Source organism: Phyllobates terribilis, unplaced genomic scaffold (genome assembly GCF_046119375.1).
Source record: "Phyllobates terribilis strain yellow unplaced genomic scaffold, ASM4611937v1 Scaffold_2__4_contigs__length_985480577, whole genome shotgun sequence".
In the NCBI taxonomy this organism is placed as follows: domain Eukaryota; kingdom Metazoa; phylum Chordata; class Amphibia; order Anura; family Dendrobatidae; genus Phyllobates; species Phyllobates terribilis.
The window spans coordinates 533,797,264-533,930,170 of NW_027362762.1; the positions used below are offsets into that span (position 1 = coordinate 533,797,264).

Here is a 132,907-nt window from a genome sequence, read left to right on the forward strand (position 1 = left end):
GATCTCAGCACCCAGTGGGTGTGGGTGCATGAGGAGACAGCAGGGGTGCTCAGAGCCACAATCTCAGCACCCAGTGGGTGTGGGTATATGAGGAGACAGCAGGGGTGCACAGAGCCCGGATCTCAGCACCCAGTGGGTGTGGGTGCATGAGGAGACAGCAGGGGTGCACAGAGCCACGATCTCAGCACCCAGTGGGTGTGGGTATATGAGGAGACAGCAAGGGTGCACAGAGCCACGATCTCAGCACCCAGTGGGTGTGGGTGCATGAGGAGACAGCAGGGGTGCACAGAGCCACGATCTCAGCACCCAGTGGGTGTGGGTGCATGAGGAGACAGCAGGGGTGCACAGAGCCACGATCTCAGCACCCAGTGGGTGTGGGTATATGAGGAGACAGCAGGGGTGCACAGAGCCCCGATCTCAGCACCCAGTGGGTGTGGGTGCATGAGGAGAGAGCAGGGGTGCACAGAGCTCTGATCTCAGCACCCAGTGGGTGTGGGTGCATGAGGAGACAGCAGGGGTGCACAGAGCCACGATCTCAGCACCTAGTGGGTGTGGGTGCATGAGGAGACAGCAGGGGTGCACAGAGCCACAATCTCAGCGACCAGTGGGTGTGGGTACATTAGGAGACAGCAGGGGTACACAGAACCCCGAACTCAGCACCTAGTGGGTGTGGGTATATGGGGAGACAGCAGGGGTGCTCAGAGCCACAATCTCAGCACCCAGTGGGTGTGGGTATATGAGGAGACAGCAGGGGTGCACAGAGCCCGGATCTCAGCACCCAGTGGGTGTGGGTGCATGAGGAGACAGCAGGGGTGCACAAAGCCACGATCTCAGCACCCAGTGGGTGTGGGTATATGAGGAGACAGCAGGAGTGCACAGAGCCACAATCTCAGCACCCAGTGGGTGTGGGTATATGAGGAGACAGCAGGGGTGCACAGAGCCACAATCTCAGCGACCAGTGGGTGTGGGTACATTAGGAGACAGCAGGGGTACACAGAACCCCGAACTCAGCACCTAGTGGGTGTGGGTATATGGGGAGACAGCAGGGGTGCTCAGAGCCACGATCTCAGCACCAAGTGGGTGTGGGTGCATGAGGAGACAGCAGGGGTGCACAGAGTCGCGATCTCAGCACCCTGTGGGTGCGGGTACATGACGAGACAGCAGGGGTGCTCAGAGCCACGATCTCAGCACCCAGTGGGTGTGGGTGCATGAGGAGACAGCAGGGGTGCACAGAGTCGCGATCTCAGCACCCTGTGGGTGCGGGTACATGAGGAGACAGCAGGGGTGCTCAGAGCCACGATCTCAGCACCCAGTGGGTGTGGGTGCATGAGGAGACAGCAGGGGTGCACAGAGTCGCGATCTCAGCACCCTGTGGGTGCGGGTACATGAGGAGACAGCAGGGGTGCTCAGAGCCACGATCTCAGCACCCAGTGGGTGTGGGTATATGAGGAGACAGCAGGGGTGCTCAGAGCCACGATCTCAGCACCCTGTGGGTGCGGGTACATGAGGAGACAGCAGGGGTGCACAGAGCCACAATCTCAGCACCCAGTGGGTGTGGGTACATGAGGAGACAGCAGGGGTGCTCAGAGCCACGATCTCAGCACCCTGTGGGTGCGGGTACATGAGGAGACAGCAGGGGTGCTCAGAGCCACGATCTCAGCACCCTGTGGGTGCGGGTACATGAGGAGACAGCAGGGGTGCTCAGAGCCACGATCTCAGCACCCAGTGGGTGTGGGTGCATGAGGAGACAGCAGGGGTGCACAGAGCCACAATCTCAGCACCCAGTGGGTGTGGGTATATGAGGAGACAGCAGGGGTGCACAGAGCCACAATCTCAGCACCCTGTGGGTGCGGGTACATGAGGAGACAGCAGGGGTGCACAGAGCCACGATCTCAGCACCCTGTGGGTGCGGGTACATGAGGAGACAGCAGGGGTGCACAGAGCCACGATCTCAGCACCCAGTGGGTGTGGGTGCATGAGGAGACAGCAGGGGTGCACAGAGCCACAATCTCAGCGACCAGTGGGTGTGGGTACATTAGGAGACAGCAGCGGTACACAGAACCCCGAACTCAGCACCTAGTGGGTGTGGGTATATGGGGAGACAGCAGGGGTGCTCAGAGCCACGATCTCAGCACCAAGTGGGTGTGGGTGCATGAGGAGACAGCAGGGGTGCACAGAGCCACGATCTCAGCACCCATTGGGTGTGGGTATATGAGGAGACAGCAGGGGTGCTCAGAGCCACGATCTCAGCACCCAGTGGGTGTGGGTGCATGAGGAGACAGCAGGGGTGCACAGAGCCACAATCTCAGCACCCAGTGGGTGTGGGTATATGAGGAGACAGCAGGGGTGCTCAGAGCCACGATCTCAGCACCCAGTGGGTGTGGGTGCATGAGGAGACAGCAGGGGTGCACAGAGCCACAATCTCAGCACCCAGTGGGTGTGGGTATATGAGGAGACAGCAGGGGTGCACAGAGCCCGGATCTCAGCACCCAGTGAGTGTGGGTGCATGAGGAGACAGCAGGGGTGCACAGAGCCACGATCTCAACACCCAGTGGGTGTGGGTATATGAGGAGACAGCAGGGGTGCACAGAGCCCGGATCTCAGCACCCAGTGGGTGTGGGTGCATGAGGAGACAGCAGGGGTGCACAGAGCCACGATCTCAGCACCCAGTGGGTGTGGGTATATGAGGAGACAGCAGGGGTGCACAGAGCCACGATCTCAGCACCCAGTGGGTGTGGGTGCATGAGGAGACAGCAGGGGTGCACAGAGCCACGATCTCAGCACCCAGTGGGTGTGGGTATATGAGGAGACAGCAGGGGTGCACAGAGCCACGATCTCAGCACCCAGTGGGTGTGGGTGCATGAGGAGACAGCAGGGGTGCACAGAGCCACGATCTCAGCACCCAGTGGGTGTGGGTATATGAGGAGACAGAAGGGGTGCACAGAGCCCCGATCTCAGCACCCAGTGGGTGTGGGTGCATGAGGAGAGAGCAGGGGTGCACAGAGCTCTGATCTCAGCACCCAGTGGGTGTGGGTGCATGAGGAGACAGCAGGGGTGCACAGAGCCACGATCTCAGCACCTAGTGGGTGTGGGTGCATGAGGAGACAGCAGGGGTGCACAGAGCCACAATCTCAGCGTCCAGTGGGTGTGGGTACATTAGGAGACAGCAGGGGTACACAGAACCCCGAACTCAGCACCTAGTGGGTGTGGGTATATGGGGAGACAGCAGGGGTGCTCAGAGCCTCGATCTCAGCACCAAGTGGGTGTGGGTGCATGAGGAGACAGCAGGGGTGCACAGAGTCGCGATCTCAGCACCCTGTGGGTGCGGGTACATGAGGAGACAGCAGGGGTGCTCAGAGCCACGATCTCAGCACCCAGTGGGTGTGGGTATATGAGGAGACAGCAGGGGTGCTCAGAGCCACGATCTCAGCACCCTGTGGGTGCGGGTACATGAGGAGACAGCAGGGGTGCACAGAGCCACAATCTCAGCACCCAGTGGGTGTGGGTACATGAGGAGACAGCAGGGGTGCTCAGAGCCACAATCTCAGCACCCTGTGGGTGCGGGTACATGAGGAGACAGCAGGGGTGCTCAGAGCCACGATCTCAGCACCTTGTGGGTGCGGGTACATGAGGAGACAGCAGGGGTGCTCAGAGCCACGATCTCAGCACCCTGTGGGTGCGAGGAGACAGCAGGGGTGCACAGAGCCACAATCTCAGCACCCAGTGGGTGTGGGTACATGAGGAGACAGCAGGGGTGCTCAGAGCCACGATCTCAGCACCCTGTGGGTGCGGGTACATGAGGAGACAGCAGGGGTGCTCAGAGCCACGATCTCAGCACCCTGTGGGTGCGGGTACATGAGGAGACAGCAGGGGTGCTCAGAGCCACGATCTCAGCACCCAGTGGGTGTGGGTACATTAGGAGACACATCCATAGACTGCTGGTTAGCTCTCCTTTCTGAGCTCCTTCACAACCAGAGACCAAGTGTCAGGGGTACTGATGGGAAGGCTGCTCACACCCACCAGTCATCTGAATACATTGATCTTTTATTCACTCTAATTGATGACAATCCATTATTAACCCTTGTGTAATGGAAAGCTTTCTCCCCACATCTGCCTAAGACTTTTGCACTGCATGTCCATTAGGAGTGAGGCCCCAAGGGCTGCGCCCTGTTACTCCGCTCTTCCCCTTCTGGTTGTGTGGTGGTCCATGGTGCCGGCAGCCGGCACAGCATTGTGTACATACAGGGAGCACATGTGCAGGCAGACATGTGACCGGAGACAAGGCCACTGATGTTCCTGTGCATTCCTGGCCGCTGCAGCCTCCTCCCTCCTTTGTCTATAGCCCCACATTACCGCCCTCACACTCCGGGTTTTGGGAGCTGCCACGCTCCGCTGCGGTGCATTATGGGGCAGCCCGGCCAGTCAGTGTGATTAAGAATGAAGATCCGGAGAAGAGCGCCCCTCCCCCCGGGCCGACGCTCCGAGCTCTTTGTGCCTGCGTCTGGGGGTCACTACAGGAGCGCTGCCATTGGCTGCGGTTATGGCAGACATGGCGGCAGCGTGCGCGTGTAATGTGACTAAATGGCCGTCCTGTGAAAGTCATGCTACCACTGCAGCCTCTCACACACGGCAGCGCCGCGGCTGCATGCAGAGCTCGGGTCGTGGGCGCGCATGAAGGCTGCCATGTGACCACGTACATGTATGTGCACAATGCTCAGCGCCTCGCGTTACTTCGCTAGAACACAATGAAGATCAGTCCTGAGCGCACACACCTTGTGACGTAGCGACGTATGGACACGCCCTGCGTTGTCACGTGACCCACCTTCCCCCGGGTTCCCGCGCTCCGCCCCCGGGTCTTACTGCCCGGATCGACTTGGTTCTCAGTTAATGGGAGACGATTGGATGACTCCGGATCTTGTCAGCAGGTCCAGGTCTTCCTGTCCGGCTCTTGTCTGTAAGCCTATAGGAAAAGGAGGGTTCATTCTCCGTGATCCAGCGCCGGCCCTTGCTCCGCTTTCATTGTGTCCCAGCACCTGTACTGACTCCAGATTCCGGGCTTTGCAGAGCCAATGAAGGCGCTGTGCTGCCATTTTGAATCCAGCTCCGTGTTTTCCCCATCGGTTCCCTCTGTTCCTCTTCTCTGGTTCCCCCTCTTGCCGTCCTTATGAGAGCGTGCCCCAGCTCCGGGTGTTCCGGGCGCCCGGCAATGTGATCGCTTCAGGGCTGTGCTCCCCTGCCGAGCATGAAGGGCTCCCGTGTGTAGCGGCGCTCCCGATCCGCCCTGGGCTTTCTTCGCCGAGCTCTGGCGCTCCAGTTCCGGGACTTGCCGCCCTCCTCCTCCTTCTCCCAGTGTTGCAGCAGCCGTGCTTCCCGTCCAGGCTCCAGGCCGCGCTTTCCTGTGTGTGCTCCTTGTGCAGGAAGCTTGCCTTCCCGGCCCGCTCCCCGTGCTCCACCGCCGGGTCTTGCGGCCTCAGCCTCCCCAGTCCAGGACTCCGAGCTCCGCGCTTTGCGGCCTGTCTCTCCTCCTCCTCTTTCGGTAAAATGGCCTCTCCTCCTCCTCTCCACCGCCTCGTGTCCGACTAAACGGCTCCCCTCCCCTCCTGCCCGAGACTAGCCCGACACCTGGGGGGGGAGGCCGCCTCCATCCCCACCCTTCTCATAGTGCTCCATGGCCGCCCAGGTGGCCCCGGCCTCCGGCCCCAGCCTCGGAGGAACCCCGCCCGCCTCCGGTCCCGAATTAAAGAAGAGCCCGGGGGACCCCCCTCCTGCCGACCCTCAGGCCGAGTCCCCGGCCCAGGCTTCCGCGGACTCCGAGACGCCTGAAGCGGCCAACGGAACCCGTGCGCCCCCGACGTCCGCGCTTCAGGAGCCGGGAGATACGGCTGCGGCCTCGTCCGCCTCATCGCTCCCGCCCGGGGGATTCGCTTTCTCCTCCTACAACCGGGGAGTCTTCCAGTCTGGCCCCGGCCTGGACTATCCGCCTCCGAACGAGGCCTACAACTCCTACCCGGCCTTCCCGAACCGGGCCTACCAGCCGGGGTACCCCTCGCCTCGCCCGACTGCCTCCACGGGAAAACCCCCGGCTCCGGCCTACCCCCCGCCTCCGCCACGGTTCGGCCCCGCGCAGCCAGCAGCTGCTACCCCAACTCTGAACCAGTTGCTGACGGCGCCCAGTCCGGGGCGGGGGTTCCCGGCCTACCCCGGAGGAGAGTACTCTGAGCAGCACAAAGGACCCGAAGGCTATGCGGCCGGCTGGGCCACAGGTCAGAGAGGGGTCCACCCGCCCGGGAGCCCTGGCAGCAGCGGGCAGAGCGTGCCCAGGACGGCGCAGGTAACAAGTGACCTTTATTATTGTGTGTGCGTGTGGTAGGAGGGGGGCAATGTGCTTTCGGGATCGGGGGAAACAGCAGCCTGTATTGTGTGCAGACAATGAGCCATGGCATGCTGGTGACACTGGGCATCAGGGCTTGGGCAGCCACTGGAGGCTGTGGTCATACTGCCACTTCAGTCCTGTGGTGCTCTCATCTCTGGCCTAATGTGTACACCGCATATGGCCCACATGACCAGGTACTGTATACCCCGGCCTCATCCTACTGTATACCTACACCCCCGGCCTCATCCGTCCTTGTGGTGATCCCCTACATGACCGTGTACTGTATATCTACACCCCTGGCCTCATCCGTCCTGGTGGTGATCCCCTGCATGATCATGTAATGTATACCTACACCTCTGACCTCGTCCATCCTAGTGGTGATCCTCTACATGACCGTGTACTGTGCCTACTCCTCCAACCTTATCCTACTGTATACCTATACCTCCGACCTCATCCATCCTGGTGATCCCCTACATGACCGTGTACTGTATGCCTACACCTCCGACCTCATCCATCCTGGTGGTGATCCCCCTACATGACTGTGTACTGTGTGCCTACACCTCCTACCTCATCCATCCTTGTGGTGATCTCCCTACATGACTGTGTACTGTGTGCCTACACCTCCTACCTCATCCATCCTTGTGGTGATCTCCCTACATGACTGTGTACTGTGTGCCTACACCTCCGACCTCCTCCATCCTGGTGGTGATTCCCCCTACATGACTGTGTACTGTATACCTACACCTCCAACCTCATCCATCCTGGTGGTGATTCCCCCAACATGACTGTGTACTGTATACCTACACCTCCGACCTCATCCATCCTGGTGGTGATCCCCCTACATGACTGTGTACTGTATACCTACTCCTCCGACCTCATCCATCCTGGTGGTGATCCCCCTACATGACTGTGTACTGTATACCTACTCCTCCGACCTCATCCATCCTGGTGGTGACCCCCCTACATGACTGTGTACTGTATACCTACTCCTCCGACCTCATCCATCCTGGTGGTGACCCCCCCCCCTACATGACTGTGTACTGTATACCTACTCCTCCGACCTCATCCATCCTGGTGGTGATCCCCCCCCCCAACATGACTGTGTACTGTATACCTACACCTCCGACCTCATCCATCCTGGTGGTGATCCCCCTACATGACTGTGTACTGTATACCTACACCTCCGACCTCATCCATCCTGGTGGTGATCCCCCTACATGACTGTGTACTGTATACCTACTCCTCCGACCTCATCCATCCTGGTGGTGACCCCCCCCCCCTACATGACTGTGTACTGTATACCTACACCTCCGACCTCATCCATCCTGGTGGTGATCCCCCTACATGACTGTGTACTGTATACCTACACCTCCGACCTCATCCATCCTGGTGGTGATCCCCCCTACATGACTGTGTACAGTATACCTACACCTCCGACCTCATCCATCCTGTTGGTGATCCCCCTACATGACTGTGTACAATATACTTACACCTCCGGCATCATCCATCCTGCTGATGATCCTAACATGATCATGTACCTTTATATCTATACCCATGTCAATATCCAAATACTGATGATCCTCTACATGACCATATACTGTATACCTACATCCATGGCAATCTCCATCCTCGAAATGACTGTGTACTATATACCCACACTCTTATCCTTGTCCATCCTGGTGATGGTCCACTACATGACCATAGACTGCATACCTATGCTGTGTGCACAATTAGCCAATGTGCATTTTTGATCAATAAAATTAAACAACTCAAGTGCTGTCGGTCAGTCCAAAAGCTTAATAAACCTGAATGTTTAAGTAAAAGTAAATATTTCAATCTCCATTGTTAGTTTTCACTTGTTAAAGTGAGAAAAATAAACAATGTACAAAAATAAATTTCTGACATTTTTTTTTTTTAAATATCAGTGACCAATTATAGCCACTACTCTTTTCAGTAACAATCATAAACCTTCCATCCATGGAGTCTGTCAATTTCCTAATTTGCAAGCAATCAACTTTTTGAACAGCATCAACCGCTGTCTCTGACTCTGTTCAGGGAGGTGTACCGTTTTCCTTCATTGTAAATCTCCTTGTTTAGGAAGGGCCCACAAGTTCTTCATATGGTTTAAGTGATAGACCTATATAAAAACCTCCAATAAGGTAAAGATATAGACATATAATACAGAAATTACAAAATATAGACCTAAAATAACTTGGTCCACTAATATACCAGGAATCCTGTAGATCCCTCTAAAGATACCTGGTGTACTGATAATGCCTAGCCGCGGATGTTGGCACTCAAACAGATAAGCAAACGATGGCATCCACACTCAACGTTGGCTCTCCCTAAACTGCCCTACACACCGTGCTGGGCCTGTGATCATTGTCTGTTCCTTCTCCAAGTATCTAGCCTCCTGATGAACCTTGAAGTATGGGGAAACGCGTTAAGGCATGAGTTATCCCCTTCACATTTATTATAAGAGAAATATGTTTTTGTTCAGACCTGCCTTTTACTGTTCTAATCCACTGTCCCTGACCAATATCAGAGAGTATCTTTATTTGGATCTCCCATTATGATAGGAATTTGTGGGGAGAGCCACCATTGAGCGGGGGCGCCATTTTTTGTTTATTTGTAAGGTGCCAACTACTGTGGCTAAGCTGTATCATTATGCAGGATATCTTTATCGGGATTTACAGGGTCCCTGGTGTCATGTGGTGTATTACTGGACCAGTATATCACTTGCATTACCACATTTTTTCTTGTTATGGTTTTTAATGCATATCTAATAGACATGTTTTTAGGGGATTTACATGTTCCACTGAATAGATCCTTTTGTTTATATCAGTTACGCTACTCAGATAGGGAAGGGGGGCCATTTTTAACACCTTTATTGGCTAGCTAAGCTGTATACCTGTGACGCAGCATTGGTTTTCTTAAGATGCTGACTTTTTTTTCCTGTACCACTGCTTGAAGAAATTGTCTTTTAAAAACTGACAATAGGTTTGAGAGTTGATTTGAGTGTCTTTAGCCTTACATAGCCTTCCTTACTTTAGCCATGTCTCTGAACACCTTGTACTTCTGGGCCCTCCAGGGAGGTTGCATTTCTGGAATATGACAGCACTGGAGGATAGCGGATTCCTGGCCTCTTCACGTTTTGATTCGTAAATCTTTGGCAGTTAATGTGCGTCTTTTTCTCAACACGTTTTTTGTGACCCTGTTGACAATTTGCAACAAAACTTTTGATTTGTAATCATGCTGCAATTTCAAGAATGCTGCATCCCTCTGTAAGACTTTTCACAATTTTTTACTTTTTCAGAGTCTTAATAATAAGACTAATAATTCTGAACACCTGATAACGGGTGTTGTATCCTTAGGCCACACCATCCCTTGTTACACTGATAGACGTCACCTGATCTGCTTCATCCAATAAGCATTCAAGTTTATACAGTTTGGAGTTGGAAAGTATGCAGAAAAATGATATGGTCAAAATACTCACTTATCGAGTTCTGCATGTAGTGTACATCCTGATCCATCCTGATGATGATCCTATATATGACCATGTCCTTAATACCTATATCCTCATTCCCCAAAATACCTTGGGTGCTTTGGAATAAGTATCTAAATTTAGTTCTCATTTCCAGGGGGTGTAAACCATGGATCACTGGCCACTGTAGGATGTAGATGCCACTTAGACCACATCTGGATCCAATTTAGTTATCTTTAAAGGAGTTGTCCAGTACTTTTTACTATGGCCCAAATGCCCCCAATGTATTTACCCTCTTCAGATAAGGGTTTTTGTAAATACCTCTTTTTGTCTTTCTTGTCTGTGAGTGGGCCACTCGCAGGCATCACGTGACTCCCGGCTGCGGCCTCCTCTGATGTCACGTCAAATGAGGCGTGACATCAGTGACGCGGTCCCTGCAGTGGATGCTGGGCTGTGGGCAGGGTTACCCCGTGCATCACACCCAGCATCCACTGCGTTCTTTCCCAATGAATGGGGAGAGGGAAAGCGCGCGGTTGATGCTGGGTGTGACACGTGGGGTAACTGCGCCCACAGCCAATCACTCACTGTGGAACGCAGCACTGGGTCACGCCCGGCTGTAGCCGGAACTTGACATGTCATCAGCGGATGTCAGAGCCGGCTGCAGCCGGGGGCCACGTGATGCCTGTGAGCGGTCAAGGATAGCGCCGCACACGGGCAAGAAGGACAAAGGGGTATTTACAAAACCCTTACCTGAAGAGAGTAAATACATTGGGGGCATAGTAAAAAGTACTGGACATCTTCTTTAAAGGGTGTCAATGTAAAACTGAAAGATAGGTGTCAGCAGCGCATTTCATCCTGATCCCTAAGACTTTTCTGCTCTTGGTGTGAGCTATACATGCTAGAACTTTGACTTTTTTAAAAACTTTTTTTTTTTTTTTTTTTTTTAAACCTCCCACTTGGGATGATGGATTAAAGAGGTTGTCCACTACTATAAATAATGCCCACATCGATTTAAACTTTGGAAAATAATTTTTTTTGTTATTACCTTCTGTAATCAGTGCCTGTGAGCGGCGCTATCGCTGACCGCTCACTGGACATCACGGGAACCCCGGCTGCAGCCGGCTCTGACATCCGTTGATGTCATGTCAAGTTCCGGGAACACAGAGGTGTGACCCAGTGACAAGCACCCCCCTGAGTGACTGGGCTGCAGGTGGGGTTTCACCGCACGTCACAGTCCAGCATCCAGCACGCGCTTTCTCTCTCCTCTGCGTTCATTGGCTGCAAGCGCGCGCTGGATGCTGGGCTGTGACGTGCGGTGAAACCCCACCTGCAGCCCAGTCACTCAGGGGGATGCGTGTCACGCCTCTAAATATGACTTTAAAAAAGCACTTTTAGGCTATGTTCACACATCATGGTTTTTTTTTTCAGCGTTTTTTTCCTCCAGATTTTTATGCAAATTTTCAGCTGTGTTTTATAGTACCAGCAAAGTCTGAGAAACCAGAATTCTCTGTTCACACCATGTTTTTTTTTTTGTTCCGTATTTTGTGTTTTGCATGTTTTTTTTTGGAAAATAGAGCATGTCACTTCTTTCAGTGTTTTTTCACCCATAGGAAGTAATGGGTGGTGAAAAAAACGCACCAAAATTTGCATCAGCATTTTTTCAGCGTTTTTGATGGTAAAATAGAATGGGGTTCTTTTTTCCCACAGAACTCTATGTACATGTATAAATAGAGACAGAAGGACAGTGAAAAAATGCACCAAAACTGCTAGAAAAATACTGAACAAAATGCCCCTGAAGATAAAGTTTTGCTGCAAAAAAAAACCATGTGTGAACATGGCACTAAACTTTTCAACTTAAGGCTAAGTTTGCGGGTAACTTTGGAAATATACTGCCTGTTATGTCTTGCCTTGATATATTTACATGCCAAGTTTGATACATATTAAATGTGTATATGAGCCGGATGGATATCACACAACATCTTGATGTCTTGGACTTGTACTCAAATGGCTTTATGCTCCATAATAAAGATGAGCAAATTCATGATTTGCTGACCAGCAATATTTTCTGTTACAGAATCATGTTTAAGACAGTGGAGGGCAAAATCTGGGTCTGTGGCTTTATTCCACCATGGGCCATTTAAATGGCCTTCATGGAGCTGGCCAAAAGTAACAATTTTAGGGTAGTGTTATTACCCTTAGGCCTCATTCAGATGTCTGATATTTTCATGAGTGCTATCTGTGGTTTTCACAGATGGCACTCGTACCTGTGAAGTGATGGTCTGTGGGGCCATTCACATGTCATTGGTTTTTCAACGACTGAATGATTTGCGGAGATGTGTCCGATTTTTGATCTGAAGGTCAGATCAAAATAACCAATGTAAATCTATGGCCCAGTGAAAAATTCGGACCACACACAGATGACCACTGTGTGGTCTGATTTTCACGGACTGTCAGAAAGGAGAAGGTGGACAAACTTTATTTTTTTTTCTCCACATATGAGAAAAACAGATGAGTCTGATCAAAATCGGTCTGTTTTTCTCTTCCATGAGAATGTTGGGTGTCTGAGTGAGGCCTTAGATGGGAGGAAAATGTAATAGCAGCACTAATTAGTGCGAACATACAGTTAGTTACATAGTATATCAGGCCAGTCATTTATATGGAACCTATCCTCTTGTGTATGGAGCCTATGTGGTGGTGTTGTGCCTATGGCTTGGTAATACAAAAACTGTAAGTGCCCTACTACTGAGCAATAAGTGCTGGGTGGTAATTTGTGTTACTATAGTCTTGCCCAGAAGCAATGAAATGCATAACCCAGAGCCTGGAATGCTGCTATAATGCGGACAATTGCATGAGGAGTTTGCAGCTTGAAAAAAGAAATAATAACGAATACCATGGTTTTCATGAACTTTAGTATTCTTTCAGGACATTGTTTTTCTTAAATACTTGTTTTTGGGCCTAAAAATAATTTTTCCAGTTTCATTAAAATAGTGCTCCGTTTTAACTTTAACAGGCTTTTTGTTTCCTTGGACAGTTAAAAGGGGTTATCCACTACACAGGCAATCTCTTCTCGATCTCTGTCCCCACCATAAAATAATAATGGCTATATTCGCATTCAGAGAGGATGCTGTTCTAATGTTGTCTGGTCTGGCTCTTTTGGCTTGCATGATATAGGCTGAAGGGCTCACGTTATTTTATCAGCGGCCGCTTCCCTTTACCCTACTTAGGACGTAACGGAAATGGAGGAGGTCAGAGCTGCGGCTGCTGTCTTGTGGTGCATAATGTCTCGCAAGCCCTGCAAGAGCCAGTGCTGACACCGCTGGAATGGCGCTCTCACCAGAGGTGATGGTAACTGCTGCTGTTTTATAAGGGGGTGTGGACATGGTGATTTTGAGAAGGGCTGTCCAAGTAGTGGACCACGTCTTTAAAGGGAACCTGTCACCAGGTTTTTCCCATATGACGTAAGGCCAGTACCTTTCAGCCCTCACATACAGCATTCTAATATGCTGTATATATTACAATAGTTCAAAAGAGGGGAGGAAAGTGCCCAACAAAAGGTGGTAACCCAGGTAAGTATTCGTAACAGATGTTCACAATGAATAAATAAATCGAGAATAACCAGAAAAGATATACCATTACACGTGGGCTTTGTGTGGATGATGTGTTCTACGTCATACATACCGTGTTCAGCATTGCGCTGCTGTGCAGGCGTACTTCTCTGCCCTGACTAGTACTGCAGTGCGCATGTGCAGGAAATGGCCAGAGAGACCTGGCACATGCGCACTGCAGTACTTTACTCTGTCCTCGATAGAGCGGGGAAGAAGGACCGGATCGCAAGAAGAGGAGGCACTGAAGCAAGACCAGCCCTTTGGACCGAGCCCCCTTAGGTAAGTATTATAAAAGGTCTTCTTCCTGTCTTGCAGGCCGGAATGGGGGCATATATACAGCATATTAGAATGCTGTATATGAGGGCTTACAGGTACTGGCCTTATCTCATATGGGTAAAACCTGGTGACAGGGTCACTTTAAGGCTATGTGCCCATGATGCAGAAATGCTCCAGATTTTTCCTGAGCGTTTCTGCATCTCCCTGGCAGAAAAAACACATGCGGATTGTACATGCGGATTGTACATGCGTTTTTCCTGCCAGGGACATGCGAATGTGAAGCGTTCTTCACATGCATTTCCGCATGCGGGATGTCAAGCGCTTTCCAAGCGATTTTAGCATCACTTGGAAAGTGCTTGACAACTTGTTCACACTATATAAATCCACACAACCGGCATAGATTTATATACTGTGACCGAAAGAATGGTAAAAAATAAATCTATACTTACCTTCCGATGTCCCCCGCAGTCTTGCTTCGCTCGGTCCTGGCTGCTGGCAGATCGCGGTACACTGAAGGACCTGCCGACGTCAGCATCGCGTGACCCGTCACATGACTATGACGTCAGCGCAGGTCCTCCAGTCCATCGCGATCTGCCGGCAACGGAGGACGAGAGCACCGCGGGCCATCAGAAGGTAAGTATAATATTTATTTTTTATTTTATTTTATTTATTTTTTTATTTATTTTTTTTTTTACAGTTTTCTATGGTACCTGGGTCCGGAGGAGAGTCTCCTCTTCTCCACACATTGGAACGCATGTATTCCGCATGTGCTTATCTAGTGAAGCGTAATCCATGCGTTCTAATGCAAGTCAATGGCGGCGAAAACTCAGCGCTTCCGCAAAATAATTGGTAGTGCTGCGTTTTTTTCCGCAATGATAATCCGCAGCGGGAAATTTTCGCAGCATGTGCACAGCACATGCGGATTATCTTTGGGGAACATGGCAGGCCTTCTACCGTGCATTTTTTAAGCGTTTCTGCAGCGTTCTTGCCGCTGCGGAAATGCTTAAACGCATCGTGGGCACACAGCCAAACTTTGTGATCATAAATCAGGCCATCATAGCTGGCTGATTGGATTCTCCAACTCATTCTGCAAGAATCAATAGTGTAACAAAGTGGCTATAGAAGAAAAACAATGCAATATTTATAATGAAATCAAATTGTAAAAATGATTTTTAGCCCACAATGCACATATTTTAGATAAATCAAATTGGAAAGGTTGACGGCCCCTTTTGTTATTCCTATTTTCCTGTTGTACAAGTCTACCTTGGAGATGACCAATGTACCTGAAGGCTACTTAATTTTAGCGAACTTGACTTACAGCTGCATGTGAACAATGTGAAGTTAAAGGGGATAGCCGGAACTTTATTAAAAACAAATAAAGTGGCAAAGCACTAACAGGCAGGTAGTTGTAACTTACCTGCCTGTTGTGCCCTGCGACGTTCTTCCCCGGCACAGAGCGGTCACGGACTGCTCCTGCCAGGATTCGGAAGCCTCTGCTGATGTCATGTCTACAGAACAGAGACTTTTCTGCTTCTTTGTTGACGGGGTGGGACTTCTGATGTCATTTTGATTGATAGCTGGATCCCCACTGCTTAAAAAATTTGTCCACTACTTTATATGAACCTCCTCCCATGTAGGTTTTCAGGATCTCCTTAGTATTACATAGGTGATGGCATTATTATCATAGCATCAGAAAATACCACAGGTTCTCTTACCTGTGCAATACTAAGGAAGTCCTGATCTATTGGGGGGTCTTGAGTACTGGAGTTGAGAAACACTGCTTTAATATATCTTTTATGAGCTGTACTTTTAAGGGGCAAATACAGCAGAAAACTGGCGATAAACACTTTAAATGGTCACAAGTTTTGCGCATTGTGAAGTTGAACAAAAATGTTGTGACTAGCTGTTTACATGGCTGCATTTCTACCTCTGACCTCTGGAATAAAATTTCTGGCAGGACATATGAAGGTGTACGCCACTGATAAGAGCTGCATTTGGTGCATCTCGTCCCTGGGCTGGCGCATGAGTTTTTTTTATTTTTTTTTTTTATTGCTACCATCTTTATGTTCTGAACATAGCAGTCTATACTCCATGCAGCACCGCCATCATCCTTGCTATTAACACAATAGCTTATACTCTTACTGTGTGTTTTTTGTTTTTACTAGATTTTACTATGACTGCAATATGTTGTAGCTGACATCCAACCTTACTGTAATGTCTGACTTGCAAACAATGACCCTTATTTGCTAACATTTGGAATTGGAAACCTATAAGTGTCAGAAAAAAAGAAAAAAAAGTAGCTCAAGATTTATTTATGGCACTCAGTCTTTGGCCTTATTCACACATCCTTATCCTGGTCAGTGGTTTGCATCAGTATATAATAATCAGGAGTGGAATCTACAGAGAAAAATATAATCATTAATGAGTAATTATACTTTCAATAGGTTTTGTTTTTTTTCCCTTATATTTGGCAGGCACTTTCATTGCTTGCAGATTGTGTTTGGGTCAGGGTCCTAAGATCCAAACCGACTGCTCAATAGATCCCCGAACAGTGTGCACCAGGAGTCAGGGGCGCATAGCTCCTTTCTGAGCGCACACACAGAGCAGTGTACAGATTCAATAGAAAGCATACGTTTGGAAGCTAAGCTATTTTCATGCGATCACGTTGAGGTTTTTTTTTCTTTTTAAAACTATTTTTGGAGGTTTGCAGAAACCCCCATCAATTAGCTGTAGTTTGGGAAAATCTGGTAGTTTTCCTATAGCACCACCAAAGGGTAAATGTTTTAATTTTATAGTGCCAACATATTCCACAGCACTTAACAATTCAGACAATATTACAGAGTAATTCGTACCATGAGGAATGAGGGCCCTGCTCCCAACCAAGCTTGCAGTCTATGAAGAAATAGGGTAACACAAAATGTAAATTTTAAAAAGTGCTTGTAGTCTATGGTCCGGCCATAAATATAATGGGGCATACAAATAATGCTGCATTCAGATCTGTGGAGTCGATCCATTTTAGACTAACTCCTAAAATATCCAATAAATTGGGTACAGTAGGTCAATGCAGAATGTGCTGAATATTTTTTTTGTAAGAATTTGTCCTATTCCTGATCTAAGGATTTAGGCTTTTAGTTGAGATGAATCTGTGCTGCACTTTATGTACACGCTCAGTGAGGCAGTGAGATGAATCTGTGCTGCACTTTATGTACATGCTCAGTAGTGAGGCAGTGAGATGAATCTGTGCTGCACTTTATGTACATGCTCAGTAGTGAGGCAGTGAGATGAATATGTGCTGCACTTTATGTACACGCTCAGTAGTGAGGTAGTGAGATGAATCTGTGCTGCACTTTATGTACACGCTCAGTAGTGAGGCAGTGAGATGAATCTGTGCTGCACTTTATGTACACGCTCAGTAGTGAGGCAGTGAGATGAATCTGTGCTGCACTTTATGTACACGCTCAGTAGTGAGGCAGTGAGATGAATCTGTGCTGCACTTTATGTACACGCTCAGTAGTGAGGCAGTGAGATGAATCTGTGCTGCACTTTATGTACATGCTCAGTAGTGAGGCAGTGAGATGAATCTGTGCTGCACTTTATGTACACGCTCAGTAGTGAGATGAATCTGTGCTGCACTTTATGTACACGCTCAGTAGTGAGGCAGTGAGATGAATCTGTGCTGCACTTTATGTACACGCTCAGTAGTGAGGCAGTGAGATGAATCTGTGCTGCACTTTATGTACATGCTCAGTAGTGAGGCAGTGAGATGAATCTGTGCTGCACTTTATGTACACGCTCAGTAGTGAGGCAGTGAGATGAATCTGTGCTGCACTTTATGTACACGCTCAGTAGTGAGGCAGTGAGATGAATCTGCTGCACTTTACGTACACGCTCAGTAGTGAGATGAATCTGTGCTGCACTTTATGTACACGCTCAGTAGTGAGGCAGTGAGATGAATCTGTGCTGCACTTTATGTACACGCTCAGTAGTGAGGCAGTGAGATGAATCTGTGCTGCACTTTATGTACACGCTCAGTAGTGAGGCAGTGAGATGAATCTGCTGCACTTTACGTACACGCTCAGTAGTGAGGCAGTGAGATGAATCTGTGCTGCACTTTATGTACATGCTCAGTAGTGAGGCAGTGAGATGAATCTGTGCTGCACTTTATGTACACGCTCAGTAGTGAGGCAGTGAGATGAATCTGTGCTGCACTTTATGTACACGCTCAGTAGTGAGGCAGTGAGATGAATCTGTGCTGCACTTTATGTACACGCTCAGTAGTGAGGCAGTGAGATGAATCTGTGCTGCACTTTATGTACACGCTCAGTAGTGAGGCAGTGAGATGAATCTGTGCTGCACTTTATGTACACGCTCAGTAGTGAGGCAGTGAGATGAATCTGTGCTGCACTTTATGTAGACGCTCAGTAATGAGGCAGTGAGATGAATCTGTGCTGCACTTTATGTACATGCTCAGTAGTGAGGCAGTGAGATGAATCTGTGCTGCACTTTATGTACACGCTCAGTAGTGAGATGAATCTGTGCTGCACTTTATGTACACGCTCAGTAGTGAGGCAGTGAGATGAATCTGTGCTGCACTTTATGTACACGCTCAGTAGTGAGACAGTGAGATGAATCTGTGCTGCACTTTATGTACATGCTCAGTAGTGAGGCAGTGAGATGAATCTGTGCTGCACTTTATGTACACTCTCAGTAGTGAGGCAGTGAGATGAATCTGTGCTGCTCTTTATGTACACGCTCAGTAGTGAGATGAATCTGTGCTGCACTTTATGTACACGCTCAGTAGTGAGATGAATCTGTGCTGCACTTTATGTACACGCTCAGTAGTGAGGCAGTGAGATGAATCTGTGCTGCACTTTATGTACACGCTCAGTAGTGAGGCAGTGAGATGAATCTGCTGCACTTTATGTACACGCTCAGTAGTGAGGCAGTGAGATGAATCTGTGCTGCACTTTATGTACATGCTCAGTAGTGAGGCAGTGAGATGAATCTGTGCTGCACTTTATGTACATGCTCAGTAGTGAGGCAGTGAGATGAATCTGTGCTGCACTTTATGTACATGCTCAGTAGTGAGGCAGTGAGATGAATCTGTGCTGCACTTTATGTACACGCTCAGTAGTGAGGCAGTGAGATGAATCTGTGCTGCACTTTATGTACACGCTCAGTAGTGAGGCAGTGAGATGAATCTGTGCTGCACTTTATGTACACGCTCAGTAGTGAGGCAGTGAGATGAATCTGTGCTGCACTTTATGTACACGCTCAGTAGTGAGGCAGTGAGATGAATCTGTGCTGCACTTTATGTACATGCTCAGTAGTGAGGCTCCTCCTCTACAGATCAGAGGCACTGGGAAGGAATGCCTGCACGCATCTCAGAACTGCTAGAGTGAACAGCAAATGGCTAGATCATTGTATCATATTGGTGATGAAAAGCCTGATGTTACCATTTTAGTACAGTAAATTTATCACTTAAACATGAGCCATGTATGAGGGAGTCAGTCAGGGAAGTTGGAGTGGGGAGGTTTGGCTTACCGACTCCACAGCCCTGGCTGCATGAATCTGTCACCAGCCAGTATGTGTACAGGTACAAGGAGCTACTCGAGTGCTTGTAAATAGCATTACACTGTAGCCATTAATTCTATAGGTTGTCTGTGAAAGTACAGGACACTCTTTGCAATTGCCCTCCACTCTAAAAAGATGAGGATCCAGAACAGGCAACTCTTCCCACACCTCTAATAACACTGTTCAACAAATTTTCAAGAATTCTTTGTAAATGCATTCAAATAAGGTTATTCAAATTTCTATAACTACAAGAGAACAGAATATTACTATATCGCTAAATCATTAGCTCTAGATTTTAAAATAGATGTGGGGCGATGAAATGAATGAAATGCACAATTCATGGTTACAATGTGAAATTACCAAAAATCTTCCACACATTTATTGGGAATTTCTATGACAAACTGTCATTACATGGGCCAATGTTCATAATAAAAAAAGTACATTTATTACAATTTCCAGTTGGCGCTTTCTCTTGGCCTGCAGTTTGTAGTGTAGCTCTGGAGCGTCCCGCTAGATTGTCCAGCAGTAGTCTCCTGCTGAAGCCCTGCTATGTGCAGCACAGGCGATTGGATGACCGCAGCTTCAAGTCTCCTATGGGGACTATTGAAGGCAGTATGTGTGTGTGTGTATGTGTATATATATATATATATATAATTTTCTATATCCTACTGAAAATACAATTTTTCTAAAAAAAAAAAAAAAAAAAAAAATTGGTTTTGCTGCCTTCAGAAATGTCCAATCGGTAAACGGTGTAACGAAAAAAATCAGACTCCAGAATTACGTTGTTTTTGGCCGCTACAACATTGCAATAACAGGTGATCAAAACATCATATCTACCCATAAATGGTGTAAAAATGTCAGCTCAGGGTGCAAAAAATAAGCCATCACCTAGCTCCAGATCCCAAAAAATGAAGACTCTACTGATCTCTGAAAATGGCGGCATAAGCAAATTTTTTTTTTTTTTTTTTTTACACCGCTTAAAAACACAAAACAAAAAAAACCTTATACAAGTCATGTTTGGCATCTGTGTACTCACACTGGCCTGGATAATCATATTGCCAGGTCAGTTTTAGCATTTAGTGAACATGGTAACTAAAAGACTCTAAAAACAATTGTGGAATTGCACTTTTTTTGCAATTTCACGGCACTTGGAATTTTTTTTCCCATTTTCCAGTACATTATATGGTCAAATCAATGGTTTCATTCAAAAGTATGACTCGTCCTGCAAAAATAAAACAAGCTTTCATATGACCATATTGATGGAAAAATAAAAAAGTTATGGCTCTGGGAAGAAGGGGAGCAATTAACAAAAGCGCGAAAAACCCCCCAGAAAATTGCAATGTGGTGAAGGGGTTAAAACTTCCACGCTGCCTTCACCACATGTATGTCATCAACTGACTGTCCTTGTAAAGCTCCCTAATCCGTGGGCCAACAAAGATACCCTCTTTCAAGTTTGCATGACTTAATAGAGGAAATGTAGTTGTCAAATATTGAACCCTTCACTTTCTTGTTGCTCTTTAAAGAGTTTTTCACTACTTCTAGTTTGATGTGTAGCGGAGGGAGTAAAATTTTCTTAGAATCAACCAATGGTTCATTTTGTATATTTTTGTACCAGGCTTAAGTGTTTCTCTTCCTTGGAAATATTGCCAACCTAATATGAGCAAATCTATTCTCTTCCATACGTTTACTGTATTACAATTCTCCACAATCGACACTTGTAAAATAAAAACTAGAGCTAGTTCTCTTACCTGTCATTTTCATTTTTAGCAGCATCAAATCTATACGAATTAGCTACTTTTGTTCATTTACAATTTTTTGTTTAACAGTGTAATTCATGGCTAAACTGTGGCTAGAACACCTTGTAAGTCATGGATAATTGTGTGGAAATATCAGTTTATAGTTTATGAAATGGTTAGGTCCAGGCTTTAATTTCAGCCTTTAGAAGACCACCTTTGTCCTCTTATTCCCTGTTGCTTATCTAGTAATCTATTGCACAGTGCTGTGAAGTAGCTGTTCACATGTTATTGCACCCAATTATTACTGCGCAAATGCATCTCAAACACATAGATATCAACTCCAATTTCATAACCATACCAGCTGGTATCCTAAGGGTTACTGGCCAACGGCAATAATGGGAAAAATTTGTACTCGGTGAAGACAGATTTTCCAGTTACTGACAGAGAAGATGATAGTTGGTGCTATTATTATTTTATGCAGGAGGAGGTGCTAGAGTAGAAATTTTGCTGCCATTTGTCCTGAGACAACAGTGAATGTTCACATGTTTTTGGGGCTAATATGCGTGAGAAAAAAACCCATTATGTTCATGAGATTTCAGAAATCTTATTGATTATGATGGCACTGTAAAATACTGCGTATTTACTTACATAATACACTTTAAAAAAACACCATGTGTAATGCTGCATACTCGCCAAATACACTGTGTAAAAAAGCCATACATCTTGGTTGTCACAATTCCATGGAGAACTGTAACGCCCATCTCCATAATAATCTAATCATTGAAGACGCTTTATCCTGCGAAGTAACAATTTTGAGAGTGATTGATTGATTTAGTCCAGGAAGGATAAACAGATTTCCCTACTAAGATATTTTACAAAGTATCTTATTTTCATGTGTACTTTGAGTTATGACAAACATTTAAAACAACTGTCCTAAACTTTATCACGAAGCCGATGGGGGGAGTAACTTAAGAAGAATAACCTCATTACCCAATGTCAACATGGGTTTACGAGGGACCGTTTCTGTCATACTAATCTGATCAACTTTTATGAAGAGGCAAGTTCCGGACTGGATCAAGGAAATGCAGTGGATGTTGTGTATATGGACTTTTCAACAGCTTTTGATACAGTCCTACACAAAAGGTTGATACATAAAATGAGAACAATGGGGATAGGGGAAAATATATGTATGTGGGTTAAGAACTGGCTCAGTGATAGGAAACAAAGGGTGGTTATTAATGGAAAACACTCAGACTGGGTCACAGTTAACAGTGGGGTGCCACAGGGGTCAGTATTGGGCCCGCTTCTTTTTAACATATTTAATGACCTTGTAGGGGGCATACAGAGTAGTATTTCAATATTTGCAGATGACACTAAACTCTGCAGGGTAATCAATACAGAGGAGGACAATTTTATATTACAGGAGGATCTATGTAAACTAGAAGCTTGGGCTGATAAATGGCAAAAGAGCTTTAATGGGGATAAATGTAAGGTCATGCACTTTGGCAGCATAAATAAAATGTATAATTAGATGCTTAATTGTAAAACACTGGGCAAAACTGTCACTGAAAAAGACCTGGTGGCCAGTGTCAGGCAGCTGCTGCAAAGGCAAATAAAATAATGGGATGCATTAAAAGGGGCAGAGATGCTCATGAGGAGAACATAATTTTACCTCTATACAAGTCACTAGTGCGACCACACTTAGAACACTGTGTACAGTTCTGGTCTCCGGTGTATAAGAAAGACATAGCTGAACTAGAGCAGGTGCAGAGAAGAGCGACCAAGGTTATTAGAGGACTGGGGGGTCTGCAATACCAAGACAGGTTATTACACTTGGGGTTATTTACAGTGGAAAAAAGAAGGCTTAGGGGTGATCTTACGACTATGTACAAGTAGATGAGGGGACAGTGCAAAGACCTTTCAACTGATATTTTTACTCTGAGGCCTGAGACGGGGACAAGGGGGCATCTTCTACGTCTGGAGGAAAGAAGGTTTAATCATAATCAGACGCGGATTCTTTACTGTAAGAGCAGTGAGACTATGGAACTCTCTGCCGCATGATGTTGTAATGAGTGATTCACTACTAACATTTAAGAAGGGCATGGATGCCTTTCCTGAAAACTATAATATTATAGGTTATATATACTGATTCCTTGATAGGGCTTTGATCCAGAGAACTAGTCTGATTGCCGTATGGAGTCGGGAAGGAATTTTTTTCCCCAATGTGGAGCTTAGTGTTTGCCACATGTTTTTTTTTTTTTTGCCTTCCTCTGAATCAACATGTTAGGCTATGGGTTGAACTAGATGAACTCCGTTTTTAAGGTTGAAGGAAGACTGTTACCCTCCCCCTTGGTTTTGTAGTAAAGCATAACTTTTCCTGTATTTGATGTGCAGCCTGTGATGTTTATCTCTTATTAGTTTGTTTCTGGACTATGTTTCTTACTGAGACCTTACTGGTGACCACTTTATACATTTGCTGTTTGTAACTTTTTCCCCACTCATAGGGTGAAATGCGCCACAAAGTAAGTGTTTTCATAACAAATTCAACAGTTTGCCACAGAGGATGAGTTTTAGCCCAACAGCAGTTGCTTGAATTATCTCTCAATTGCCAAGAAAAGTGGCAATATTAAGCTATGTTCACACTAGGCGTTTTTCCAGCATTTTTTTTCACTACCCATTACTTTCAATGGGTGAAAAGCGCTGAAAGTGACCTGTTCTATTCTGCAAAAAATCATGCAAAGCACAAAATACTGATCAAACAAAAACCAATGTGTGTGCATGAGATTTCTGGAATCTCATAGACTTTGCTGGTACTGTAAATTGCAGCTGAAAATTTGCATTGAAAAAACACAATGTGTGAACATAGCCTTAGCCCTCTCATTTTACTCTGCATGTTTAAGCCACGCTGCCTTGCTGTTTCCCTGTGTTTAATTTAAAATGGAAAATGCCTGCTTGTGTAAATCGCCTTTCCTCTGCTGAAGTGTTAAAGGGTCAAACTGGTCCCCCTCTCCCCTCCCAAAAAAAAAGTTGGCCCCTATCGAAAGGAGATCTAGGGATCTGACTTCTGAGACCCTTAGGGGTTCCAAAGCCCTGACCTTAGAATCACGTCTTGTATGTAGCATAGGTGCACATGCTTGACATCTACTCTATTCATGGTCTATGGGACTAAATGAAATCGCAGAGTGCAGCATTCCACTTTCTCCTGTTTCTCCAGCATCATAGACAATGAATGGAGCGGAGGTTTAGCATGCGCACCTATGCTGTATTCAAAATGGGGCTGCAGGGCTTGGCTCTCAGGGCTTCAGAGCCCTAAGCTCTGGATCCTTGGGGATCCCAGCAATCATACCCCCCAGCGATAAACAAATTTATACCGATCACATGGATGAGGGATCATTATTTTTTTTGCATAAAATAACCCTTTCAACCCTCACAAATGTTTGAGTCATTAATATACTATAAAACTTTACAAATTAGTATTTCACCACTGCAGCAAATGTGTTTAGATGCCCTAAAATGCACCAGACTCCTTTTTGGTCCTGGAAGTCTGGTGCCCAAAACTCTTGATTCCCCCAATGGCTTTTGACATTTCGGATCCTTGTGACCATTCTATTATCTCCTAATTACTATGTGCTAGATGTTTTTGTGATTACCTTCCTATTTTTATGCTGTCTTCTTTTAAGCAATAGGCTACAGAGACCCTTTGTAGCACAACTGAACCATTTACTGCATTATACCATGAGTACTGCTTCCTAGTACACAATGGAGTATATTTGTAATAGTTTTACTTCCTACCTGCATTATCTAAAAAAATAAATAAATAAAAAAATTGTAAAAGTGACTTGTGAATAGTAAAGTAGGTGGTGGTGCTGCTCTCCTAGATTCACACTCACCTGTCCCTTTCTGGTTGATTTACCATATATTCTTCTGGCCAAGATTTTGTTATCACAGGCCAGTTCCAGTGGCACCAACTTAACCCCTTAATGACCAAGGCAATTTTGACCTTAATGACCAGGCCAAATTTTTTAAATTTGATCACGATCATTCTGTGGTAATAACTCTGGAACGCTTCAACGGATCCCACAGATTCTGAGATTGTTTTCTCGTGACATATTGTACTTCATAATAGTGGTAAAATTTGGTTGATACATCTTGCGTTTATTTGTGAAAATATCGGAAATTTGGCGAACAGTTAGAAAAATGACAATTTTTTTTAATTCTTATGCCCTTAAACCAGAGTTATGTCACACAAAATAGTTAAGATTTCCCACATGTCTACTTTACCTCTGCATCATTTTTTTAAACCTTTTTTTGTTAGGAAGTGATAACAGTTAAAAGTTGATCAGATGTGATATGGTCCCTAAAAAAATGGTTTTGTAAATTTTGTTGGAGAAATTGCTGAAGTGACTTTGAGGGCCTATATGACAGAAAATACCCAAAATGACACCATTCTAAATCCTGCACACCTCAAATTCCTCAACCACATTCAAGACGTTTATTAACCCTTCACAGGAACTAAAGCAATGTGAAAGGAAAAAAAAGAACATTTTACTTTTTTTTTTTTACAAAAAATTTAGCTTGGCCCCAAATTTTTCATTTTCACAAGGCCAACAGGAGAAAATGGACCCCAAAATTTGTCCAATTTCTCCTGAGTGCGCTGATACCTCATATGTAGGGGAAAACTACTGTTTGGGAGCTCTGAAGGGAAGGAGCACCACTTGCCTTTTTGAATGCAAAAATGTCTGTAATCGAGATCGGACGCCATATCGCGTTTGGGGACCCCTGATGTGCCTAAACAGTCGAACCCCCCCCCCCCCCCTCCTTAACCCCCACAAATGACCCCCATTTTGGAAACTAAACTCCTCAAGGAATGTTTCTAGATGTGTGGTTGGCACCTTGATCCCCCAGGTGCTTCACAGAAGTTTATAATGTAGAGCCGTGAATATAAAAAATCAATTTTTCCACACAAATTTACTTTTAGCCCCAAATGTTTTATTTTCACAAGGTTAACAGGAGAAAATGGAAGCCAAAATTTGTTGTGCAATTGCTCCTGAATACGCCAGGAAGGAGTGATGTTTTGGAACACAGACTTGGAATGATGGAAGGCTCATGTCGCGTTTGGAGAGCTCCTAATGTGCCTATACAGTGGAAACCCCCCACAAGTGACCCTATTTTGGAACTAGATCTCTCAAGGATTTTACCCAAGGGTATAGTGAGCATTTTGAACCCACGGGTACTACACAGAATTTGATAACATTAGGTCGTCATATGGAAAATTTTAATTTTTTTTCACGCAAATGTTTTAGCCCCAAATTTGTAATTTTCACAATGCACTATAGGTGAAAACGGACCCCATAATTTTTTAGCCAATTTCTCTCGAATGCGATGCTACCCCACATATGTGGTCAAAAACATCTGTTTGGGTACATGGCAGGGCTAAGAAAGGAAAGAGCGCTGTTTGTATGGAGTAAATTGTGAATGCCATATTGCATTTGGAGAGCCCCTGAAATGCGAAAACAACGGAACCCGCCCCCCCAGAAGTGACCCCATTTTGGAAACTAGAACCCTCAAGGAATTCATCTAGGGGTGTTCTGAGCACTTTAACCTCCAGGTGATTCACAAAACTTTATAACATTTAGATGTGAGAGCAAAAAATATATTTTTTTTTCCACTAAAATACTGTTTTAGCACCAAATTTATAATTTATATGAGGGGTAATGGGAGAAATTGGACCTAACAATTTGTTATGCAATTTCTCCTGAATATGGCAGTACCCCATATGTGGTCTTACACTACTGTTTGAGCACACTGAGTGATCGGATGGGAAGGAGCGCTACTTTTAGAGCACAGATTTCGTTTTAATAGATTGTGGGCTCCATTAGCCGAGCCCCTGAAGTGCAAGAACAGCACCTCCAACGGAACCACCCACCTTAATGAGGCAGATGAAGACACTTTGGAGTCTGTTTGGCATCTGCTTCGGTGCTATCCATCTTTTTTTAGGCGTGCAAAGATCTGCGGTCGCCCACATTTGCGCTCTAAAAAATGCCTAAAATTATGGTATGCTCTGGTAAACAGACAAGTCCAAAGTGACTCCATCTGCCTTATATAAGTGAGTGGTTTTGTCTGAATTGCGGTTTTGGAGAATTTACACGGAAATCCTGACATAAGCGCTCAGCAGAGAGCGCAGGATAAATGTGAGCCGGGCCTTGTTCTGATTTTTGGGAGGCAGAATGAACATATAGACAGCAGTACAAGAATAGTTGTTTTTATATTTGCGCTGTTCACCGTGCAGTATAAGTGATAAAGCAGACTTAGGCTATGATGCCCACGATGCAGAAATGAAGCAGAAAATTTCTGCAGCGTTTCTGCATCTCCCTTGCCATAAAAAACACATGCAGATTGTGCATGCGTTTTTCCTGCAGAATACACGCGTATTCACATGCGTTTAGGTATGCGGACTACAAGCACTTTCCAGGCAATAGCATCACTTGGAAAGTGCTTGACAACTAGGTCACACTATATAAATCCATGCAAACAGCATGGATTTATATAGTGTGACCGTAAAAAATAAAGCTATACTTACCGATCCCCCGCCGAGTGTGTTGTCACGCTCCTTCCGGGTTGCCGGCATATCGCGAGACAGCCTGCGTTTTTCCTGCAGAATACACGCGTATTCACATGCGTTTAGGTATGCGGACTACAAGCACTTTCCAGGCAATAGCATCACTTGGAAAGTGCTTGACAACTAGGTCACACTATATAAATCCATGCAAACAGCATGGATTTATATAGTGTGACCGTAAAAAATAAAGCTATACTTACCGATCCCCCGCCGAGTGTGTTGTCACGCTCCTTCCGGGTTGCCGGCATATCGCGAGACAGCCTGCGGTCACATGACCGCGACGTCATCTCAGGTCCTGGAAGATAAGCGCTGCCGGCTGGCCCACGAGAAGGTAAATATAAACTTTATTTATTATTTTATTCTTTTTTTTTTTTACAGGTACAATGGTACCCAGGTCTGGATGAGAGTCTCCTCTCCTCCAGAACTGGGTACCATCCGCACATTGAAACGCATATAATCCGCGTGTACAAATGTACTGACACGGATTATATGCGTCTCAATGTATGCGTCTCAATGCAAGTCAATGGCGGCAATTCCGCTGCGCTTCCGCAAAATTAATGAACATGCTGCGGATTTTTGAGCGCCGCAGAAACGCTGCGGAATAATCCGCAACTTGTTCATTGACATTGCGGAATGCCATTGGGGACCATGGGGTGCGGATTACCAAGCGTTTTTGATGCTTTTCCGCTGCGGAAACGCATGAATAACGCATCGTGGGCACGCAGCCTTAGTCTTCCTGTTAGTGCAATTAGTGATACCAGATTTATATAGTGTTGGTTTGTTTTTTTTTTTGTTTTTTTGTTGTTGTTTTTTAGGTTTTGCTGCTAACATACAGTGTAAATGCTTTTTTATAAAGTTTTTTTTTTCGTCGCCATATTCTGAGAGCTATATTTTATTATTTTTTGGTGAACATAGCTGTATGAGGGCTTATTTTTTTGTACCATTTTGAGAGGCACACAGTAATTTTTGATTGCTTTTTATTCAAATTTTTCAGACACCGAATGAACAAAAACCAGCAATTCAGTTCATTTTTTTTTTTTTTTGCGCTGTTTGCCGTTCGCTAACAGTAATAAGACTGATTTGTTCATTGGGTTGGTACGATTACAGCAATACCAGATTTTAATTTTTTTATGATTTTGCTATTTTTACAGACTCTATGCGGGCCGGAAGGATTAGCCTCTGCTGCATGACAAACAAAGCAGTACAGCTCTCAGTAGATAGTAAAAACCTCCTGATGTACTTCTGAAATATAAGTGAAATGTGTCGCGGTAGAATAACGAAGGCAGTTTAGCTGCAGGTAGTTATACGATCATGTCAGCTTATTAACAGCCTTAGAATGAGTGCAATGAGAGAGGTCACGGAGAACGGGATGTTAGATGCTCTCCATGTAGAAGTGAAGTGGTATCTCATGCACTGTGGTATAATAAAACCTACTGGTGGATATGAGCTATGATATAAGTGGTATAGTGCAGTAACTATGAACCTAGGTGATGGCTCAGTGGCATAAAACCCCATACTTTGGAGAGGAAAATAAAACGGAGGGGATATATGGATATGCTATATATAATAGTCATTTGATGAGTGAATCAAAATTGGAATAGAATACTCAATAGCTAATAATATTTTGGAGTGCCAGGGCTAAGTGCAATAATAAGTTCTTTTTGCACATGATGTGTAATGAAATTAATGACATATTAAGTTCAACACTGGGGTCTGCACTCTCTGATATTTTTTAATGGTGTTAGTATCTGCTCTATCCCTGTTATAAGGATTAGTTGATAGACTGTCTATAAGCACGGAGGACGATTAAAATATTTTTTATGTCATAAAATTTAACTTTTATTAGTATTGTTCACCACAGTCAGTAAATCAAGATTCAGTATAACCTGCTTTTTGAGCATGAGCAGAGGATTAAAGGGAACCTGTCATGTACTGTCTGTGTAAACTGCCCCCATTGCGTTGTTAGTGATGCAATGTGCATCACTATCACGCTTTTTTCATTCAATGAGTATATAGCAATTTATATAGTTATATCCTACCCTACTCGTTTAGCATAGGGGTATGATCCTCGCATGCAGTAAGGGCTGGTAGCGCCCACGTATTTGAATTCTGCTCCATGCTCGCGTTGAAGTATGGGGTGCTGGCGCAGTATCACATGGCCAGCCAGCAAAACTTGAAATGACTTTTGGGGTCCTATATATTGGAGATCCCCAAAAGTGATACCATTTTAAAAACTGCACCCTTCTACGTATTCAAAATGGCTTTCAGGTAGTTTTAACCCGTCAGGTGCTTTTCAGGAATTAATGCAAAGTGACATTACAGGAATGAAAAAATTAAATTATTTTACCACCTAAATGTTTCTAACTTATGAACAGGCCTCTCTAGCTGGAAGACTTTTAAAGCGCGCACCTGTCAGTAGGATTGTGCTCAGTAAACTACATACACTGTCATGTGGGCGACATTACACTGTTTAAAATGATACCTTGGTTGATGAAATCCATCCTGTGGTTTTTGTGCAATCTTTACTTTGTTTGTAGATAAGGATATGCTCGTGCTTCTGGGGCGGCCTTTGGTACTCTGCTTACATATTCATCTATATGCTCTTATGACAGCTCACTGATCCGTTCACTGACCTGCCTCCTATTTTACCTAGCCTCGCACTGCTAGATGCATTATGTAAAATAGGAGGCAGGTCAGTGAAGGCACAGTGAGCTGTCATAAGAGCATGTAGCTTGATATGTAAGCAGAGCACCAGATAGAGCGCCCCCCACAGGCAGCCCCGAAGCACGAGCATATCCTTATCTTCGAACTGAAAGTAAAGATTACACAAAAACCACAGGCCGGATTTCATCAACAAAGGTATCATTTTAATCAGTGTAATGTCGCCCACCTGACAGCAGGATTGTGCGCCGTAAACCACATGCACTGTCAGGTGCATTTTAAGGCCATGTTCACACATCATGGCTTTTTTTTTTTGTTCAGGATTTTGTGCTTTGTATGTTTTTTTCTTTGGAAAATAGAGCATGTCACTTTCAACTTTTTTTCACCCATTGGAAGATATGGTGGTGAAAAAAAAGCTGAAAAATGCAGGTGTCAATTTTTCAGCATTTTTTTTTGTCTAAACTAGAATGAGATTTTTTTTTCTTCCACTGAACCCTATGTACAACCTCCTGGCAAAAGATCAGGTTTTGTTCCTGAAAAAACATGATGTGTGAACATAGACTTAAGCTGTTATTTGACTATGAATTGCCATGGCAAATACCAGGACCACACGATCAAGATATCAGGGTGCTGATGGAGTTAAACAGGGAGTCCCCACACTGTTAACCATCTAGATGCTGTAGTGACTATTGCTAGCAATATTTAAGGAGTTTAAACGGCCATGGTCGGTGCCAACACTGATCGTGGCTGCTGCAGCAAGTTGTCAGCTATAGAGGACAGCTGCTGGATTGTCACCCGTCAGAGGACGCTAGTCTCTTATATCGCAGGTCAGTTTTAAGTCGTATTGGCGGTCCTTAAGGGGTTAATATTTAAAACAATACTTGATTGCCTGATGAGTACAGTGAATATTCACATAGCGTATTCTGGTTGAAAAATCCACATATAAAAGTGTTTGTTTTGGAGTGTGGACTTTTTTCCCCTGGTATAAACCTCAAGCTTTGACATGTTTAAACTTTTTTTTTTCTTTTGTACAAAAAGATGTTTTCCAATTTTGAATCAATGTAAAGCTTATTCAAAAAGTAAATGTTTTGGAACAAATCTGTAATATCCACATGTTAAAATCTGAAATGGTCTTAAGCAGGAACTGTTACCAAGACAAAAATGGACAGTTTTTACTGTTATTTTACTTCCACTGTCCCCCATGTATTTTGTATCTATTTTTTTTAAATCTACCTTATGGTTCCAAAGAGTTAGGCATTTTTATTTAGTGTTAACTTTTATGCCATCATAATATATTGCAGTCATCATATTATATAGCACTGTTAACTTGCAATTGCTCATTTTGCCTTTCTACCCAGGAAATTTTTTTCTCAGCTCTATGTAGAAACAGGAAGTCTCTTGTACCTGCATTTATTATTCCTCCCACTTCAAGTTCTTGACCCAGTTGCCCCGCTTCCTCAATCAAAAAGTAGTGAACAACCTCTTTAAGGCTCTGCTCGGAGTACAATTTGTGCACAATTATTAGGCAATCTGTATTTTTGATTCATTTTATTATTGAACAACTACAGTGCTGTCAATCTAAAAGGTTACGAAAACTGAATATTTAAGAAAGTGAAGTTTTGTTTTCCTTAATCCCTTCACGACATCCACTGTACATGTACTGTGCTGCGGGAGGTGCGTTCATGCAAACCGCCGTGTGTAAAGAAGAGAACTTCGAGAAAAACGTCGCAAAATCATGTAAAAAGTAACCATATTTTATGCTACTATGTGGACTATTCTATAGACCAACCGCTCTATATACTATAAAGAGGAGGGATGATCCGAAGGTCAGAAATGAGCGATATTAGGTCATCAATGAGTGAAAAAATAATGCCTTTATTGATAACATGATTGCAAACAGGTAGAATGAAGTGAATCAGACAAATATATAATAAAAACACCTAAGGTGCTCATAGTGGCAGGTACTGGACTAATAAATTAAATATAGGGACATGCAATGGGTGTACACAGTGCAAATGTGGTATATCCTGTGCTATCCATAGGTTATATGGTTACATATCGATTTACATAAATTGTATTATACCATATAAACATAGCAGTATCATCATTGCATTATATTACCTCGATCACTTAGAGTCCAGACCAGCCACTTAGTGCACCTTCCCCGACGCGCGTTTCGGCGTAAGCCTTTCTCAGGGGGTGTGTAAACCGCCATGTGTGTATGGCGTGACGATCGTGCGGGCTCACATAGAGTGCCGGTTCATCAAAGGTGGGTGTTAGCGCTGTATGAGAGCTGACACCCTGCAGCAACGTTTATAATCAGTGCTGTCACCAATTGGGAGCATTTAATCCCTGTGATGCTGCTGTCAATAGTGACAGCGATATCAATCGGCATAGCAGAGGGCGGGAGCTCTTTTTGATCTGATCGACACAACATGATCTAATGCCCTGCAATGCAGAGTATTAGATCAGCGATTGAGGCAGGGAAAGTTGATGTCCCATACTGGCACAAGGTGTAAAAAAAATAATAATAAATATACACTGCTCCAAAAAAATAAAGGGAACACTCAAATAACACATCCTAGATCTGAATGAATGAAATATTCTCATTGAAAACTTTGTTCTGTACAAAGTTGAATGTGCTGACAATAAAATCACACAAAAATCATCAATGGAAATCAAATTTATTAACCAATGGAGGCCTGGATTTGGAGTCACCCCCAAAATTAAAGTGGAAAAACACACTACAGGCTGATCCAACTTTAATGTCCTTAAAACAAGTCAAAATGAGGCTCAGTAGTGTGTGTGTGTGTGTGTGTGTGTGTGTGTGTGTGTGTGTGTGTGTGTGGCCTCCACGTGCCTGTATGACCTCCCTACAACGCCTGGGCATGTTCCTGATGAGGTTGCGGATGGTCTCCTGTGGGATCTCCTCCCAGACCTGGACTAAAGCATCCGCCAACTCCTGGACAGTCTGTGGTGCAACGTAATGTTGGTGGATGGAGCGAGACATTATGTCCCAGATGTGCTCAAATCGGATTCAGGTCTGGGGAACGGGCGGGCCAGTCCATAGCTTCAATGCCTTCATCTTGCAGGACAATGCCAGACCTCATGTGGCTGGAGTGTGTCAGCAGTTCCTGCATTAGGAGGGACCCAGGGCCCACCGCACCAGCATATGGTCTCACAAGCGGTCTGACGATCTTATCTCGGTACCTAATGGCAGTCAGGCTACCTCTGAAGAGCACATGGAGGGCTGTGTGGCCCTCCAAAGAAATGCCACCCCACACCATTACTGTCCCACTTCCAAACCGGTCATGCTGAAGGATGTTGCAGGCAGTAGATCGCTCTCCACGGCATCTCCAGACTCTGTCACGTCTGTCACATGTGCTCAGTGTGAACCTGCTTTAATCTGTGAAGAGCACAGGGCGCCAGTGGCGACTTTGCCAATCCTGGTGTTCTGTGGCAAATGCCAAGTGTCCTGCAAGGTGTTGGGCTGTGAGCACAACCCCCATCTATGGACGTCGGGCCCTCATACCACCCTCATGGAGTCGGTTCCTAACCGTTTGTGCAGTCACATGCACATTTGTGGCCTGCTGGAGGTCATTTTGCAGGGCTCTGGCAGTGCTCCTCCTGTTCCTCCTTGCACGGTAGCGGTCCTGCTGCTGGGTTGTTGCCCTCCTACGGCCCCCTCCATGTCTCCTGATGTACTGGCCTGTCTCCTGGTAGCGCCTCCAGCCTCTGGACACTACGCTGACAGACACAGCAAACCTTCTTGCCACAGCTCGCATTGATGTGCCATCCTGTATGACCTGCACTACCTGAGCAACTTCTGTGGGTTGTAGAGCCCGTCTCATGCTACCACGAGTGTGAAAGCACAACCAACATTCAAAAGTGACCAAAACATCACCCAGAAAGCATTGGTACTGAGATGTGGTCTGTGGTCCCCACCTGCAGAACCACTCCTTTATTGAGGGTGTCTTGATAATTGCCAATAATTTCCATCTGTTGTCTATTCCATTTGCACAACAGCATGTGAAATTGATTGTCAATCAGTGTTGCTTCCTAAGTGGACAGTTTGATTTCACAGAAGTTTGATTTACTTGGAGTTATATTCTGTTTAAGTGTTCCATAATATATATAAAATTGTACATTCACACTGAAGGCATCAAAACTATGAATTAACACATGTGGAATTATATACTAAACAAAAAAGTGTGAAACAACTGAAAATATGTCTTATATTCTAGGTTCTTCAAAGTAGCCACCTTTTGCTTTGATGACTGCTTTGCACACTCTTGGCATTCTCTTGATGAGCTTCAAGAGGTAGTCACCGGAAATGGTTTTCACTTCACAGGTGTGCCCTGTCAGGTTTAATAAGTGGGATTTCTTGCTTTATAAATGGGGTTGGGACCATCAGTTGTGTTGTGCAGAAGTCAGGTGGATACACAGCTGATAGTCCTACTGAATACACTGTTAGCTGCTGTTTTCTTGCCATAATACAAATTCTAAGTAAAGAAAAACGAGTGGCCATCATTACTTTTAAGAAATGATGGTCAGTCAGTCCGAAAAATTGGGCAAACTTTGAAAGTGTCCCCAAGTGCAGTTGCAAAAACCATCAACCCAAATCCAAATGACCCTCTCCTTTCTGAGCCCTACAGTATGCCTAAACCACAGTTGGCATTTCTGTAGCGATGAGAGCCCGCTTAATTTACGAGGTACGTGTCTTTAGAAGCTTTGGCTGGGCACAGTGTGGGCACTACACTGTCAGATTTGCAATTTTCACTCGGCACCATTCACTGCTGCTTGCTTCAGGAAAACTGCCATTGAGTCAAAATCGTCACTTCATCTGTGGATAAATTCCCTATGGGGTCTAATTTCCAAAATAGGGTCGCTTGAGGGGGGATTCTGCTCTTCTGACATTTAGGGGCTCTGTATATGGAGTCCGCTAACTATTCTGCAAGAATTTTCTCAGAGTCAAATAGTGCTCAGTCCCTTCCAAGTCTCACCGTATGGCTAAGCATTACTGTACAGCCACATATGGGGTATTGCCACGTTCAGCAGAAATTGTCAGATATTGAAAAGACACAGGGCAAAGAACAGAGCTGTGCACTCCCAAGTAGAGTAGAAAAAATATAATGAATCTTTATTACAATATTAACAAACTGAACACGTGAAAAAAAACATTAAAAACATTTAAAACAGGCAATGTACAAATGCAATACATTGAGTAAAAAATTCAGATGTAATAACCCACAGAATCTTGTACTCATGCAGGAATAGTAAATAGGTCTGTGTAGATTATTGGTTACATAGTTATTGGTCTATTGATGATACAATATTAGACCTTCTCCCCACCAGAAGTGCCAGTTGTACCATAGAATATAAGACGCCATAGGTATTACAATACAGAATGTGTTATTCAAGCATTATAAGTTGAATATCTAATGGAGCCATAAAGGGTATATAGATGGGGGGACTCTACCTGCAGATGGAAAGACCCAACACTTGTCGCTGCACCCATGCAGCTTCGTCAGGGTTAAGTATGCAAATGGTATGTTTGCCTTTTATATATAATAACCTAATTAGTACATGTGACCATCCAAGGTATTAACAACTCAGGGGAGGCAATATCTCAAGTCGCACACAGCGTGCGTCTCAGTATGTGGAGCGCACTATACCATACATGAACAATGCGTCACATCCACTGTGGTATGTGGTCCAACCGACATCGTGGTGGAACGCACCCGGAAGTGACGTCCCGCAATCAGGATATGTAAGGTCATTGGAGAAAATGAGGCAATGCGTTCCACCGCCTGAATGCAGTGGAACGCAAACCAGAGAGAGCGCGTCCGCCATCAAAAAGAGCTGGTATAATGCACCAAAAATATGGCCGGGGTAGAAGGGCAATGATTAAGACAAAATACAAAAGTAGATAAAAGGGTGAATAATAACAAAATCACAAACAAAAAACACGTAAAACTCACAACGAAGGACCACAATACGGGGAATAGTTTATAAATACATAGGAAAACATGTAACATACATATAACATATAAATACCCACCGACCTAAGGTTATCAATTTGTAGAACAGATCTAAATAAGAGCAGGGACAACCACCTGTCCCTGCTCTTATTTAGATCTGTTCTACAAATTGATACCCACCGACCTAAGGTTATTTTATATGGGAGTTGATTAAGTCCATCTTCAACCTGAAAAGGTCCAACTAGCTCATCTTTAATACTAGCCCATTGCAGTACCCCACCTCCAACTTGCTGGCCTCTGAGTCAAAGTGGAGGTCTGTACCGGTTACTGTTCCATCCATCTGTTCTCATCCGTCCATAAAACCTTTGAAAAATCTCAAGATATTTCTTGACATTTCCACTTCTGTGTCTTCATTTGTGGTCTGGTTTCAGCCTCCTTTACATTGGCCATATCTCTGAGCACTGAACACCTTAGGCCACATGCACGTGTTGAGTATTTGAGCATCTTAGCTCCTTATTTGTAAGCCAAAACCAGGAGTGGAACAATCAGCGGAAATGTATAATAGAAAAGCGTCGCAACTTATGCATTTTTCACTCACTCCTGGTTTTGATTTTTAAATACTGAGTTAAACTCACCAAATACTGATTGTTCACATGACCGTAGGCTACGTTCCCACCATCCGGTTCCTGCTGCGGAGAAGCCGCTGGCGGCTTCCGCTCAATATGCTAGTGAGCGGCACCATTTTTTCCCCACATGCGGACTTTCCTCATTGAGGTTAGGTCTATAGGGAAAGCCCACAAGCGAACCCGCCGCAGAAATTGATATGCCGTGGGTGAGCCACTGACGCATGGTTAACATAAGATTTCTACAAATCCCATCTATTATGCTGTAACATCTGGCCGCTGCGGGTTTGACGCTGCATAAGTCCGCCGTGTCCAACACGCAGCGGCTCCGGATTGTGGGCACACAGCCTTAGGGTAAGTGCCCACGATGCAGATTTGATGCAGAGCGTTTTTGCCTCTCCCTGGAAGAAAAAAACGCATGCAGATTTACATGCGTGTTTTTTCTGCCGGGGAGAAGCGTTTTTACATGCGTTTTCGCATGTTTTTTTTCAAGCACTTTTCCAAGCGATTTTGAGCATCACTTGGAAAAGTGCTTGACAAGTTTGTCACACAATATAAATCCATGCAACTGGCATGGATTTATATTGTGTGACCAACTTAGTTGCTTTAAATGCTGCATCTGTGGTAAAAAAAAAAATAAAGTTTTTAAAAAAACCTGTATACACACCTCTCCGACGGCCCCTGGTCTCCTCCCGGCCGCGTCCTCCTTACTCAGCGTCCCACGGTGTACTGGCAGGACCTGCGGTGACGTCATTTAGTCAGCTGATGGTCATGCGACCATCACCTGACCGCTGACTAAAGCGGTCACGTGACCATCAGCTGACTAAATGATGTCACTGCAGGTCCTGCCAGGACGCCGAGGAGAGAGGACGCCGCCGCCGGGAGGAGACTGGAGAGGTGAGTATACAGGTTTTTTTTTGTTGTTTTTTTTTTCCCTGCGTGGTAGCCGGGATGAAGAGGAGTTGTAGTCTCCTCTTCATCCTGGGTACCACATGCACCACGATTACGCCGTAAATTCGCAGCCTGATGTGTTGAATTGCCAAGCTGCATATCTGTCAACGGAATAGAAGCCGCAGACTGGTACTACCTCCTATTGATTCGATCTTACACTATTGTTTAATATTTCTCCATTCACTCCCAGAAAACATCTGACCTAAGTGATTTGGCTCTGAAAACATTGCCAGATGTGCATACTTTTGTGCATGTCTGCAAAAAAATACTACCAGAACATTACCAAAACTAAGTCCAAACTGGCCGTAGCTGCTTTGTTGGGATTTCCACCAGAGTGGTGCTCCGCTGAGAAGTGCTGTATAGTTGTGGCCAAAAGTCTTGAGACTGACATCAAGTTTATGCAAAGACTCAATAAGACTTAAAAACATGAAATGCTAATTGTACAAAAATTGGTCTGTGTCAATAACTTTTGGTCATGGCGGGGGGCGGGGGGGGAGGGGGCGAAGAAGGCTTAAATGCCCTTATCAGGGATTTACAGCGACATTTAGACATTTTAAGAGGTTAATGGCAGTATTTGATAGTACATAGTCAAAATGTAAGAATAAGGTCATTTATTTAATTAAAATTAAAAAAACATCAAAATACAATTACACATAGAGGAAAAATATCCTGGTTAAAACCATCGGCGAAACGCGCGTCGGATCTGTGTGGACCCTGGGGATTGACAGGTATTACATTGTACTATCACCATACTATTGTGACACTTTGATTTATATGATATACTCAGCCATATGGGCGTACCCATAGCCACCATTGCTTTTTATTATTATATATATATATATATATATATATATATATATATATATATATATATATATATATATATATATATATATATATATATATATATATATATATATATATAATCTCCTAATAAGAATTTTGCACTTTGTTTGCTGGTGTATTTACACCCATTTGGGCTTACATTTATCGCACTATGCACTTTATTGTATGTATTTTCAACGTGTATAATATATATCTGGTGGTCGTGGATTCTGTGGCCGTCCATTTGTAATTAGTGTCCGCTCTAATTTTACCTGTTGATCCCCGGATGTCCACTATACCTGGACATTTTTTCCTCTGTGTAATTGTAATTTGATGTTTTTTTAATTAAATAAATGACCTTATTCTTACATTTTGACTGTCATATTTATAGGCTTGTATAGATTGGTGGACATATAGTCAGTTTTGATTTTTTCATTTTTGGATTAAGCATTTGATAGTAGCAAGGATACAATGATCTGTTAAAAGTAGATGTTAGCTTTGTAATCTAACTGGCATCTACTCGTGTGGAGCAGGCGGAGTTCCTGAGCCTGCTCCAATCACCCTTACATGCTCCATGACTTATTTATCCGGCAGCAGGGTGGCTCAGTGGTTAGCACTGTTGCTTTGTAGCCTGGGTTCAAATCGCACCAAGGACAACATCTGCAAAAGTTTGTATGTTTTCCCTGTGTTTGCGTGGGTTTCCTCCCACACTCCAAAGACATACTGATAGGGAATTTAGATTTTGAGCCCCAATGGGGACCGTGATTATGATGTCTGTAAAGTGCTTTGGAATTAATGGCGTTATATGTGAGTAAAATTTAAATACGTCATAGAGCGTTAGGGGGGTTGAGAAAATGTGTGTGTATGAGCTAATTAGCCACTAAAGCTAAGTGCATGGAAGTTATATGGAAACACTGTAAACTGTTCTCTGGCTGTTTCCTCTTTGCCTTTCTCTTACACGTTTTCGTGTTTACAATGCACAAATAAGGAAAGAATAGAGTTTATTAGAGACTTCTTGTCTTACATTTTATTGTATAACTTGTCAATATTTTGACACTATTAACATCTGCATAATTTGGCAGAACCATAGTTTTCAAGCATGATGTCTTAATACTCTTAAAAATACAGGGAAAGTTGATTAACCCCTTAACGACCGCCGATACGCAACGGCGGCTGCAAAGGGGCCTTATTCCCTCATCACCGGCGATCAGGAATAAGTGTATACTTCCCCCCCAAAGTCTGACAATCTTTGGGGTTTCAGCTACTGGGATAGCTGAGACCCTATAGAACACTCGGGGACGATTTTTCCGGTTCATGATCATGTGATCGCCATTAACGGCGATAATGTAAAAATAGTGTGGTCCGTTTTAAAAATAATTTCTCTCTCCTCTGACATGATGGAACATGTCAGAGGAGTGAGAAATGATGTCCCCAGGCCCCCATCCTTCTCCCGAAGCCAAATGGTGGGGTCATGCGCAGTGCGCCGGCGAGATCTGGCAGCCGGCACCCAGAGACTGTAGATTTTTCCTATTGATTGCTGACTTTTTTGATCACTGTGATGGGGTCTCAGAGTGATCAAAGCCCAATAATTAGTAATTAGGAGAGCACTTGAGCTGTGCACCCCCTTGATTATTTACCCTCTCCCAACCCCCCAACCACCTGTGGCATCCCCTTACTCGGATAAAAGAATATATATATTTTTGTTATTTTTATTTATTTTCTTCCTTTGGCATTGGGCTAATGTGTATAGTACTTGTGGGTTCAAAATGCTCACTATACCCCTGGATAAAATCATTGAGGGGAGGGGTAGTTTCCAAAAGGTCACTTTGGGGGGGTATTCAGCTGTTCATGCACCTTTTAGGGTCCTTGCAAATGCGACATGGCGCCTTTTAATCTATTTTAGCCCAATTTGTGCTCCTTCCATTCTGAGTATGGATGGTGATGCCCAGCTGTGTGTATCCTCACTCCGAACTCCGTTTCATATTTGCCTATGGTTACTAAATTTAGGTCAGGAAACCTACAGCTGGTCTGGACATGTGAAACTGGCCTCGGTAAAAAATTTACCTTGGTTTAGTAAGGCCACGTTAAGTATTTGAGTTTTTTTACCTCTACATTTGTAATCCAAAACCAGGAGTGAGTACACATGTTTCTATTATAATGTATTTTGCGGGCCATAAAACACACCCCTAATTTTGGGAAAGAAAATGGTACATTAGTTTTAAAATTAAATGGTGGTGCATATTATAGTCAGAGTTATAGCGTAAGGAGGGATAATGGGTGTTCAGATCTCAATCTGCAAATGCACCACCTCCAGCGGCCATTTTGCCGAAGCCCACCGCAGGGACGTCGGGACTCTGCTCACTGCTGACATTTTATGAAAGCCCAGGGCCTGTAACCTCCCCGTTTTCTTCCCAAATCTAAAGGGGAAAAAAAAAGTGTGTCTTATCCGAAAAATACGGTACTTTTCCTATGATTGTTCCACTCCTGGTTTTTGCTTACATATAACGGAGGTAAAATACTGAACATGTGAATGTGGCCTGATGTGTCTTCAGAGAAGGTTAAAATATTTTTAGCTCTGCAAAACATTTTTTTTTTTGTATTTTTTTATTGCATTTAAGCAAGTTTAATTCACATTCATGTTAATGAAAAAACAGATCTCTGGTACCATCTGTGTTTTTTACTATTTATAATAAAAATGGGGACAGACCAAAAATAGATGAAAATTAGAGCCAGCACACAAGACCCCTGGGAAGCTTTACTTAATAAATGTATCCCTAATATCCCCAAACATTCCCAAGTCCTCATCTCCTTTATATTTTTAGTGGCTAAACAAACCATAGCCTCGGCCTGGAAAAAAAAATCACGTCTTCACTAGGGTTGAGCGAGTATGTTCTGTCCGAGTATGCTCGGGCGAGCTCCGAGTATTTACAGCTGCTCGGTGATATGGTTGAATTGCTCCCGTGTGCATGATTTGCAACTGTTTGACAGCTTTATTACATGTGACGAATGTGTAAGAAATAGACATTCCTCACATGTAATAAAGCTGTCAAACAGTTGCAAGTCATGCACACGGGAGCGATTCAACCATATCACCGAGCAGCTATAAATACTCGGCGAAAGGGTTAATAGAACATACTCGCTTAACACTAGTCTTCACCTATCCGAAGTCAAAGGGTCTCTCATAGTACATTATCTGTGAGTATGGCTGATAAGTTTTCGTTAAAGTCCACAAATTTGAAAAAGTTTGGCTCCCCAGGGCATATTCTGCCCCTCTTCCCTTCCCTGCCTCTTTATATGTTTGCCCCCTTATAGCTCATTTAATTGTTTGTACTAATATTTTTATGTATCATGAATGTGATGTGTTAAAATCGTTATTAAAAAATTGTTTTAAAAAAAAAAACTCCCAACAAATTAGAGCCAGCACTTTGTTTTTCAATGTCTTTTTTTTTTGTTCTCATAAGCAAAGAAACATGCGCTGTCTGAATAAGGCATTATTTAGGCAAGGGAGCATATGGGTGAGTATACAGTACAGACCAAAAGTTTGGACACACCTTCTCATTTAAAGATTTTTCTGTATTTTCATGACTATGAAAATTGTACATTCACACTGAAGGCATCAAAACTATGAATTAACACATGTGGAATTATGTACTTAACAAAAAAGTGTGAAACAACTGAAAATATGTCCTATATTCTAGGTTCTTCAAATAATAATAAGTCTTTATTCATATAGCGCCAACATATTCCGCAGCGCTTAACAATTCACAGGTTCATATACAACAGTCATAAGTAACATAGCTAAAGATAATACAATTACAGCAAAAATGACAACCCTGCTCGTAAGAGCTTACAGTCTACAATGAGGTGGGGTTGACACAAAGTGCAGGGGCTTAAGGCCCCGTCACACTAAGCGATGCAGCAGCGATCCCGACAACGATACGACCTGTCAGGGATCGTTGCTGCATCGCTAATACATCGCTGGTGAGCTGTCAAACAGGCAGGCTCACCAGCGATCAGGGGAGCAGCGATATCGTGGAAAGAATCGTTCCACGATGTCCTGCTCCAGTTACCAGCCTGCTGCAAGCAGGAGCAGGCTGGTAACTATGGTAAACATCGGGTTACTAAGTGCGCGTGTGCCCCTAGTAACCCGCTGTTTACCATGGATACCACTCTGCTACGGTGCGCGGGAGCCTCCGCTTACCGTAGCAGAGTGGTATCCATGGTAAACAGCGGGTTACTAAGTGCGCGCGTGCCCCTAGTAACCCGCTGTTTACCATAGTTACCAGCCAGATCGTTGGTCCCGCTGGTCACACACAGCGATGTGTGCTGGCCAGTGGGAGGCCAACGACCAAAAAATGGTCCAGGACACTTTGCAACGATCAGCGACCTCACAGCAGGGGCTTGATCGTTGCAAAGTGTCACACACCGCGACGTCGCTGGTGAGTCACCAAAACCGTGACACAGCAGCGATATCGCTATGTGAGACGGGGGCTTTATTTACAAGGATGGTCCAGCCATCTTTAGGGGATGAGGGATAGATAAAGGCTGCATGAGCTCATCACCAGCCAGTATCTGTAGTGCTTTTGGGTTCAGTGGAGACTTATGTTTGGAGAAATAAGGGATGGGCTATAAGAATATAAAAGGATTTTGATTAGGGAACGTGATAGGCCGCCCTAAACAGGTGTGTTTTTAGGGAGCGCCTAAAACTGTGTAAGTTGTGGTTCATCCTAATTTCTTGGGGTAGAGCATTCCAGAGAATAGGTGCAGCGCGGGAGAAGTCTTGGAGCCAGGAGTGGGAGGTACGGATTAGTGCTGATGTTAGTCGAAAGTCGCTTGCGGAGCGTAGAGAACGGGTAGGCCGATAAACAGAAATTACTGTATGTAATAACTGCAGAAAGTGCTAAACCTGACTCCCAAACCTAGGATCCACACTACATGTCATGTGCATGTCGCCTGCATAGGAGGGTGACCTTCCGAGCAGAAAGGAAGGCTAGATGTGCTCTTTGCATTCTGTGTAAATGAAACTCTTAATTGTGTAGAACTCCTATTCTGACTTGTCTCTATGGTAACACCATTGAAGCCGTGTAGTCTGACTGCAGTCAGTTTTGCATCTAGCCACTACTTTTTGCTGGATCGAACTGTATGACTTTAGGATTAAACTAAAGACAGAAGTTAATTTTTGCTGACCTAGAAGAAAATTGCCTTTAAAAGGTGGGTGTTGCTTTTACAGGGAACTTGTCAGCTCTTTTATTCTGCCCTCAGAGAGCGACCCATAGTGACACTGGCTGATATCAGTGGTTTGTCACTTGTGCCAATGCAGTAGGTTTACTGAACCTTTTTAAAGGGGCTTTTTCAGATTATACAAAATAGGCCAAAAAGAAGGGAATGTTACATAAGGAATTTAAGTAGTAGATAATTGTTTCTACTTTGTCACTGCCCCGTCTTCACCGATATCGGACAGGATGTCATCACGTCTGTCACCTATCCGACAACCAATCACTTGCTTCAGCAGTCACATGCTGAGCATGTGAAAATCAATTTTCAGGTAACTATTTGTCTAAAGCAGTCAGATGATCAACATGACTGCATTATTATTAACATTTCTTTATTTCTTATAAACCAATATATGGCTTATGGCTAATGTATTTGTGATTTGGGGGCTCTACCTGCCCTCCCACTGCTGATAGGCAGCTTTTACTTCATGCACAGTAATAGTTAGAAATTGTTAGAGGGTGGGTGAGATGAGTCTGTATGTGGTGAGTACTGTTGTTCATGGGTTTGCCATTGCACTGCAGCTTGTGTGAGCGTTACAAAAATGCAACATTAGGCCCATTCATATGTCCATTTTTCATCTGAGTTCTGTTTTTTCCCCTGATAGAACTAGTACTTAGTATATATTTGGCTGTTCATATGTCCTTTTTTTTCTTTTACGGATGAAGTGAACATCATAAAATCAAAGAGAAATGTCCGATTTTCATTTGAGTCACAGCCCAAATAAGCCATGTGGCTCTGTGAATAAATCGGACAGTACTCCGATGCCTTCTGTGTGGTGTCCCATTTTTCAGACTGTTTGAGAAGAGACATTGATGTCTGAGCCATAAGAGAGACTGCCGAAATGCTATGTCTCGCTATACGCTGTCTTTTGAAAAGGTAAATGTAGTATTCTAGTAATTTTATTAGCTGTATTTCATTGTCATGTAGCCTGGCCATTAGATAACATTTCAGAACTTTAGATTCTCTTTACATGCTTTTGACTGTCTTCTTTACTATGTGATTGTGATTCCAATTTCACCAGCGTTTGATCGGCACACGTACAAAACGCATTTTACACTTCTTGGCAATAGTGTGAAAAATGAAGCCTTATTGCCAAAGCCATTTGTGTAGAATCATTGCTACTGCCATTTTGCTGACTGTACTTATACGTGTTCATCTATGAGAGAATTGCTAGTACTTTTAAAGGGAATCTGTCACCCCCTGGGACCTATCAGACCGCTAATATGGGCATACGGGTTATAGAAATGTAAATCTATACTTACCTGTCTTGTGGCTGTGAAATTGCTTTTTATAAAATTCTTTTTCCTAGGCTTGCTGTCCAGGGGACGCCAAGAAATGCCCAGCTATATGCTTAATTTAAATATTCCCCACCTCCCCTGTACGTCACAGTATACACAGTATACATGACGTGCAGTATAGGGCTGATCATCTCGCGCATGTGCAATGCGCCTATAGCTTAAGGCGCTTTTTTTTTCTCCCTGCCCTATTTTACTGATCTGCTCTAGTGCGCAGGCGTCGGGAGTCACTGACTTCCGCTCCAGTGACATCCAGTGTGCACAACAATGAGGTTTGGTCCCCACTTCCTCCTGGCATCCTGGTATCCCGGAGAAGACAGCACTCTGTACACGGACAGGAGGGTAAAATCACTCGTCAGTGTACATGGCTGCTGCAAGGGTGAGGTCACTTGGGTTCATCAGCTGATCAGCCCTGGTGACCACATACTGTGTCAGTGATACGTGGGAACATTCTCATGGATGTTCCCACGCAGCATCGGTGCCGTAAACGGAGCTCCCGGAGCTCAACAGGTGATGACCTCACGTGAACGCAGTCCCGGCAGCTGCGATATATTTATACCTGCGGTTTTGCTCCGGTTCAGTTAGTCAATGAGCGGGAAACGCTGCAGAAACGCAGCATACAATGACCATGCTGTGTATTTAAACACAATGACAATCCTGAGCAGCAAATTCTGCATCATGTGCACAGCATTTCAGGATTGTCATTGCATTAGCAGGCAGATGGATTACATAGCGTTTTTGATGCATTGCATTTGACGCACGGAAAAAACGCAGCAAAAACGCTACGTGTGCACTTAACTTAAATGTTCCTTGTTCACAACTGTTTTTGGCAGCAATGCAAATTAGCCATGTGTCCAACTCCACAGTTAATTTTTTTTTCCCTTCCCCTCCCTCATCTTTCTTTACTCCTTGTGAGCAGAGGGATGGGTTAGGTGTGGCTGTTCAGAAAGACAATTTTTTTTCAAGTTTAAGTAATGGGCTCCCCTCCCCCCTTTCTACCTCATGTCCCTTAAGCACAGATCCTGTCATTCATTCCCTGCCAGCGCTCCACACCAGACAGCTAGCTTTTGGCCACACTTCAGATGGGTGTACAGCTGGGACCTGTTACACTTCGGCTGTTTGCCCTTCCAGTTATAAATAGCTCTTACCGCCAGCCTTCATCAGAGCAGTCCCAGAGGTAATAAGCAGGTTAATTACTGTGGGAACACTGGCAATCTATGTATTCGCCCTCCATCACTCCCTACACAACCTTTTGCAACATTGTGCAACACTGATGGGGATTTGTTAAAATGTATGTGTGTATTTGTATCATTTTTTTTCCAATAAATTTGGTTATGTCTGTTAATAAAATCTAAGTATTGTAAGTGTGTGGCTTTTTGTTTTTCACAGCCTGGCAGTCCCATGGATCAAATGGGAAAGATGAGACCCCAACCATATGGCTCGAGTAACCCATACAACCAACAGCCTGGTCCTCAGCAAGGGCATTCCGGTTACCCAGTGCAGCCTTATTCTTCACAGACATCACAGAGATACCCAATGGCCATGCAGGGTCGACCTCAAGGAGCAATGAGTATGCAGTATGGACAACAGGTAACGTTTAAAGTTTCATAATAAGTTTCAAAGAGCACAGCCTAAAGGTTAATCCAGAGTAAGTTAAAAGCCCCATGAGGTAAAAGCTAATTGCCCCATAGTAGAGGAAAAATACCTAGCTCGCTCCACGTATTGCAATCAGTCTTATTCTGTGGATCAACGTCAATCACAGAATTTAGTACCCATGACTTGTGATATATTTTCCAAGAAAGGCATCCAAGACTCTCCATGTACTTTAGCAGTGAATCACTCATTACAACATCATGCGGCAGAGAGTTCCATAGTCTCACTGCTCTTACAGTAAAGAATCATCTGTGATTATGATCAAATCTTCTTTCCAGTATTAAATGTCCTCTTGTCACCGTTGCAGGCCTGGATGTGACAATCAATAGAAAGATCTCTGTTCTGTCCCCTCACATATTTGCCCATTGTAATAAGATCGCCCCTAAACCATCTTTTTCCAAACTGAATAACCCCAAGTTTGATAACCTTAAAGGGCTGTTCCCATTTCCAAGCTCCTATCCCAATATGTTGTAAGTGTAATATTAGCAAATGCCTCCAATTAGAAATGTAGTAGTTTTTCTGATTTGCTATTTCGCTTACCTCATGTGCAGGCATTGGAGGACCTTGGGTATCCGTAATTACAACAACTAGCTGACGGTCACTATATCAGTGGTCATAACCATGGATACCTAAGGTCCTGCAATGCCTGCGCAGGAGGAAAGAGACACCGCGAATCAGGGAAACTATACCACATTTCTAATTGGAGGTGGTTATTATTATTATTTCTTGGAGATGGGAATACCCCTTTAACTGTCGATGTGCTTCATGTAACCTCCAGAATCGTACTGCATTGTATTTAATGCACCATACGTCAATATAATACATAGAATAGGACTGCCTGGTGTTTGGTGCCCACTGTTTGTGAAGTTGCCCTATTGGCTTTGTTCAATTTACAGAGTGTTAAGTCTGTTTTTTTGCTATGCACCCAATTTACTTTTTTAGTATGGTCGTAGAGAAAAATATCATAATTTCCTTCTTTTTGTAAGCTTGGAAATAACATTTTGAGGGATTGCTTCTAATTCTACTATTTTCTCCTAATGTAGTTAATTAGCTAAAAATGAGACCTCCACTTTAGTTTAGGAAAATATTAAAGGAAAGTGCAAAGGCAGGCATTTTATGGTAAGGCTGTCTGCATATTTAATGTGTTTATTATAATGCTGTTTTCCTGGGACCTATATTTGAGCATGTTGTAGTGAAGTAGATCCAGGCTACACGTCCATCCCCAGCTTTGCTGCGGCATGTGATCTGTTTAGCATTGCTTTCTCCATTCCTGATGTGGGTTACACGTACTCACTGGGTTAACACTTAGTGCACCAAAAATAACAGGGACCATCGAATCTACAAAGGCTTCCATGTATTAAACACTTTTGAGGCTCAACTAATTTATATTATTTTTTTTGTATCAGAAACCACAAAAATGCAGAAAGGCATATGAAAGTGTATACATGTACATTGAGCAGTTAGTCTTTGGGGACAGGGCATTGTGCTTCCTTTAATACACTGGATTCCTAACTCACTCATAATGACCAAATGGTACAAGATTTTTCTGTTCTATTGGGTGATAGGAGTATGGATCTGTATCAGTAATTTTATGCTTTTTATGTATTGGTGTCAGCACTGAATGTGTAACCCTTGGAAATGCCACCCAATGGATGCCAGGTCTGAGTAGAGTGCTGTAAGTTGGCATGGCTAAATGTTCTTCCTTTTTAAGGGGATGTCCCACAATTCACCGTATATGGGACTGATAAAGATAGCCGAGCACGTTAGATAGTTAATGGACAGTTACGGTAATAAGCGTGGCAGCGCACTTAAGATAGCTGCTCAAATCCATCAGGGAATATTGGGCCCCCTTTCACATGATCAATGGGTGACCAGTTGTAATTTTAGGGCCACCCCTGTAAGTTTTGCTACATCCCATTGTAGCACTGGAGATGGTATAACCAATAATGAATCTTTTGAAAGTTCTAATATTGTCTTTTTTTTTATCACTAGCTTTTTTTTTTTTTTTTTTTTTACATTCCCTGTTTCTATCTCCAGATGACTTCATATGCGCAGCAAGGCCCTGGATCCTATTCTCAACAGAGCCAGTCACCATACTATAACCAGCAGAGCCTCCACCCTCCGCAGCAGCAAACAACACCACCCCAAACCCAGTATTCTCAGCAGCAGTCAGCTCCTCAGTCATACACACAGCAGCAGACTTCCTCCTCGCAGCCTCCTTCTAGCCAGCCTGTGCAGCCCGCCTTCCCCCAGCAGCAGCAATCGCCATCTCCATCACCCTATACACAACAACAGCAGGGCCCCCCAACAAGTTCCCAAAGCCAGTCACCATATACCCAGCAAACTCCACAGTATCCCACCTCACAGCAGCAAGGATCATCCTATTCCACATCTGGGGCACAGCAGGGAAGTACCTACTCCCAGCAACGCTTCCCTCCACCACAGGTATGACTGGACTCTAGTGTGTGTGTTTGGGTTCATGTCAAGGTTTTTTTTTATACTTGTATCTCATTTTGCATATGAATTAATGTTGCAGGAGCTCTCTCAGGATTCCTTTACTTCCCAGGCCTCTTCTACCCCTTCTCTGGGTTCCAGCAAAGGACAGGAGGATCTCAGCTTGGGGATGCAACCGCGGCCCTCTAGCCTTCCAGTGAGTTTAATTCTTTCAGATTACTTATTGTATCCATTAATTATTGTTGACACTTTCAGCTAGATTCCGAAACATAACTTTTTTCGAACCAGAACCAGACTAGCACGTTCTATGTAACCTGAGCCATAGATTAATTTCTGTTCAGGTTACCACAATGTGTGGTATTGTATTGCTTTTATATAATGTAAATTATGCCAATTTGTTGTCCTTGATGGTACATTGTTCTATTGTGTATATTTGATTTGTATGATGTTTTGTTCTTTTTGTCCTTCAATAAAACAAGTTTAAGAAAAAAAAACAGACAAGGATGAAGCCAGATATTGGCACGTAGAGGAGTTGTCAAAGACTTGGGGTATGTGCACACGATGCAGAAATGAAGCAGAAAATTTCTGCATCATTTCTGCATCTCCCTGGCAGAAAAAACACATGCAGATTGTGCATGCGTTTTTCCTGCAGAATACATGCGGATTCACATGCGTTTCCGCATGCAGATTGACAAGCGCTTTCCACGCGATTTTAGCATCACCTGGAAAGTGCTTGACAACTAGGTCACACTATATAAATCCATGCAAACAGCATGGATTTATATAGTGTGACCCGAGAGAGTGTATATACTTACCTCCGATGGCCCGCGCTGTCCTGCTTTACACTCCGTTCTCCCGGCTGCCGGGAACTTTGAATTGAAAGACCTGCCGACGTCAGCGTCACGTGACCCGTCACATGACTCTGACGTCAGCGCAGGTCCTACAACTCACTGCAAGTGCCGGGAACCAAGAAGGAGCGGTGCGCGGGCCGACAGATGGTAAGTATATATATATATATATATTTTTTATTTTATTCTTGTTTTTACAGCTTTTTTAATGGTACCTGGGTGTGGATGAGACTCTCCTCTCCTCCACACCCGGGTACCATCCGCGCATTAGAACGCGCCAATAACGCAAGTACAGATGCAGTCTTGCGGAATTGGCGCGTTCTAATGCAAGTCAATGGCGGCGAAAACGCCGCGTTTACGCAAAATTAAATGACATGCTGCGGATTTTTGAGCGCAGCGTTTACGCTGCGGAAAAATCCGCATCATGGGCACAGCACATGCGGATTTCCATTGGGGAACATTGCTTCCCTTCTACCATGCGTTTTTCATGCTTTTCCGCGGCGTTTACGCAGCTGCAAAAACGCCGCGGAAACGCATGAAATACGCATCGTGTGAACTCAGCCTTAGACTTTAGACTCCGTTAAAAAAAAACAACAAAAAAAAAAAAAACAGGCTGGTAGTTGCTAAGAGTCATCTGCCTGCCTGTTCCACCCAGCGCCAGCTCAGCACGATCGTCAACCACTCCTGCTGTAGTTTCAGCTGCTCCATGTCAACAGTGCAGCTCTTCTTCTGACATCAGAATCATGCCCCGTCGGCAGGGCAGAATGGAAGAGAAGCGGCTGCTCTGTTAACGTGACCTTAGCGGAAGCCACTGACTCACCGGCAGGAGTGGTCTGTCACCACTTGGTGCTGACAGAGATCGGCACAGCAACTAACCTGCTTGTTTGTTTTACTACAGTCCTAAGAACTAATAGTCCTCGATTACCACTTTACATGGAACCCATCAGGTCCGCTAATGCTGTTAATCTGCATGTTATGAGCATTATGAAGTTGCCATCTGCAGTACTAAGGTGAACATGAACTTTTATTTCTCCTGGTACTGCCAGCTTTCAGTCATGCAGGTGTGCCCGGAGCAATTATTCACCACTCACAGCGCTGAGAGTGGTGACAGTAAGCACGCCCCAGCACTGATTGACAGTCAGCGTTGCAGTACAACAGCGCAGATAAGCTGTTACTCATTGCTGGGGTGTGCGTACCGTCTCCACTCTGTGCTATGATTGGGGACTGTAACTGCTCAAAGCATGCCTGAATGACTGAAAGTAAGCGGCTTTTGGGAGTAATTCATTTTTTCTCAGGTTCTGCACTTTAAGTACAGCAGCTGGGCACCTTCATAACGCTATATCTTCAGGCTAATAGCGTTATCTGACATGACAGGTTCCCTTAAGTGTATGTAATTATGATTTTTTTCTTTTGTTATAAGCTGTGCCACTTTCTTATCCACTGTTTTTAATTGTCATCTACTTCCCACCACCCCCACCCCCTCTTGCCAATTTTTTTTTCTCTAATGTATAGTCTACTGAATGAGCATTCATTTGTTTTTGTTGAATGGCAGTTTGGGCTGCTTTGTAGTCTAATTTATTATGCTTGCTTATATAGCACCATCATATTCCGTAGCTCTTTACAGACATCACCACGGTTCCCATTGAGACTCACTATCTAAATTCCCTAGTAGTATGTCTTTGGGTTTCCTCCCACACTCCAAGCAAACACTGGGAGATCATATAAATTCCTTTCAGATTTAGTTGTTTTTGGGATTTGAACCCCAGAGTCCAATGCTTTAAGGCTACAGTTCTAACCACTAAGCTGTTATACTGTTCTATTCATGAAAGTAGCTGGTGTAAATGGATAGAGATTGTTATGCATCTTTAAAAGACTTAACGGGGTTGTCCATTAGTATTAATAATTGGCCATTCTACTTTTATGTTGAAAATAAGTATCTTTGTAAATACCTTGCGTTGCAGTTACTGCCTGTGAGCGGAGCTATCACTGGCCGCTCACAGGCATCACGTGACCCCCGGCTGCAGCCTGCCCTGACATCCGCTGATGTCACATCAAGTTCCGTCTGCAGCCGGGGGTCCCTCTTGGGATGGGCTGTGGGTGGGGTTACCCCGTGCGTCACACCCAGCATCCACCACGTGCTTTCCCTCTCCCCATTCATTGGGAAAGCGCGTGGTGGATGCTGGGTGTGTCGTGCGGGGAATAACCCCGCCCACAACCCAGAAGCCACCGCAGAGACAGCGTCACTGATGTCATGCTTCACTTGACGTGACCTCCGCGGCGGGTCACGTGATGCCTGTGAGCGGCCAGCGATGGCGCCGCTTACAGGCATTAACTGCAAAGCAAGGTATTTACAAAGATACTTCTTTTCAACATAAAAATAGAATGGCCAAATATTAAAAGTAGTGGACAACCCTTTTAAGATTGTCCAGCCCTAAAAAGAAAAAATATGGCTGATTTTTATTCAAAAGCAGCACCTATGTACAGCTTGTGTGTGTATTGACACTTAAAAAGAATCTGTCAGTAGTGTTATCCCTCCTGAGCGTCTATATGGGCACTCAGGTCACAGGAAGCAGAATAAAATGATAACTTCATAGCTGCAATCTGATATTTTAATGCAGAGAAATCCATGTTTATTCATGGGAAAATTTCACTCACCGTCCTTTTAAAATGTTTCTTCTGTATTAGAAAATTAAAACAGAGTTAACACGGGTGAATGGAATGCTTATACACTGCTCAAAAAAATAAAGGGAACACTCAAATAACACATCCTAGATCTGAATGAATGAAATATTCTCATTGAGTACTTTGTTCTGTACAAAGTTGAATATGCTGACAGCAAAATCACACAAAAATCATCAATGGAAATCAAATTTATTACCCAATTGAGACCTGGATTTGGAGTCACCCCCAAAATTAAAGTGGAAAAACACACTACAGGCTGATCCAACTTTGATGTAATGTCCTTAAAACAAGTCAAAATGAGGCTCCGTATTGTGTGTGGCCTCCACGTGCCTGTATGACCTCCCTACAACGCCTGGGCATGCTCCTGATGAGGTTGCGGATGGTTTTCTGTGGGATCTCCTACCAGACCTGGACTAAAGCATCCGCCAACTCCTGGACAGTCTGTGGTGCAACGTGACATTGGTGGATGGAGCGAGACATGATGTCCCAGATGTGCTCAATTGGATTCAGCTCTGGGGAGCGGGCGGGCCAGTCCATAGCTTCAATGCCTTCATCTTGCAGGACAATGCGGGACCTCATGTGGCTGGAGTGTGTCAGCAGTTCCTGCATTAGGAGGGACCCAGGGCCAACCGCACCAGCATATGGTCTCACAAGGGGTCTGAGGATCTCATCTCGGTACCTAATGGCAGTCAGGCTACCTCTTGCGAGTACATAGAGGGCTGTGCGGCCCTCCAAAGAAATGCCACCCCACACCATTACTGACCCACTGCCAAAACCGGTCATGCTGAAGGATGTTGCAGGCAGCAGATCGCTCTCCACGGCATCTCCAGACTCTGTCACGTGCTCAGTGTGAACCTGCTTTAATCTGTGAAGAGCACAGGGCGCCAGTGGCGACTTTGCCAATCCTGGTGTTCTGTGGCAAATGCCAAGCGTCCTGCAAGGTGTTGGGCTGTGAGCACAACCCCCATCTGTGGACGTCGGGCCCTCATACAACCCTCCTGGAGTCGATTTCTAACCGTTTGTGCAGACGCATGCACATTTGTGGCCTGCTGGAGGTCATTTTGCAGGGCTCTGGCAGTTCTCCTCCTGTTCCTCCTTGCACAAAGGCGGAGGTAGCGGTCCTGCTGCTGGGTTGTTGCCCTCCTACGGCCCCCTCCACGTCTCCTGTTGTACTGGCCTGTCTCCTGGTAGTGCTTCCAGCCTCTGGACACTAAGCTGACAGACACAGCAAACCTTCTTGCCACAGCTTGCATTGATGTGCCATCCTGGATGAACTGCACTACCTGAGCAACTTCTGTGGGTTGTAGAGTCCGTATCATGCTACCACGAGTGTGAAAGCACAACCAACATTCAAAAGTGACCAAAACATCAGCCAGAAAGCATTGGTACTGAGATGTGGTCTGTGGTCCCCACCTGCAGAATCACTCCTCTATTGAGTGGGTCTTGATAATTGCCAATAATTTCCATCTATTGTCTATTCCATTTGCACAACAGCATGTGAAAATGATTGTCAATCAGTGTTGCTTCCTAAGTGGACAGTTTGATTTCACAGAAGTTTGATTTACCGTATTTTTCGGACTATAAGACTCACCGGACCATAAGACGCACCCAAGTTTTAGATGTGGGAAATAGTGAAAAGAAAACTTGCTTGCCTCTTATTCTGGACCCACAATAGGCAGGGAGCGGGGGTCACACTGGCTGGGGGCTGCGGAGGCGGCTGCAGGGGGCTGCGGAAGCGGAGGGGGCTGCGGCGGCGATGGAACTGTTACCCAGTAACGAGTGGCGGCAGCAGCATGTTTGTGGGCGCAGCCATGAATTCACTATGGCCGCGCTAGACATCAGGAGGTGGGCGGTCCCTGGTCCAGATCGCGCGCTGCAGTGAAGTTACAAAGAGGCAGGGCCAGTGATGACTGCGCGCTGTACTGTTCTGCGTTGCCCCGGCCCTGCCTCCTAAGTAACGTCACTGCAGCGCGCGATCTGGACCAGGGACCGCCCACCTCCTGATGTCTAGCGCGGCCATAGTGAATTCATGGCTGCGCCCACAAACATGCTGCTGCTGCCGCTCGTTACTGGGTGACACTGTTCCATCGCCGCTGCCGCAGCCCCAGCCGCCCCCACATCACAAAACTGTACATTCGGACCATAAGGCGCACCCCCATTTTCCCCCATAATTTGAGGTAAAAAAAGTGCGTCTTACGGTCCGAAAAATACGGTACTTGGAGTTGTATTCTGTTTAAGTATTCCCTTTTATTTTTTTTTGAGCAGTGTAGGACGACAGCCGTTTCTCACCAACTGGTGCTGTGGTGGGTCTTTTTTTTTTTTTTTTTCTTTTTCTCCATGCTATGCTGTTCATGCTATTTTACATGCACCCGTGTCACTGCAAGGTCTGGTTCCCTGCTTATCCCCTGCATTCATGGGAGAATCTGTGGATGGTGCCAGCACACACCTTTGCAGCATAAAAAAACACGTTTTCTTATATGTAAATGAGCTGTTCCAGGCTATGGGCAGAACACTGATCTGCATGAGACTCTGCCTCCAGAGCTTATTTTACATGAAGGGGGAGTTACCAGTGTGATGGCCGGTCTCTGATCTCACTGCAGAGCTGTGTGTGATTATACCTGACACATCTGCAGGTTCCTCTCAGCTTCCATCTAACAGGCAGACAGGATTGTAATAGGGTTGCAAAACAGCAGAGCTCAGAGAACTGCTTATGTGATGTGAAACAAAGTTCAGTTTTGCTGTTCTGTTAGTTACTTGTCTCACACTAGTAGCTCCTCCTTTTATTAAAAATGAGCTCTGGAGGCAGATTCTCATGCAGATCAGTGTCAGGCCCATAGTTCCTGAAATGTGAGGGGTGTACTCACTTTTGATATACTGTATATAAAATAAGCTCTGGAGGCGGAGTTGTCTTTCATGCAACATCCTCCCCATAGCCTTTATATATAAGAAAAAGTTAATTTCTCTGGAATAATACATCAGATCACAGGCACTGTCATTCCTGGAAGCGGTGCATGCGCAGATCGATAGTTAGCTCTCAAAACATGATCAGGACCCTACTGTGTGCATCAGCCACCCCTGGGTATGACTGTACTTGCGCAAGAACTTGGGTTCGGAAAGGAGGTCACAGGGAAGTCCTCTGCCGCTCGCTGACAAAGCTCTTGTGGCGAAAAAAAGAGGGGGAGAGGCTGGAGAGCAATTGCGAGCTTATTTGCAGAAATATTCACCCATGGATTTCTAGATAACTAATAAACTAACTTATAAATTAAAGAATGAATATAGGCAACATTTCAGTTGCCTTACATAGATGTTGGTTTATAGTCTAAAAACCTGCTGACAGGTTTCCTTTAAATGCTGATATATTGTCTGCTATTGCTAGTTCTTGTGGTAGGCCATTCGTCTTACTGCTCTAACTGTAAAGAACCCTTTGTCTAAATTTCCTTTTCTAACACGTAATGAATGATTCTTTGGAAGAAATTAATGTGCCAGTTCTTTGTATTGACAACACACAAATATTGATACATCTAAATGAGATTGTCTGTCTGAGGCATCTTGTTTTCCAAGCTGGTAAGAGGTGGCAAGTTTGAGTTTCCAACCTTAGGCTGCGTGCCCACTATGCGTTTTTCAAGCGTTTTTTTGCCACGGAATTTCCGCAGCGAAAACCCTTGGTAATACGTGCCCCATGGTCCCCAATGATCCGCGTGTGCTGTGCACATGCGGAAATTTCCGCTGCGGATTATCATTGCGGAAAAATAAGCAGCATGTCCATTAATTTTGCGGACACGCAGCGTAATTGCCGCCATTGACTTGCATTCAATCGCTTAATAGCTGCATGACTACATGTGCACATGCGGATATTAAGCGATTCAATGTGCGGATGGTAGCCGGGTTTGGAGAAGAGGAGACTCTCATCCAGACCCGGGTACCATAGTACCTGTTAAAGAATTTAAAATAAAAAATAAACATATACTCCCCTTCCGATGTCCCCCTGTCTTTTCTCCGCTGCGTCTTGTCTCTTGTACGGCTCGCGGTGGTGTGAAAGGACCTTTCATGACGTCATTTAGTCATGTGACAGGTCACGCGACCTGTCACATGACTGACGTCATGGAAGGTCCTTTTACACCACCGGACAAGGGGACCGGGGGCCATCGGAAGGTGAGTGTTTTTTTTTTTTTTTTTTTTTTTTTTTTTTTTTTTTCTTTAACCATTTTTATTCATTTTTTTTTTTTTTTTTTTTTTTCCCACTAAATTGGTCACACTATATAAAATCCATGCTGGTTGCATGGATTTATATAGTGTGACCAAGTTGTCAGGTACTTTTCCAAGTGATGCTAAAATTGCTTGGAAAAGCGCTTGATAACCTGCATGCGGAAATGCATGCAAAAACGCTTCTACCTGGTGGGAAAAATGCATGTACAATCCACATGCGTTTTTCCTGCCAGGGAGATGCAGAAAAAATATGCAGCATTTCTGCATCGTGGGCACTTGGCCTTACTTTTAGTTTATGAATCTAATTTCCCACCTTTCTACCCTCTCCATATAGCCTATATTATGTATTTATTTTTATAAAATGTGGTCTCATAATTATACCCTATATTCATGATAAAATGAGATGTAATATTTCAATGATAACCTTATATTTAATGTACAGAATTAATAAAATAAAAAATGACCATGTTTTTGTTGTTAATCTGTCTTCACAGGACCTGTCTGGTTCAATTGATGACCTCCCAATGGGTGCTGAGGGTGCTCTAAGTCCAGGTGTCAGCACTTCTGGGATCTCCAGCAGTCAGGGCGAACAGAGCAATCCAGCTCAGTCACCTTTCTCTCCCCATACATCACCCCACTTGCCGGGAATCAGGGGTCCCTCGCCCTCCCCTGTTGGCTCTCCTGCCAGTGTGGCACCTTCTCGGTCTGGTCCACTGTCCCCGACATCGGTTCCAGGTGAGTGCTTTAGTGAACCTTGGTTTGCACATTGTATAACAGATTTGTGTGCCTGTCTATCCCCACAGGTACACAAATGTCTTGTTCAAATGCCTTAGTTACAGTTTTGACAGCTGCCACTTGTCTTTCACTTTCTTTAGGCTGTATTTAGTAAGCCAAATGTGGCTGCATTTTAGTGTTTGCATTAAGACTTCAATACCTGGACCTCCCATAATTCGAGGATTGTGTGATCTGTGTTTAGGTATTATGACCATGTTGTGACCTTCTGAAACAACTGTTTGGAATTGGCTCGCTCATCAATGTGGTCAAAATGGGTCACCTAATTTTTACTTTTTTCAATCTCCCAGGAACACAGATGCCACCGCGTCCTCCAAGTGGACAGTCGGATGGTTTAATTCACCCTACGATGAACCAGGCTGGTCTAGGACAAGAGAGAGGTAAGGAGGAGTACTTCTAGTCCAGTTCACGCTTGACATAAAGCACTAGATTGATTGATTATTTCACGTATCCTAAATGTAAAGTAAACGGAGGCTTGTAAAGTGAAGTTAAATAGGAATGACTCCTTCAGTAAGTAGCATAATTTCTGCTTTCCACAGGGTACATGCAGAGGAATACTCAAATACCTCAGTATGGATCTCCACAGCCTGGCCAAGCACTTTCTCCACGTCAGTCATCTGGGGGCCAGATGCATGCTGCAATGGGACCCTATCAGCAGAACTCTTTAAGTAGTTATGGACCTCAGGGAGGACAATATGGTCCCCAAGGTGTGTTCTTTGATGCTGATAGCAAGGCTATTCTAAGTGAATGTAATCTTTTCTGTGTATTGTTTTTATTATAAATAGTACAACATTTTTCTTAAGGCAAAGAAATTTAAATGGAAGTTCTATTTTCTTTTTTTTTTTTTTCTTCTTCACAGGGGGTTACCCCAGGCAGCCAAATTATAATACCATGGCAAATGCAGGCTATCCAGGGGCTGGCATGGCTCCTCTTGTTGCAGGTGGTCAGATGCATGGCCAAGGAGGCATGCCACAATATGGAGGACGCATGGGCCATTCGACAATGGGCAACCGACCATATGGTCCAAATATGGGGAACATGCCACCACAAGTTGGAAGTGGGATGTGTCCTCCTCCTGGTATGAATCGTAAAGCACAAGAGGCAGCCGGAATGCATGGCACTGCCAACTCCATGCAGAATAGGTGAGAATCCCTACCCAAAGTACAGAAAGTACGGCTGCACTGGCACTTGCAGTTTGTCTATCCCCAGCTGCTCATTGGGATAATTTCCATGTATTGTTGCCAAAAAATGGGTTAAAAATAAGCTGTGTGACCACATAGAGATATGGGATGATTGTACATGAAGGAAAAAACACCAATTATATGTAATACCATATCAGCAAGGGATGCACAATATTGTATATCTAAAGGGTTCTATATATATCTGCACAATTAACTGAATAATTGAGTGTCACTGATAGATGAATTTACATGTGCAGAAGTATACGCAAATAATTCTCATTGGTGGTTTTTCCTTTGTGTAATCATCCCATAGCGCTATTTGGTCACACGGCGAATCCCTACCCATTTTCTTATTAAATAAATATATGTGCATATATAGTGTAGAAATGTGTGTACAGTGGTGTGAAAAAGTGATTGCCCCTTCCTGATTTCTTATTCTTTTGCATGTTTGTCACTTAAATGTTTAAGATCACAAAACAAATGTAAATATTAGACAAAACACAAGCAAACACCAAATGCAGTTTTTAAATGAAGGTCTTTATTATGGGAAAAAGAAATCCATAACTACAGAGCCCTGTGTGAAAAAGTGGTTGGGCCAACCTTCACAGCAACAACTGCAATCAAGCGTTTGCGAGAACTGGCAATCAGTCTTTTACAACGCTCTGGAGGATTTTTGGCCCACTCATCTTTGCAAAATTATTGTAGTTCAGCCACATTGGAGGGTTTCCAGGCATGAACTGCCTTTTTAAGGTCATGCCACAGCATCTCAATCGGATTAAAGTTAGGACTTTGACTAACATAGTAACATAGTTTTTGAGGTTGAAGGAAAACGAAGTCCATCTAGTTCAACCCATAGCCTAACGTGTTGATCCAGAGGAAGGCAAAAAAAACGTGGCAAACACTAAGCTCCACATTGGAAAAAAAATCCTTCCTGACTCCACATAAGGCAATCAGACTAGTTCCCTGGATCAACGCCCTATCAAGGAATCTAGTATATATAACCTGTAGTGATGAGCGAGTATGTTTTGTTAACCCTTTCGCCGAGTATGCTCGGGCGAGCACCGAGTAGTTACAGCTGTTCGGTGTTATGTTTGAATCGCTCCCGTGTGCATGATTTGCAACTGTTTGACAGCTTTAATACATGTGAGGAATGTGTAAGAAATAGACATTCCTCACATGTATTAAAGCTGTCAAACAGTCGCAAATCATGCACACAGGAGTGATTTAAACATAACACCGAGCAGCTGAAACTACTCGGTGCTCGCCTGAGCATACTTGGCGAAAGGGTTAACAGAACATACTTACTCTCTCATCACTAATAACCTCTAATATTATACTTTTCAAGAAAGGCATCCATGCCCTTCTTAAATTTTAGAAGTGAATCACTCATTACAACATCATGCCACAGAGAGCTCCATAGTCTCACTGCTCTTACAGTAAAGAATCCGTGTCTGTGATTATGATTAAACCTTCTTTCCACCAGACGTAGAAGATGCCCCCTTGTCCCCGTCTCAGGCCTCAGAGTAAAAAGATCAGTAGAAAGGTCTTTGTACTTTCCCTTCATCTACTTGTACATAGTAATAAGATCACCCCTAAGCCTTCGTTTTTCCACAGTAAATAACCCCAAGTGTAATAACCTGTCAATCATTTAGCATATTGGCTTCTTCCTCATCCACCATTTCACCCATACTATTTTAAGGGGGCCAACAGTATAATTTTTTAGTTTTTTACTATTTATGTAGTTAAAGGATATTTTGGGATTATTTTTACTTTCTCTGGCAATGAGTCTCTCTGTCTCAATCTTTGCTGTCTTCATTTGATGATTTGGTTTTACAGACTTTCATTTTCTGTATTTAATGCCTCATCACTACCTACTTGCTTTAGTTCTCTAAATGCTTTCTTTGTCACTTATTGCGCCCCTTACAGCTCTATTTAGCCATAGTGGTTTCCTCCGATTTCTAGCATGTTTATTCTCATAGGGTATATATTGTGCACAGGTCCTATTCAGGATGCTAATAAATGTCTCCCATTTGCTTTGTGTAGTTTTATGTCTCAGGATATCGTCCCAGTTTATTGCACGAATATCATCTCTCAACCATTGGAAATTTGCCTTCCTGAAGTTTAGTGTCCTTGTATGAGGATATTCTCCGCTGCTTCCATTATTTGGGGAGACTTATAACAAACCCCTGTCAGTAATTTATTTTTTCCCCCTCCCCTTATCTCCACCCACAGGGACTCTACATTTTCATTAGATTCACATATATTCTCACGCAAGATGGGTTTTAAGGATGATTTTACGTATAAACACACACCTTCCCCCTCGCTTGTTTGTATAGTCATTTCTGAACAGGCTATAGCCCTGTAAATTAACTGCCCAGTCATGGCTCTCGTCCAGCCATGTCTCAGATATCCGCACCATGTCATAATTATTTTCCAACAAAATTAATTATAATGCCTCCATTTTGCTGGTGAGGCTTCTGGCATTAGTGTACATGCATTTTATGTATCTATTCCTAGAGCCACGCCAAAGTCTTAATTTTGTTTATCTTATGCCATTCAGAGGTGCACTTGTTTGTGTGTTTTGAATCATTGTCCTACTGCATAACCTAAGTACGCTTCAGCTTGAGGTCACAAACAGATGGCCGGACATTCTCCTTCAGGATTTTTTGGTTGACAGCAGAATTCATGGTTCCAATTACCACAGCAAGTCTTCCAGGTCCTGAAGAAGCAAAACAGCCCCGGACCATCACACTACCGTCACCATATTTTACTATTGCTATGATGTTCCTTTTCTACCATATTTTACTGTTGGTATGATGTTCCTTTTCTGCAATGTTGTGTTGCTTCTACGCCAGATGTAATGGGACATAAGCCTTTCAAAAAGTTCAACTTTTGTCTCGTCAGTCGACGAGAGTATTCTCTCAAAAGTCTTGGCAATCAAGACGATTTCTGGCAAAACTGAGACGAGCCTTTATGTTCTTTTTGCTTAGCAGTGGTTTTCGTCTTGAAACTCTGCCATGCATGCCATTTTTGCCCAGTCTCTCATGGTGGAGTCATGAACACTGACCTTAATTGAAGCGAGTGAGGCCTGCAGTTCTTTGGATGTTGTTGTGCTATCTTTGTCTAATATTTAAATTTGTTTTGTGATCTGAAACATTTACATGTGACAATAATGCAAAAGAATATGAAATCAGGAAGGTGGCAAACCCTTTCACACGTATGTATGTGTAGATAAATAAGATATAGATATATGTATATCTATTAGGTATGCTTTGGGTCTTGCTTTATTCATGTGTTCTTCCTTATCCTAGATCACCTGGCTATCCTAACATGAATCAAGCTGGCATGATGGGAGCTGGACCTCCATATGGTCAAGGCATGAACAGTATGGCCGCAATGATGAATACACAGGGACCTCCCTATATGGGAGGCAACATGGCCAATAACTCAGGTAAGCTGTAAAATTGTGGAAGTCCTTTACGTTGAAAATGTTATCTGATCTGCAGGCAGCATGTTATAGAGCAGGAAGAGCTGATCAGATTGTTATACATTTGTGTGTGAAAAGTTGTATGGTATCTGTATGCATTGGAGTTCAGTGGGTGGTCCTGTTCAGTAATTGACAGTCCTTGTGTAAGATAGCATGCAGAAATGGATATAACCTATAAACATGACACAACTGTAAATATTTCAGAATTTTATTGATTATATGATACAATAATAGTAAAATCAGAAAGGGAAAATATTCCTCAAGAGATAAAATTACATAATATGGGGGTAGAAAATGATCAGTTTACATACACCATATAGCTCATGACAATAGTCTAATGAATGGTAAGTGCTGCCAAGAGTAGCCACATGTATAAATAGTGAAAATATAAATAGTTATTCAAATTGATTACAATGCAACACAACTGTTCCAGACCTTATGGTACATTGTCATGAAATGGCGAAAATAGATGACCAGTAGGTTTCATGAATTATATAGGCATATATATGCATCCATGGAATATATGCACAGTCATGGGCAAAAGTGTTGGCACCCTTGACATTGTTTCAGTAAATGCACCATTCTATCGCAGAAAATGTTTTGTTATACCTATTTATCTCCTCTGTGTGTATTGGAACAACGCTAAAAAACAGGGAAGAAAATGCAAATTGGACATAATTTCACACACAACCCCAAAAATGGGCCGGACAAAATTAACACCTTTCCACAATTGGAGCAGTATGAAAATGACACCTGAAAAAAGATTAAAAAGGGGAGAAGTTGACTCAATGTTTGCACTGGGTTTGTGTGTGCCACATTAAGCATGGAGAAGAGAACTGTCTAAGGACTTGTAACCTTATAAATATTGATGATATTGTTCAACAATTTTAGTTCTCAAGTCTATCTCCAGAGATCTTGATGTTCCTTTGTCCATGGTGCGCAACATAATCAAGAACAACCCATGGCACTGTAGCTAATCTCCCTGGATGTCAGAGAAAAATTGCTGAAAGGTTGCAACGCAGGATATTCTGGATGGTGGATAAGCAGCCCCAATCAAGTTCCAAAGAAATAAAAGTTGTCCTGCAGGCTCTGGGTGCATCATTGTCAGCGTGAACGATCCGTCAACATTTGAATGAAATGAAATACTATGGCAGGATGACCCCACTGCTGACACAGGAATAAAAAATCTAGACTGCAGTTTGTAAAAATGTACATAAGCCAAAATCTTTCTAGGACAGAGTCTTGTGAACAAATGAGACCAAGAATGGAACATTTTGGTAAAGCACATCATTCTGTTTACCGAAAACTGAATGTGGCCTAGAAAGAAAAAAGACCGTAGCTATAGTCAAATATGTTTTGAGGTTGTTTTGCTGCCTCTGGCACTGGGTGCCTTGACTGTGTGCAAGGCATCATGAAATCTAAAATTGCCAAAGGATTTTGGGTTGCAATGTAGTGCCCAGTGTCAGAAAGCTGGATTTGCGTCCTAGGTCAATAGGTCTTCAAGCAGGACAATAACCCCAAACATACTTCAGTAAGTACTGGAGAGCTCTGAAGTGGCCAGCAATGGTTCTGGATCTAAATCCCATTGAACATCTGTAGAGAGATCTTAAAATTGCTGTTGGGAGAAGGCACCCTTCAAATAAAGACCTAAAGCAGTTTGCGAAAGAGTGGTCCAAAATTCCAATTGAGAGGTGTAAGAAGCTTGTTATAGAAAGCCATTGATTGCAGTTATTTATTCCAAAGGCTGTACGACCAAATATATGGGTGCCAACAATTTTGTTTGACCCATTTTTGGGGTTTTGTGTGAAATCATGTCCAATTTGCCTTTTTTCTGTTTATTTTTTTGTGGTGGTCCAATACACACAAAGGAAATAAACATGTAATTGCCGTAGTTTTCTGGGAGAAATACGTTCTTGAAATTGTTCCAGATAATGGTGAAAAGACTTTTGGCCCTTACTGTATGTAGGAGAAATATCTTAGTCAGCAAATGTGATAAAGGTATGTGGTATTACAAATGGGCAGAAAGCCCTAAAGTTAGATGCTGGTCCAAATTGAATAAAATAAAAAAGCGGTCTATAGGGCGCTAAAAGAATGAACACTAGAGGTGAAATTTTTTTAGGGCTAAAAAATAAATTTAATGAGCCCTTTTCACAACGTGTTTCGATAGTAAACTATCTTCCTCAGTTGATACAAGGGTATGAGCACAAACATAAAATATATATAGACAAAGATTCACAGTGATTGGTTGATACTAATTAGTTAACCTGGGTCCAAACAAAGGAAACCCTTCATGTGCTGGTGCTAAGTGTCCACATTGGTTTCACATAAGCCGTCTTCACATGAATACAAATTATCAAAAACACATTGGATAAGGTACAGAATATGGCAATACGTGTTGATAAACAGTTGTACAAAAATACATCTGTAGTGCCTACATCAATTTCATAGAAATCACCTACACATAAATACAAAAAATCAAAACATATTAAGCGAGATATAGAATGAAGTGATACATGTTAAAAAGCAGTTATTCAAAACTGCATCATAAAAAAGAGAAAAAAAAACAAAACATTTAAAACATAGCAATAATTCCATTAGAAAGGATAAGGAAATGACCTTAAGAGCTGGTTACATTTTCAAGGGCCAAATTCAGACCCTCAGGGGCCAACGTGCCCAACTTGAAGATCCAAAAACTTTCTTTATTAATCAAACTCAATAATCGGTCGGGGACAGTATCAGGTATGTGGTCTATAATAGTAAGCCTCATATCGCCTGGATCTTTTTGATGAACAATGCTAAAATGTTTGGATACGCTGTGTAATTGATGACCTATCCGAATGTTATGTCTGTTTATTTAGACGTGCGCGCATAGTTTGTATCGTTCGACCCACGTACTGGAGGTTGCAAGTGCACTCAAGTAAATAGATCACACTTTTTCTTCAAAAATATGTTCTTAAGCTTGATTCCTACCTGAGAGACTCCTCCCAACTAATTAAACTTTTGAGAAACCTCCCCCCTATGAATGATTGCCTCATTTTGACCCTTGACGTTAGTGCTCTTTATAGCAATATATCCCACAACTTGGGGTTGCAAGCAATCAATCAATTCTTGTCGATGGACACTAATATTCCAGTTGAGCAAAGGAATTTCCTTAAAACATCTATTATGTTTATATTAAATAATAATGTATTCACATTTGAAGGGGTGGTTTACTGTCAGATAAAGGGGCTGCGTCTAAATAAACATAGACATAACATTTGGATAGGTTATCAATTACACAGCGTATCCAAACATTTTAGCATTGTTCATCAAAAAGATCCAGGAGATATGAGGCTTACTATTATAGACCACATACCTGATACTGTCCCCGACCGATTAGTGAGTTTGATTAATAAAGAAAGTTTTTGGATCTTCAAGTTGGGCACGTTGGCCCCTGAGGGTCTGAATTTGGCCCTTGAAAATGTAACCAGCTCTTAAGGTCATTTCCTTATCCTTTCTAATGGAATTATTATTGCTATGTTTTAAATGTTTTGTTTTTTTTCTCTTTTTTATGATGCAGTTTTGAATAACTGCTTTTTAACATGTATCTCTTCATTCTATATCTCACTTAATATGTTTTGATTTTTTGTATTTGTGTAGGTGATTTCTATGAAATTGATGTAGGCACTACAGATGTATTTTTGTACAACTGTTTATCAACATGTATTGCCATATTCTATACCTTATCCAATGTGTTTTTGATACTTTGGTTTCACATAAGCCACCTTCACATGAATACAATGTGGACACTTCGCACCAGCACATGAAGGGTTTCCTTTGTTTGGACGCGTTGTGGAAAGGGCTCATTAAATTTATTTTTTAGCCCTATAAATTTTTTCACCTCTAGTGTTCATTCTTTTAGCGCCCTATAGACCGCTTTTTTATTTAATTTGACCACTTTCAGTCCCCCTTTGGGGGTTAGCGGCAGGAGCAGCTTCTAGTTAATCATTCTCAAATCCCCCCCACTATAAAATTCCCCTTTGGCTGCTCAACTCAGGACCTGCGGTTGGGGGCTGCACTCTCCTAACTTTCAGGACCTGTGCTGATGCACATCTGATCCTGAGTCACGTGATCTGTGGGCGGACACGTGGCCTGCAATTTTGGAACCTGGAAGCGGTGAGCACGAGCGGCGGTCTGCAGCACACGGCACGTACCTTGCGATGAGACGTGCCTGCTCCTTCCATTTTCACACTAACACCGGAGTTGTGCTGGGGTGCACAACTCCCAATAGGTGAGTGGCCTTTTGGCTGTTTCCGTCACATCTACCTATCAGGTCCTTCACATAGCGCGCTTTTTCTCCCTTTCTCTTCCTAAAGTTAGATGCTGAAATGGCCATGTAAATGTACACCTTCAAAAATATGCAGAAAATATTTACTTAATGTATCAGAGTTGTTAAAACCTTGTTGTGTAACCATGCAGTACAAAAGAACAAATGATTAATCATAACAAAAATTTTTCGTATGCATATATACCTAGGATACTGTGACTTAGGTTTGTCATGACTGTGTCCACAAAATTATAATAATGAAGTCTGACAAGATAATACAAACCCCACGACATGATGTGCCCAACACGTGTTTATCCCGTAGCTTTCCCGAGGGAAATTACACTTTACCATAAGGTCTGGAACAGTTGTGTTGCATTGTAATCAATTTGAATAGCTAATTATATTTTCACTATTTATACATGTGGCTACTCTTGGCAGAACTTAACATTCAATAGACTATTGTCATGAGCTATATGGTGTATGTAAACTGATCATTTTCTCCCCCCACATTATGTAATTTTATCTCTTGAGGAATATTTTCCCTTTCTGATTTTACTATTACTATAGCATCATGTAATCTTATGAAATATTTACAGTGACCATATTTATAGGTTATATTTCTAGTGGATACACAAGTGTTGAGTTTTGTACATGTCTATTGCAGAAATATTGTCAATCACTGAGGAGGACCGCCCACTGGACTACAGATACAAACACCAGGGATTTCAATGAATTAAATACAAGTTTATACTCAATTTTTTCCAACAATTCTATATATCATTCTGTTCAGCTTCTTCTTTATACCATGTTGTCCACAGATCGAACTACATGTAAAATGTGACAGGCTCCCTTTAACTGTGCTGGTTTAAAATCAAGTATGGTACTATCTTTGACAGGCATGGCTGGGAGTCCAGAACTCATGGGACTTTCAGATGTTAAATTGACCCCGACTCCCAAGATGAATAATAAAGCAGATGGAACACCAAAAACGGAGACCAAATCAAAGGTACTTTGGATGTGCAAATAGTATATAAAAACCCTTTTATTTACCTATTCTCACCCCTCTGTCATCTACCCCTTATTCATCACCCCAAACCATTTATATTTGCAGGTAACTCAAAGAGGAGGACAGCAATACCTTTAGATGATCAGTCCAGTACTGGGAATCTGCATTTGAATTGATATGCAGAAGATGCTGAAGAGCTATTTGTAGAAGTGAAGCCACAGTCACAGCTCTGTCCCCACACAGTGCTACCTCCTTCTACTTGACTGCTGGCCTCTATGCTGTGATTTCAGGTAAATGAGCAGTCAAGGAGGAGGGAATAAAGCTGGAGTGACAGAGGCTTCACATCTCTTGCATATCAGTTCACTCCCTGATTTCTCAGTAATGGATGAATGGCCACACAAAGGTATTGGCTTGTCTTTGAAAGAGCTGCATGTGTATATAATAGCTTGCGGTGTGAAATCCTGCTGACAGGCTTTGTTTGAAGTGAGGTAAAATTAAGAGGTGGAGGAAAAAAAATTGACGCTTTTTGGATTCTGTTTTTCTGGCGTTCATTCTTTTGTTAAAATGACATGGCAGCTTCATTCTCCAGGTCATTACGATTTTGGCACTCCTAAACTTATCAATATTATTTTTTTTATTGAATCTATGGTTGAAATGTATTGTATAGATCAGGGTTCCCCAACTCCAGTCCTCAAGGCCCACCAACAGGTCATGTTTTCAGGATTTCCTTAGTATTGCACAGGTGATGTAACTATTGCCTGTGCTGATGATGGAATTATCACCTGTGCAATACTAAGGAAATCCTGAAAACATGACCTGTTGGTGGGCCTTGAGGACTGGAGTTGGGGAACCCTGGTATAGATGGATGGACAGACTGAGATATAACACTATATCTATATTATGAAATGGTAGTTCTCATGTGCAGCTGAGGTTGTTGCTGATCTTTAACGGAAGACCAGGTTGACCGTTTAGGGGGGCCTTTAGCAGGCTGCTGGCTGCCGTTAGTCACCCATCAGTTCCCCGTGTAAGTAGCGTCATTTAAATGTGTATAAACGGGTAAAAACGGAAGGGGCACCACTCCATAAACAGGGATCAACCTAAGGTATACCAATAACTGTTAGATCGCTGGTCAATTCAGCTACTCTGCATCAACACAGTAGCTTTTCTCCTTCCAGCTGCTATATCAACGGGACATGACAGCCAGCTCCCAGCAGTTATGCATGTGGAAGCCGGCTGTTGATCAGCAGGACATCAGCAGTTAGGCCCCGTCAGCAGAGTGGAAGAGAAGCCATGTGAGATCTGTGCTGGGCAGAACAGTCAGGTAGTTGGCAACTACCTGTGTGTTAGTTCTTGGGCCCACTGTAAAAAGAAGAAAATAAAAATGAATATGGTCTTGGATAAACCCCTTTAATCCCTTCACAACCTTTGACATACATGTAGTCGTGCCCCTACGCCTTTGAAAAAAAATACACGTGTGGTAATACTGTGTTCATAAGTCTGATCTATCAAAATACAAATTTAATCCGATTGGTAAATGGCGTAATGAAAAAAATCAAAACTGCAGAATTATTGCATTTTATAGCAATGTTGTGACAGCCAAAAAAAACATAAGCGGTGATAAAAACATTTTGTATTTACCCCAAAATGATATCCGTAAAAACATCAGCTCTGGGTGCAAAAAATTAGCTAAAAAACCGCCCCAAATCCCAAAAACTGAAAATGTTACCAGTCTTAAAAGAAAGGCTTTTAAAATAGCAACAAACGCAAATTTATTTATTTTTTTCTTACTAATTTCCCAATTATTTTTCACCACTTAAATAAAAAACAGCAACAAAAACCAATACATGTGTTGTGTACTTGTAGTGACCTGGAGAATCATATTGCCAGGTCAGTTTTACAATACTTATGAGTATTTGAGTTTTTTACCTCTATATTTGTCAGCCAAAACCAGGAGTGGGTGATAAATACAGAAGTGGTGACGTGTTTCTATCATACTTTTCCTCTGATTGTTCCTCTCCTGATTTTGGCTTATAAATACTGATCAAATACTTAACGTGGTCAGGTATCTCACAGGTCATTACAGTGTCTCTATCGTTTTATAATGTGAGCACAGTGTGGTGTACAGGCTCAATAGAAAGTCTGAGCCTGTGAGCCACTCTGAAGAGATGCCCGAGCTGAGTGCTACTGCCTGATAAACACCTTAGGAGCAATCTGTGGGTTTTAGGACCCAGATATATATACACATACATACACACTGGAAAAAGACCAGCATATGAAATGTTGGTCTAGTAAATTCACGCCCCTTGGGGGCTCTTGCATACGTGTGTATAAATTGAATGTGCTGTCTGACTTTTAATCTGATGGCACACTGACCCATGTTATGCAATAAAGCTGTTCAGATGAATATTTTTTTTATTTCGACCATCTGTTTGTGAGAAGAAAAAAAAACTCCGCTCGCACCATTCTCTTCCAAGTCTCTGATGACTCGCTCATTGAAGTCTATGGATGCATAAAAAAAAAACACCACAATTTGTGGCCTCAAATTTTTACAGAAAGTTTTGAGGATGAAATACAATTTTTCATACGTTCGTCTGCAACTGGTGTAAGGTTACATTCACACATTCATGTGACACGTCCGAGTGCTGTCCAATATCGCTCACACCCCCTCCCCTCTCGGGACAGCACTAAAACTTAGTAGAATAGATGTATTCACACATCTGTTAAAATCATGACTCCAATAGTGAGATTTGAGACTCGGAGCATGTCCTTTTTCTCCTCAGATTTGTGCATCAGATGGTGCTATTTAAGCCTAAGGAGATCTGTGAGACCGGCTTTTATCTTGCATCCACATCTCACAGATCTTTTTCTAAGTAGTAAATTTGAATAAAAACCTGTAGCTTTCCAAGGATTTTTTTTTATTTACTTGGAAGCAAGCACACCTTCAGTGAAGGAGGAAACAAAAAAGGGAAGTAACTAGGAGGACATGTGAGAAAATCTTACATTTTCTCTTTTAAGGTAACACTCTCTCACATGGATGTGAATCTACCTTGGAGAAATACATTTTCAATATGACCAATGATGCTATCTTCACACCAGGAAGCTGAATAAGATGATGCCTGTGATCCAATTATTTATTCCTGAGAAATCCACAATTTTCTTGTATGTAAATGAGCTGTTCCAGGCTATGAGGCGGACACTGATCTGCATGAGACTCTGCCTCCAGAGCTTATTTTACATGAAGGGGGAGTTACCAGTGTGATGGCCGGTCTCTGATCTCACTGCAGAGCTGTGTGTGATTATACCTGACACATCTGCAGGTTCCTCTCAGCTTCCATCTCACAGGCAGACAGGGCTGCAGTATTGTTGCAATACAGCAGAGCTGAGAAAGAAGCAAAAAATGTGTTTGTAAGAAGACAAAGTTCAGTTCTCCTGTTCTGTGTTAGTTACTTGTCTCACACTGGTAACTCGCCTCCAGAGCTTATTTTACATGAAGGAGAAGTTATCTTCCAGGCAACATCCTCCCCAGAGCCTGGAAGAGGTGATTTACATATAAGAAAAACGTGGACTACTCTGGAATAAGACAGTGAATCACATATATTGAGGCGTCATGTTATTCAGCTTCCTATGTCCTACATGCTCATAGACTGCTTAGGAGGGTTGATCCTACTGACAGATTCCCTTTAAAAGAGGTCACTTTAACAGATTTATTGGATATGACTTTCTGACACTTACTATTAGGAGTATAACCTATTCTTCTCCTGCACTTAATAGTGCAGCTTTCCACACAGACTGCACAGCTTTCCTGTCCATAAAATGGCTGCTGGTGGAGCATGTGACCAGAACTGTTCTTCAGCCTCCTCAAATAGAAAAGTAGCTTAGGTGTTTTTCATTTGGAAAAGGCTGATGGACAGGTCTGGTCACATGTTCCTCCCTCAGCCGCTATTTTATGGGCTGGAGAGCTGTGCAGTCTGTGGGGAAAGCTGCACTATCAAGTGCAGGAGAAGAGTAGGTTATTCTCCTAATAAGTGTCAAAGTCATGTCCAATAAATCTGTTAAAGTAAAACTAATTTGGCCAACCCAGAACTCATTCTGCAGCCATCAATACACTACACAGAGGCAAAGAAATGTTTTTTTTTTTTTTTTTAATGAAACCCAATTGCAAAAAAAAAAATTTGGGCCCCAATTGTCTGCATGTAGGTAAAAAATAACCCCTTTTCTGTGTGTGAACATAGTCTAAGAGATTTAATGGCTGGTCATAAAACTAAATGTGAATAGATCTGTGTATACATGCTTATGTGGGCACTGCTGAAACACAGTGGCTGCTCGTCTGACTCGCTTCTATTGCCACGTGCGGGTACACCGTTTTGAGTGTTTATTTGTTTACAACCACACAGTGACAGATTTAAAGATGCAATTTAAGTCCCACATAGTGCCCTGGTCTGCCTCCCTCAAGCCATCATTGCTGCCTCATTTTGAATAGAATGTGTGCGCGCGCGCGCGCACACACACACACACACACACACACACACACACACACACACACACACACACACACATACACACATACACACACACACACACACACACATACACACATACACACATACACACACACACACACACACACTGCTGTGAGATGAGAGCTGAATAAGTGTTAGTAATCGTACAGATCTCTCCTCTACTCCTAGCACTTTGCAATCATACACCGCTCTACAATGGGGAGAGCTGACTGTTAGGCTGTGTGCTCACGATGCGTTTTTTTAAGCGTTTCCACAGCGGCAAAAACGCTGCAGAAACGCTTAAAAAACGCATGGTAGAAGGCCTGCCATGTTCCCCAATGATGATCCCCATGTGCTGTGCACATGCTGCGGAAATTTCTGCTGCGGATTATGATTGCGGAAAAAAACGCAGCACTACCAATTATTTTGCGGAAGCGCTGCATCTTCGCCGCCATTGACTTGCATTAGAACGTATGTATTCCGCTTAACTAGATAAGCACATGCGTCCAATGTGCGGATGGTACCCAGGTCTAGAGGAGAGGAGACTCTCCTCCGGACCCGGATACCATAGAAACTGTAAAAAAAAAAAAAAATTTACCTTCTGATGGCCTCCGCTGCGCTCGTCCTCCCTTGCCGGCAGATCGCGATGGACTGGAGGACCTGTGCTGACGTTATAGTCATGTGACGGGTCACGCAATGCTGACGTCGGCAGGTCCTTCAGTGTACCGCGATCTGCCGGCAGCCAGGATGGAGGGAAGCAAGACTGCAGGGGCCATCGGAAGGTAAGTATAGATTTATTTTTTGACATTCTTTCAGTCACCGTATATAAATCCATGTTGTTTGCATGGATTTATATAGTGTGACCAAGTTGACGAGCACTTTCCAAGTGATGCTAAAATCGCTTGGAAAGCACTTGACAACCCGCATGCAGAAATGCAAGTGAAGAACGCTTCACATCCGCATGTCCCTGGCAGGAAAACGCATGTACAATCCGCATGTACAATCCGCATGCGTTTTTTTCTGCCAGGGGAGATGCAGAAACGCTCAGGAAAAAATCCGGAGCATTTCTGCATCGTGGGCACATAGCCTTATTATATATTTCACAATGATGAGCCTGTTGAAAGATATTGTGGGGGTGTGTTCTTTCCCCAGTATGTTGCTGACTGCTTATGATTGTTCAGTCTCGTGCAGAGGAAGAAGTACACACCCCCAGAGAAGAATCTCTGGTAACGCCAAGTTACACTTACCATATATTATCACCTAAACTTTAGTAGTCAATAGCTCCAGAACGAAAAAGAGAAATGAAAAAAGATCTGTTTTATTCAGCTCTGCAGCCACTATTCCAGGATATGGTCAGTTTAACATTCTCACACTAGTGAAAGATCCTCTTTAACCCTTCACGACATATGACATTTACGTCATGAGTTGTGTCCCTGCCCTTGTTGCGGGCTCAAAGCGAGCCCATTTAATCAGCCGTCATTTGCCTGTAACAGCTGCGTGTGGAATGGAGCTCTGCCCGTGGCTTCTAACCTGTTAAGTCCCGCTGTCCATCTCTGACAGCAGCATTTAACACGGTGAGAAAGTGAGCATCATTCCACGTTAGCCATATGAGGGCTTGTTTTTTGTGACGTGTATCTTTGATTGGCCTCATGCATTTTACCATGTGATGAACTGAAAAATGCGGGAAAAAATTCCAAGTGCAGCAAAATTGGGGAAAAAAAAACACAATTTCGCAATAGTTTTCCTTTTGGGTTTGGCTGGTGGTAAAATGACCTAGCAATACGATTCTCCTTGCCAGTACGAATATGGCAACGCTATGCACAAAAATAGCGTTTCATGTTCGTGTTTTTTTCCTTAATACAACGTTTCTTGAATGGGTTACTTCTATATCTTGATACAGTACGGACATGGAGATACAAAAGTGTATTTTTTATTTGAGAGGGGGGTTATTCAAACTTTAATAAACATTTTTTATATAGATATCTTTTTAGTCCCCCTTTATGGGACTTTAACCTGCGATCATCCGATCGCTGGTATGATGTACAGCATTAAACACAGTATTGCTTTATGTAGTAAAAAATTGCAGTCTCCTTTGACGCCCAGTTGCTTACTGTTCTCAATAGTAGCACTGTCCTGATGGGCACTGTGATCTTCAGCAGAACCCCAGCTGTTATGACAAGCCATCGACACCTTGTGATGGCTTAAAACTGCACCTATCTCTTGGGCCAATTCACAGTGACCTTTAACAGATAAGCAGCAGCGAGCGGAGCTATAACCACGGCTGTTAGAGGCAGATGATGGCTGAATAACACTGATATCTGCTGGGAAAGATGCATGCTTGGCTCCTGAGCTCACATTAAAGACTTGGGCCCAACATTGGACTTGTACTATTATAGTCTGTAAGGGGTTAAAGCTGATCAGGGGATCCTGTGAGTAATGGCCCCTTTGCAAAGACTATAGAAGTTACTACTAAATTAAAAAAGCCCACATCTATGAAACCTTCAAAAAAATTGAATAGTCTCAGGAACACCTTTTGGTCTTGAGACAGGTCCTCTTTTAAGCAAAAGGTTAAACTATGCCTATTGAAGAAGCCTAAGTAGCGTTCCTTATTTTAGTTTACTAATAAAGACCATCAGATACTGAGGATTTTAACAGCTAGTAGACTACATACACTGCTCAAAAAAATAAAGGGAACACTCTATTAACACATCCTAGATCTGAGTGAATGAAATATTCTCATTGAATACTTTGTTCTGTACAAAGTTGAATGTGCTGACAGCAAAATCACACAAAAATCATCAATGGAAATCAAATGTATTAACCAATGGAGGCCTGGATTTGGAGTCACCCCCAAAATTAAAGTGGAAAAACACACTACAGGCTGATCCAACTTTGATGTAATGTCCTTAAAACAAGTCAAAATGAGGCTCAGTATTGTGTGTCCCCTCCTTGTGCCTGTATGTCCTCCCTACAACGCCTGGGCATGCTCCTGATGAGGTAGCGGATGGTCTCCTGTGGGATCTCCTCCCAGACCTGGACTAAAGCATCCGCCAACTCCTGGACAGTCTGTGGTGCAACGTGACGTTGGTGGATGGAGCGAGACATGATGCCCCAGATGTGCTCAATCGGATTCAGGTCTGGGGAACGGGCGGGCCAGTCCATAGCTTCAATGCCTTCATCTTGCAGGAACTGCTGACACATTCCAGCCACATGAGGTCTGCCATTGTCCTGCATTAGGAGGAACCCAGGGCCAACCGCACCAGCATATGGTCTCACAAGGGGTCTGAGGATCTCACCTCTGTACCTAATGGCAGTCAGGCTACCTCTGGCGAGCACATGGAGGGCTGTGCAGTCCTCCAAAGAAATGCCACCCCACACCATTACTGACCCACTGCCAAACCGGTCATGCTGAAGGATGTTGCAGGCAGCAGATCGCTCTCCACGGCGTCTCCAGACTCTGTCACGTCTATCACATGTGCTCAGTGTGAACCTGCTTTCATCTGTGAAGAGCACAGGGCGCCAGTGGCGACTTTGCCAATCCTGGTGTTCTGTGGCAAATGCCAAGTGTCCTGCACGGTGTTGGGCTGTGAGCACCCCCACCTGTGGACTTTGGGTCCTCATACCACCCTCATGGAGTCGGTTTCTAACCGTTTGTGCAAACACATGCACATTTGTGGCCTGCTGGAGGTCATTTTACAGGGCTCTGGCAGTGCTCCTCCTGTTCCTCCTTGCACAAAGGTGGAGGTAGTGGTCCTTCTGCTAGGTTGTTGGCCTCCTACGGCTCCCTCCACGTCTCCTGGTGTACTGGCCTGTCTCCTGGTAGCGACTCTGGACACTAATCTGACAGACACAGCAAACCTTCTTGCCACAGCTCGCATTGATGTGCCATCCTGGATGAGCTGCACTACCTGAGCAACTTCTGTGGGTTGTAAAGTCCGTCTCATGCTACCACGAATGTGAAAGCACAACCAGCATTCAAAAGTGACCTAAACATCAGTCAGAAAGCATTGGTACTGAGATGTGGTCTGTGGCCCCCACCTGCAGAACCACTCCTTTATTGAGTGTCCTGATTGCCAATAATTTCCATCTATTGTCTTTCATTTGCACAACAGCATGTGAAATTGATTGTCAATCAGTGTTGCTTCCTAAGTGGACAGTTTGATTTCACAGAAGTTTGATTTACTTGGAGTTATATTCTGTTTAAGTGTTCCCTTTATTTTTTTGAGCAGTGTGTGTTTTTCCTTAAGCACATGACCTCACTTTTTTTTTTAGATGGTTATGTATATTATGATTTAAGAATTTTCGTATACAACCATTCTCCACAATAGTTGTAATCATTTTATGTTTTACTTCTGTCAACAGAAATCCAGCTCATCTACCACTACAAATGAGAAAATCACAAAATTGTATGAATTAGGTGGTGAACCAGAGAGGAAAATGTGGGTTGATCGCTACCTATCGTTCACAGAAGAGAAAGCGATGGGCATGACTAATCTACCTGCTGTTGGCAGAAAGCCCTTAGACTTGTACCGGCTGTACATGTCTGTCAAGGATATTGGCGGACTCACCCAGGTCCATTATGTTCCAAAGTCAAATTATTTATCTATCTGGACTGTTTGTTTTATTTTCCAAATGATCCCAAATCAATTTATTTTCCCCTTCTACAGGTAAATAAGAACAAGAAGTGGAGAGAGCTTGCAACAAACCTCAATGTGGGCACATCAAGCAGCGCAGCTAGCTCTTTAAAGAAACAGTACATACAGTGTCTGTATGCATTTGAGTGCAAAATTGAAAGGGGAGAAGACCCACCACCTGATATTTTTTCATCGGCAGAAGCAAAAAAACAAGCAAAAATTCAACCACCATCTCCGGGTAAAACAAGTTTTTTCATTAATATGAACAGATTTACTGTGGCATCCTTTGTTTTTGTAATTTCTTTTTTTTTTTCTTCCCTTTTTATGGTCTTCATTCATTTAGCTGGCTCAGGCTCCATGCAGGGACCGCAGACTCCACAGTCCACAAGTAGTTCCATGGCCGAAGGAGGGGATCTAAAGCCCCCTACACCAGCATCAACCCCACATAACCAGATGCCTCCCATGCCAGGCATGAGGTGAGCTTCATCCTAACAATTTTGCTGCGAGGGGGGTTGTTTGGACATTTTGACATGTACGAATAAAATTTTTAAAATGCAAAATAAAGAATTGATATTAATCCTCCATACCTATATATTTTCTGAAAGTAGACACCTGGCACATTGTCCAAATGTCACTTTGCATCAAAATTATTATTTTTTTTTTTAAATAAATTTTATATTGGTGGTAAAGTAATCAGAGAATTGGATACAACATACCTTGTTAAAATTCAACCTCTGCAGAAAATATATATATATATATATATATATATATATATATATATATATATATATATATATATATATATATATATATATATATATATATATATATAATTAGGGTGACCAATCAAAAAACTCCAATTTGCACAATGACCTCCTAATTACAGTTACATCACCTACCTTTATAAATGCTCTCTGTATAAGGTGTACAGTTCTAGGATTTCTTAGCTTGGTTTCTTAGCATATTGACATGTTTCTGTTTTTTCACTATGCCTTGCTCTTGCATTAACAAAGCGGATAGTTTTTGCTACATATGCAGAGACGTCACTTTTGCGTCACAAAGGCGAGACTTTACTACCATGATAAGTAAAGCCTTTAACCTGTATTTTGGCTGCAGAATAGAAGATTGGACAAGAGTTGGGCTCCTCACATATGCTTCAATAGATGTGCATCATATCTTACCCAGTGGTTGCATAGAAAGAGGTAATCCAGGCCTTTTGCAGTCCCAATGATCTGGAGAGAGCCAACCAATCACACTACTATTTGCTATTTCCGCATGTTGCCCCCCATTAGGAAAGGTGTTTACAGGAAGAAGTGGACTTTACAGTATCCAAACATTCCATCTGCAATATGTTCCATACCGCATACAGAAGAACTGCTGGTTCCAGAAACATTTTCAGTCGAGTGAAGTGAAGAAGAGGGCACTTGGGATCATGAAGCATCTTTCTCTCACGACACAGAATTTGTCAGCAACCTCAACTGAATCACACCTTATAACACAATGTGAACTGAATGATCTTGTTCGAGATTTGGATCTGCCCAAGAGTAAGGCTGAGCTCTTAGGTTCCAGGCAACAGCGGTGGGAATCCCCAATCGGGCGATATTTGGGTTTTTGTTCTGCAACAGTGATAAAGATCTTGTCCAATACTTCTTCCTGGAGGACGATCTTGTATCATGGAACAACATCAACAGTTTAATGGAAGTGATGATCAGTCATAATCCAGAGGAATGGAGGCTCTTCATCGATTCGTTCAAAACAAGACTAAAAGCAATCTCGCTGCATAATGGCAATGCACTACCTACAATTCCAGTTGGTTATGCAGTCCACATGATAGAAACCTATAACAACATGAAACAGCTGTTGAGGTGCCTGAACTATGACCAACATTTATGGCCTCTCTGTGGTGACTTAAAGGTGGCTGCCCTCTTACTTAGTCTCCAGGGTGGAGGCACAAAGTACTGCTGCTTTCGGTGTTGGTGGGATAGTTGTGCAAGCTAGTATCACTACAGTAAGGGTTCGCTCATATGAGCGAATAAATCGGACACTTGGCCCAGTGTTACACTATGGGGCAGCTCACATCTGTGATTTTCTCATGCTGATTTGGCATGCGAAAACAATCACAGCATGCTATGAATGGCTGCGAGAATCGGATTGCACGCACCCATACAAGTCTATGGGTGTGTGTGAAACATTGCACTGCACACGGATGTCATCCGAGTGCAGGGCGATTTCTGCGGACGGCGCCAATGGAGAAGATGGAGAAATTCCTTCGCACCTCTGCTGCCATTCTTTCATGCGAGAGGATTGGAGCAGAGCACTGATACTCGGCCCACGCTCGCAGCAGAGCAGGAGCCTGGTGTTATTAGCATATCGCATTGGATGCTATACGCAAATGTTACTCCAGCCTAAGAGACTGGCCTCTCCGACATTCACTTAAGGCAGGGAGAAAAATGTCCTGAATCCAGCAGTTGTTGACCCACATAGGATTTTGTTACCACCACTGTATATCAATATCAAGTTTGGCCTAATGAAGAACTTTGTAAAGGCAATGGATAAAATGCCAAAGCATTCAGGTATCTCATTTATACATTTGCAAGGTTGAGTGAAGCAAAGATAAAGGGAGAAGTCTTTATTGTATCTCAGATTTGTAAGCTTCTTCAAGATTAGAAGTATCATCGTTTGTTCCAGGGCAAGTTAAAGGCTGCATCGGTAGCACTGGCGTTAGTGGTAACTAATGTTTTATAAAACTCAAGAGCAGATAACTTAAGAGTTGGTAGAAAATCTCAAAAAACATAAGGATCTTGGCTGTAACATGTTTTTAACCCCTTACTGGCCTGGGGCATATTAGTACGCTCCAGGCCATCACCCCCGGTTCAGCAGGGGCTCCGGCGCTGAGCCCGCACTAAACAGGGCACATGTCACCTGATTCTTACAGCTGAGATGTGCCCGCAACAGCCGCAGGTGGAATCGCGATCCACCCGTGGCTGTTAACCAGTTAAATGCCTCTGTCAACCTCTGACAGCGGCATTTAACAGCTCCGTGCCGGAAGCGTGGCATTAGCCCAGCCCATCGATGACACCCGTAACATGATAGCGGGTCATCGATGGTTGGGCATGGCAACCCAGGGGCTGCAGCAGACCCCTGTGATTGTCATGTCTCGCTTGCTATGAGCACCAAACAGTGGTCAGCGCTCATAGCAAGTGAGCATTTCTGCTACACAGAGGTGATCTGCTCATTGCCTCTGTGTAACAGTCGATCAGATAACTGCAGCTTCTAGTCTATGGAGACTATTGAAGCCTGCAGAAAGTGGAAAAAAATGTTTTTAAAAATATAAAAAAAATGTTTAAATCGCCCCCCCTTTTGCCCCATTCAAAATAAAATAATAAAAAAAAACTCCACATACACACATTTGGTATCGCCGCGTTCAGAATCGCCCGATCTATCAATATATAAAAAGAACTAATCAGATTGGTAAACGGAGTAACGAGAAAAAAATTCTAAACACCAGAATTACATTTTTTGGGTTGTCGGAACATTGAAATAAAATGCAATAACGGGCAATCAAAACATCACATCTGCCCCAAAATAGTATCAATAAAAACGTCATCTCAACACGCAAAAGAAAAAGCCATTACCCGGCTTCCGATCCCGAAAAATGGAGACGCTACAGGTCTCAGAAAATGGTGCCATTTTTTTAAATTTATTTATTTTTTGCAAACTTTTGGATTTTTTTACCATGACTTAAATAAAAAAGAACCTATATATGTTTGGGGTCTATGAACTCGTAATGGCCTGAAGAATAATAATGGCAGGTCAGTTTTAGCATTCAGTGAACATGGTTTAAAACAAAACCGTGGAATTGCATTTGTTTTGCAATTTCACCGCACTTGGATTTTTTTTTCCCGTTTTCCAGTACACGATATGGTAAAACCAGTAATGTCGTTTAAAAGTACAACTTTTCCCGCAAAAAATAAGCCCTCACATGGCCATATTGACCAAAAAATAAAAAGGCTATGGCTCTGGGAAGAAGAGCAAAAATGGAAAATGCTCTGGTCATTAAGGGGTTAAAGATTAATTTCTTACATTCGCATCTAGACTTTTTTTTCCACTAAAATGCGGAGCAGTGAGATTTCACCAAGATATTGCATCTATGGAGAACAGATATCAAGGAAAATGGAATCAATCAATACTTGCACATTACTGTTGGACAATTGTAAGAGATGATCCAATGCAGGAGTACAAGAGACAAGCAAAAAAGAGTTGTCAATGAATGAGGAACAAGTTGTGTAGTGCAATTTCTGTAAGCGTTTAGAATTCACAATAGTGTTTAGACAGATTTTAATTATTTGAATTGTTGCCAAGTTTCCTCTAAATATAGGAAAATTGGCATAACAAAATATTCTGCATCTTTATATTTGCAAAAGTGTTTCAAAGTACTGAAACATTAATGCATTATATGTAGCAGTAAAAGGAAAACTTTGATATCATAGAAACGAGCCAACTAAAATTTTTCATTGGCTGATTTGAATTCAGGAGGTCAAAATCATTAAGAAATGGCACATTTCTCAACTGATCCTGATAATTTTTGAAAATGTATAACAGTGTCAGTGATCAGAATGTGATCCGATTTTCTCAGATGTTGAGACGATTAAGGGAAAAAATACTCTTCCATTCTGTCAGTCCGTGAAAATCGGACAATCTGATGTCAACCAAGTGTGGTCTGATTTTTCTTTCTTCATCCTCTCAGATTGAGTGAAAAATCGAACATGTGCATGGGATATCATTATATGGTGATCTGCATAAGAAGGCTTGTTTTTTTTTTTTTTGAGGGACAAGCTGTAGTTTGTGTTAGTAACCTTTTAGGTGGTATGGGTATATGACTTTTGGATCACACTCTATTCAATCTTTTGTGGGATCATGTGACAACAGCAATTTTTTTTATTTTTATTTATTTTATATTTATAATATGATATGCCGAAATGTTGCATGCTAATTTTATAGTTTGGGTTGTTTACTTGCATCATGATTTCCATTATTTATCATTTACATTTTAGGACTTACATTTTTTTCTTTTTAAAAAATTATTGTAAGTTTTTTTTCTCTCTCTCTCTCTCTCTCTCTCTCTCTCTCTCTCTCTCTCTCTCTCTCTCTCTCTCTCTCTCTCTCTCTCTCTCTCTCTCTCTCTCTCTCTCTCTCTCTATCTATATGTGTGTATGGTATACGTATTTATATTTTATTTAGCTTTAAAATTAAAAATCCTAACCACTTATATTCAGTCCCACCCCCCACATCCCCCTTTTCCCCTCTCTTTAAATGGTGTTTACTGGGAGGGATAAATAGCATGTTCATTGTAGAGTTTGGGTTGTTATGGACATGGTGATACTGAATGTGTCGCTTATTTTTATATTTTGAATTTTCAATAAAATCCCATTTGAGAAAAAAAGTTTTTTTGTTTAGATATTCGAAGAGCCATAACTTTTTTTTTTCCCTTCTTGTTTTGGCTTTTGTTTTGCAGGATGAACTGTAATTTTAGTGAATATAATTGACTTGTGACTTTTTGATTACTTACAATTTTTTTTTTTTTTTTTTTAATAAGAAAGCAATGTGACCAAACTCACTTTTTTTTGTGTGTGTGTACAAATAACACTTGCAAGTGTAATACATAAAACCTAGTGTTAGGGTATGTGCACACGATGCAGAAATGAAGCAGAAAATTTCTGCATCTCCCTGGCAGAAAAAACGCATGCAGATTGTGCATGCGTTTTTCCTGCGGAATACATGCGGATTCACATGCGTTTCCGCATGTGGATTGACAAGCGCATTCCAGGCGATTTTAGCATCACTTGGAAAGTGCTTTACAACTAGGTCACACTATATAAATCCATGCAGCCGACATGGATTTATATAGTGTGACCCGAGAGAGTGTATATACTTACCTCCGATGGCCTGCGCTGTCCTGCTCAATCCATTCTCCCTCGCCGGCAACTTTGAATTGAAAGACCTGCCGACGTCAGCGTCACGTGACCCGTCACATGACTCTGACGTCAGCGCAGGTCCTACAACTCACTGCAAGTGCCGGGAACCAAGAAGGAGCGGTGCGCGGGCCGACAGAAGGTAAGAATACATTTATTTTTTATTTTATTATTTTTTTACAGCTTTTTTAAGGGTACCTGGGTGTGGATGAGACTCTCCTCTCCTCCACACCCGGGTACCATCCGCACATTAGAACGCGCCAATTACGCAAGTACAGATGCAGTCTTGCGGAATTGGCGCGTTCTAATGCAAGTCAATGGCGGCGAAAACGCCGCGTTTCCGCAAAATTGACATGCTGCCGATTTTTGAGCGCAGCGTTTACGCTGCGGAAAAATCCGCATCATGGGCACAGCACATGCGCATTTCAATTGGGGAACATTGCTGCCCTTCTACCATGCGTTTTTAATGCGTTTCCGCAACTGCAAAAACGCCGCGGAAACGCATTAAATACGTATCGTGTGAATTCAGCCTTACAGGGACTGGAGGAGATCACGCCATGTTTTTCTGTCGCTGCTGCCTATCAGGTCCCCTCTCTTCCATCACACTGCCATTTTAACAGTCTCTGCCTCTATCGAAGCTCCAGAAAAACCTTAGCCTTAAAATGAGACCATCAGCACTGCTGTGTGTGACCCACCCATGATATCACAGGTTAAGGTGAGAGCATGGGAGCTGGATGACACACATCTGTGGCTCTCGCTTTAACCCGTGATATCTCAGGCTGGACCACGACTACTGTAGCGCTATGAATTGCTCCTGTAGCTGAGCTCCATGCTGAGAGATGGTGTATGGTGTTGTTATAAATCTATGTAAAGCTGCGTTCACACATCCTTTTGAGCATGACCATTTCTCTCTCACCCACCCCTCTGGGGTGCCATCCATGTTTTTGTTTTTTTCTCATCCGTTTTTAAAACCTGAAGGTGGTTCACTGTGTGAGCTTTTATTGATCCAGTAACTCTTTGCCATCAGTGAAAAGTGAATGGAACACTGAATTAAAAAGGTCTTCTATTTTTCATCTAAGAGGGATCCTCAAATTGGATGAAAATAGGGGAGTCTCGATGTCTGGAGACACTGATCAGTGTTTAAAACTGATAAGTAGCTCTCTAAAAGCCTGGTTGTGTGCTGTTCTCTTGGCGCCACTCCGGAGAGGGAGTTTGGGGATAAGGAAAAAGACATCTCCCGAATGTGTCGGTGTAGTCAAATCTTAGTCGGAGTATATACAACCTATTAGCTTGCATTGTGCCACAATTGTGTTGCATTTTTTTATTGGTTGCTGTTGCATGTCAAGCCATGCCCATTTTCTAATAAGCCACTCACCTTTCAGCTAGGCCACACACCCTTTGTCAGCAAGGTAAAAAGTCCCCGACTCATCAAGACCTGTGATTTTTCTCGTTCGTCTGATGAGGGGGTATTTCCTGACTGATTCAAGATTTCTGGCATAGTGAACGCCACAGCTCGAATTAGGCTACGTTCACACACTGCTTATTTGCTGCTTTTTTTTTTTATGCGCGGGTATTTTACTGCAGTTTTTACCTGCGTTTTTTTTCGCAGGTAAAAAAACACCTCCATTCGCACACTGCGTTTTTTTCTGCGTTTTTTTATGCATGCTTTTTTTGCTGCAGTGTACACTACAAAGACAGACAAAGTTTGTTAAAAAAAGAGAACCAGGAACAAAGAATCCCAAAATAGTGGGATTTCCGGTTCCTGTTTTCCCTAGGGCTTCCCCCGTGTGACGTCGCATCCTTCATTTCTCCTGCACCTCCGTAAAAAAGCGCTGGAATTACGCAGTGTGCGAACACCGCTGCGTAATTCCATCGCTTATAATGGGCACAATAGAGAGAAAGCGCAGGACGCGGTGCGTAAAGAATTGACAGGTCAATTCTTTACGCAGCTGCGCTTTCGCACTTCGTAAAATTACACAGTGTCTGAACGGCAAAGGTTTCCCATTCACTTTGCCGGCAGACACAAGGCACATTGCGTATTTTGAAAAAGCGCACGCAAAAATACGCAGTGTGTGAACGTAGCCTTAAACAAGCTGAGTGTTGCTTTACTTCCTATGGGTGAAAAATATGCAGCAAAAAAGCAGGTGCGTTTTCTCCTGCAGAAAAGTTGAAAGAAGTGACATTGTCTATTTTGCAAATACGCAAGCAAGGCAGAAAATACACAGCAAACAAAGCGACACGTGTGAACAGAGAATTCTGGTTTCTCATAGGCTTTGCTGGTACTGCAAGAGCAGCTGAAAATTTGCATAAAAATCCGCAACAAAACGTGTGTGAACATAGCCTTAGCGTAGTATCAGTGTGTTAATATACTCACCGATCACCGTTTTCTCCAAAATAAAGTGCTGCTCCAGTCCTCTTGTGAGTCATCTGATGGCAATTCATTCTCTGGTTCATACTGCACTGTGTGAATTGAAAGTAGCATTTACAATGTAGGCCTTTGGAGCATCAGAACGAGGTGACTCAAGAGACTGGAGCAGCGCTTTATACAAAAGGAAAAGACAGTGATCGGGGAGTATATTAACACACTGATACTACACTAACATTTAAATAGGTTTAGGGGGAAAAAGTTAATGGGGTGCTTATGATATTTCAACGGTTTTGGACAAATGAATGCTACTCAAATTCTCTTTAGAAAAATGAAGTCAACCTTGCAGACCCAATCCACCAAACAAAAACAAATCCTAGATGCAATTATTTTTAGCTTGGAGCAAAGATTACAACATGCTGATATTCATTCTTAGAATCATGGCTATAAAAAGGTGATTTTTGATTTTTTTTATCATATTGATGCTGATCTGATGAACTTGAGAACATAATGCAAGTCTATGGTCAGTCTAACCCTGTTCTGATTAACTCTGAGACTGAATCTGCACTCTGGGAGCTTCCCCTATTTATTCTTTTGACTTTTAAGCCATTACATACAATTTGTATAGGAAGTAAATGCCACGTCTGAGCCTCTGCTGTGTGTAGGTCTTATACTTTTTCTTTTATGTCATTGCATGAAGGAATAACTCGGTGGGCCTTCAGGATGCATATGACAGTTCAGATCCTTCTTATCAGAAAAGGAATTCTATGACGCCTAATCCTGGGTACCAAGCAGACATGATGGGCAGGATGCCTTATGATGCTAGCAAGGATCCTTATGGCAGTATGAGGAAAGGTGAGAACTGAAGCTTCAGTGGTATATATTGTGAATCTGGAAACTAGATGTTTAATTGTATTGGCTAAATCTTTATTTTCTCACGGTCTTTCAGGTGCCGATCCTTTCATGTCTTCAGGTCAGGGACCCAGTGGGACAATGGGAGATCCTTATAGTAGGGCTACAGGCCCAGGTATGCCAAATATGACTCAGCGCCAGCATTATTATGGTGGTTACGACAGAGGGAGGCAAGTAAACCACAAACTCTAATATACTCATTAAAATATTGAATCTGACAATTGCCTTTAATTTCTCAATCTTAACCTTTTATTTGTTTTCTTCTTTTAAAGGCCAGAACCTGGTCTTGGACCAGAAGGAAGCATGGGGAGCAGTGGCGCGCAGCCAAATATGATGCCTTCCAACACGGACAGTGGCATGTACTCACCTGGGCGTTATCCTCAACAAAGGTATGAATAGCCAGAATGTTAGTTATGTGAAGGGACACTTGTGCAAGTGATGTTTTATATAAAAAAATAAAATAAAATATTAGATTATTATTTGTTCCTTAATCTTATTCTTTCATTCTAGACATGACTCCTACAGCAATCAGTACCAAACGCAGGGTACTTCAGGTAGTCCCTATCAAAGTCAACAGAACCCAATGTATCAACAACAGGTAAGCCATGTGCTAGGCCCCATTCAGATGTCAGTGTTTTTCATGGACGTAAAAAAGTATTCTGGGTCAGTGTTTTATCAGGGTCTTTCACATATAGTGCGGTGATATTAGTAGCAGCTGAGATTATAATGGTTGGGTCTTCTATTCATGAGTGACACGGACATCTGAATGAGGCTTTAGCGGAAAAGCTTGTAAACTAATGGAAGTAGGGTAGAGTGGGCCTTTTTTCCTCTTCTTGTACAACCTTGTAAAGTTGCTGCCAACGTACATGTGCATTTCTTGAAACAGGAAGTATGAGTGTCAAGCTATGTGCACACGATGCGGATTTAATGCGTTTTTTTGCGGCTGATTTTCGCCGCAAAAACGCATTAAAATCGCTTGTAATAGGTTTGCATTGCGGTAAAAACAGCAACAAGACCAATTCTAGTGCGATTCCGCTGCAAAATCGCCGCCATTGACTTGCATTGGACTGGATGTAGTCATGCGAATCTTATGCAATTTAATGTGTGCATGGTACCCGGGTCTGGAGAAGAGGAGACTTTCATCCGACCCAGGTACCATCGTACCTACAAGTTAAAAAAAGAATTCTAAAATAAAATAATCATACTCACCTCTCTGGCGCCCCTGGTGTCCTCCCGGCGACGATGCGCTCTCCTCGGCTCCCAGCGCAGCGGTGATCTGCAAGGACCTTCGGTGACGTCATTTAGACAGACGATGGCCACACAACCGCTGACGTCAGTGGTCAGGTGATGGTCGCTTGACCATCAGTTGACTAAATGACGTCACTGAAGGTCCTTGCAGATCACCGCTGGGAGCCAAGGAGAGCGCATTGTCGCCGGTAGGACACCGGGGCCCGGCAGAAGGTGAGTATGAATATTTTTTACTTTGTAATTCCTTTTTTTAAACTATTTTATGCCAGTTCCATGGATTTATATAGTGTGACCAACTTGTCAAGCCCTTTTCCAAGTGATGCTCAAAATCGCTTGGAAAAGTGCTTGAAAATACGCATGCTTAAAATGCATGTAAAAAGCTAAAACTGTTCTCCCTGGGAGAGGAGAAAACACATGTTGATTTTGGCGGGAATTTCCGCATCATGTGCACATAACCTAGAACAAAAAAAAAAGCCTCAGTGAACGGTGTGAAAATTGTAAATGTTTTTTTCTTCATTCTAAATCATGATTACATTTAACACAAAAATCTTACTTGACCACTGTCATTTTTGATGACGCATTCCCTTTTAGAAGTGAAGAACTTTCTCTAATCAGTTTGTTCCAATCTTCACTCATTTATGCACTGTTCAGTCCTTTATAGCTCAGAATTAACACTTAGATTTCCTGCCTGTCTCCTTTCTAATTCTTAGAACTACAAGCGTCCAATGGATGGTAGTTATGGTCCATCTTCTAAACGCCATGAAGGGGAAATGTACAATGCTCCTTATGCTGGTGCACAGAGTGGTCAAGGTCAACAACAGCCACAACCTCAACAGCTACAGACACCTGGGTCAGGAGTGCAACCTCCTACTGGTCAGCCTTCACCAGCAGCAAGTTCACAGCCTACACAAGACCCTTATGGTCAATATGGAAGTGGTTATCCGCAAAGTGCTGGGGAGCGCAGGCCTGCACCCACAGGGCAGAATCAGTTTCCATTTCAGTTTGGACGTGAACGGGTGTCCTCCACTCCAGGGAACAACACACAGCCACCTCTGCCACCTAGTGGAATGGGAGCCTCTACAGATGGAACACAACCTGGAGCTATGTGGCAAAGTCGAGGCGATATAGGCTACAATTATCAGGGGAGGCCTGGTCCTCCTACAGCCAGCACACAGGGACCTAGTTATCATTCTGGGCCACCTCGTGGAGATGATATGGTGCATTCCGACCAGCGACTTAGCCACGAGGGCCAGTGGCCACCTCATGTTAACAGGCAGCAGCCTCCCTATGTACCTGCCCCTGGCCCACCTCTCAGCAGAGCTCCACCACAGTCTGGATACCAAGCCTCCTCAAGCATGCCTAACCATTTGCCTCAGGTAGCTAGTCCAGCCACCCCTCGGCCACTGGAAGCCCACACCTCACCCAGCAAGTCCCCATTCCTGAAGATGCAGAAAGCTGGACCCCCTGTTCCTGCATCACATATTGTACCCACCCCAGCCCAACCACCTCTTATTCGCAGGGACATAACGTTTCCTCCAGGTTCGGTGGAAGCGACACAGCCTATACTGAAGCCAAGGAGACGCTTAACGGCAAAGGAAATTGGTATGTTGTTGGTGGGAAGAATTTTTATAAATTACAATGATGATAAAAGGATTGTCCCCTCTCAACTAACCTTCATCCCCGAATAAATAAATATATATATATATATATATGCGCTCCTTTTCTCTCTCGCTTGTGCGCTCTTTTTCTCTCTCGCGCGCTTGTGCTCTTTTTCTCTCTCGCTTGTGCTCTCTCTCTCTCTCTCGCTTGTGCTCTCTCTCTCTCTCTCTCTCGCTTGTGCTCTCTCTCTCTCTCTCTCGCGCTTGTGCTCTCTCTCGCGCTTGTGCTCTCTCTCTCGCTTGTGCTCTCTCTCTCTCTCTCGCTTGTGCTCTCTCTCTCTCGCTTGTGCTCTCTCTCTCTCGCTTGTGCTCTCTCTCTCTCTCTCTCGCTTGTGCTCTCTCTCTCTCTCTCGCTTGTGCTCTCTCTCTCTCTCGCTTGTGCTCTCTCTCTCTCGCTTGTGCTCTCTCTCTCTCTCTCTCGCTTGTGCTCTCTCTCGCTTGTGCTCTCTCTCTCTCTCTCTCTCTCGCTTGTGCTCTCTCTCTCTCTCTCTCTCTCGCTTGTGCTCTCTCTCTCTCTCTCGCTTGTGCTCTCTCTCTCGCTTGTGCTCTCTCTCTCGCTTGTGCTCTCTCTCTCTCTCGCTTGTGCTCTCTCTCTCTCTCGCTTGTGCTCTCTCTCTCTCTCGCTTGTGCTCTCTCTCTCTCTCGCTTGTGCTCTCTCTCTCTCTCGCTTGTGCTCTCTCTCTCTCTCGCTTGTGCTCTCTCTCTCTCTCGCTTGTGCTCTCTCTCTCTCTCGCTTGTGCTCTCTCTCTCTCTCGCTTGTGCTCTCTCTCTCTCTCGCTTGTGCTCTCTCTCTCGCTTGTGCTCTCTCTCTCGCTTGTGCTCTCTCTCTCGCTCGCTTGTGCTCTCTCTCTCGCTTGTGCTCTCTCTCTCGCTTGTGCTCTCTCTCTCTCTCGCTTGTGCTCTCTCTCTCTCTCGCTTGTGCGCTCTCTCTCTCTCTCGCTTGTGCTCTCTCTCTCGCTTGTGCTCTCTCTCTCGCTTGTGCTCTCTCTCTCGCTTGTGCTCTCTCTCTCTCTCTCGCTTGTGCTCTCTCTCTCTCTCGCTTGTGCTCTCTCTCTCTCGCTTGTGCTCTCTCTCTCTCTCGCTTGTGCTCTCTCTCTCTCTCTCTCTCGCTTGTGCTCTCTCTCTCTCTCGCTTGTGCTCTCTCTCTCTCTCGCTTGTGCTCTCTCTCTCTCTCGCTTGTGCTCTCTCTCTCTCTCGCTTGTGCTCTCTCTCTCTCTCGCTTGTGCTCTCTCTCTCTCTCGCTTGTGCTCTCTCTCTCTCGCTTGTGCTCTCTCTCTCTCGCTTGTGCTCTCTCTCTCTCTCTCTCTCTCTCGCTTGTGCTCTCTCTCTCTCTCGCTTGTGCTCTCTCTCTCGCTTGTGCTCTCTCTCTCGCTTGTGCTCTCTCTCTCGCTTGTGCTCTCTCTCTCTCTCTCTCGCTTGTGCTCTCTCTCTCGCTTGTGCTCTCTCTCTCTCTCTCTCGCTTGTGCTCTCTCTCTCTCTCTCTCGCTTGTGCTCTCTCTCTCTCTCTCTCTCTCTCGCTTGTGCTCTCTCTCTCGCTTGTGCTCTCTCTCTCTCTCGCTTGTGCTCTCTCTCTCTCTCGCTTGTGCTCTCTCTCTCTCTCGCTTGTGCTCTCTCTCTCTCTCGCTTGTGCTCTCTCTCTCTCTCGCTTGTGCTCTCTCTCTCTCTCGCTTGTGCTCTCTCTCTCTCTCGCTTGTGCTCTCTCTCTCGCTTGTGCTCTCTCTCTCTCGCTTGTTCTCTCTCTCTCTCTCTCGCTTGTTCTCTCTCTCTCTCTCTCGCTTGTTCTCTCTCTCTCTCTCGCTTGTTCTCTCTCTCTCTCGCTTGTGCTCTCTCTCTCTCGCTTGTGCTCTCTCTCTCTCGCTTGTGCTCTCTCTCTCTCTCTCTCGCTTGTGCTCTCTCTCTCTCTCTCTCGCTTGTGCTCTCTCTCTCTCTCTCTCGCTTGTGCTCTCTCTCTCTCGCTTGTGCTCTCTCTCTCTCTCTCGCTTGTGCTCTCTCTCTCTCTCTCGCTTGTGCTCTCTCTCTCTCTCTCTCGCTTGTGCTCTCTCTCTCTCTCTCTCTCGCTTGTGCTCTCTCTCTCTCTCGCTTGTGCTCTCTCTCTCTCTCTCGCTTGTTCTCTCTCTCTCTCTCGCTTGTGCTCTCTCTCTCTCTCTCTCGTGCTCTCTCTCTCTCTCGTGCTCTCTCTCTCTCTCGCTTGTGCTCTCTCTCTCTCGTGCTCTCTCTCTCTCTCGCTTGTGCTCTCTCTCGTGCTCTCTCTCTCTCTCTCGCTTGTGCTCTCTCTCGCTTGTGCTCTCTCTCTCTCTCTCGCTTGTGCTCTCTCTCTCTCTCGCTTGTGCTCTCTCTCTCTCTCGCTTGTGCTCTCTCTCGCTTGTGCTCTCTCTCGCTTGTGCTCTCTCTCGCTTGTGCTCTCTCTCGCTTGTGCTCTCTCTCGCTTGTGCTCTCTCTCGCTTGTGCTCTCTCTCGCTTGTGCTCTCTCTCGCTTGCGCTCTCTCTCTCGCTTGCGCTCTCTCTCTCGCTTGCGCTCTCTCTCTCGCTTGTGCGCTCTCTCGCTTGTGCGCTCTCTCTCGCTTGTGCGCTCTCTCTCTCGCTTGTGCGCTCTCGCTTGTGCGCTCTCTCTCTCGCTTGTGCGCTCTCTCTCTCGCTTGTGCGCGCTCTCTCTCTCGCTTGTGCGCGCTCTCTCTCTCGCTTGTGCGCGCTCTCTCTCTCGCTTGTGCGCGCTCTCTCTCTCGCTTGTGCGCGCTCTCTCTCTCGCTTGTGCGCGCTCTCTCTCTCGCTTGTGCGCGCTCTCTCTCTCGCTTGTGCGCGCTCTCTCGCTCTTTCTCTCTCTCTCGCTCTTTCTCTCTCGCTCTTTCTCTCTCGCGCTCTTTCTCTCTCTCGCTCTTTCTCTCTCTCGCTCTTTCTCTCTCTCGCTCTTTCTCTCTCTCTCGCTCTTTCTCTCTCTCTCTCTCTCGCTCTTTCTCTCTCTCTCTCTCTCTCTCGCTCTTTCTCTCTCTCTCTCGCTCTTTCTCTCTCTCTCTCGCTCTTTCTCTCTCTCTCGCGCTCTTTCTCTCTCTCGCGCTCTTTCTCTCTCTCTCGCGCTCTTTCTCTCTCGCGCTCTTTCTCTCTCTCTCGCGCTCTTTCTCTCTCTCTCGCGCTCTTTCTCTCTCTCTCGCGCTCTCTCTCTCTCTCGCGCTCTCTCTCTCTCTCGCGATCTCTCTCTCGCGATCTCTCTCTCGCGCTCTCTCTCTCGCGCTCTCTCTCTCGTGCGCTCTTTCTTTCTCTCTCTCTCTCTCTCGTGCGCTCTTTCTTTCTCTCTCTCTCTCGTGCGCTCTTTCTTTCTCTCTCTCTCGTGCGCTCTTTCTCTCTCTCTCTCGTGCGCTCTTTCTCTCTCTCTCTCGTGCGCTCTTTCTTTCTCTCTCTCTCTCGTGCGCTCTTTCTCTCTCTCTCTCTCTCGTGCGCTCTTTCTCTCTCTCTCGTGCGCTCTTTCTTTCTCTCTCTCTCTCTCGTGCGCTCTTTCTTTCTCTCTCTCTCTCTCGTGCGCTCTTTCTTTCTCTCTCTCTCTCTCGTGCGCTCTTTCTTTCTCTCTCTCTCTCTCTCTCTCGTGCGCTCTTTCTTTCTCTCTCTCTCTCTCTCTCTCTCTCTCGTGCGCTCTTTCTTTCTCTCTCTCTCGTGCGCTCTTTCTTTCTCTCTCTCTCTCTCTCGTGCGCTCTTTCTTTCTCTCTCTCTCTCTCTCTCTCTCGTGCGCTCTTTCTTTCTCTCTCTCTCTCTCTCTCTCTCGTGCGCTCTTTCTTTCTCTCTCTCTCTCTCTCTCGTGCGCTCTTTCTTTCTCTCTCTCTCTCTCTCTCGTGCGCTCTTTCTTTCTCTCTCTCTCTCTCTCTCGTGCGCTCTTTCTTTCTCTCTCTCTCTCTCTCTCGTGCGCTCTTTCTTTCTCTCTCTCTCTCTCTCTCTCTCTCTCGTGCGCTCTTTCTTTCTCTCTCTCTCGTGCGCTCTTTCTTTCTCTCTCTCTCTCTCTCGTGCGCTCTTTCTTTCTCTCTCTCTCTCTCTCTCTCTCGTGCGCTCTTTCTTTCTCTCTCTCTCTCGTGCGCTCTTTCTTTCTCTCTCTCTCTCGTGCGCTCTTTCTTTCTCTCTCTCTCTCTCTCTCTCGTGCGCTCTTTCTTTCTCTCTCTCTCTCTCTCTCTCTCTCTCTCGTGCGCTCTTTCTTTCTCTCTCTCTCTCTCTCTCTCTCTCGTGCGCTCTTTCTTTCTCTCTCTCTCTCTCGTGCGCTCTTTCTTTCTCTCTCTCTCTCTCGTGCGCTCTTTCTTTCTCTCTCTCTCTCGTGCGCTCTCTCTCTCTCTCTCTCTCTCGTGCGCTCTTTCTCTCTCTCTCTCTCTCGTGCGCTCTTTCTCTCTCTCTCTCTCGTGCGCTCTTTCTTTCTCTCTCTCTCTCTCTCTCGTGCGCTCTTTCTTTCTCTCTCTCGTGCGCTCTTTCTTTCTCTCTCTCGTGCGCTCTTTCTTTCTCTCTCTCTCTCGTGCGCTCTTTCTCTCTCGCTCTCTCTCTCTCTCGTGCGCTCTCTCTCTCTCGTGCGCTCTTTCTCTCTCTCTCTCTCTCTCGTGCGCTCTTTCTCTCTCTCTCTCGTGCGCTCTTTCTCTCTCTCTCTCTCTCGTGCGCTCTTTCTCTCTCTCTCTCTCTCGTGCGCTCTTTCTCTCTCTCTCTCTCTCGTGCGCTCTTTCTCTCTCTCTCATATTAGACGTCTTGTTGCTGTGAAATGTCTTTTTATTCAGTCAAGTTTTTGACGCTTACAGGCCAGGGCACTTTAGGAAATCACCACCTACTATGTGAATTACAATGTCGTCGTCGCCCCCCCTCCCCACCCCCCCCCTGCATGTCACAGTGCCTGGATTTAGCTGCTGCAGCTGCACATCACATGCCACTGTGACATGCAGTGGAGGAGGGGGAACATTGTAATTCTCACAGAAGGCGGGGATGTCATCCAGTCCCCGGGACTGGAACACATCAGAAACTTGTAGGAATAAAGCAATTTCACAGCAACAAGACCTCTAATATGGGACATACAGGTATGTATAGATTTACATTTCTATCACCTGTATGCCCATATTAGAGGTCAGATAAGTGCCAGGGGGTGACAGATTCGCTTTTAAAAAAAAAAAAAGCTTCTGCATACCAAATACTCAATAGAAATGTTATGTCTGTACTATAACTGAAATTTGTTGGATACCTTTTATGTTTCTCAATTTTCTTATAGTGGAAATTTGCACATAACCCAATCAGTTTTTAAGAGTGAACCATGTTAAGTGTCCTACAACTAAGACTACTTTCCATTTTCTGGAAAATTTGTGATTGCATGGTTTTTTTTTCTATGTTCCAATCACTTATCTTTTTAGGGACTCCTGAGGCTTGGCGTGTGATGATGTCATTGAAATCGGGCCTCCTTGCTGAAAGTACCTGGGCGCTGGATACCATTAACATACTACTTTATGATGACAACAGTATCATGACATTTAACCTCAGTCAGGTAAAGTTATACATTTTAATTATTTACCTTTTTTATAGACCTTTTTCCTCTTAATTTTGAGCTTGCAAGTGACAATGTTCCTTTTTGTTGATACAGCTACCTGGGTTACTGGAGTTGTTAGTGGAATATTTCCGACGATGCCTGATTGAAATCTTTGGGATTCTCCGGGAGTATGAAGTTGGAGAGCCTGCACAAAAGACCCTACTTAATCCTTCCACTCATGGCTCTCACAGCCCACTTTTAGGTGGTACAGAGTCCAGTGATGAGGAGGCGAGCCAGCCATTGACAGATGGTGATGCTCAAAGTGAGGATGAGGGTGAAGAAGAAAGGAAGGCCTATTCAGCTCCTTGCAATTCAAGTGAAGATACTCAGCGGCATACCAGCAAGTTTGACAAACTTCCTGTAAAAATAGTTCAACGGGAAGATGCCTTTGTGTTGGACTGCTCGCACCAATTGGGTCGTCGGCAAGAATTTGATAGTGGCCTCTTACACTGGCGAATAGGAGGGGGGGACACAACTGAGCATATTCAGACTCACTTTGAAAGGCGTCCCGAGCCCACTTTTCGTAAGCGCCCCCAAATAAAGCGTCGTTCAAAGGAGCAGCAAGTTCTTGCTGCAGAGGATACAGCTGCCACCATAGATGATGTCTTGTGCTCCCGGTCCAGTTCTTTGCCACCTGATTCAGGAGAAATTGCTGAAGAGGACACTGAATTCCAGTTAGGTGGTAGTCCTCCATCACGAAACAGACATGGTCTTAAAATTCTTGAAGATGAACCACGCAGCAAGGATGAAACTCCACTGTGCACGTTGGAAGATTGGCAAGATGCTCTTTCTCGCCGTTGTGTGTGCATATCAAATATTTTGCGCAGCTTGTCTTTTGTGCCAGGCAATGACTTGGAAATGTCAAAGCACCCAGGACTGTTACTACTCCTTGGAAAACTTGTGCTGCTCCATCACAAGCACCCAGAACGGAAGCAAGCACCCCTCACCTACGAGAAAGAGGAGGATAGAGACCAAGGAGTTAGTAGCAATAAGGCTGAATGGTGGTGGGACTGTTTGGAAATGTTGCGTGAGAACACACTGGTCACCCTTGCCAATATATCTGGTCAGCTTGATCTTTCTCCATACCCTGAAAGCATTTGTCTGCCCATCCTAGATGGTTTGCTACACTGGGCAGTGTGTCCATCAGCTGAGGCTCAGGATCCGTTTGTAACGCTAGGTCCCAATGCAGTACTTTCTCCCCAGAGACTGGTGTTGGAGGCTCTTAGCAAACTGAGCATTCAAGATAGCAACGTGGACCTAATACTTGCCACACCACCTTTCAGTCGTCTTGAAAAGCTGTATGGGACATTGGTGAGGTTCCTAAGTGACAGAAAAAACCATGTGTGCAGGGAAATGGCAGTGGTTCTTTTAGCAAACTTGGCACAGGGCGATAGCTTAGCAGCCAGGGCAATAGCCCTTCAGAAAGGCAGCATTGGTAACCTGCTAGGTTTTCTTGAGGATAGTCTGGCAGCAACTCAATTTCAGCAGAGTCAGGCTGCACATTTACATGGACCCTCTGCTCCCTTTGAACCCACAAGTACGGACATGATGCGAAGGGCCTCTCGTGCCCTGCTTGCTTTGGCAAAAGTTGAGGAGAACCATTCTGAGTTCACACTGTATGAGGCCCGTCTGCTGGACATCTCCGTGTCTCCACTAATGAACTGCTCAGTGTCACAGGTCATCTGCGATGTTCTCTTCTTGATTGGCCAGTCATGACAGCTGCAGTGGATAACTTCCCAGAATGGTTTGCTCCTCCCTTCAGAAAGGAATCCTCCCTGACTGATTCCATACCCTCTTCCTTTCCTCCCTTTTTATTTATGCAAAAACTACGTCTCAATCCACTGTCCGCCCCAGAGAGGAAATCTGGTCACCCTTGTGGAATTTCCCACCCACTCTTCCTCTCTGTGTTTTGGTGTTAACCAAAGCTACTGTATTTCAGTGAATTTATTTTTTATCTAGGGGAAGGGGCTCCACTGTAACTACACTTCCCTCCCCCCAAGTCTACTGTTTATTAGGCCCACAACAGCCAAGGGATGGGCTCCATATTCTAAGGAGATAAAGACTTCAGAATCTTCAAGGAAGGAGAAGGTATCCCTTCTTTATCTTAAAATTAACTTGCCCTGCTCCTCACCTTGCAATGTTTAGACTAGAATTTGTGTGCCCTGAACCTTTAAACAGAAGAAAACAAAAAAAGCAAAAAAAAAAAATCTGAGAAGAGACATTTACCTTTTTAACTGTGCTGAGAAACCCCGCAGAATCCAATCGGAGCTGGAAAAACCCACAACCTCAGAGACTCCAGATGTAGGTTTTTAAATGGAGAGCGGCAAAGGTCGCTTTTAGTTTCCGGAGGAGAGAATGACGCAGAGAAGTCGCTTTTCCCCCAAAGTTTCATGTGAAGCAACACCCTTACCTCTTTAAACTTAGATTGTAATAATCGGAGATCGCCTCTTATAACTGGTTTTAACCTTTAGCTTGTAGGTTGCAAGCTGCGATGTCTGTATATATATGATGATGTACATTAAAGACACACCTCTTGTATTCCCCTCAATATTTCCTCACTTACCCTCACCATGCTCACAAGCTCTTTCTTGGATCTATGGAAAAAATGGAGGAAGGGTCACGGTTACTTTCCCTAAGGCCCTTCCAACCACCCTCCCAATGGAGGAACATCTTATAGATGGTTTGACCCACAGAGCAGCAATCCCATCCATCACCTCTTCCTCGTTTCACCCTTTGTATATCCAGCAATCCTATCAACTTTTACTTTTTTCCATTTCCAATCAAGGTGTGAGTTTTTTTTTTTCTTTTTCAGTTCCAACAATTTGTCATTTTTTCCAGCGATTTCTGCATATTTGTAGCTCTGAAAAAATGTAAATTTCAGCCTATTCCTTTTATTTGTTTTATTTTTATTTTTGCTTAATGATATATCATTTATTCAGTATGAAATCTTTATACTCTATGTTCCCGTGTTAAGAATAAATGTACATTAAATCTTGTTAACAGAGTTGTAAAGAGCTTTTCTATGATCAGTACAAAACTGCTGATGTTTAGTGCAATGCTCGTCTGTGGTTTACTTTCATTACTTTTTTGTCTTGCATTTGCAAACATCTAGACATGTTCCCCTATCCTAGATGTGAAAACTGACCAAGATTTTTTTGTTTGAAACAAGACCACAGCTTTAAATCTGCTTGAACAAAAGTTGATTTTAATCAATAGATCACAATTGGATGTGTTTTACTAAAATATTCCTGTGCTGAGAATCTTATAAATGTGTGTCTGCTGTGTAATGGCTGTGTCTGACCGTGCAGGAACATGGTCTGATCATACCACAGCTCCTGGGCAGGGGTGGGTGGGCAAAGCAAGAGTATACTGACATTACAGGATGAGATCACAGCTGATTCTTTTTGTGAGGTAAAACATTTCCTTGCCTGTTTTTAAACCATGTTTTACTCCACAGAATCAGCTGCGATCCCTGCTGTAATATCTGTATACAATTTTTCTCTCCCTTTCCCCCTGCCCAGGAGATGTGATCAGACCATGTTCCTGTACGGTCAGACATTACACAGTACACAGCAGGGGCACATTTATAAGATTATCTCAGCACAGGAACATTTTATTTAACCCTTTCGCAACCCTTGGGATTTTCCGTTTTTGCATTTTCGTTTTTTGCTCCCCTTGTTCCCATAGCGGTTTTATTTTTTGGTCAATATGGCCGTGTGAGGGCTTATTTTTTGCGGTACAAGTTGTACGTTTGAACGACATTACTGGTTTTACCATATCGTGTACTGGAAAATTCCAAGTGCGGTGAAATTGCAAAAAAAGTGCAATACCACAGATGTGGTTTTTTTTTTTTTTTTTTTTTTTTACCACGTTCACTGAATGCTAAAACTGACCTGTCATTATTATTCTCCAAGTCATTAAGAGTTCGTAGACACTAAACATATAGGTTCTTTTTTATTTAAGTGGTTAAAAAAAATTCCAAAGTTTGCAAAAAAAAACAACAACAAAACACGCCATTTTTTGGGATCTGGGGCCAGGTGAGGGATTATTCTTTGCGCGCCGAGCTGAAGTTTTTATTGATACCATTTTGGGGGTAGATCCGTTGTTTTGATTGCCCGTTATTGCATTTTATTGCAATTTTGCGGCGACCAAAAAAACGTAATTCTGGCGTTTAGAATTTTTTTCTCGTTACGCTGTTTACCGATCGGATTAATTTTTTTTTATATATTGATCGGGTGATTCTGAATGCGGCGATATGTGTATGCTTTTTTTTTTTTTTTTTTTTTTTTTTTTAATGGGGCGAAAGGGGGGTGATTCAAACTTTTGTTTTTTTAAAACCATTTTTTTTTCCACTTTTTGCTTGCTTCTATAGTCTCCATAGGAGACTAGAAGCAGCACTTGTCTGATCGCCTCTGCTACATAGAGGTGATCAGCAGATCACCTCTATGTAGCAGAAATGCTCCTGTGCTATGAGCCGCGACCACTAGGTGGCGATCATAGCGAATCGCTCATGACAACCACTGGAGTCTGCTGCAGACCCAGGGTTGTCATGACCACCCATCGGTGACCCGCGATCACGTGATGGGGTCACCGATGGGCGGGGTAAGTGACGCGCTTCCGGTGCGGCACTGTTAAATGCCGCTGTCAAGAGATGGACAGCGGCATTTAACATGTTAACAGCCGCAGGTGGATCGCGATTCCACCCACGGCTGTTGTTGGCACATGTCAGCTGTAATAATCAGCTGACATGTGCCCTGTTCAGTGCGGGCTCAGCGCCGGAGCCCTCACTGAATCGGGGGTTACAGCCTGGTAAGTACTGATACGTCCCAGGCTGTAAAAGAGTTAAACACATCCAATTTGTGGAACTTATTATTCCAAGATCTATTGATTAAAATGAACTTTTGTTTGTGGAAAACCTCTTTAAATGGCTGAGCAAAGTAGTATTTATAGTCACTCCTGCTCTGTGGGCTTTGGAAAAAATGAAAAGTCTGCAGTCTGTGTTTTTGCAGACTTGTGATTTCCCCATTCCCCACCCGATTCGCCGATTTCTGAGCCTGGAATGGCCGTGATGTATGAGATGCTTACCGGGCAGAAGTTGTTTAGTGGGCATGGCCTTCTAGTGGGCACCGCCTCACTTGTACACTTGTATGTAGTGAGGCTGTACCCACTAGACTGCTTCTGCCCGGGAGTATTTATATCGTATACATCATTGCCATTCCTGGCTCAAACCGGTGAATGTATGCACTGGGGGGATTCACAAGTCTACAGTCAGTGACTGCAGACTCTTCATTTTAGACCGGACAACCCCTTTTAAAGTAGAAAAAAAGGAATTCACGCTTACCACGCTTTGTGAATTGAAAATCCATGGGAGGAAAACCAGTGGGTGCCATGACTCCAGCTGGAGTCGCTCAGCAACAATGGAAAAGTGAAATGAGCGGCACTTCCACAGGTGGAATAAAAGCACCATTTTATTTATACCATAAAACCCGACATTCAAAGATGAAAAAAAAAAAGCGTTTCTGGCATCCTCCTGTGAGTAAGGGCGTCTAGGACACCAGAAACGCGTCTGTTTTTTCTTTGTATGTCGGGTTTTATGGTATAAAGAAATAAAATAGTGCTTTTGTTTTACCCGTGGAAGTGCTGCTCATTTCACTTTTCCAACCCCGTTTAAAGGTTTGTACATCTCTCTCTCATGCCTGCTTTGAAATATTAACTTGGACAACTCCTTCTTGATCTAAGTGTTTGGCCCTGATAAAATAAAAAAAGCTTATACTCACCTCATGCCATTTCTGCGGTGTTGGCACTCGCTTTCCCTGGGGCTCCCATGCTGTTGTGATGCTGGCACCCAGTCAGCGCTGACGCCACTGTCCCTGCCTTCGAACAGATCGAACATGAAGACGAAGGTTTGGCTGCAGCTGACCTCAGACTTATGATACACTTTATTGATCCCGAGGGAAATTACACACAGTAGCAGACCATAGACATGAATTACAACATAACAGTAGAATTTTGCAGGTATAATCTCATGCATTCATGACCAGTCAGTACGATATACCATTAGAACACCAATAATACACCAGTCACCTGGAGAATTTCACACTTGTAGTTGTACATTCCCATAGCAGTCGGCACAAACGATTTCCTGTATCTTTCCTTCTTACATCTTAGTAGGATTAGACGGTTACTGAAGGTGCTCCTCTGCCTCATGAACAGCTCATATAATGGATGTGCATTATTGCTCATCATCGCCAAACACTTCTTCTGAATTCTTTCCTCCCTTACCTCCTCAAAAGTGGCAAGATGGCAGCCAACAGTGGAGCTTACCTTCTTGATAATCTTGTTAGCATCAGACAACCGCACACTACTTCCCCAGCATATGATTGCGGAAAAGTTGGCACTTGCCACTACGGATTGGTAAAACATTTCTAACATATCGCTGCACACATTGAAAGACCTTAGTTTCCTTAAAAAGTACAATTTGCTCATCCCTTTCTTGTAAATCTTCTCCATATGGCACCTCCAGTCAAATTTGCTGTCCAAGTGGACCCCCAAATATTTGTAACTCTCAACCTGCTCCATTTCCTGACCACCAATAGTGACGGTGAACAGTCCATCTTTCTCTTGCTATACTTCACCACCAGCTCCGTAGTTTTCTTTGTTTAGTTGTAAATAGCCTGGCACCAATCCACAAAATCCAACACCACACTCCTATGTTCCTCCTCACCCGCCCCCCCCCCCCCCCCCCTTCATGGATCCAACTACCAAGGAGTCATCTGAGAATTATTGGAGGTGGCAAAAATGACTTCCTCTTCATGTTCAATTTGACAGAAGGTGGGGACAGTGAAGCCAGCGCAGATTGGGCGCCGGTATCACAAAAGCACGGGAGCCTCGGGGAAAACTAGTGCCGACATCATGGGAACGGTGCCAGCACGGGAGGGGAGTATAAGCTTTTTTTATTTCATAGCGGCCAAGTGTGGGCATGAGAAGGAGCTGTCCTAGTAGTTGACGTCTTTAAAGCACCCTCAGATGGGGTTTTCTGGGTTTTTGAATTGTAATAGTAGAAACCTTTTCAATATACTGATTCGCTCCTATTTGAGTGCTGGGTATCCTAGACCTTAAAGGATTATTCCCAAAATCACAATGTGATCTTATTTCCATATAGTTTTTTATTTTGTGCCAATATAACTTTGTGAATTATGTGCTGTTTTCCATCTATCCATCCCCCAACGATGTCCTATCCAGGCTCTAGTTACGCTTCATTTGCCATTTGATTTGTCCTGCTGTAGTTCTGCTGTATATGGCTGAGCATGCGTATTGCAGTTTCACTCGGCTGGCTTCCAGCATAGCTATATGATGCCTTTACCACTTCTTTTGTGAATGCTATAGTTCTGTTCAGTAGCCTGTCAGCCCGATTTTTATCTTTTTGCCATCCACTTCGATATAACTGCATTTGTGTTTTTACATCATTGATTTGTTTGCTGGTTTTCATCAGAGATCAACCATCCTGCACTCCGCTATGCCTGCCCAATAGAGCGTAGCTGAGCTGTTTGTTTCATGCTGCTGATCTGTGCAACTGCAAATCTTTAGATACATGTGGCAGAAAATAATCCTCTGCCATATGTATCAATAAAGTAGCAAATTGATCTGTCTGCAGCAGGCATCATTGCGGGGTCAGCCCTGCTTGTCATTTCTGCCGTCTGTAGTTATTACAGAGTTCGTTGTGCAGGACTGTTGATTTGAGGCTATGTGCCCACGATAAGACTATAGCAGTGCTTTGGATGCAGCGTATTTTCGCTGCGTTTGATCACGCAGGTAAATCCACATTTGTTCATTGGACACATGCGGAGTTACAGCACCCTATACATTCTATTGTGGAAATATCTGTTGAGAAATTGACATGCTGAGGCTCGTAAAGCCGTGCCGCCGTTGAGTTTACACGGCGTCAAATAGAAGCACAGTGGGCATGGGATTTCTATAAACCCATCCACTGTGCTTCTACTGTGCAACACAGCGTTTTGGACACAGCGCAGGTGAGCTGCGTCCAAAACGCTATTGTTAGGGATCGTGGGCACATTCCCTACAGGAAACCAGCTAACAGGTTATTTAAACGAACAGGCACATGGCTTATGATGGCAGATGGTAAAATTGGTAAGTCAGAGTAGTACCCAGAAGAATGTGTATTCTAAACAGATTATCTTGATGACATGCCAAATATCTGTGGTGGATGGAGCTGAGCACAGTCTAGCAGACCTGTATTGGAAGCTTGTGCTATTTCACATTCAGCCAGCCTGCTTTCAGCTCAAATTCATGAACTGCCAGTGATGTGGTTAGTAGGAGGAATGTGAAGCACGGTGTTGCTGGGAAATGTAGTTTTAGCAGACAAAAATAGGGCCGCCCATTCAGCGATATGAACCTGGATGCACAGAGGGGCAGATTGAGATAAAAAAAGAGGGATAATTTACACAGGTTCAGTGTATGCAACTAACCTATTGATTTGAATGGGTACTGTTTATAAAGGGAACCTGTCACCCGAAATAACGCTGCAGGTTAATAGCATTATTATGCTTCCTGCACGCAGCCGAACGTTGTGGAGAGAAAATTAACTTCATTCCCCCCAACTGCATTTGGTTTCAGTCATGGGGGCGGGGCACGTGCTAATTCAGCGGCTGTAACTGCGCCCCCAGCCCTGACTGATACTCGCTCTGCATTGCAACTCCGCTGTCAGTGCTGTGGGTGCAGTTACAGCCGCCGCTCTGTATACTCATAGAGCGGTGACTGAACCGGCACCGCCCCATTACTGAAACCAAATGCTGGTGGGGAGAACTTGGTTCATTTTCTCCCTGCTGCGTCAAGACGCTGGGCAGCATAATAACTCTATTAACCTGCAGATAAACCACATATTTGCAGGTTAATAGCGTTATTTCTGGTGAGTGGTTCCCTTTAATGATGATTTTTTTTCATGTGTGTGTAAACCATGGAGTAAATGTTCAGGTTCCCTGCAGCGCCACCCCATTATTGCTCTGATTTCCATCAGGGTAATATTTCAAGGGAATCTGTCACCACATTTGACCTATCTAAATGTCAGATGCCTTGTTGATAAATCTTTTATCACTTTATGTAAATGACCTCTTCCAGGCTATGGGGAGGACTCTGAAGGTGGAGTTACCAGTGTGAGGAGTAATTGCCCGCTTTCTGCTCTCTGATCTCACTGCAGAGCTGTGTGTGATTATACCTGACACATCTGCAGGTTCCTCTCAGCTTCCATCTCACAGGCAGACAGGATTGTAATAGGGTTGCAATACAGTAGGGCTCAGAGAACTGCAAAATGTGTTTGCAAGAGGACACATTTCACCTTTTCTGTTTGTTACAGGTCTCACCATGGTAATTCCTCCTTGTATATTACAAAAGGGAGTACACCCCTCACAGCTTGTATAACGGTGTAAATTTGGTGTGCCCTCTAAATAACTCAATATACAGCCATTAATGTCTAAACCGCTGACAACAAAAGTGAGTACACCCCTAAGTGAAAATGGCCAAATTGTGCCCAAAGTGTCAATATTTTGTGTGGCCATTATTTTCAAGCACTGCCTTAACTCTCTTGGGCATGAAATTCACTAAAGCGTCAGAGTGCCACTGGAATCCTCTTCCACTCCTCCATGACAACATCATGGATCTGGTGGATGTTTGAGACCTTGCACTCCTCCACCTTCCGTTTGCGGATGCTCCACAAATGCTCAATGGGGTTTAGGTCTGGAGACATGCCTGGGCAGTCCAGCACCTTTACCCTCAGTTTCTTCAGCAAGGCAGTGGTAGTTTTGGAGGTATTTGGAAACTGGGCAGCAGTGCAGTATTCCAACATAACTACTCCAAAGGGAGGGGATCATGCTCTTCTTCAGTATGTCACAGTACATAATGGCATTCATGGTTCCCTCAATTAACTGTAGCTCAACACAGCCAGCAGCACTCATGCAGCCCCAAACCGTGACACTCCCACCACCATGCTTGACTGTAGGCAAGACACGCTTGTCTTTGAACTACTCACTTTGTTGCCTCCACACACGCTTGATACCATCTGAACCAATTAAGTTTATCTTGGTCTCATCAGACCACAGGACATGGTTCCAGTAATCCATGTCCTTAGTCTGCTTGTCTTCAGCAAAGTGCGGGCTTTCCTGTGCATTATATTAGAAGAGGCTTCCTTCTGGGACCACAGACATGCAGAGCAATGATGCAGTGTGTGGTGAATAGTCAGAGCAATGATGCAGTGTGTGGTGAATAGTCAGAGCAATGATGCAGTGTGTGGTGAATAGTCAGAGCAATGATGCAGTGTGTGGTGAATAGTCAGAGCAATGATGCAGTGTGTGGTGAATAGTCAGAGCAATGATGCAGTGTGTGGTGAATAGTCAGAGCAATGATGCAGTGTGTGGTGAATAGAGCAATGATACAGTGTGGTGAATAGTCAGAGCAATGATACAGTGTGTGGTGAATAGTCAGAGCAATGATACAGTGTGTGGTGAATAGTCAGAGCAATGATGCAGTGTGTGGTGAATAGTCAGAGCAATGATGCAGTGTGTGGTGAATAGTCAGAGCAATGATGCAGTGTGTGGTGAATAGTCAGAGCAATGATGCAGTGTGTGGTGAATAGAGCAATGATACAGTGTGTGGTGAATAGTCAGAGCAATGATGCAGTGTGTGGTGAATAGTCAGAGCAATGATGCAGTGTGTGGTGAATAGTCAGAGCAATGATGCAGTGTGTGGTGAATAGAGCAATGATACAGTGTGGTGAATAGTCAGAGCAATGATACAGTGTGTGGTGAATAGTCAGAGCAATGATGCAGTGTGTGGTGAATAGTCAGAGCAATGATGCAGTGTGTGGTGAATAGTCAGAGCAATGATGCAGTGTGTGGTGAATAGTCAGAGCAATGATGCAGTGTGTGGTGAATAGTCAGAGCAATGATGCAGTGTGTGGTGAATAGTCAGAGCAATGATGCAGTGTGTGGTGAATAGTCAGAGCAATGATGCAGTGTGTGGTGAATAGTCAGAGCAATGATGCAGTGTGTGGTGAATAGTCTGAGCACTGACAGGCTGACTCCCCACCCCTTTAACCTCTGCAGCAATGCTGGCAGCACTCATGTCTATTTTGAAAAGACAACCTCAGGATATGAGGCTAGGCATGTGCACTCTCCTTCCTTTGTTAACAATGGCGAGGCCAGTTCTGATTGGAACCTGTCATGTTAAACCACTGTGTGGTTTTCGCCACCGTGCTGCAGCTCAGTTCTAGGGTGCTGGCAATCTTATAGCCTAGGCCATCTTTAGGTAGAGCAACAATTCTTTTTTTCAGATCCTCAGGGGTCTTTGCCATGATGAACTTCCAGTGACCGGTATGAGAGAGTGTGGGAGCGATAACACCTGCTCCCCATTCACACCTGAGACCGTATAATAAGGTCACATGACAGTGGGGAGGATAAATGACTAATTGGGCACAATTTGGCCATTTTCACTTAGGGGTGTAATCACTTTTTTTTTTTGCAGCCAGTTAATCTTTTCACGACATGCGCTGTACATGTACGGTTCATGGCGTGTCTCGCGCTTTGGCTCCGGTGATGAGCTCGCTCCTTTCCGGCGACATGACTGATCAGCGGTCATGTGCCCCTAACAGCTGCAGGTGGAATTGCGATCCAACCGCGGCTAACATGCTATATGCTGCTGTCAATCTCTGACAGTGGCATTTAACATGGCGGCGGAAGGATTTCACTAGTCCCGCCCATCAGCACCTGTGTCCCATGACCGCTTGTCGCTTATGGGTTGGAATGACAACCCGGGGTCTGCAGGAGACCCTTGTGGTTGTCATTTCCGGGATGCTATGAGCGCCACCCAGTGGTCAGCGCTCATAGCAAGTGAACATTTCTGGTACACAGGCGATCTAATGAACATTGCAGCTTCTAGTCTCTAGACTATTGAAGCATGTAAAAAGTTTAAAAAAAAAAAAAAGTTTTTAAAAATATTAAATATAAACGTTTAAATCGCCCCCCTTTACCCCATTTAAAATAAAAAATCAAATATACACATTTGGTATCGCTGCATTCAGAATCGCCCGCTCTATCAGTATATAAAAAGAATTAATTCAATCTCTAAACGGCGTAACGAGAAAGAATCAACGCCAGAATTACTGTTTTTTTGGTCACCGCAAAATTGCAATAATGGGCACTCAAAACATCGTATCTACCTCAAAATGGTATCCATAAAAACCTCAGTTCGGTGTGCAAAAAATAAGCCCTCACGTGGCCCCAGATCACGAAAAATGTAGACTCTATGGGTGCCAGAAAATGGCAACTTTTCTTTTTTTTAAAAAAAAACTATGGATTTTTTTTTACCACTTAAATAAATAAAAGAACCTATACATGTTTGGTACCTATGAACTCATAATGACCTGGAGAATCATAATGGCAGGTCAGTGTTACCATATAATGAACGTGGTTTAAAAGAAAAATAATTGAGATTGTACTTTTTTTTGTGATTTCACTTGGATTTTTCTCCCCATTTTCTAGTACACTATATGGTAAAACCAATGGTATCGTTCAAAAGTACAACTCGTCTCGCAAAAATCAATCCCTTACACGCCATATTGAAAGAAAAATAAAAGTTATGGCTCTGGGAAGAAGAGAAAAAAACTAAAGCGCAAAAACAGGAAAGGGCTGTGGCGTGAAGAGGTTAAACATTAATGGCTGTGAGTTATTTGGAGGGCACACCAAATTTACACTGATACTATGTAAAGTAGTCAGTGTACAGCTTGTATAACAGTGTCATATGTTCAGCGTCGTCCAATGAAAAGAGAATATTTACAAAAATGTGAGGGGTGTACTCACTTTTGTGATATACTGTATATAAAATTAGCTCTGGAGGCGGAGTTATCTTTTATGCAACATCCTCACCATAGCCTGGAAAAGGTTTACATATAAGAAAAACGTGGATTTTTCTGGACTAAGACATCTGATTGCAGATATCAAGGTATCATTTTAATTCAGTTTCCTATGTCCTACATAGCCATATAGACGGCTCAGGAGGGTTGATTTTTACTGACAGGTTACCTTTTAAAGAATGTAATAAACTGGCCCCACGTGATCCAAACGGCAGTACATCCAAGTCACGTCAGGATGGGCTGCAGTCTGAAATAAAACCATTTCCAAGACCTGCAACTCCACTGACAGGCGCTGTATCATAAGCACACATCGGTGAACTGGAAGAGCTCTGTGTATGGAGAAAAGCCTTTGCTGACTAAAGCAAAACTCACATGTCCAGTAATCATCCGTTTGACATGGATTAAGCAGGAAAAAAAGTTATGCAGCCTTGCTAAAAAAATGTTTTTTTTAACATTAAAGTATATGGAAAATGGATCTGTTATAGTCATCCTTTTTTCTTCCATTGAAAACTAAATTTTCTGCTTACTGGATAATTTTTCAAACCGATGACTACTGGACATGTGAACTGTCAAGTAAACGTCCATGTTAAACTGATCCAGTGAGCAAAATACGGATCTGTTTCAAATGGCGTTTATCAGATCCGTTTTTCATAAATATCCAGTTGAAATCATGATTTATTTTTTTTATATTTAGTTGAACAAAAAAGCTAAGGAGAATTATTTCTTCTGTCGCAGAGCCTTTTTGGCAGCTCACACGGTGTGCTTATGATACAGCTCCTGTCAGTCGAGACACAGGTCGAAGCGGACAGTCCATCCTGAAACCTGATTATGACGGGCTGCCGTTTAAGGGTGGGGCATTTTATTACATTACGTTTATTACATTTCTGAAGAAACCCCTGTAATGGTAAAGTTGTTAGAATGGTCAAGTGACCATAAGTTGATGTACTAAGCTGACTGCCCCTTTTAAAGCGCACCTGTTAGCAACAGGGCTGTGGAGTTGGTAAGCCAAACCTCCGACTCTGACTCCTCAATTTCCATGACTCAGACTCCCTCATACAGGCTCATGTTTAAGTGATAAATTTACTGTAGCACAGATTCATCTCAGCTACAAGTCTACACCCTTAGATCAGGAATAGGACAGACATTTATAGGACATTTCATAACTTTCCCAAATTCTTATGAAAAAATATTCCTCACAAACTGCATTGAACTTCTGTACCCAATTTATTTTATATTTCAGGAGTCTGAGTTGGTAAATTTTATACCAACTCAGATTCCACCAAAATAGGCTCCAACTCCACAGCCCTGGTCAGCAGGATTGTGCTTAGTAAACCACATACACTGTCAGGTGGGCGCCGATATACTGAGTAAAATGATACCTTTGTTGATGAAATCGGTCCAGCGGTTCTTTTATTTTGATTTTCATTTCTGACATATGCTCATGCTCTGGTGCCTTCATTATGTATGCATGTATTCCTATCCGTGCCTTGTGACAGGTCACTGTGCTTTCAGTGACCTGCCTGCTATTTTACATACTGACTTTGTAATTTCTGTCACATTGAAATTTACATTCTCCAAGATGGCCACCAGCACATGTGCAGTAGCATCTCTCGTTTGTCGAGAGATGCTACTGTGTACGTGTGGGCTCCATTTTGCTTTTGGAAAAAGAATTTGGGTGCAGCAATATGGCGCCGTGCATGTGCAGTAGCATCTTTTGGCAACCAAGAAATGCTACTGCGCGGGTGGTGGCCAAATTGCTGCAGGTAAATTTATTTTTCCTCCAGCAACATGGCACGGCTAGCAGCGCTTAGTACTGGTCAAACGCAGACGCCATTTTGCTAGAGGAAAAGGAAATTTGCCTGCAGCAATATGGCCTCCGCTAGCCGTGATTGCACAGTACCATTTCTTAGTTGCTGAGAGATGCTACTGCGCATACGCGGTGCCATATTGCTGCACCCAAATTTTTTCCAAAAGCAAAACGACGCCTGTGCGTGCGCAGCAGCATCCCTCTGCAACCGAGAGATGCTACTGCACATGCGCCGGCGGCCATCTTGGGGAATGTAAATTTCAATGTGACACAAATTACAAAGTCAGTATGTAAAATAGTAGGCAGGTCACTGAAAGCACAGTGAACTGTCAGAGGCAAGAGATAGGAATACATAATGAGAGCACATGCATATTATGTCAGAAATGAAAATTAAGATTATAAAAGAACCACTGGATGGATTTCATCAACAAAGGTATCATTTTACTCAGTATAACTGTGCCCACCTGACAGTGTATGTGGTTTACTAAGCACAATCCTTCTGACAGGTGCTCTTTAAGTCCATTAAAGAGGAACTGTTGCTGCTTCTGATCTGTGTCTTGGTAAATACTTGTATTCCTCATTAAGATGCAAGATCACTTTTTTATATATAATATAATTAGATTTTCATTCCTTGTCGAAGGCGTATGCGACACAGACATCGCTGATTGGACAGTCAGCTGTAGAAACCCCTTACGCCCGTAATATCCATTTGTTTATTCATATGTATCTAGGAGTTACTAGAGGAATGGCACAATGCAGTTTTTAGAACAGATGCTCCAAAATTGTAATGGAAAATACTAAAAAACAGTTTCTCATTCAATAAAATCATATCCATAAGGCTATGCCGCGATTGTGGTTTCCACAGCTATCGTGGACCAGACTTGGTGTGCTAATGTGTAACTGATCCTCATCTACTTCTACATTCAATACCTGTTAAATTGTTCTTTTTACAACTGGAAGATTTTACACCATTAGCTGAGTAACACACACATGTCCTCCTTGCTGTCCTAGCAGTTATGTCATTGTAAGTATAAATGGTAATGGACATTTGTGTAACTAATGCTCTTCAAAGGGGAAGCACAGACGTTTCAGAAGCATTTCTGTCTAATCACTGTATGTGCATATGGTCAGGAGCCGCCAACGGCCCCGAGACTGCGGAATAGCCGCTCTGCTTCCGCTCCTTATGCAAATGAGCAGCACCATTTTTTTTTTCCCACATGCGGACTTTCCTAAATGAGGTTAGTCTATAGGGAAGAGAAATTGACATGCTGCGGGTCTGACAGATGCGCTGCATGTTAGTTTCCGCGGGTGATCTGCAGGTGAACAGACGCATAATGGACATGGGAGTTCTAGAAATCCCATCCACTATGCTGTAACATCTGGCTGCTGCGGGTTTGATGCTGCATAACACAGAGCTTCAAACCCGCAGCGGCTCCTGACCATGTGCACATACAATTAGTTTTCTGCATGGTACTACTGTGACATGAAATGGGTCTAAGAATCATCATGAAATAAATGGAGACATCCATCCAAAATTGTGCCGCGTAGCTACATTAGCAGAATTAGTTGTTCAGGATATCTAAGAACCAGAGTTGAGTAACATTGGTCTGAACTGGTTATGTTTTCAGGTTCTCCTTAAGTATTACACAGGTGACGTAACTGGCAATGCCTCAGAAATTGCCATAGGTGTTCTGTATAAGATATTCTCATTGTGACCTGTTAAGGGTACCGAAATGCTATTGTCCTGATTCATCAGTTTTCACTAGAATTCCATCAAAAAGCTGTTTTAAATGTCACAAATTTTTTGAGCAACTTGTAGTTGTGCAACAACTTTGCTTCTTTTGGTGGTTATACGCCAGTCATGTGGGTAAAAACTGTTTGGGCACTCGGAAGGGAAGGAGCAGAGTTTGACTTTTTGACCGTAAAATTGGCTGAAATCGAAAGCGGATCTCATATCATGTTCGGAGAGCCCCTGATGTGCCTAAACAGTGGAAACCCCACAAATGACCCCATTTTGGAAACTAGACCCCCTCAAGGAATTTATCTAGATGTGTAGTGAGCATCTTGAACCCACAGGTGCTTCACAGAATTTTATAACGAACTGTGAAAACATTTGTTTTGTTTTTTTTCCACCAAAATTTTGTTTTAGCCCCAGATTATTTATTTTTCACAAGATTATCAGGAGAAAATGTTCCTCAAAATTTGTTGTGCAATTTCTTCTGAGTACACCGATACCCCATATGTTGGGAGAAATCTACTGTTTGTGGGGGCACTACAGGGATCAAAAAGGAATGAGTGACATTTGGAACTCAGACTTTGATGGAATGGTCTGCGTGCCATGTCACGTTTGGAGAGCCCCTGATGTGCCTATACAGTTGAAACTTCCTTAAAGTGATCCTATATTGGAATTGATCTAGTTTTTTTCCTGGTATGTGAACTTTAAATTGTGGTGGCATATGTAAGTTGTGTAGTGTACATCAGGTTGGTACACACGTGGTCAAAATTTTTGGTACCCCTCATTTAATGAAAGAAAAACCCACAATGGTCACAGAAATAACTTGAATCTGACAAGTAATAATAAAAAAAATCTATGAAAATGAACAAATGAAAATCAGTCATTGCTTTTACACCCTGCTTCCACAGAAATGTTTTAAAAATTAAACTCATGAAATAGGCCTGGACAGAAATGATGGTACTCTTAACTTAATATTTTGTTGAACAACATTTTGAGGCAATCACTGCAATCAAACGATTCCTGTAACTGTCAATGAGACTTCTGCACCTCTCGACAGGTATTTTGGCCCACTCCTCATGGGCAAACTGCTCCAGTTGTCTCGTGTTTGAATGTTTCAGCTCTTTCCAAAGATGCTCCGTAGGATTTAGGTCAGGGCTCATAGAAGGCCACTTCCGAATAATCCAGTGTTTTCCTCTTAGCCATTCTTGGGTGTTTTTGGCTGTGTTTTGGGTCATTTTTCTGTTGCAAGACCCATGACCTGCGACTGAGACCAAGCTTTCTGACACTGGGCAGCACATTTCTCTCTAGAATCCCTTGATAGTCTTGAGATTTCATTGTACCCTGCACAGATTCAAGACGCCCTGTGCCAGAAGCAGCCCCAGAACATAACCGAGCCTCCTCCATGTTGCACAGTAGGGACAGTGTTCTTTTCTTAATATGCTTCACTTTTCCGTCTTTGAACATAGAGCTGATGTGCCTTGCCAAAAACGTCCATTCTTGCCTTATATGTCCATGGGACATTCTCCCAGAAGCTTTGTGGCTTGTCAACATGTAGTTTGGCAAATTCCATGCTGGCTTTTTTATGATTTTTTTTTTTCCAACAATGGTGTTCTCCTTGGTCGTCTCCCATGAAGTCCACTTTGGATCAAACAACGACGGATGGTGTGATCTGACACTGATGTTCCTTGAGCTTGAAGTTCATCTTTAATCTCTTTAGAAGTTTTCCTGGGCTCTTTTGTTACCATTCGTATTATCTGTCTCTGATTTGTCATCAATTTTCCTCCTGCGGCCATGTCCAGGGAGGTTAGCTACAGTCCAATGGATCTTAAATTTCTGAATAATATATGCAACTGTAGTCACAGGAACATCAAGCTGCTTGGAGATGGTCTTCTAACCTTTACCTTTAACATGCTTGTATATAATTTTCTTTCTAATCTCCTGAGACAACTCTTTCCTTTGCTTCCTCTGGTCAATGTTGAGTGTGGTACACACCATGTCACCAAACAGCACAGTGAGTATCTGTTGCCCTATATACAGGCCCACCGACTGATTACAAGATTGTAGACACCTGTGATGCTAATTAGTGGACACAACTTGATTTAACATGTCCCTTTTGTCACATTTTCAGGGGTACCATCATTTCTGTCCAGGCCTATTTCATGAGTTTAATTTTTAAAATTTCTGTGGAAGCAGGGTTGAAAAGCAACTTTTTCATTTGTTCATTTTCATAGATTTTTAATTTCTTTTGTCAGATTCAAGTTATTTGTGACCATTGTGGGTTTTTCTTTCATTAAACGAGGGGTACCAACAATTTTGACCATGTGTGTATATGTGAGTTTTGAAGTGCATCAGGTAGTAGGCATATGTAAGTTGTGAGAAATTAATTTAGTAGTCCATGGAACAGTTTGAAACATTATTTTATACACAGGCCAGATTTTTTGTGGCAAGTGTTGCATTAATAAGTGGTGTCCTTACCCCCCTTCTGTAACACACATTGCACTTTTTGTGACCTTCCTTTCTTTGAAGTTTGAGGGATTTCACCTGGAAAATGTTGTCCTGATACGATACGGGTACCTTCAGGTCCAGAAGTACTGCGGCTCACGCCTTCCTGACTTCCAAATATTAGGGCCCTGATCACTACCTCCTGCAACTGAAGGAATGTGTTTGTCTGGCCTGCACATTGTGATAGCACGAAAGAGATATACAATGCCAACTGTACAATGTGCACAGCCAGCTTCTTGCATGGCACTGTAGGACTGAAGGACTTGATCAGAGAGATCACCAACTCCCATATTTTTATTGCACCCTAGGACATAGTCTGGTTTGTGGACCTAGTAGAGGTACCTTGTACAGCGGTTGGGGGTCCTGCCATCACCACCATGTATAGTGGTCAAGAAAAGGATGTCCCTCTTGTACTTGACTACCAGCATGTTGCTACATTTGGCTATGCTCTCACCCTTTCTGAGCAGCTGGTCAATTAGTGACTTAGAGAGTCACTAATACTGTCCTCTCTGATTTTTGCGGACAGTACCGCATGCTGCGGTAGCTCGTGCAGAGAGGGACTTGAATAGTGGGATGCTGGTATAACAGTTATCTACATAGAGGCGATAACCTTGATCCAGTAGTGGGTGCACCAAATTACACACAATTTTCCCACACACTCCCAGGACAGGGGTGTGGCATTCAAGGGGTTGAGTCTGGGTGTCCTTCCCTTCATAAACCCTAAATCTGTGGGTGTACCCTGAGGTACTCAGTTTTTAGAGCTTAATTCTGTACCTGGCCCTATTACTGAGCAGGTATTGTCGGAATGTGAGCCTCCCCTTGAAATGTGTTAGGGACTTATCTACGCAGATGTCCCTTTAGGGCACGTACACCTGAGCAAACTTGTTGCTGAAGTGATCAATGACCTGCCAAACTTTGAAAAATCTGTCAAGTTGAGGTCATCTTGGGGAGGACATTGTGCATTGTCGTAATGAAATAAATTGTGGATGGCCTTAAATCGTTTATGGGTTATAGCCATGCGGAACACTAGAATGTTGTATAAAACCTTAACGCTCCAATATTGCCGAAGTTCTGGCTTCTTCACGATTTCCTTGTGAAGAACAAGGCCCCACAACGTCATCATTTCTACTTCATCTATCGGAGTTCAGTTAGAAAATGATGGAGTGGTTTGTGGCAAAAATTGTTGGGTGTATAAATTTATCTTGGCCACCATGAGATTTACAAAATCCTCAGAGAAAGTCTATTTCTGTGAGGCCGGTAGTGTCAAATTGGATTCCTGATTGCGCCACAAAATCAGGAATCTGTGGCTCATAATCTTTGGAAGTGGGGTCCATAGGGCGTTACTAATGGTGGGTGCTGGCTCCTTTTTCTGTCCTGGGGCTTCTGCGTGGCGTTTCGGTATCACTTGAAGGAGGAAAAATAAAGGAAAGGTGGCATCCGCTCCCTCACTATCAGTGTTGGAGGCTAAATACCGTGATTGGAACGAGTGGAACATTTTTTTCACATTTGGTGTGTGTAACAACCAAATTTTATTCAGGTGTGAGTGTTTGGTGTAAACATTTTTATTTATTAGGAGAAAGAAAGAATAGAAGAGAAGAATCTAGAAAGAGAAAAATAAAAGAATATAAAAATTTGGTAAAATAAAAAACAAACTTTGACAAATAAACGTTATTAAAAAAAAATTACTGAATGCCTGCAACTATCTGACACTAATCCGGACCATATTCAGTAAATATGCTGATTACTACAGTGTATTTATATTGTCCCTAATCTAAATTATTTTGATTTGATTCTTTTTTTTTCACAATAAAGAATCAACCGGATGCCAGTGATGTGCATCACTGATCAGCGCTCGGCAGCTGTAGGACACCGCACGGATGTGGTGCAAAAGGGGGAAAAAATGGACAGGAAAAAAAATCCTGGCCAAAAGTAAGCACGGATACTGATCAGTGATGTGTGTCACTGTTCAATGTTTAGCGGCTGTAGGATGCACACACTGAGGTGGTGCAAAGGAGGCAGGGGAGAAAAATTGGACAAGGCAAAAAAAGCCCTGGTCAAAAGTGAGCACAGACACTGATCAGATGCTGCAGGACGCATGCACAAAGGTGGTGCAAGGGGGGCAAGAGAAAAAATTGACAGGGAAAAAAAAATCCTGGCCTATTGGCATGGATGACGAGCATGGATGCTAATGAGTGATGTGCGTTACTGATCAGCACTTGGTGGCTGCAGGACGCATGAAAAAACTGCTAAAAAAATGAGTGATCAAGTATTGATCGGCGAAATGAGAGGTAGGGGGGAGGTGATTGGGGTGGATTAGGAAAAAGCAGGGGACAATGAATCCTGAACGTCTTTCAGTAGCAACACAAGAAGTGATGGCACAGGCTTCAATAAGTTTGTAGCACCACAAGGCCAGCACATGAGCAGCAGAACGACACTGTCCACTCTGCAACGTCTCCAATCTGGAATGAGGCAGTGCTGAGCGGTCAGAGTTCAGACCGCGTCTCTGCTCACTGATGCGATCAGACGTCATTGTCCGATCGGACAATCAGTGTTGGGCTGGTAATGCTGCTGTTGCCTAGCTCCAGCCTATGATCAGTGCTATTATACCACCGATCATAGCTGGACTTCAGTGTTTCAGGCATTTTCATTGCCTGAAATCACTGTGATTGGCTGTTCAGAATTGAACAGCTAATCACAACGATCGTAGTTGAATGGGGGGGTGGTCAAGTCCTGGTGCCCTGCTGTCAGAATCAGCATGCACCGCAATGCGGTCACAATGTGTTCGGTCACGGTGCCGCATTTTCGCAAGGAGGTATCCATACATCCAAGGTCGGGAACCCCTTCTCAGCCAGGACGTATGGATATGTTAAAGGGAAGGTGCCTTAAAAATAAGAAAAATAATTTTAAAAGGTTTGATATTTCTACTTTTAAACACTAGGGGGAGCAGCTGCTGAAATTTGCCATGAAAAGGTAGTGTACAACTAGCTCACATTATGACAGCAGTAAATGTGGGCTGGATCTGCTCATATGTGTGTGATGTCACTCCTCCCCTTCTGGGTATGTGCAAAAAGATAAAGGATGAAGTTTAGGATCACAGTGCGGAGCCATTTTGTTGATGACTGTGACACTGTACTTGTCAGTATCACTTTGCAGAGGACGGCCAGCAGCGCTGATTTTTTAAGTGCTGCTCGTATCAAGATGGGGTTAAATACGCGGAGTGAATCACGTGCTACGATTAGATACGAGGAGTGTAACACGCTGGGATTATTCGCAGCGCGTGATACACTACACTGAGCCATGTAGATATGTGTAATGTATCACATGATGGGATTAGATACACGAGTCTGGGGTGCATCACACCGGTTGGGATTAGATACACTGTTCTGATCTACATATTGAGATCCTATAGATGACTCTGGGCACATAGCTAATCCTGTACACTGATACAAGTAATTTTTCAACGTAATATACAGATGTATCCTAAGATATTGACAACAATAGGGACATTTTTATTTATTTTAATTCTTGTATTTTGTACTGTAACCCCCCACACAGCCCTCCATACAGTATAATGGAGCTACATATAGTAAAATGGCCACCAATGCTCTCCGCACTGTATATTGGCCCACTCTAGCCCTCCAAACAGTATAATGTGCACCCCATAGTCATCTATATAGTATAAAGTGCACCCCATAGTCTTCCACTGCTTTGGAGCGTATCACGTATGATGGAATTACATACGAAGTTTTGCTATAGCAGTGTATGCCTCCTTCAGAGGCGTTACAGTGCCTTAGCAGAGTTGTCAGTGAGCAAGGGCACAGCTGGGTGATAATTACCCTGCACTGCTCTAAACACTGTGGTCACAGCGGTGATCAACAAGCTGGTAATGTGCTACTAATCCCAGTCTGCTGATCATCGCCGATGATACTCGTCTCACCCCGGACATCTGCTCCCGGCAGTTCCTGTCACCGCATGTACTGAGCAGTGTGGGCTGTGGCAGGGGGAAACTGGGACCATTCAGCAGAGCTGTGGGCTACAACAAGCTAAGCTGTGACCTGGACAGGCCAGGGGGAGTGCCCAGGTCACAGCTTGAGGCAGCCACAATGCAGGAGATGCGGTTGGACGGCGAACGCAGACTCCTATGCCCAGTGGCTGCCATATACCAGCAAATACAGGTGGTAACCCCTAGTGGCTGAAGAAAAAAATCCTAAATAAAAAAAAAACAGTGAATTTAATTTTGTATTAAAAATGTATTATATAATCAATAATTTATTAATACAAAAAAAAATTGCGGCACCTTCCCTTTAATTTCAGCGAATACAGGGTATTTTTTCTAGTTCCATAAACAGGAGAAAATCTAGCACAACGAACTTGTGAACAAACTTCTTTATTCACCAAAAGTGGTCATTGAAGGATAAAACAGAATCAGCGACGCAAGTTACGTGATATGTGACATCGACGCATTTCGCGTGACTGTGCACCTTTAATAATGAAGTTTTAGAAGGAAGTTGGTTCACAAGTTCATTGAGCTGAATTTTCTCCTGTTTGTGATTGCCCCCCGCTCTGACGCAGCGTTTTCCTGTGCTCCAAACGCCAAAGGATGTCTTGTATGGTGAGCTAGACTTATATTTATTTTTTCTAGTTACCTGTCATGCGGTATTCCAACATGTACAGTCTGTTAGTTCTATATTTTTAAGATATCTGCTGTCATTCAGGAGCTCTCCACTGTTCCCTTCCAGAAGATTTAAACCTGTTGTGATCATGTGATGGACACACTATTGCAAGGCTCTTAAGAAGACAGTGCAGCACTGGTTAGCATGGTGGCTTTGCAGAGATGGGATCCTGCGCTCAAATTCCCATGTTTGTGTAGGTTTTCTCCAACACTACAAATACCTGCGGATAGGGAATTTAGATTGTGAACCGCAGTGGGGACAGTGGTGATAATGCCTGTAAATTGCTGCAGAATATAATTCCACTATGTAACTAAGCAAAATAAATAAGTCATGTAACTGTGTGCTAATCACATGCCCAGGGAGGGTCTAAAGGTAACTTCTCTCCTTTTCGAGAGTGACATACCTGTGTAAGGAGACTTGTAGGCCAAGCAATGCTCCTCTGGGAAATTAACCCTAGAATGCGTGACGTTTGAAATTTACACTTTCACATAACCCGGCCTTGTGCAAATCATATGGAGGAACTTAAACTTGTAAACATTATTTATTTATTTCAAAATTGCAAAGTAAGATATGAAAAATGCACAACATTGTACTTGTTTGCAGAAAACTCCAAAAAAGTAAGTACATGGGCCTAAAAGGCCCGCATTACACATTCTATGTGATGAATCCTTTTTATCATTTAACTACTTTTTTTTTTTTAAATTTCAAACAGATATGAAAAACAAACAAACAAGGGTATATAAATGTTGAAGTAAACTAGCTGCAGCTACATTTCTTTTCCAACTTTTCGTTTTCAATTTTATTTATCTTCTGCACAATTTACACGTTATCTTTACTGAAGAATGTTCTTTACAGACATTTTCTCCACAAATTGTACAGTAATGCTCAGTTTTCCTGTCTTTGTTTGTTGGGCAAATAAAACAACGCTTTCGTTTTCTTTTTCCTGGCTCTGGCATTGCCTGAAAATGGAATACGCGACACCGTTTCATAGCTTCTCTAGTTTGCTTTGGCAAGCATTTTATGTTGCTTCGCTACATCATGTGAGGCATTACAAGTTCATGGCACAGGTCCTTCAAGAATAGATGTCTCCTGTCCTTCCTCCTAGCATGAGTATAATCGGTATAAATAATGTAGGAATTAAGGGCTGATACATCAAGAATATTTTAAAAAATTACTACAGGCTAACATCTTATTTGCCTCTTGCATGAATATTCTCCAACCATTTCATCCATCTTGTCTACACCGCCTTTAATTTTATTATAGTGCAGGATGGTTTCGGTTTCCTGTCATTGCTGTCAATACTGGAATCATGATGCATGGTACTGAGTAATATAACAGATTTTTCCTTCTTCGCTTTGTAAGATACCTTTGTTGCTGAAACCAAAGACACCATCATAAAGTGCTCGCTGTGGAATGTGCTGGAGGAATATCTCGTCGATTTGGCTTCATAGTACCAACAACTGTAAGATTTTTTTTAAAGCAAAAAAAACTGCCCAATTCAACATTAGTAAAGTAATTGTCCATTGTAATGTTTCTACCAGAATTGTAAATTGGTACAGCAAGTTGTTTTTTTTTTTTTTTACAATGTCTGAACCTAGGTCTTTCTGTACTGGAGCGTCAACCTCTTTGCCACAGTAGCTAAGCCCATTCATCCCATAGTAATTTGCAGAATGCACATCCAGAATATTTTCATTCCATACTTGGCTGGTTTACTAGGCATATATTGAATGTACTTGCAACGTCCTCTGTAGGCTAAAAGTTGCTCATCCACTGTTATATTAGCACTAGGATTGTAGAGCTTGGTACAATTCTTGATAAAAATATTCCAGATATAACTGATAGGTGCTAATTGATCCGTTTCCAACCTCGCAGGATGAGGTCGCTTATCAAATCGAAGGCTTCTCCGAATTTCCTCATATATATCCACTGACATTGTTGCTTTGTAGCGTGGATCAGAAAGTGGGTCCAGAAATAATTGATAGGAACATCACAAGGTTTTTTACACCCTGCCAGAAGTGTTGGTCTAATATAGGCATACAATTCCTCTTTTGAGATATTTTGCAATGTTCTTTTTTTTTTTCCAGAAGCAATACGTCTTCCTTCTAGGTTTGTACATAAAAGCTCCTCATCTGCAATATCTTCAGAAAAAAAAAGTACAGAAAACATCTTTAGGGGACCAGTATTGGGGACCCCCCTCCCAACAACCCTGACTACAATAACACAGTAACTTGAGAGACAAACACTGATGAGTACAAGATAAGCATAGTACGGTCTAAAAGGCCCAGGTTCTGTAAATATTGGGTGTCCCCAAAAAAGCATTGTTATACCAAAATGCCTATCACATAAAATTATATGAACAAGTGGATATTACCAACAATGACATACTTGAGGAATACCTAGAGTTTCAAAATTCTATCTAAAGTAATTTTGCAGAAAATAGCAAAAAAGTAAGCTACCGGGCCTTTGCCTGGGTTACACATTCTAGGGTTAAATATGCAAATTGTCACTCACATGATTTGAGCAGATTTCTCTCATCCTGGAAGTAAACCATGAAGGAATTCCCAAATCTGTGCATATTCAGTTTAAAGGGGTGGGATGGTATCAGACTGGTAGACTTTATTCCCATCTAGTACACTTATGGGATATTCATAAATGTATTGTTGATGCAGGTCCCACCAATAAAACTTGCATCTATCGCTAAAGTGAGCCTTATCGCGTGCTGCGGTCAGTGGGGAGGGTGTCGGAATTACTATACAAATGAATGAAAATTGCGACCCTCTCCACTGACCGCAGCACTTGATAAGGCTCGTATATTCAGAGTGGTGACTGAACCAGCGATGGCACCACCCCGTGTCTGAAACCCGAACGCTGCTGGTGATGAAGTTCATTTTCTCCCAGCAGCAATCGGCTAAGTGCGGCCAGGGGTTAATAACGCTATTAACTTCCAGATTAACCCAATATCTGCAGGCTAATAGCTCTTTTCTGGTGACAGGTTCCCTTTAAGGGCACCTGCAGATTAGCATTCAAACAGAAAACTCTGACGATTTTTTACTGCTTTTAATCAATGAGCGATCCATGAGTCTGTTTTTTATGTCCGTATGCAATCTGTTTTTATACATTAAAACATGTACATGATCAAATACATTTTCTTAGGTTTATAATATAAATTTATCTATCCATAAAAATTGGATGCCACTCTGGTCCATGTGGGATCTGTTTTTTTTTTTTTTTCCTCGCACCCATAGACTTAAGTGTGAGTCCCAACCCAGAAACGGATGATGGTGCATGCTGAGATTTTTTTTCTCACGGACAGTCCCACCAAGAAAAAAATTGTTTATCTGAACAGCCCTATTGAATAAAAAGGGTCAATGTGCTGTCCAATTAAAAATCAGATATCACACGATCAATTTATATGCTTGTCTGCATGAGCCCTTAGGCTGGCCATACACGGATCTCGGGATTCCTTCATTGCTTACTCCAGTAGAGAGAATCCCTTCAGTACATATGACGCATATTCACGTCAGATGTCGTGTTCCCCACTTTGATGCGGGCTCACAAGCTGAACCCTCATATTTTGTGACACATACTTGCTGATTTAATCAGCCATTGTGCCTTTAACAGCCGTGGGTAGAGCAGTGCTCTGCCCGCGGCTGTTAATCTGTTAAATCCCGCTGTTGGAGATTAACAACACACCTAACTAACAAAGTTGCATTCTGACGCTATAGCATGCAAATATGAAATGTACGAAATTGGAATAGCATTACTGCTCTAGAAAATGGGAAAAGCGAAGATACTTAAATTATCATTGCAGCGCCCATGACGTGACTGCTGATGACCCCCATACCTGTCATTACGATCCTCCTGTAAACACCGGCATTCATAGACTGCTATGGTATAACACAAGCGATTGGAAAATCATTGCTTCAAGTCCCCTAAAAAGACTATTAAATATGAGCATGGGGTGCTGGTCCTTCACATTCTTCACATGACTGGTATCTTCTAGCATTAGCCACACTGACTTGGTATATCAAAAAAAATGTCATACAAATTTCCAAAAATTTTTTCACCACTTAGACAAACAAAAACAAACTATACATGTATGGTATCTGCGAACTCGTATTGTACTGAAATAGAGAATCATGTGCCCAGGTCAGTTTAACCATACAGTGAACACTTCAAATAAAGTCCTAAATAATCCACAGTGGGGGGCTGTTACTTTGGTTCAGTCCAACTGGAAACTTCTGCAAGCAGTTGATAAATGAGGCTCATAAACTGTTTCTTAATTCGATGCACGTACATTAATGAAATGGCCTCTAAAACTTTAAAGTTGTCCAGGTTTTTCACAAAAATCTGCAGACTCCTCGAATTCTCACAGCGCACGCAGTGAGGATTCTCCAGTGTCGGTGGTGAGAACAAGCGGTCCTATAACCGCAGGTATGCGATATGTTACGGGTCCAGGTGGTGGAACCTCTGTGCTTCGGTGCAAGGAGGGACCAGAGGAGCGTGACTAAGTGCCTACTCGGCCTGACCCAGGTCACAAGGCGGCTTAGTCGAGTCTGTGAACAAGGGAGGGACCGGGCAGGTGAACCAGGTGCCACACTGGGACTGACCTTGTGTGAGAGCAGGTGACTCCCACGGGTCAGATGACAGGAACTGACCAGTACAGCGGATGAGCACGGCAGGAAGGCAGACCGGTGGTCCGGGTAGATTAGCAGGCAGATAGTCAGACAGGTGCTCCGGGTAGGCAAGCAGGCGGGCATGGCGGATGGCCAGACAGGTGCTCGGGGAAGGCAGGCTGGTGGGCACGGCAGGTAACTGGCAGGTGCTCCAGGTAAGCGGGCATGGCAGGTTACTAGCAGACTGGCGGGCAGAAATAATGGACAGACTGGGGGCAGGACTGACTGGCAGCGGGACCTGAGGGCTGAAGCAAGTGTGAGCACACGGAACAACAACCTTGCACAGGCACCTCCATTTGGAGGAGGTGCTTTATATAGGAGAAGTCCTCCGGCCATTGGCTGGGGACTCTTTAGGACGGCGTGCGCGGCCCCTTTAAGAGGGAGGGAACGAGCACCCTAAGCACAGTGCCCGGTAAGCGGCGTGCGGTGCGCGCCACAGCAGCAGAGGAGCAGGAAGACGCCGGACCAGGACCTCGGCGGTGAGGGCAATGGCGTTTCTGCCCGGCAGGAGGCAGAGATGCCGATGCTACAGTACCCCCCCCCCTTTATGCCCCCTCTTCTTTAGGCTCGTGAGAAATTTTTTAAGATGAGGGGCATGAATGTTCTCCCTGGGTTCCCAAGACCTCTCCTCCGGGCCAAACCCCTTCCAATCCGCAAGAAAGAAAGGCTTTCCTCTTACCCTCTTGGTGGCCAAAATGTTTTCTACCTCCGACGTCCTCAGCGGAGACTGGAGCTGCAATGGTACCTGGATCGTCAGAAAAGGAATTAAGGACAACTGGTTTGAGGAGAGATATATGAAATGAGTTGGGAATCCGTAAGGTGACCGGGAGTTTCAGCTTGTAAGCCACGGGATTGATTTGGGTTAGAACCTCGAACGGACCGATGAACCGCGGACCCAACTTGTAAGAAGGTATCTTGAGAAGGACATATTTGGAGGAAAGCCAGACCTGGTGTCCTGGACGGAATTGAGGCGGATCCAGACGTCTCTTATCAGCATGTCTCTTCATCCACTCAGAGGACTGAAGAAGTGCAGATCTAGTGTCTTCCCAAATAGCCGAAAATTCGCTGACAAGAGACTCCGCGGCAGGATTGTCCACTGAAGAGGAGACGGGAAACGGAATTCGGGGGTGTTGACCGTAGACCACAAAAAACGGGGATTTAGTAGAAGACTCGCTCTCATGGTTGTTATAGGAGAACTCAGCCCAGGGCAGGAGCTCAACCCAATCGTTATGGTGAGCATTGACAAAGTGTCGAAGAAAGCTGGTAAGGATCTGGTTGATGCGTTCCACTTGACCATTGGACTGAGGATGATAAGCGGAAGAGAAATCCAAAGAGACCTCCAGCAGCTTGCACGTAGCTCTCCAGAAGCGCGAAGTGAACTGAACTCCGAGATCACACACAATGTGGAGGGGTAGGCCGTGAAGACGGAAGATGTGATGGATGAAGTCTTTAGCTAACACAGATGCAGACGGAAGACCAGGCAGAGGGATGACGTGGGCCATCTTAGAAAAGCGGTCAGCGACCACCCAAATGACAGTACAACAGGCAGAAACAGGGAGATCCGTGATGAAGTCCATTGCAATGTGTTGCCACGGAGCGGAAGGCACGGGAAGAGGAAGGAGACGGCCGGATGGAAGGTGCCTGGGAACCTTGTTACGGGCACAAGAGGAACAAGCTGCGACAAAGTCCGCAACATCCTTGCGCAGGGAAGGCCACCAGTAATGTCGCGCGATGAGCAGAAAGATCTTCCTCTGGCCAGCATGACCGGCTAGTTTGGATGAATGGCCCCAGAGTAGAACCTTCTTTCGATCCGAAACCGCTACAAAAGTCTTACCGGGTGGAAGATGAGAGAGGTCAAACGGAGCAACAGTCATTACTTTGGAGGGGTCAACGATATGTAGAGGCTCCTCCTCTTGGTCGGAAGACAGGAATGAGAGGGATGGAGCATCAGCTTTAATGTTGTCCGCCGGGCGGTAATGCAGAGTGAAGCAGAATCAGGCAAAGAATAGAGACCACCTGGCCTGACACGGATTTAGTCTTTGGGCGTTCTGCAAATAAGCAAGGTTTTTGTGGTCAGTGTAGATGACCACCGGGTGCAGAGCCCCCACCAGCAAGTAGCGCCACTCCTCCAGCGCTAATTTGATGGCCAGCAGCTCACGATCTCCCATGGAGTAGTTGCGCTCGGACGAGGAGAAGAGCTTGGAGAAGACTCCGCAGGTTACCATTCTCCTGGACGAGGACTTCTGGGTGAGCACTGCTCCGGCTCCGGAGGAGAATACATCAACCTCCAGGAAGAACTGCTTGTTGCAATCCGGACGGTGTAGCACAGGAGCGGAGGAGAAGGCTTGCTTGAGGGAGACAAAGGCCTTCTCCGCTTCGGAAGTCCATTCCCTGGGATTTGCTCCTTTTACGGGTGAGCGCAGAGATGGGAGCAGTCCGGGAGGAGAAATGAGGAACGAAGAGGCAGTAATAGTTTGCGAAGCCCAGGAATCCCTGAATCGCCTTCAACCCCTCCGGTCGGGGCCACTTTAAGACGGAGACACCTTTTCGGGATCCATCCGCAGACCAGTCTCAGAGATAATATAGCCTAGGAACGGCAGAGAGGTTTGCTCAAAGAGGCATTTCTCGTATTAAGCGTATAGGCGATTCTTCCGGAGCCACAGCAGAACCTGACTAACATCCCTCCGGTGTGAGGGCAGATCCGGAGAGAAAACCAAGATATCGTCCAGGTACACCACCACGCACGAATACAGGAGATCACGGAAGATGTCGTTAACCAGCTCCTGGAAGACGGCCGGAGCATTACAGAGACCAAAGGGCATTACACGGTATTCGTAATGACCATCCCAGGTGTTGAATGCAGTGTTCCACTCGTCTCCCTGGCGGATCTGGACCAAATTGTACACCCCACGAAGATCGAGCTTGGTGATGATCTTCACGCCTTTAAGGCGGTCAAACAGCTCAGAGATGAGAGGCAGGGGGTACTTATTTTTGATGGCAATCTGGTTTAGGCCCCTGTAATCGATACAGGGATGTAGAGAACCATCTTTCTTCTTGACGAAAAAGAATCCTACTCCAGCCACAGAGGTGGATTTCTGGATAAATCCTCTAGCCAGATTCTCCTCTATGTACTCAGACATGGCCCGGGTCTAAGTCAGCGACAAGGGGTAGATTCGCCCGCGGGGAGGAGAAGCACCAGGTACCAGGTCGATGGGGCAATCATACGGCCTATGAGGTGGTAGTGTCTCCACTTCCTTTTTGTCAAAGACGTCCGCATAGGACCAGTACGGTGCCGGCAGACCAGGTAGATTAGCCGGAGTAGATGGGGGTCGAGCAGGACGAACCAGAACCAGACAGGACTCATGGCATTCCTGACCCCAACGGAGAACTTCACCAGATCTCCAATTCAGGATGGGCTCATGTCTTTGTAACCAGGGTAGACCAAGCAAGAGGGAGTGAGAGAGACCTGACAGCACATGAAAGGAGATCTTCTCCGAGTGCAGCATTCCCACCTGAAGGGTTACAGGCTCAGTGACCAGCAAGATGGTTTCCTGAAGGAGCCTCCCATCCATGGAGGCAACCGCCAACGGTTCAGCCAGACGTACGGTAGGAATCTGATACCGCTCCACAACAGCCTGTTGAATGAGGTTCCCAGCGGCTCCGGAATTCAGATGGGCAGTCTCGAAGAAGCGGGTCTCACCACTGGAAATAGAAACAGAGTCAAGGACGGAGAGGATTTACTCTTGCTTAGGACGACCTCTCCGAGCGGTTCTAGACACTGGAGTTTCCTGGCCTCACCGGGCAGGAACGGATCAGATGCTCTATACTGCCACAGTAGAAGCAACTCCCCTCGGCTCGGCGTGTCTCCAGGCAAGACTTGACCATCTTGGTTTGGTCAATTTGCATAGGCTCAGGCGAACATGCCCAGGGAATTGATGGTTGCGAGGCTGGCCTTTGGAATGCTGGAGCGAGAAGCGGAAATCTTCTCTCCTGGGTAGTCTCCTTAGCATGTTCCAGAAAACGGATGTCAATCCGGGTAGCTAATGACACCAGGTCGTCCAGGGTGGAAGGAATGTCACGACCGGCTAGCTCATCCTTGATCCGTCTGGAAAGACCCTCCCAGAAGGTGGACACCAGGGCCTCATTGTTCCAGGCAAGTTCGGATGTGAGGGTTCAGAAACGTATAGCATATTGGACCACAGTGAGACTCTCTTGGCGGAGACTGAAGTGAGGAGGCAGTAGAAGATTTTTGTCCGGGCTCATCGAAGACCTTCCGGAAGGCAGCAAGGAAAGCCAGAAGATTGGACATCAGGGGATCCCCTCTTTCCCACAGAGGGTTTAGCCATGCCAATACCTCCCGGGTGAGGTGAGACATGAACGCCACCTTGGCCCGGTCGGAGGTGAACTGGTGTGTCAGGAGTTCAAAGTGCAGCGTGCACTGGTTCTAAAAAGTTAATTTTTTTACTCATTAAAGTACACTCTGCACCCCATCTTGACTGAAAAAAACAGAAATGAAGAAATTTTTGCAAATTTATTAAAAAAGAAAAACTGAAATATTACATGGTCATAAGTATTCAGACCCTTTGCTCAGTATTGAGTAGAAGCACCCTTTTGAGCTAGTACAGCCATGGGTCTTCTTGGGAATGATGCAACAAGTTTTTCACACCTGGATTTGGGGATACTCTGCCATTCTTCCTTGCAGATCCTCTCCAGTTCCATCAGGTTGGATGGTGAACGTTGGTGGACAGCCATTTTCAGGCCTCTCCAGAGATGCTCAATTGGGTTTAGGTCTGGACTCTGGCTGGGCCAGTCAAAAATGGTCACAGAATTCTTCTGAAGACACTCCTTTGTTATTTTAGCTGTGTGCTTAGGGTCATTGTCTTGTTGGAAGGTGAACCTTTGGCCAAGTCTGAGGTCCAGAGTACTCTGGAAGAGGTTATCATCCTGGATATCTCTGTACTTGGTCGCATTCATGTTTCCTTCAATTGCAACCAGTCGTCCTGTCCCTGCAGCTGAAAAACACCCCCATAGCATGATGCTGTCACCACCATGTTTCACTGTTGGGATGGTATTGGGCAGGTGATAAGTGCTTGGTTTTCTCTACACATACCTCTGAATTATCACCAAAAAGTTCTATCTTTGTCTCATCAGACCAGAGAATCTTATTTCTCATAGTCTGGGAGTCCTTCATGTGTTTTTGAGCAAACTCTATGCGGGCTTCCATATGTCTTGCACTGAGGAGAGGCTTCCGTTGGGCCACTCTGCCATAAAGGCCAGACTGCTCAGTTTGGCTGGACGGTCAGGTCTAGGAAGACTTCTGGTGGTCCCAAACTCCTTCCATTTAAGGATTATGGAGGCCACTGTGCTCTTAGGAACCTTGAGTAATGCACAAATTCTTTTATAACCTTGGCCAGATCTGTGCCTTGCCACAATTCTGTCTCTGAGCTCCTTTGGCAGTTCCTTTTGAGCTCATGATTCTCATTTGGTCTGACATGCACTGTGAGCTGTGGGGTCTTATATAGACAGGTGTGTGCCTTTCCAAATCAAGTCCTATCAGTTTAATTAAACACAGCTGGACTTCAATGAAGGAGTAGAACCATCTCAAGGAGGATCACAAGGAAATGGACAGCATGTGACTTAAATATGAGTGTCTGAGCAAAGGGTCTGAATACTTATGACCATGTGATATTTCAGTTTTTCTTTTTTAATACATTTTCAAAAATTTCTACATTTCTAGCTTTTTTCAGTCAAGATGGGGTGCAGAGTGTACTTTATTGAGAAAAAAATTTAACTTTTTTAGAATTTACCAAATGGCTGCAATGAAACAAAGTGAAAAATTTAAAGGGGTCTGAATACTTTCCGTACCCGCTGTATATACAACAATTTGACGTTTTGGCCAATTCCGTGGCCTTCATCAGAACTGAAAGTATAGATAACAACAAAGAGTAGTATTGATTTTGGATTTAATAGATTGAAAATTTTCACTTGTCATAGACTAGGAAAGTACCTCCCCTGGGCTCTTTCGCTTCCTCTCTTGATTTCCATATATGCGTCATCAGCTAATCACACGCCCCTCTTTCCAGTGTGCATTCCCCACCAATATAGCTACATAGAGGCGGCACTTTCTCACATAACCGCGTCTATTTCGGTGGCATGGTTGTATACGAGTCATCACCGTGAATACACAAAGCATTCTCTTGTAACGCAACGTCCCTTCCAGTGACACAAATCCAGCGTGTTTAGCCGCGACCATATGGAATACATTCATTTCAATCACACAGTAGTAATCTACGTGCCATTCCACTATTTAAGATGCCAGTAGCAGCACACACACAGCGCAATATCTCTAGTACAGCAGTGCTCATCTCCAGTGTCATTCTAGAATTTCTAAAGAGGTTCCCCTGGTAAGTGATTGCCATATACCAATTCTACGAGGGGCGTTCATTAAAGATTTCCCCTGACCCACTTCCTGTGGATTGAGAGCAATGAAACTTGGTACAGTTATTAGTCCTTCTCTACATAGGTGCCATCTAATGACTTCTCCCATCTCTTTAAGCAACTGTAAACACCTCGCTTGTAGAAGTCGACAGGTTGCTCCAAAAGCCACATTGTGACTTCGGAAATCAGAGTCTCATCATCTGGAAAATGCTTGCCCTTCAAAAATAACTTCATATTTGGAAAGAGGTGGAAGTCCGATGGTGCAAGGTCAGGTGAATAAGGGGGATGCGGTAGAATTTCAAAGCCACAGGAGCATGCTTCCATTTCGACAACATGTGGGTTGTGAACTTGTGCATGGTCTTGCAGAAGGCGGACACCTTTGGTGAGCACGCCATATCTTTTGGTTTTGATGGCCTCCTGCAATTTCCACAGCAGTGAAGCATAGTATGCTCCAGTGATCATGGTACCCTTTGCTAGGAAATCCATCAATACTACTCAATGCTTTTCCCCCAATAATGTGAGCATGACCTTGCCAGCCGAGGGTTGGGCACGTGCCTTCTTTGGAGGTGATGAGTCATGATGCTTCCACTGCATCGACTGGACTTTAGTCTCAGGATCATGGTGATGAACCCAGCTTTCATCATGTGTGATCAGTCTGTTGAAAAAGTTCTGGTTTCCATATAGAAAATAAAAACAGACGCGCCCTTGTGTGTACCTGGTGGTCTGCTGGGGATTTTTGGGGGAGGGGGGTTGTGAGATCACTCACCTTTTGTGGTTGTGCACCTCTGCACAACCACAGTAGGAGCCTCCGGTGTATAGTCACACACCACACGATTATATGGCGTTCAGGCTTGACTGGTCACATGGAGGTGACATCACCGCAGGTCTTTCACTCTGTGCTCTGGCGCTGTAAGCTGCAGCTCCTAATGCTCCCAGAAGGATTAGATTGATGAATGTGGTAAATGACGCAAAACTCAGTATAAAATACACACACAAACTTTTTTACATTTTTTTTTTTTAAGGTTTTTTTCTTTTTGTGTGTATTTTATACAGAGTTCCGCATCATTTACAAAATTATAAATTATATATGGTAGAGTTTTTAGATTTTTAGAGCAATTTTAGGTTGTATATTTTTATTTTTTTATGCATATGGATACATCAAATTTATTAATTTATGTAATTTTTAATTGTGTGATTATTTCTGTCATTAACCAAGAGGTTTATCGTCTATTGTAAGGAATGGAAGTTGAGGCACCCTCTAATGGACAATTAATAGTTAATTTGTTACCTGTTACTCAATGGTTACTAATTGTTTTAATTGTTTTTCAATGGTATAAGCCTTTTAAGAAAAGTTCATACCATACTGTGGCTATCACCTGATGAAGGCGAGGATACGCCGAAACATGTTGTGAGTGCCACATATGTCAAAGAAGCATTACCAAAAGGATAACTTGTGCCTGGATGCTGGATTCATGCGCTACACCAAAAAAACACAAATTTACCACGTTCATCTCCTGGTTTCCATGGCACATCATCATTAGAGCCTGAGAGCATTCGACTCATTCCTGCTTCTGGAAAGGTGTGAGCAGCCAGGGAACACAGCGAGCGGATACCTTATGCATGTGAACATGGTCTTGGATGATTTTTTTCCATGGACCCCACATCAATCTTGACATTTTGGGCTAGGTGGCAAATGGTTACGCGGTGATTTTCCAAAATGGCGACCTCCACTTGCTGGATGGTGTGTTCATCAAATAGCAGAGTGGGGTCGCCCTGGAATTGGAGCTGTTTGCACCGAAGTTTGATCACATTTCAATTGACGATGCCAGTTCTTGACTACATCATATGATGGGGAATCATCACCATAAACCATCGAACGTCTCCTGTGGTGTGCGGCCTTTCAAGTAAATGAACTTGATGACTGCTCTGTATTCTACTGGGTCCATTATCAAACCTCACACAACTTCAGCACCTGTAAAATCAAGACCGTTATCAGTTCTAAGTTGCAAATTGGCACTTAACCTATAGAGACTTATATCATTACACATGTGAAGTTTCAGCATCCTGTGATGAACAGAAGTGAGTCAGGGGAAATCTTTAATGACCACCCCTCGAATATCTCAATTTCTGTGCTGACTTAATAGTGACATTTAGGTTACAATTACTATATTCTATGTATATAAAAGTGTGGTGTACTTTTTTTTTTATAAATCAATCGTTCTCGCAAGAGTAATTGTATCCATTTTCTACAGCTCACAAGACTTTAGCCCCATCTACTAGGCACTTCTAATGTGAAGACAACCTCCAAATGTATCCACTAATTCTAGCCACAATAATAGAAGAGCAGCCATTTTTGCGGCTTTCTGCTGTTTTTTGCTTCTTTTTTTTTTTTTTACTACTCATTTATTACTGCTATATTTTTTGGTGCAGCCCAGTTCATTGATCCATGTACCCAATTGGTATTTAGTAGCCTTGTATCAGTTATATCCTTATTTATTTTAGTTTTAATATAAATGCGTCTATATGCATTTTTTTATCCATGTATTTTGTATAAATCAGAGCATTTACCTGTTTTGTTATGGTTATACTTTCAGTTCTGATGAAGGCCACAGGATTGGCTGAAACATCACATTGTTGTATATACAGTAGATGAACCTGTACTAATAAAACACTTTTTATGGTTTTTGTATCAACTTTGGAGTGGCAAATATATTTTTACACTATAAAGTACAATGTGTCACGAAAAAAAGGCTCAGAATCCGTGGGATCTGTTGAAACATTCCAGAGTTATCGCATAAAGTGACACTGGTCAGAATTGTAAAATTTGGCCAGGTCAGGAAGGTGAAAACGGGATGTGGCTTGAAGTAGTTAATATTCTTAGGATTTGATGGTGGTTCCAGACCATAAACCCATCAATGATTCTGTCATTCAAGTCTGTGGCATCCATTTCCATCATTATGCTTGGGATCATTATCCTGTTAGAAGGTCCAATGACGATTCAGCTTCCTCACAAAAAGACATAGGCCCCTATTTCATAAAAGGTTTTACACCAGAACTCTGTTTGTAAAAGGCTTTTGAAAAGTTAAAAAAAAAATTTTTTGCAGTTGTGCAAAAATGTTGTGACTTTTGGTGGTTTCACTCCTGCTCTGCACAATGGGTTGGAGCTGGTGATGTCAATCTTGTCTAATTGCACTGGGGTCCTGGATTGAAATCCCACCAAGGACATCTGCAAGGAGCATGTATGTTTTCCCAATGTTTGCGTGGTTTTCTTCCTACACTGCAAAGACATACTGATAGGGAATTCAGATTGATATACAGGTGCAACTCACTAAATTAGAATATCATCAAAAAGTTAAGTTTATTATATTATATAGTCATTACAAAGTGATTTATTTCAAGTGTTTATTTCTGTTAATGTTGATTATGGCTTATAGCCAATGAAAACAAAAA

At 43.8% G+C, this 132,907-nt stretch overlaps 1 protein-coding gene across 1 annotated transcript; it reads left to right on the top strand.

Moving 5' to 3' along the window:
- Window positions 1–4,858: 4,858 nt before the first annotated feature.
- Window positions 4,859–97,707, top strand: ARID1A (AT-rich interaction domain 1A). The gene is made up of 20 exons (XM_073666166.1): window positions 4,859–6,331; window positions 46,667–46,867; window positions 48,968–49,375; window positions 49,467–49,580; window positions 57,615–57,855; window positions 58,203–58,292; window positions 58,452–58,619; window positions 58,772–59,054; window positions 62,405–62,544; window positions 67,783–67,892; window positions 76,754–76,963; window positions 77,059–77,263; window positions 77,369–77,501; window positions 86,063–86,217; window positions 86,312–86,444; window positions 86,547–86,663; window positions 86,785–86,872; window positions 88,233–89,124; window positions 94,535–94,665; window positions 94,762–97,707. Exons 1-20 carry the CDS (start codon window positions 5,669–5,671, stop codon window positions 96,421–96,423), a joined length of 6,144 nt encoding a protein of 2,047 aa, XP_073522267.1. The 5' UTR covers window positions 4,859–5,668; the 3' UTR covers window positions 96,424–97,707.
- The last annotated feature ends 35,200 nt before the right edge of the window (window positions 97,708–132,907 follow it).

Bases quoted from the DNA above. Each gene is read 5' to 3' on its own strand.
- ARID1A (XM_073666166.1), top strand. From the start codon at position 5,669: ATGGCCGCCCAGGTGGCCCCGGCCTCCGGCCCCAGCCTCGGAGGAACC. The intron at 49,376-49,466 runs GTATGACTGGAC...TTAATGTTGCAG, and splicing joins AACGCTTCCCTCCACCACAG to GAGCTCTCTCAGGATTCCTT. The intron at 76,964-77,058 runs GTCCATTATGTT...CCCCTTCTACAG, and splicing joins ATATTGGCGGACTCACCCAG to GTAAATAAGAACAAGAAGTG.